This window comes from Bufo bufo, chromosome 3 (genome assembly GCF_905171765.1).
Source record: "Bufo bufo chromosome 3, aBufBuf1.1, whole genome shotgun sequence".
In the NCBI taxonomy this organism is placed as follows: Eukaryota; Metazoa; Chordata; class Amphibia; order Anura; family Bufonidae; genus Bufo; species Bufo bufo.
The window spans coordinates 123,465,672-123,588,996 of NC_053391.1; the positions used below are offsets into that span (position 1 = coordinate 123,465,672).

Consider the following 123,325-nt stretch of genomic DNA (forward strand, 5'->3'; position numbering starts at 1 on the left):
TTTAGTGTATTCATATTCTGAGCCATAGTTTTTTTTTATTTTTTGGGCGATTGTCTCAGGTAGGGGCTCATTTTTTGCGGGATGAGGTGACGGTTAGATTGGTACTATTCTGGTGGGCAAACGCCTTTTTGATCGCTTGCGGTTGTACTTTTTGTGATGTAAGGTGACAAAAAAATGGTTTATTTAGCACAGTTTTAATTTTTTTATGGTGTTCATCTGAGGGGTTAGGTCATGTGATATGTTTATAGAGCCGGTCGATACAGACGCGGCGATACCTAATATGTATACTTACTTTATTTGGGGAAAATTACGTTTTTGTTTATTTCTACTTGAAACTTAATTTTTTGGGGGGAAAACTTTATTTTTTCAACTTTTTTTTTACTTTATTTTTTGGCCCACTTTGGAACTTGAACTTTTGGGGGTCTAATCCTTTACAATGCATTCCAAAACTTCTGTATTGGAATGCATTGGCTGTATGAGTAATACATGCCATCGGGTCCCCCCCCCCACAGCCCCATGGGGACCCGATGGCATGGGTCCCCCCCCCCACAGCCCTATGGGTCCCTAAGGGGTTAAGGCTGGACTAGGTAAGCTAGCCTTTGTTTACATCGAGGGAGCCCAGCAGAACATTGTAGGCCGGGGAGGAGAAGAAGCGGAGTGCCGGTGCCAGGAAGCAGGCAAGTCATTTCCCTTCACAGTTCCAGTAAAATGCACAACCTCTTCGTAATGCCATAATTAGTTATCTAATGCCTGGTAGCAGTGGTAGTGACACTGCTACAGCTTTTATTCTCTACATAGCACTCACTGGGCATGAAGACATTTTCCGGCAATGCTTTATCTCCTGGAAACCACTGCCTTGCTCTATGACCTTGTGTTTTCCACCTTGGTCCATATGTATCCCCAAGTGATGATTTAAAGGGAACCTGTCACCATGTTTTTACATATTAAACTAAAGGTACCTTAAATCTTGTCTACCATGAGAGTTTCATGCGATCCATCTATAACCTTATCTGGACCCCCATATCCTAATATAGCGCCCCCTAAAGCTTTGCCTCTGTTATGCTCATTAGCATATTTAATTCCTTCCCCTCACACCATGAGCGCCTATTTCCCTCCCCCCATGCTTTGATTGACAGCCAATATTCTGCATCTTCGCTCGAAATCGCACGCATGCGCAATTGCCCTTTCTTTCTTGGAGCAATCAGATAGCTCAATGTATGTGCCCTCACGCCACAACGTGCTGACATTTTCCCAACTATCCAGTCCCCCAGCGATAGTAGATAGTGGCGCGTTAGTTCCTGCTTCACAGCGACGCAACCTTGTTTTCAATGATAAGAATAATGCGCATGCGCGAGATTACATCGATATGGGCGTTTCTGAGCCGGGGCTGAGGAGCTTGACTCCGGGAAGATATGACTCTTCTCGGCTGAGAGACGTAAGATTTGACTCTTTTATGCACATTTGCATAGATGGCGGGAAGTGAGGAAAAGATTGTTTGTTAGTTAGTTAAATCGGCAGCAGATTTAATTCTAATTGGGATTTATATGACTGGGAAAACACAATAAAGATTTAGAAAGGATAAGTTTAATAGCTAAATTGAAGAGGACAGGTTCCCTTTAAGGGTCACTCAATGCCTGTGTTCACACATTGTGGTGAGTCTCCCTAGTGACATCCTTATATGCTCAGAGATCCATCCCTTGTCATTTAGTAATATTCTCCTAAAGAATCAGGCTCTACGGTACAAGTTACGCCATTATCGATACGTGTCCCCCATTGAATGTGCATGTGGGGCTATCATACCATTTATATGATCAGCATTACAAACTGTTGTGTGTTGCTCAATCATCTACTGTACTGGAAGAGAATATAAGGGTACTTTCACACTTGCGGCAGCGGATTCCAGCAGGCAGTTCCGTCGTCAGAACTGCCTGCCGGATCTGTCAAAACGTATGCAAACTGTTGTTATTTGTCAGACGGATCAGGATCCTGATCAGTCTGACAAATGCATTGAAATGCTGGATCCGTCTCTCCGGTGTCATCCGGAAAAACTGATCCAGCATTTATTTTTTTCACATTTTTTTGCAGTCTGAGCATGCACGTTTTGCCGGAACACTTGAGGCCGGATCCGGCATTAATGCATTTTAATGGGAAAAAATGCCAGATCCGGCATTCCGGCAAGTGTTCTGGAATTTTGGACGGAGATAAAACCGCAGCATGCTGCGGTATTATCTCCGTCCTAAAAAAGGCAAAACGACTGAACTGAAGACATCCTGATGCATCCTGAACTGATTGCTCTTCATTCAGAATGCATGGGGATAAAACTGATCAGTTCTTTTCCAGTATTGAGCCCCTAGGACGGAACTCAATGCCGGAAAAGAATAAGGTTACTTTCACACTTGCGGCAGAGTGATCCGGCAAGCAGTTCCGTCGCCGCAACTTCCGGCAAAATGTATGCCAACTGATCAGGCATTTGTAAGACTGATCAGTCTTAAAAATGCCTGATCAGTCAGAAAAATGCTTTGAAATGCGCAGACCGGAAGGACAGATCCGGCACTCCGAATGCCGGTTCCGGCACTAATACATTCCTACGGTTAAAAATTCATACAGACAAGACTTCTGTTTTTTTGGCCGGAGATAAAACCGTAGCATGCTGCGGTTTTATCTTTTGCCTGATCAGTCAAAAAGACTGAACTGAAGACATCCTGAACAGATTTCTTTCCATTCAGAATGCATGGGGATTAAACTGATCAGTTCTTGTCTGGTATGGAGCTCCTAGGACGGAACTCTATGCTGGAAAAGAATAACGCTAGAGTGAAAGTGCCCTGAGATGCAGAAAGTAACAGAAATGAACACCTTAGAAAATATTACTTTTTTTTAATTAAAATTCAGCTGTGGAGAAATATAAAATGATTTAAACCAGGTATCTATAAAAGAGAACACTTTCTATGACATTTACCATTTACTTCTTGTGGCATTCACAATCTAAACCAACATGGTCTATGATAAGGCAGTATGTGCAGAATTAAAGGCCGTGCCCACCTTCACAATCGAAAACGTATGATTAAAGAGCATCTGTAAGCATGATCAACCCATAAAGATCTTGCAGAGTAAAATGATACCTGCATAGAGTGAACTGCTGGGATTTCTGCTTTTTTTATTTTTATGCAAGTTACCAATTTCAAGCAACAAAGAGGCTGGCCATACCGCCTGGAGCACCGCTAATGCTGCGCCCCTGGTGCTCTGTTCCCTTCCCCCTCCCCTTTGATTTACAGGGCTAGACCTTTGCAATTTTAAGTTTAAATTTAGATTGTAGCATCGGTGGACTTTCCTCCCTCATGGCCTGATTCCAAAGGCTGTTTGGATGTCAACCCGTGTGGATGTCTGAATGGCGTTCATTTTTTTTCAGCACCCATCACTTGAAAGAATAAAAGCTTGGAACGAAAAAGACAGACGTGTGATTTCTAGCACAGGTTCAGTCCGTTAAGCACACAGATAGCAGATGGATGGTCTGAATCAAGCCTTGGGCAGTGGTGTAATATAATAGTTGCAAGAAAAAGTAGGTGAACCCTTTGGAATGATACGGATTTCTGCACAAATTGGTCATAAAATGTGATCTGATCTTCATCTAAGTCACAACAATAGACAATCACAGTCTGCTTAAACTAATAACACACAAAGAATTAAATGTTACCATGTTTTTATTGAACACACCATGTAAACATTCACAGTGCAGGTGGAAAAAGTATGTGAACCCCTAGACTAATGACATCTCCAAGAGCTAATTGGAGTGAGGTGTCAGCCAACTGGAGTCCAATCAATGAGATGAGATTGGAGGTGTTGTTACAGCTGCCCTGCCCTATAAAAAACACACACCAGTTCTGGGTTTGCTTTTCACAAGAAACATTGCCTGATGTGAATGATGCCTCGCACAAAAGAGCTCTCAGAAGACCTAAGATTAAGAATTGTTGACTTGCATAAAGCTGGAAAGGGTTATAAAAGTATCTCCAAAAGCCTTGCTGTTCATCAGTCCACGGTAAGACAAATTGTCTATAAATGGAGAAAGTTCAGCACTGCCGCTACTCTCCCTAGGAGTGGCCGTCCTGTAATGATAACTGCAAGAGCACAGTGCAGACTGCTCAATGAGGTGAAGAAGAATCCTAGAGTGTCAGCTAAAGACTTACAAAACTTTCTGGCATATGCTAACATTCCATATGCTAACGTAAAACACTAAACAAGAATGGATTTCATGGGAGGATACCACAGAGGAAGCCACTGCTTTAAAAAAAAAACCATTGCTGCAAGTTTACAGTTTGCACAAGAGCACCTGGATGTTCCACAGCAGTACTGGCAAAATATTCTGTGGACAGATGAAACCAAAGTTGAGTTGTTTGGAAGAAACACACAACACTATGTGTGGAGAAAAAGAGGCACAGCACACCAACATCAAAACCTCATCCCAACTGTGAAGTATGGTGGTGGGGGCATCATGGTTTGGGGCTGCTTTGCTGTGTCAGGGCCTGGACGGATTGCTATCATCGAAGGAAAAATGAATTCCCAAGTTTATCAAGACAATTTTGCAGGAGAACTTAAGGCCATCTGTCCACCAGCTGAAGCTCAACATAAGATGGATGTTGCAACAGGACAATGACCCAAAGCATAGAAGTAAATCAACAACAGAATGGCCTAAACAGAAGAAAATACGCTTTCTGGAGTGGCCCAGTCAGAGTCCTGACCTCAACCCGATTGAGATGCTGTGGCATGAACTCAAGAAAGCGATTCACACCAGACATCCCAAGAATATTGCTGAACTGAAACAGTTCTGTAAAGAGGAATGGTCAAGAATTACTCCTGACCGTTGTGCACGTCTGATCTGCAACTACAGGAAACATTTGGTTGAAGTTATTGCTGCCAAAGGAGGTTCAACCAGTTATTAAATCCAAGGGTTCACATACTTTTTCCACCTGCACTTTGAATGTTTACATGGTGTGTTCAATAAAAACATGGTAACATTTAATTCTTTGTGTGTTATTAGTTTAAGCATACTGTGATTGTCTATTGTTGTGACTTAGATGAAGATCAGATCCCATTTTATGACCAATTTGTGCAGAAATCTATATCATTCCAAAGGGTTCACATACTTTTTCTTGCAACTGTATAGTCTGTTCTCACAAAATTTACTAAATCTCATGAGAACAGCTCGTCTCCTCGCTGCCTGTAAAGCGGTCCGCAGGTATTGGACACCATCACCGCCAGGGAGTTGAGACGCCCACTGAGAAGAGCAGAGGTCTCCTCCTTCCTGTACAGATGCTAGTGATTAACATAAAGGCACCAAAACCAAATGGGGGCATAACAGCACAATGGAAGAGAGGATCTTGAAAAAAAACATAGCGGGGTGGCATGTCCTGAACCTGAACTACAGTATGAGAAATTGAGTTTATTTAAAAAAATAAAATAAAAAACTGGTGGCAGGTCCTGACGCAGAAGAAGTTCACAGGGTAAATTATGACACATGAAGGAAGGGCATTTAAACTGATTTTCCTTGAAAGCCAAGAGCGATACCCAGCAGCATTTGTCCTTGTGACTCTTCCTTGCCTCCCGCACTGAACTCTGCCGACAGTTCTCTAAATGTACTGCAAACTCTGCGCTGCTTGATGTGCTCACGGTGAATTGCATGCATCCAGTTATAGCGCGCATCTCCGTATAAAACAACCAACGACCTTCGTGGTAGACGTATGGCTACTTCCACATCACTATAAGGAACGGAGGCCGTCTGTGAGGTGCTATGAGCCCCGCAGCCCTGGGGTTCCGACTGTACATTAGTCACATGGTTATCAAGGACAGTCTGTGTACAGACCCCCTTCAGTTCACTATGCCAATTCAGCTGCAGATTGTCTCCAGAAGAACTCGTCATCGTGAGCACCGTGTCTGAAAGAAGATTTAGACTAACTAATTTTTCCCCCCAAAGCCAAGAGTCATCAAAGTGGGAATCGATAGCAGATCCTCTCTCAGAATTGTAATCCAGATTACATTGCTCAACAGGCAGGAACCCGCCCAGTCCGTTGTGATTCTTCATCCGTTCCCAGAGCGCCTTGCTATAACTTGGGAGACCAGTGAAGCTGGCAACTTTTATTTTTTGCTTCTTAAAGTTCACCTTAGGACCAAAATCCTGCAGACACAAAAATTACGGGTTACTGATAATTCAATACAAGCCACATACATGTGGCCTGAATGCCCAACGCAAATAGAGTCTGTGCAGATTCTCCGTGTCTACGAAGGCATTCAATAAATGATCAGAAAATAAGCATTGGATTAAAAGGGAATGTCCAGGATAAGAAAGAGCCCCCCCCAAATAAATAGTACCATCCATCCATCGGGATTATCTGCCATTGGAGTTCAGCTCCAATAGAAGCAGAATCTAGTACATGACAACCTCTTTCTAACAAAGCTAGAACCAGCCCTCACGTGGATCCAGGGATCTTCCCATGTATTGCTCCCATAGTTCTGCTAGATTTATTTCACGTGTCCTGCAGCTGTTGGAAGCTGAAGGATGGAACTGAGCATGTGCTTCTGACAGAGAAGAGAAAACAGCAGGTGGCGCTATACAGATACATTTCATTAAATAACTCAGTGGCTATAACACATTTTTAATTACATGCAATTACAAAAAGTATTCAGATCCTGATGCTGGTTTGAAAGCTGTAGAATATTTTTCGTGGGACAACCCCTTTAATTACATTTTTTTTTTAATTCTTTCCAATATGGGATGTAGTTCGTTCCATCAATATTTACACCAAGATTTAATTAATTAATTCTGCTGCGCATCACAAAGACAATTATGTGCACCCTGGTAGGTAATGATGTCACTGAGGTGCAATTTTTAGATGCATCTCCTTCATTTAGCTTGATACACAGCCACTGTATACGGGTAAATATATAAGAACGGATAGGGCCAGGGTAAAACAGACACAAATAAGTGGGCAGGATAATATTTGTATGTTAGGCTACTTTCACACTAGCGTTAATATTTTACGGTATTGAGATCCGGTCTCAATACCGGAGAAAAAAAACTTCCGTTTTGTTCCTATTCATTGTCAATGGGGACAAAACGTAACTGAACAGAACGGAGTGCTCCAAAATGCATTCCGCTCTCTTACCGGAGAGAATGCTGCAATTCGCTTTCCGTTCTGGGATGCGGAGCAAGACTGATCCGGCATGACCCCCAATGCAAGTCAATGGTGACGGATCAGTTTTCTCTGACAATAGAAAACAGATCCATCCCCCATTGACTTTCAATGGAGTTCATGACGGATCCGTGTTGGCTATGTTATAGATAATACAACAGGATCTGTTCATAATGGATGCAGACGGTTGTATTATCATTAACGGAAGCGTTTTTGCTGAACCCTGCCGGATCCAGTAAAAACGCTAGTGTGAAAGTAGCCTTACACACAGTAACATAGTTTATAAGGTGGAAAAAACACATACGTCCATCCAGTTCAGCCTGTTACACATATCATACATTCTGTTTGATGTGAGCAGCATGGTCTGTGTGTTCGCTGCATGTCCCCATATACAGAACGATGATAACAGTGATATAGAAAGCTAATAACCCACCGATCACTGCTGAAAACATGCTGTGCCTTTTCACCACTGACCGCCAGTCCCTCTGCCATGTAGTATATCAGAAGATACATGCCTGTTTTCTTCGTCCGGACTGTGAAAGTCTCCATTCATCCTGATCCATGGCGTGCACCAAATCCTTCTCCTCATCTTCAGTAACAAACTCTTCTATCAAAGTCACTCCGGGGAATGGGAACCACCAGCCAGCCACATCGCTCCGCTCTGCTCCTTTGGCTATGTCTTCCTCTGGGATGTACGCAAATGATTTCCTCTACGGAATATAATGAGCAAAGATATAAGGTTACTCAAACGATCACAAATCTTAATGATAGAACAGGCATTCCTTTACAGTGACTGGTTCTGACGCTCTTTGTCTTCTAACCCCTTCCCAACCCCATTGGCCTGCCATTATTTTTGGCACCTGACACTAGTGAGCTGTCGAGTGGGGAACTGCACCTTGGTCATTGACACGGAATGGTGGTGACTACCCATCTAACAATTCACTAATATTGTGTGACAAAATTAACGGGAAGAAAGGGGGATAGAGGAAAAACAGTCCCAGAACCAGTGAAAGGGCAGCTGTGAAGGTATGCTGTCAATGTCCGTTCTGTCAAGACATGGCAGGTCCTCTTTAAAGGGGTTTTCCGAGCTTTTTATACTGATGACCTATCCTCAGGATAGGTCATCAGTATCTGATCTGTGGGGGTCCGACACCGGGGACCCCTGCTGATCAGCTGTTTGAGGCGGCACCAGTGCTCCTGTGAGCGCCACAGCCTCCTTGCAGCTTACCAAGCACAGTGCCGTACATTGTGTAGCGGCTGTGCTTAGTATCGCGCTCAGCCCCATTCACTTGAACCTACATTTAGCTGCCGACAGCTCATAAAACAGTGATGGCCAGTTCGCCGACGAACACATGCGATCTGCCATCTTTATTCCCAAGCCCGGCGATGCAGAGGTAAGTCCTTACCTGTGCCTGCGCCACGAGCCGCTCTGAAACACATGCGGTCACCAGGAGCAGGCAGTTCTGAGAACAGCCCGATGAAGGCCCCCGGCGGCTGTTCTCGAAACTGCCTGCTCCTGGTGACCACATGTGTTTCAGAGCGGCTCGCGGCGCAGGCAAGGACTTACCTCTGCATCGCCGGGCTTGGGAATAAAGATGGCAGATCGCATGTGTTCGTCGGCGAACTGGCCATCACTGCTCATAAACCGCACCAGTCTACATGTTGAAGCCATTTCGGGCACATCTTGGCCATGGTATGTCCACAATGTGTGAACACAACCTTATCACTTTTATTGTTCTCTGAAATCATAGGAGTCGTTTCTGTATCACGCCATTCAGTCGATGCGCTATCAGTTTTTAGCATGGATCACTACTTGATGAGATTTCGGACTGTCCAAACTAGAAGCCACTTTTTTCCTCCATATAGAAATATAAAAATCTCCATGTTGTTCTACTCAAAATTTCTAATGATGCGGATGATGGTTTCTTATTCGGCAGTACAGATATCTACGAGGCGCCCTTAGGACGGGCCGATCGGTAGGGATCCATCCACCAGGACCCTATGATCACTAGAAGGGTCTCCCAGCGAAGAGGAGCAGGCTGGCAGTACAGACACCATCCATCATAAACCTATAGGGCAGCTCTCTGTGGGGAATTGGGTCCTGGCACCCCTCCTCTCATGGGGTCACACATTTATAACATACCCTATAGATGCCAGACATACACATGGTCAGAATATCCCTTTAAATAACAGCTACATCAATAATAACAACAACCAGTAATAAAAGAAGACAATAGGGGTAGATTCATCATAACTGGTGTAAAGTAGAACTGGCCATCGCAACCAATCAGATTACACCTTTCATTTTTCAGAGTTCTTTTGGAAATGAAAGGTGGAATCTGATTGGTTGCTCCCACAACATGTGGACATCTGGTGACAGAGTTTTCCTTTACTTTAGGGGGGTCGCTCTTTATATTATCACTTAGGAATCATAGTAATCAGCAATTCGTTACTTTCCGGTACCTTGTGTAGCCCCTTTGGTAACGCACCGGCCGGAGACTCGCACCGTAGACACGACCGGATGCCCTTACAACCACAAGCTGGTGGGTTACTGCTGCTGTCAGCCATGAGGAGCGAACCCGGGGCAGCGACACTTCCGGTGGGGGCTCCGATTCAGGAAGTGACGTAATCCCGCGGTGAGTTAGAACGCAGAACTGCTGGAAGTGCAGCTGGTACAGAAATTAATTATTCGCCAGGTCCGGAGCGCAGGAGGTGAGTGCGAGTGCGGTAACGTGCAGTGTACATGGACGTGTATATGTATGGTCAGGACACTAGAAAAGTGCACGCTCTGCACCTTGGTCCCTAACCTTGAGCTCAGGGGCCACAATTGCCGGGGGGTACTGTAAGTGGGCTCCAATTCCATAAGCTGCAGTCTGACGGCTCTATGGGAGCCCCTTCTCTATTACTCAGTGTATAACTTCTCCATCCTCTCTAATTAGCACTCCATTAATTAAATGACTAGTGTTGAGCGAACTTGTGTTCGGGTTATCGAAGAATCACGTTATGGATTCCGCTACCACGGACCATAACGGAATTTAGAATCCATAACGCGATTCTTCGATAACCTGAACTTTAGACGTCGAACTTAAAACACAAGTTCGCTCAACACTAGTGCTGAGCGAACTTGTGTTTCAAGTTCGGCGTACAAAGTTTGGGTTATCTAAGAATTCCGTTATGGATTCCGCTACCATAAGTTATGGTCCACGGTAGCGGAATCCATAAGGTAATTCTTAGATAACCCGAGCCTTGTACGCCCGAACGTAAAACACAAGTTCGCTCAGCGCTATATCTGAGTGGGTCACGGTCATGTGACCTCCACCGCCACGTTCACACTTGTGTGTTTTGGTCAGTATTTTCCGACGGTGTTTGTAAGTCCAAACCGAGAGTGCGCCAAAAACTCCGAAGAGGAGTAAAGCTTCCCGTTATGTTGTCTCTCCTGGTTTTATCTGGCAAACACTGATGTCAAAATACTCAGGTGTGAAAGAACAAGCAGATTTGGGGGGAAGTTCATCAACCTTTGGCTCTCCAGTTGGTGTGAAACTACAAATCCCAGAATGCACGCTTGGCTGTTCTCGAAGCTGCCATAGAAATGAAAAGAGCATGCTGGGAGTTGTAGTTTAACGTTGAGTGTGCGGGAGGTTGGTATAGAATATAGTGTCTAATGTTACTGTGCGGATCCATCGTTTGCCTCGGCCGTGCTGTTATCTGGTAGTCCAGTGTTACTGGTTTTATGGAGCTTCATCTGTAGTGACTCAGGAAGAGAGGAGTATGAGGGCTTTTTCTTCTTCTTTTCGATGTTCTAGTGTTCCCATTGCAGAACCACCATAAGTACGCTGTCCTCACAGGGTTAATTCATATGTTCAGGTATATCCATGTAGGTATCGGCCAGTGCAGGGATGCCCAACCTGCGGCCTTCCACCTGTTGCAAAACTACAATTCCCAGCATGCCTGGACAGCCTACAGCTATTAGAGCATGCTGGGAGTTGTAGTTTTGCAACAGCTAGAGGGCCACAGCTTGAGCATCCCTGGGCCAATGGTATGGACAAGAGATTTTCTTCCTACAGCCATACCTGTATAACCTCTGAGGTCTCCTCCTCATGGATGTGTAGATGGAAGATCGGCCACATTGGGATATGTTGGATGTTTCTGCCACACATGGCACATTTTCCACTGCAGATTTGTCACAGATTTCACCCTGTGCACTGTAGAGGATGGAATCCGTGGAGGAGATCCACAGCCTAAATTGACATGCTGTGGACTTAAAGGGGTTGTCTGCTTTTTTTTTTTTTATATATATATATATATATATATATATATATATATATATATATATATATATATATATATATATTGATGACCTATACTCAGGTCATCAATATCCGATTGGGAAGGTTCAACTCCCAGGACCCCTGCCGATCAGCTGGTTGAAGGGAACGCATCGCTCTTCAGGTCACTGTTTACCCGCTCGCCGTCACAATTGCAGCAATGAGCAGTGTAATTATATGTCCTCTGTACTAGGGATCGACCGATTATCGGTTTGGCCGATATTGAGGATTTTGAACGGTATCGGCATCTATTTTGCCGATATACCGATAACGTATTGGGAACACAGAACGCGCTGCTCTCAGCGCTCTCTGTGTTCCCTCCGCAGCACAGGGGAGAAGGAAGCAGTGTCTCCCTCCCCCTGTGCTGCTGCTGCCGCTGCCTCCAATGACAGGACGGAAGACAAGAGGAGGGGAGGGGCTGTGGCCGCTGCGCCACCAATGAAGATGAGTCTTTCATTAATTCAAATACAGGAGGCGGGAGCTGGCTGCAGAATCACATAGCCGGCTCCCGACCTCTATGAACGGCAGCTGCGGTCCGCGGTAGTTAACCTCTTAGGTGCCGCGGATCGCAGCTACCGCTCATAGAGGCCGGGAGCCGGCTATGTGATTCTGCAGCCAGCTCCCGCCTCCTGTATGTGAAAGAGAGGTATCTTCATTGGTGGCGCAGTGCGCCCCCCCCCCCTCAAGCAGTGCGCCCCCCACCCCAATAGTAAAAACATTGGTGGCGCAGTGCGCCCCCCCCCCCCCCCCCCCTCAAGCCCCCTAGTATTAGTCATTGGTGGCGCAGTGCGCCCCCCACCCCCATCCCAATAGTAAAAACATTGGTGGCGCAGTGCGCCCCCCCCCCCCCCCCCCCCCAGTTCTAATCATTGGTGGCAGTGGCCACAGGATCCCCTCTCCCCTGCTCCTCCGATCGGAGCCCCAGCAGTGTAAGCCTGGGGCTCCGATCGGTTACCATGGCAGCCAGGACGCTATTGAAGCCCTGGCTGCCATAGTCAGCTCCATGCTGCTGTGTGCACAGAGCACAGGGCAGCAGGGAGAGTGCGAGATCCTATTCACTCTGATAGAGATCTATCAGGGTGAATGGGACAAGGGTTCTAGTCCCTAAGGGGGCTAAAAGTTAGTAAAAAAAAAAAAAAAAAAAAAAAAAAAAAAAATATTAAGTATAAATGAAAAAGATTTACAAAAAAAATAAAATAATAATACACGTTAACAATAAACATTAATTTTCAGCAGATTTGTGTAGGAAATTTTTTTTTTTTCCTCAAAAATAAAAATACCCAGAATATCGGTATAAATTATCGGCTATCAGCCTGAAAGTTGACAAATTATCGGTATCGGCCCTAAAAAATCAATATCGGTCGATCCCTACTCTGTACCATTTATTTCAATGGTACGACTCTGTACTATTCACTTTATTCACCCTGTAAAATCCATTTACGTTGTGGATTTTTTTTCTCCGCAGCATGTGGATGAGATTTTTTTTACTGTAAAATGCCACGGAGTTGGCGCATGTAGCTTAGGCTACTTTCACACTCGCGTTTTGTGCGGATCCGTCTTGTATCTGCACAGACGGGTCCGCACGAATAATGCAAACGCTTGTATCCGTTAATATTATTCATTTAAAAAAAAGTCACTGAAAGTCAATGGGGGATGGATCCGTTTTCAATTGCACCGTATTGTGTCAGTGAAAAACTGATCCGTCCCTATTGACTTACATTGTAAGTCTAGACGGATCTGTTTGGCTCCGCATCATCAGACAGTCACCAAAACGCTGCGAGCTGCGTTTTAGTGACCGTCTAAAAAACGCAACGGAGGCCAAACGCAGCCAAACTGATGCATTCTGAACGGATCCTTATCCATTCAGAATGCATTGGGGCTGAACTGATCCGTTTTGGGCCGCTTGTGAGAGCCCTGAAACGGATCTCACAAGCTGACCCAGAAACGCCAGTGTGAAAGTAGCCTTATCCATCCCGACGGAACCTACCCTAAGGATGCGGCCACACGTCTCAAAGGCTGCAGATTTTCCGTCAGTGGAATTGCGTGCTGGTAATCTGCACCGTTTACAGTAGCAGCAATACACACCGCAGACATTTTCTGCACTGAAGTTTGCACATCATTTCCTATACACTGAGGATTTTAAGTACACAACATGTTGATTCTGGTTGTGGGTGATTACTGCAGATTTTACCGTTTTTAATGTAGTGGGTAAAATCTAAAGCATTTCCATGCCAAAATCTTCACTACTTGGTATGGATTTTGCCGCTGCAGGTTTTTGCCAGATATCCTTTGGGTTTTCTGCTATAGAAAATCTGCTGCTGACCTGCAGCTATGCCCTAAACAGCGCTGATCGCCATGAAAATGCAGCGTATATTTAATTATTGAAATCCGCAGTAATCAAGTGGGCCGCCACACTGACTGATAGCATTCTCTGTGTAAGGCCTCTGGATCTGGTAGGGTTCAGCAATAACGCTTCCGTTACTGTCTGATAATGCAACCATCTGCATCCGTTATGAACGGATCCGGTTATATTATCTTTAACATGGCCTCATTCCGACGTCAGTGATTCATATGTATGTGCTGTCTGTGTTCTCCAAGGACATGTACCCATTGATTTTAATGTGTATTTACACATCTGTGATTTTCCACTGACCCATGGAGATTTGCTCAATTTTGGTCCATGTTGCGAACCAAATGCGCAGTTTGAAGTTAATGGGTCTGTGAAAGACACGGATACAACACAGATGGCATCAATTGAGCAGTGCCCGATGACACACGGCCCAAACACGGATTCTTCATGGACGGGTGTGATCAGGGACACAGACGTGTAAATAAGGACTCATTCACACGTAGGCTGTCTGTGGCCGTAACATAGATGCAGACCTTTTGACTTGAATGGTCCGCAAGATACCGTCAGATCGGAAGCACTACAAAGCTCTTCTGTGGGCTTTTGGGTCTGTGCCTCCGCACCGCAAAAGATAGGACATGTCCTATCTTTTGCCATCTATTGTGGATTGCGGGCCCATTCAAGTCAATGGGTCCGTGCCACAATATGGGATTCACACAGGCAGTGCCCGTAAATTGCGGACCACAATTTTGGGGTCATTTATCAAAGGCTGGCTTTTTAAACCGGTCTGTGATATCCCCTGTCCTGCCGATGGACGTGCCTAATTTATGACAAGGTGCAGGCCTCTCCATAAATTAGACGCAGCTCCAGCAGTCCATGCCCTTGCCGCTCCAAAGTGGCGAAGATAGCGTGAAATCACTCGTGCATGAAAATTTTATCCCACGGGTGTCTAAGGGCACTTTCACACTAGCGTTTTTCTTTTCCAGAGTTCCGTTCAAGGGGCTCAATACCGGAAAAAAACTGATCAGTTTTATCCTAATACATTCAAAACTGATCAGTTTTATCCTAATACATTCTGAATGGAGAGCAATCCGTTCAGGATGCATCGGTTCAGTCCCTCTTACGTTTTTGAATCCTGAACACTTGCCTGAATGCCATTGAAATGTATTAGTGCCGGATCCGGCATTAAAATTGCCGCATTGATGGATCCGTGAAAGTAGCCTAAAAAGTCATAAAACGGGGCCTTGCAACTTTTTTTTTTTTTTTACACCAGAGACTTCTTAGTAAATGAGCCCCATTGTCTTTACTGCATTAGCATCACGGCAGACGGGGGTGTTTTCTATTATAGATGTAAATTCTTGTCCCTTCCCCTCCTTTCTCCAGACATGTCTGACTACTCCCTGCCGTGCCCTCCAGCAGATATTGTAGTGGAAATGAGCTTTAATTCAATCAGTGTTTGTTGAAACTATCAATTCCTGATGTACGAGACAATGAGCTAAACGGATTAGGGCAGAAAACTTCAATCTCTTTGTATTGGGCGATTTACTGTATGTAAATATTCGTACAGTATTATAACAAGGATGAATGAATCCATTCTAGTTGCTAAAGGCATTGGGGCTTTGGCAATGAGTCATCGGTCTGTCCTTGGTGCGGACAGTGCGGCGTGCACATACGTAGAAGTCCCTGGCAATGCACGACCCAGACCTTTCCAGATTGTTAGATCGGACCGTGTACAGCAGGGGTCAGCAACCTTCGGCACTCCAGCTGTTGTGAAACTACTATTCCCAGCATACTCCATTCTCACAGACGGCCCAAAACGGATCAGTTCAGCCCCAATGCATTCTGAATGGATAAGGATCCGTTCAGAATGCATCAGTTTGGCTGCGTTTGGTCTCCGTTCTGCTTTTGAGGTGGACACCAAAACGCAGCTTGCAGCGTTTTGATGTCCGCCTGATGATGCTGAGCCAAACGGATCCGACCTGACTTACAATGTAAGTCGATGGGGACGGATCCGTTTTCACAGACACAATATGGTGCAATTGAAAACGGATCCGTCCCCCATTGACTTTCAATGTAAGTCAAACGGATCCGTTTGGCTCCGCATCATGACTAATGCAAACGGATCCGTTCTGAACGGATGCAAGCGTTTGCATTATCGGTGCGAATCCGTCTGTGCAGATACAAGATGGATCCGCACCGAACGCAGGTGTGAAAGTAGCCTAAACCAGTCACACACAGCCTATTTTAACCATTTATTAGTCATTTAACGATTGTGTCTTAAAGGGTAAAATGTAAAAGGAAACCCGCGGCACTCCAAGGTCTTCAAATATATTGGTGTTTATTCCCACTGGGCAGGCGAAAGCTTGAGAAAGACTCTTTGAGTCGAAACGTCGCCTGCCTGGTGGGAATAAACACCAATATATTTGCAGACCTTGGAGTGCCGCAGGTTTCCTTTTACATTTACTATATACCTTGGAGTCTATAGGCCAGGATTAGACACCGCTGGCACCACCACTTAATGGTTACTTTGAGCTAAAGTCTCAGTGAGTAGTGCTGTCTTACTATCACATTTTGTGTCTTAAAGGGGGGATAGCACGCAGTCTAATGTGCCTACCAATGGAGAGATGTTGGGGGAAGTTTGGATAAAACTCGCCATACAGATTAGATGTTGGCTGAACCTGCTGATTTCGCCCGGGGCTGGCTATCTACTGTGTATGGTAGTGGAAGTTTTCAACATGCCCAATCTTTTTCTTCTTAAAGAGAACCTTTCATGGTGGAAGTTTTGGCCCCCAATATGTTAATGCAGAGCATTATATGGGAGGGGGGGGGACCCTCTGCTTTTCTCAGGGGGTGTCTCCTTCTCCCTGGCTGTGATGCTGTCCAATTCGCTTCACAGCCAGGGAGAAGGAGGGTTGTTCTCGTTAGATTTAGTTAATCCCACAAGAACAGGCTATGTAAGCGAGTACAATACAATGTTCTCCCATGGTGAGATTATCAACTGAGTTGGGGTCCATTTGCACAACCCTATCCGTTTTTCCTGACCGCAAAACGCGGATACCGGCCACTTGCCTTCCACATTTTGCAGATCGGAACGTCCTTCTCTATGATTGAAATGCCTATTATTTTCCACAAATACAGACAAGAAGAGGATATGTTGTATATTTTTGCGGGGCCACGGAATGGACATACGGTGTGCTCTCCGTATCTTTTGCGGCCCCATTGAAATGAATGGGTCTGTATCCGATCGACAAAATTGTGCAACGGATGCGGACAGAAATATACAGTCGTGTGGGTTCAGTTTACCGTTTTTATCCCATACATAATGGTATAGATGATTATCCCTTTATGCAAATACGACTAACATGATTTTCCTTCTACTACAGGTTGAGAGATTGTGTTCGTTTTGTGGATGAAACGTGGCAGCTTCCATGATGACCAAATTAACAAAAGACATCCTGTTGAAGAAAGGCCTCCCAAAATCAAGCCATCTGAAGAACGTGAAGACACTGAAGTATGTGAACTTATATCTCTCTGCATTTATGTGCCAGTACGGGTGTGTTCACATGTTGTTACTGCGCTATGTTCGGCACGAGATATGTGCCTGGACCTATGCTGAACATATCCATAGGGCCCCATTAACCCAGCAAATGCCCAAAGCATGCCATTTTGGCATACACTGAGTAATAATGTATCGGTATCTTTTTCATGCAGAAATATTGGTATACACTAGTACATACAAAGGTATAATGTAAGAAAATACATACCGATGAATACAGTAGGAGTCCTGTATGCACCAGAGGTAGGATGCCCGCAAACACTATATTGTATACTTGCTGTACTTTATGACTTCACTTACGAAATTGATTTGATAACTGGAAGACTACTCTGTATGATGAATAAAACAATGTTTTTTGTTTTGTTGATCAGAGGCTTTATTCCCGAGTTAAGAAAAAGTATTGTAATATGCAAATTAGGCCTTTGGTGCAATGAGGGCATCATCATTGCTCTTGTTGCACACAAGCTCCACTCATTTCTGTCCCTCCCTGGTTGACTTGATTGACAGGGTCGGACAGTGGTAAAGCAGCCAGGGAGGGATTGGCCACGGAAAGGAGCGGAGCTTGGGTGCAACTAGAGCAATGGTGATGTCCTCATTGCACCAAGGCCTAATTTGCATATTAAGAAAGTGTGTCCTAACTAGGGAATGGAGCTGCCTCAACAAAATAAAAACAAGTGATTTAATCAGGTGAACCACAGCTATGGGTCTATGCAAGCAGCTGGATAGGGAAGTCACTGGTGACAGATTCCCTTTAAGGGTTATTACATGAGTAGGAACTGAGCTGCAGTCACCAGCACAGCCACTACATCGTGGACTGAGCCTTCTGCTTCCACCTCCGTCCACTGTTTCGTTTTCGGCCCCTGCCTGAAACAGCTGATCGGTGGAGGGTAAGGTGTGTAGGTCTCCACCAATCTGAGGCTGGTGACTTGTGCAGGGATAGGTCATCAATATCCTAAAGCTGTAATACCCCTTTAACATCTTACAAATCAAACATATTTGCAGACCCAACAATAATTTGTATGTGTGATGTATTAGGCTTTGTTCACATCTGCGCTGGATGCTTCATTAGTAATGGCGGCTATTTTGTCTGGTAGAATGCTGGACCCTTTGACAGAAGCTCCAGGGCCACATTATAGTCAATGGGGGGTCTCTTGGGTGCCGTTATTGTCCTCCATGCTTCCGTTATTTTTATTCTGCTTCTTTAACGGAACATAACAATAGAGAGACCGCCGTAAAAAGAAGCCGAAGATGGAAATATATTCTCCTATTAAATTTGGTATTATTGGTTCCTTTTTTGTACAGCCTATCAAAAATGCAACTGGAATCCAAAGACATTGATTCCCAACTCTTTTCTCAAATGCTGAATCTTGAGGAACTGGATGTCTCCAAGAACAATCTGTCTGAACTCCCAGGAAAACTCAGTCTTCCTAAACTCAAAGTTCTAAACTTCAGTGACAATCAGATTGAAGATGTTACTCCTATACAACAGTTTTCCAGTTTGGAGGAGGTCATGTATGAGGAGAATCTCTATCTGACGGTAAGTGGTCACATCACAAGACATAGGGGTAAATTTATTAATCCACTATTACTGAAACGCAGTGCTAAAAAGTCACAATTTTTTTGTGTAATTTGCACAAATCTTATCAGCACTTTTAAGAGCGAAGTATTAAAATATAAAAAAAAAATCTCGTATGCGGTGAACGCCGTAACAGAAAAAAAAAACGCGCGATTCAATATATTATTATTTTTTCCCCCCCCCCCCCCCCCCAAAAAAATACGATCAGACTGTTCGATTATGGGCCAGACGTTCCATAAAATGCGGAATGCATGCAGCTTTTTATTTTTATTTTTTTTCGCGTTGTATCTAGTATCGCAATACTTTTTTATGGTATCGAAATCAAATCAAAATTTTGGTATCGTGACAACCCTAGTGCCCACAAGATTTCTCATTTGCAGCTTTTCAAAAAGTTGCAAAAAATGATGCAGTCTTACTCCAGTACAGGTGCGATGTGAAACACTGGAGTAACCTCTCTAGACAAAAATTTTAATTTTGCAGATGCTGCAGATTTGATAAATTTGGCACATATTGCGCCAGCGCAGACTCGAACGAGAGTGACTTTGAAAATTTCCCCCATGATATATCTATCCCTATGTGTTTGTAGTTAGTAGCTATAGACAAAGAAACTTTAATCTTTCTTCTTATTCCCTTAGGTTAGCGATAATTACAAAGTTTGCTGTCTTCTCCCTAAGCTTCGGCGGCTGAATAATAAAGATATAACCTCCTTAGCCAACCACGTTAGGTTTGTGAACCACAGGGAGCTGAGCAGCAGGGTAAGTACACATGTTAGTACTGCTGACCATGTATCTGCAGCATCTCAAGTGATCTGGATAATAAACCCTTTACCTATACTCGCGTAATCTTTCTGAAATACATTTGCCCTAGAATGTTTAAAGGGAACCTGTCATGTGGATATTTGATTTATAATCTAACTAATTATATACAATCATTAACTACTAAAAAGTACCTTTTAGATGTATTCACTTACTGGTGTGACAGATGGTTACCTCATAATATACACACAAAGATGACACATGCCGCATGCTAATGAGCTGATTTGAGTCCAGCGTGATGTCATTGAGTCCAGCGTTTTTTTAATTAACAGCTATAGCCACTCCCCTGCCCACCTGCTGCTGATTCATATGGAAAATAACTGTCAATCAGCAGCAGGTAGGCAGGAAGAGTCAGCTCATGAATTTTCAGGACTCATCATTATCAGCTGGAGCTTTTCAATACAAGATGTTGGCAGATTGACTGGGTCAATTAAAGAAAGTGACCCAGCATTTTGCTAAGAGAAAAATCAGTCACTTATTTATGTTGCCCTTAGTTAGGACACCGTAAAACTGGTGACAGGTTCCCTTTTAAAGCATATTTGCTGCATTGCATAAGCAAACTCAGAGATGTAGCAGAACTCTGTGAGCGCCAAGGTATAAGCAAGCATTAAAGAGAACCTGTCAGCACAAAATGCATTGCACTTTTCATGCAGTATGTTCTAGAGTAGAAGGAGCTAAGCATATTTATATATAGTTGTAATTCATAAATTTCAATCTCTGCTATTTCTGATCTCAGTTGTACACAGGAAGGTGTTATCAGTGATAGATGGCATTCTCGGTGTGAGGGTGTATACAGAGATAGCCGAATAGCATTCTCTGTGTAAGTTTGTATACAGAGAGAGCTGTCTGTCACGGATAGTTGTACACAGGGAGATGTTCTCAGTGATCAATAGCATTCTCTGTGTAAGTGTGTATACAGAGATAGCTGTCAGTCACTGATAGTTGTACACAGGGAGGTGTTATCAGTGATTGATGGCATTCTCGGTGTAAGTGTGTATACAGAGATAGCCATCAGTCACAGTGCTGTACACAGGGAGGTGTTATCAGTGATCAATAGCATTCCCTGTGTAAGTGTGTATACAGAGATAGCTGTCAGTCACTGATAGTTGTACATAGGGGAGGTGTCATTAGTGATTGATGGCATTTTCAGTGTAAGTGTGTATACAGAGATAGCTGTCCACAGGGTGGTCTTCAGAAAGGGCAGAGTTTTACTGAATCTTTTCCCATAAAACTGCATATCCATCTGCTCAGCTCCTCCTGACAGATGGTTTACCTTTCTCATTGTAAAGCTATATACCTGTAAGAGCACGCATTTTATATACCACACTCTCCTTCCATTTCCATAGGTTGAATCGTACTGGGAAAAGAACTACAAAGACAAATTACCTGATGGGCCTACACCAGCAATTATTAAATCTGTTAGTAAGGAATTTCTGAAATCTGTGGGGAATCATGTCAAGTATGGACCGAATTCAATCAAAGACTTCACCAAGTGGAAAGTAAGACTGCAGATCACTATTACTCTGTCATGTCTTCCTAGATTTGTTTGAGAGGCCATTAGGCCAGATTCACACAATATAGTTTTTCCCTAAAGCCAGGAGTGAATCTTAAAGTAAGGAAAATAATAAAAATAAAACGTTGCGTCAGGAATGGGAAATCTAAAGGAAGGACTTCTACTTCTCCTAATCTGCAGGATTCTCTTTTGGTTTTGACTCAAATCTGCAATTATATTTTTCTGTTGGAAGGTGGGGGAATTTATCAAGCCCTGCACTTCAGAATTCTGTATCAAAAATTTGCAAAGTTAATGCTGTGCTACTTTTTGGGCTAATTTGCACAAACCTTTTGTGCCATTTTTCCACCACTCACTCCAGTTTTGGAAGTGGGTGAGAAAGTGGGCATGGTTAGTCTGTCGAGCTGATTTAAGCCAGATTTATCAACTGAGACGTTTTAAAAAGTTGCAAAAATTTTTGTAGTCCAGTAAAGGGGCGGCATAGAAAGTGGGGTAACCTCTCAAGACAGAAATTTTAGACTTAAAGATGTATCAAATTCATCAAACAACATGCGAGACTTGCATAACTTAGACTCCTGCAAAAATAAAGGTTGGAATAATATGATCATATCTTACTAGTAATATAAGTATTGAATGGGATTGGATACAGCACAGAGAAGATGGAGCACCATTATCCTGCTCTGGAAATACAGACCTAAAATACTCTTACATCATCAAAACTTTTTATTAATTTTTTTCTTAACACAGGTACAAATAATTGCAGACAATTTAATATCTTCGTTTTTGGGTGAAAAAAGGAGTAGTGTGCCGCAGAATGAGCAAGCAGAGGTGAGTTTTATTGTGACGTCTGTCATTTCATATTTTGGCAGTTGATATCGTAGCATGTATATAAAGTACATTTAGCTATATTTCAGTTTCAGGAATTATGGTTGCTTATGGCATGGTATGAACCATATCTGTTTGTTTATTGACAGATCTCATGAAGGGGTTGTCCCATCTCGGCATTTCCATGGCATGACTTGGCGCTGGCCCCAGGTGGCTGGGGTTACGAAGACAGCTGAGCGGACAGACGCCCTCCAGTTTCCATAGCTCTGATTGTAGTGAACGAGAGCTGTGCAAACAGCAGAGCAGGCGGCGAGATGGGACAACACCTTTAACAAATGGGACAGAGCTCTAATGATTCCAGTAATAACTAGACCCCTAAAACCTTCAGCAGAAGTGGCTTCCCTTCAGCGGTGCTCTGGCAGTGTGTGCGTTGGGAACATCTCTAAATGTATATGGAGGTGCGCCTATAGACAGAGGGTCTTTTTGGCATCAGCCAGTTTACGTCATGATCCCACAGCCCCACCTGTCTAAAAATGAGCTTTATTACAAAAAAAACTGCATGGTATAAGTTTTTTAATATTTTTTTTTAAGGCTAAATTCACACGTGTGACAGGTTTTTTTTTAACTGCTGTTGCACGTCTTTTTTAAGAAGAATTATAGACTATGGGGTTATTCACACCAAGTTTTTTTTACGGACAGTGAATAATCGATGTAAAAAAAAATAGTGGGGAAAAAAAATGTGTGAATGTAGCTTAAAGGGGTTATCCTGGAAACAATATTGATGACCTATCCTCAAGACTCCTGGAACCCCCTCCAACCGACTGTTAGATGTTATAGGAGGCTGGGCGCTCCGTGATTGCCGGGACCACTTCCTAGGACAGTGACGTCATGTGGCCTAGTTGCAGCTCAGCCCCATTGCAGTGAATAGGGCTGAGCTGCAATACCAAGCACAGCCTGCCATACAATGTATGGCGCTGTGCTTGGTGAGCTGCCATGAGCCCGCCACGCTCAACAGAGCTTCGGTAAACGTGGCGGCTCTCTGAAACAGCTGACCAGTGGAGATGTCAAGACTCGGACCCCCCATTGATATGATAATGATGACCAAGCCTCAGGATCGTTATCATTTCCTGGATAACCCCTTCAATGGAAGTCTTTGGCAAGCGTATTCAACTGTTCAGTGGGATAGTTTCCAAACACAGTATTGATCTACAATAGTTTTATCATGTCCTTTCTAGTAGCACAAGAAATGTTGTCTTGGAGGAGTATATTAATCTGTTAAATGATGACTCCAAAAGATTTTTTTACCTGAAAGACCAGTTTTCATCTTTTCATCTCATTCTGAGCCTCAATAATGTCACTTGTTTCTAGACTGATAGTCTTTTATAAAGTGTTGATGATTGTCACACGTGACTGGTTGTTGGAGAATCTAATACATGTACTTGGTGATTATAGACATATTATGACCAAACCTCGGTCTGATGAGCCACAATTCATTTTTTTTTTTTTACCGCTCTATAGGTTTCACAAACACAAATTGCCGAAACAGATTGTGAGGTAATAAGTCCATCCAGACGGCTCAGGTCGAAGGTAGAAACGGATTCTGAGGTGAAATCGCCATCCAAGAGACTCAGGTTAAGCGCAGAAATAAATAGTGAGCAGGTATCTCCCACTAAAAGGCTCAGATCGAATGATGTGCTTGCAATTGTATTGTCACCAAAGAGGTCAAGTAAATTGCAAGAAAGCCCACTCAAACGTACTCCAGTCAAAGGGAAACCGGATAGTACACCTGTAAAGGAACAAGCTCCACGTATATTATCGACTCCCACAAAAGTGTCCTTAAGGAGCACACCATCAAAGAAAACAGTAGACAGAACAGTGACCGGTGGGAAAGAAAAGAAAGACCCACGCAAGAAGGTGAGTATGCTTTATAAATTACATTTAGGTGTTATCTGGGAATTTGATATTGATGTCCAATCCTCAGCTGTTGGAAGAGGGCATCGTGCTTCGTGAGTGCTTAGGCCTCTTCCTAGGTCAGTGACATCACCGTACATTGGTCACGTGGCCTATGTGCTGCTTAGTACCAATGAGGCAGAACTGCAGTACCAAGCACAGCCACTATACAATGTTCAGCGCCCTCTTCAAACAGAGGATCGGTAGGGATGCTGGGAGTTGGACCCCATTTATTTGATAGTGATGACCTATCTTGAGGATAGACCATCAATATCAGGTTCTCGGATAACCCGATTTAAGCTTTTTTGTTTTTCTAAAATGGACATTGTAACCTGCTCTAATTATTTTTTCCTTCATTTTTAGAAACAGTTCAATTTGGAGCCGCTCCATTTTATTCAGTGTCACAGCAAAAATAATGACAGCGATGATTTCCGCACTCAGCTGTGGTCTTGTGCTTTTGAACCTAATCTGGATTCTTCAAATTCAAGTAAAGGTGAGAAAATCACTTTAAAGGGAATGTATCACCTGCACTATTAACATATTTTCTTCTTTTCCTCATCAGTTTTTATTTTCTGTTTGTAAGTTTTCTGTACATGACAGTGGGGCTTACATTTGCCTGAGCTGTTGCTTTGACCTGTGAATAACAGTTTAGATATATTCTTTACTGCACCCAAATTGACTTATCAAAGCAGGAGTCTGGGAATGGCTCATTCACTTCTATGCATGTTCTAGACATACTCTGTGACCTGTGCAGCAGTCATTCTACAGGGAGGGGGAGGAGGTGATCACCTATTGTCCATGATGTAACCTTGTGTTGACATATGCCACCATATCCATATATTTCCTGAAAGTACACACATTAGGGGGTGGTCAGTTACTATCCAGAAATATGCCTATACTAGGCTACTTCTACATCTGCGCTTTCCTTTCCGCTATTGAGATCCGTCATAGGATCTCAGTACCAGGGGAAAACGCTTCAGTTTATTCCCCATTCATTGTCAATGGGGACAAAACTGAACGGAATGAAACGGAATGCACCAGAATGTATTCTGTTCCATTTGGTTGCGTCTCCATCGCGGAGCAGCGTTTTTCTGTCCATGATGTGCTGTGGAGCAAGACGGATCCGTCATGACTCACAATCTAAGTCAATAGGGAGGGATCTGTTTTCTCTGACACAATAGAAAACTGATCCGTCCCCCATTGAGTTTCAATGGAGTTCATGACAGATCCATCTTGGCTGTTTTAAAAATAATATAACCCGATCCGTTCATAACGGATGCAGACGGTTGTATTATGGTGATGGAAGCGTTTTTGCTGATCCATGACGGATCCAGTAAAAACGCTGGTGTGAAAGTAGCCTAAGGCGTATTTCTGTCACAGATTGCAGCTCAAAGGTTATTTGCACTGCAATCTGCGACTTTTCCCCGTTCATGCCACGTCTGAAACAAAAAAAAAAAGTGGGCGGGGAAGGGGACGGGACATCAAGCCCATCCTATTCATCATTTTCGATGCCTGTTTTAGGCATAGAAAATGGTCTAAATGTAAGCCACCAAGGAAGCTGTCTTACATTTAGACTGTCGCAGGGTATGCTGGAGTTATACAAACTAAGAAGACAGGTTGGCATTAGCAGGAGGTGCTTCAAACCCACATGCAGTTGTGCATATATATAGGGGAGCAAATCCTGCACTTGTGGCCCGTTGCTAATGGCAATCCCCAGCAAAATGCATACAATGGAGGATGCTCGCGGCGAACCACAAGTACCACAATAGACATCCTACACAAGGTAACAAGTGCGGATGTAATAATTAATATAACAATATAACAAAACAATAACAAACACAGGTGCACTCTGCAGTAATACTAAATCCTCAAACTGATTTTAAAATTGAGAGATTAGTCAACATGTCCTAGGGTGTAGAACATGTCTAAGCCCGGACACCGCGACAAGGTTTCTCAAGTAGCCCGGGACCCTACACTCTCCTACCTGAGCCGTATGGGCGATACCAGGAGCCAGTGGGCAAATTACAGGAGCATAAGGCCGACTCACAAACAACTCACCAGTTACCTCCAGCATGTGGCCATGCTTGCAATGGGAGGAGGGAGGAGTCTGTGAGTCCCACTCAAGACTTGCTGATATGTCCCAGGCCTCACAGGTGCACCTAAATGTGGCCTGTAGATGGAAAACAGGCACATTTAAATAGGAGTTTATACACCTCCAGAAATCTATATATACAAACTAAGAAGACGCCTCTTCATAACTTCGGCGGATTCACTGCCGGGGCAAGGGGTTATTAAGACCGGCGTCTAAAATGCGTCTGCACTAATAGATGAGTAGTGCTGCACATAAGGAGTCCAGCCTGACGTTTTTTTTATTTTCCTACCCCCCCCCCCATTCCTCTGCTGTCAGGTTACACTGAAAAGCAAAGTCTAGACTGCTGTGCTGAGCTAACACAATGGAGACTGCACGGCAGTCCTGACAATAAACTGTATTTCTCGCCCATATTCCTTGGGGGACACAGGAAACCATGGGGTATAGCTCTGCTCCCTAGGAGGCGTGACACTAAGTGAAAGCTGTAAGCCCCTCCTCCATCAGCTATACCCTTCAGCCTGGAGAAGAGACTGCCAGTTTTTGCTTAGTGTCCAAGGAGGCAAGACACCCCCTGCTTATGCAGGGTTGTTTTCCTATAATTTTTTATTTTTTGCGTTATTTGTTGTTTTAATTCGATTTTTTTCTACTTACAGGGACAACAGAGGCGCATTAGACCCCTCTGTTTCTCCCGGGGTTGAGTTGCGCCAGTGCCGGTAATTCCGCACTGCCGCCTCCCCCACAGAAGACAAGGTGGACCAGGGCAGCCTCGCTCCCCTGCGTCCCGCCAGCTCAAGGGTCGCCCGCACGCCAAGTCCCTCCCCCGGCTTCCTGCCACCGCGGTGCCAGGAGCTGAAGGGGCGACCCCGCTGGATGGATTGAGGGCGAAGACAGCGTATGGTGAGAGTGGCTGCTCCAGCCTCCCCTTCCCTTCCTCCCTCCCACCGCTCCTACACCCCCACCACTGCTACACCTCCCCCCCCCCCCCCCCCCATGGGCATATCAGGACCGTTACCGGGCATCATTTGGGGGGGACTTTGTCTTGGGCAAGTCCTTGGCACGGACGCTGCCTTCAGGGGACGGCTGCAGGCAAGGAGGCCGTCTGCCACATCCAGGCGCGGCGGGGGCCGCTTACTTGGCGCGAACGGCGCCATTTTCATCTTGGCCGGCACTTCATCACCTTGGGGGTTAAAATCATTTTGCCGCGCGCGGCTCGGCTTCTCCTTAAGCGCGGCAGAGGGGGGCGGAGCTTCCTACATGCGCTCCGCTACTTCCGGTTTCGTCGGGCTCCACTTCTCATAGTGCTGCGTGGAATCCTCTCTGCCGTCCGATCCTGAAGCCATTCATCTCCGTGCTGGCGCCTCTCCTCCACAGCCTCCTCAGTCTGTTCCCCTTGCTGCTGCCGCTTGAATCATCCGGGTCTGGTAGGACTGTTAACCCCCTCCGTGCCACCAGTACTGTTGCTTGGGTGTAATCCCCGTTCAGCTTTCTCTGGGGTCTCCCACTTTAAGTGCAACATCTTTTTTCCACCATGTCAGAGCCTTCTGCAGCCGCCAAGCCTTGGTACCATGCCTGCACTGCTTGTAGGGAACCCTTTCCCCGGGGGCAGTCTGATCCGCACTGTACTGCATGCCGAGCTCCACCGCAGCCTCAGTCGCCCGCTGTGTCGCTCCCTGCTTCCTCTGACCCGCCTGACTGGGCTAGATCCCTGTCCCAGGCCGTGGAAAGCCTCACTCATGTCGTGGGCCGCCTAATAGACAGGCCGCCTACCCCGCAGGACGCCACTCTTACTGTCGCGCCCTCCGGGTCCACTGCTTCTGCCGCTGCAGCGGGTTCACTCTCTCTTAGTGACCCCTCCAGAGCTAGGCACTCTCAGAAGCGTCTTAGAGTAGAGCGAGCCTCCTCCTCAGAGGCCTCCCTCTCCCCGCCACGCGTGCGCACCCAGACGGGCCTCTCCTCTCTAAAGGATTCGCTCTCTGAAGGTGAATTGGCGCTTTCAGATTTGGAAATGGACTCGGCCCTGCCGTCCAAGCTAGCCTCAGCAATGGATCAACTCATCTCTGATATTCGTGACACCTTTAAGGTGCAAGATGACCCCCCTAGCTCTGACGCGGCTAGCGTCTCCTTTATCAGACCCAGGCAGGCCTCAAAAGTCTTTCCAATCCACTCTGATTTCTCCTCCGTGGTGTCTAAGGCTTGGGCTCGCCCGGACGCCCGTTTTGTCAACCCCAAGAAGCTGGACATTTGCTATCCTTTTCCAGCCGATGTCGTGGCCACCTGGTCGTCCCCACCCAAGGTGGACCCCCCTGTGGCCCGGCTGTCAAAGAACACGGCCATCCCTGTTCCCGACGGGTCCTCTCTTCAGTCAGCGGAGGACCGTCGCATGGAGACCCTTTCCAAGGGCATTTTTGCTGCCTCCGGTTCTGCTCTCAGACCGGTTTTTGCCTCTGCTTGGGCAGGTAAAGCAATCTCTGCTTGGGGCGCGCAGCTGGAACAGGAGTTGGACTCGGACGTCCCCATCCAGGACCTACGTTCCTTGGCCCAGCTTATCATTCGGGCCGGGAATTTTGTTTGTGAGGCCTCCCTTGATGCGGGAGCCCTTATTGCACGCTCCTCCGCCCTGGCAGTTTCCGTCAGGAGGGAGCTCTGGCTGAAGGTTTGGAAAGCGGACGCTGCCTCCAAACGTTCCTTGGCGGGGCTACCGTTTGCGGGTTCCCGCCTTTTCGGGGTCCGCCTAGACGAGCTTATTTCGGAGGCCACGGGTGGTAAAAGCACCCATCTTCCTCAACCCCAAGCCAGGGGCGCCCCCCGCAGACGCCCTGGTGCGTCTCGTTTTCGGTCCTCCCGCAGGGCCTCTGGGGCTCCCCCCACAGCTGCCGCTTCGGCTCCTCCCCAGGATAAGCGTAGGAAGCCGTTTTTTCGGGCGCAGCCCTCCTGGCGCAGGCCACAGGCTGCCCGCACACCCGCAGCAAAGCAGTCCTCTGCCTGAAGGCGCGCCCCCACCCACCCGGGTGGGGGGCCGGCTCCTCCTTTTCAGGGACGTCTGGATGGCTCACGTCTCCGACGCCTGGGCTCTCGAAATTGTGTCCTCCGGATACAAAATCGAATTTGCATCCTTCCCTCCAGATCGGTTCTTTCGCTCCCGCCCGCCGCGGGACCCGAAAAGCGCGGCTGCGTTCTCCGCGGCTGTTCAAGCCTTACTGGACAGGGGGGTGATTACCCCCGTTCCTCTAGAGGAAAGGTTCCAAGGGTTCTACTCGAACCTCTTTGTAGTTCCTAAGAAGGGAGGTTCGGTGCGGCCCATTTTGGACCTCAAAAAGCTCAACCGTTTTCTCCTCCTTCGACGGTTTCGGATGGAGTCCCTCCGTTCCGCGGTGGCTTCCCTGGAGCAGGGAGATTTCATGTCTTCCATCGATATACAGGATGCCTACCTCCATGTTCCGGTAGCCCGGTGTCACCATCGCTTCCTCCGATTCGCCGTGGGGGACCTCCACTTCCAATTTGTCGCCCTTCCCTTTGGGCTGGCAACAGCCCCCCGGGTGTTCACCAAGGTCCTGGCCCCGGTTTTGGCCTTACTCCGTTCCAGGGGTGTTTTTCTGCTACCGTACTTGGACGTTATCCTCATCAAGGCTCCGTCCCTTTCTCAAGCGGTTGCCAGCGTGGATCTCACTCTAGAGACTCTGGCGAGGTTCGGTTGGGTCATCAACTTCCCCAAGTCCTCCCTTCCCCCCTCCAGACAACTGGTCTTCCTGGGAATGCTTTTAGACACGGGAGCGGCGGAGGTACGTCTTCCCTCGGAAAAACGACTGATCCTCCGTCGGGCGGTTCGGGGTCTCCTTCTCCACCGTCGACCGTCCTTCCGCTTCTGCATGCGGGTCTTGGGGCAGATGGTTGCCTGCTTCGAGGCGATCCCATTTGTGCAGTTTCACTCCCGCCCTCTCCAACGGGCGATCCTCTCCTCCTGGGACAAATCGCCGGAGTCTCTGGATCATCCCTTCCATCTATCGCCTCCGGTGCGGTCATCTCTCCGCTGGTGGTTACAGTCCCCTCTTCTGGGCAGGTCCTTTCTGCCACTCAACTGGTTGGTGGTTACAACCGATGCCAGTCTCTTGGGCTGGGGAGGCGTGTTTCCTCCCCGATCCGTCCAGGGCATTTGGTCTCCATCGGAGTCCAAACTCTCGATCAATGTCCTGGAGCTGAGAGCGGCCCTTCTGTCTCTGCGACACTGGACTCATCTGCTGAAGGGTCATCCAGTTCGTGTGCAATCGGACAACGCCACGGCTGTGGCGTACATAAACCACCAGGGGGGCACTCGCAGCGCTGCAGCAATGCGAGAGGTCACCAGCATTCTCCGTTGGGCGGAAGCCCACGTCCCGGCCCTATCTGCAATTTTTATTCCAGGGGTGGACAATTGGGCGGCGGACTTCCTCAGTCGCACCACCGTCGACCCCGGCGAGTGGTCTCTTCACCCGGAGGTATTCAAGGCCATTTGCCTTCGTTGGGGCATACCGGACGTGGACCTCATGGCCTCCAAATTCAATCACAAGGTCCCCGCCTATCTGTCCAGGGCCAGGGATCCGGGAGCTTGCGGAGCCGACGCCCTCGTTCTTCCTTGGCGAGGCTTCGCGCGCCCATACATATTCCCTCCCATCCCACTCCTGCCCAAGGTCCTTCGGAAGATCGCGGCGGAAGGCGTCTCGGTGATTCTGGTCGCTCCGGACTGGCCCCGCCGGTCTTGGTATGCCGACCTCATGCTGCTCCTGGCAGACGCGCCCTGGCCGCTGCCCGCCAGGGAAGATCTTCTCTCTCAGGGACCGATCTTCCACCCGCGTTTAGGGTCCCTACGTTTGACGGCGTGGTTGTTGAGACCACCGTCCTGACACGTAGGGGTTTTTCTGCGGACGTCGTCCGCACCATGATCCGCGCCCGTAAGCCGTCCTCTTCTAGGATCTATTATAGGACCTGGAGGACCTTTTTGGGGTTCTGTGCCGATCTGGGGATTCCTCCGCTCCGCTTTTCTCTCCCCACCGTTTTGTCCTTCCTGCAGAGCGGACTTGCCCAAGGTCTGGGCCTTAGTTCTTTGAAGGGTCAGGTGTCTGCGCTGTCCATTTTGTTTCAGCGCCCACTGGCCCCCCTTGGTCCTGTCAAGACCTTCCTTCAGGGCGTGGCTCACGCGGTTCCCCCGTACCGCCCTCCGGTACCGCCCTGGGACCTGAACCTGGTTCTCTCAGCGCTCCAGGCTTCTCCTTTCGAGCCTCTGCGGACGGTTTCCTTGCGACTTCTGTCCTGCAAGGTTATTTTCCTTGTAGCCGTCACCTCTCTTCGGAGGGTGTCCGAATTGGCTGCACTCTCCTGTCTGGAACCTTTCCTAGTGTTCCACCAGGACAAGGTGGTTCTTCGTCCGGTCCCTTCCTTCCTTCCTAAGGTGGTCTCTGCCTTTCATCTGAACGAGGACATCGTTCTCCCCTCTTTGTGTCCTTCCCCTTCCCACCCGCGGGAGAGGAAGCTTCATCGCCTGGACGTTGTCAGGGCGCTCAAGGTTTACCTGGAGGTAACCAGCTCTTTCAGGCATACTGACTCGCTCTTTGTGGTTCCGGAGGGGTCGCGCAGAGGGATGGCGGCATCCAAAGTTGCTATCGCCCGTTTTGTCAAAATGGCTGTTACTGAGGCTTATCTCGCCAAGGGCAAGGTTCCGCCCCTTGGTGTTACCGCTCACTCCACTAGAGCGGTCGGGGCTTCCTGGGCTCAGAGGAATCTGGCTTCTACGGAGCAGATTTGCAAGGCGGCCACTTGGTCCTCCTTGCACACCTTCACCAAGTTCTACAGGGTGCATACTCATGCGTCGGCTGACGCTGCTTTAGGCCGTCTGGTGTTGCAGGCGGCAGTTGATTGATGCCTCTGGTGTTGGTCTAGTTTGTTCTGGTCCCTCCCTTCTGGGACTGCTCTGGAACGTCCCATGGTTTCCTGTGTCCCCCAAGGAATATGGGCGAGAAAAGGAGACTTTTGTATTACTTACCAGTAAAGTCTCTTTCTCGCTCTTCCTTGGGGGACACAGCACCCGCCCTTCATTGGGTTACAGTTGTGGTTCCGGCTTGGTTGCCCCCGTTGGGGCTCGACAGTTCTTTTTCCGGTTGGTGGTTATCTTTCACTACTTGGACACGCAACTGGCAGTCTCTTCTCCAGGCTGAAGGGTATAGCTGATGGAGGAGGGGCTTACAGCTTTCACTTAGTGTCACGCCTCCTAGGGAGCAGAGCTATACCCCATAGTTTCCTGTGTCCCCCAAGGAAGAGCGAGAAAGAGACTTTACTGGTAAGTAATACAAAAGTCTCCTTTTTTCGCTTTATAAGACGCACCAGAATATAAGACACTCCCCAGGTTTAGATCACAAAGAATTATAAGACACAGGCACTTTTTATCAAGGTTTTTTTTCTTGCTAAAAAGTGCGTCTTATAAAACGAAAATTTTTATATTTCAGCGCAGCTTAAACCATGACAAAGGAGGAACGGGGGCCAGTAGGAAAATAAGTCACCTGGACTCCTTATCTGCAGTACTACTCATGTATTACTGCAGATAATAGTCCAAGATCCTGGCGACAGATTCCCTTTAATAGGTCATTTGTTTCTTTTTATGATAGTGCCCCTTTAAATAAACTGACAATCAGAAATTAAGATTGGAGGAAAAAAAAGTGTGTTGCTATCAGATTTTAATAAGTAAAATAAAGTGATACATTTCCCTAATTATTATTTGGCAAATTGCCCTGTATTGCTGTACATAAAATTTACCAAGGGCTCATGCACACGACCGTATGTATTTTGCTGAACGGAACAGCTGACCCCTAATAAAACAGTCTTATCCTTGTCCGTGATGTGGACAATAATAGGACATGTTCTATTTTTTTGCGGAATGGACATATAGAAACCGTATGCACATGGAATAACTTCTGTTTTTTGTGGACTCGTTGAAGAGAATGGTTCTGCATACGGTCCGCAAAAGAACGGACATGGAGAGAAAATACGTTTCTATGCATGAGCCCTAACAGTTACACCCAACAGAGCTTACGATTGGACAGTTTAGTTACAAATATGATAGAAATGTGGTAAGACATAAGTTATTCTGTCAGCAAGGCTCAGAACCGCATGACACGTCACATATTTCGGTTACTTTCCTGCAGTGATCTGGATATATAGGTGACTTTGTAAGATGACAATTACTGTTATGCTAATGGCTATTTCCTATTTCAGTTATTGCCACTTGTGGCGGGGGATCTGTCTGTGTAACTGATTGCGAGACTGGAAAAGTACTGAATAAGTATAAAGTCCCTGGAGAGGTGAGTGTGATCCTTCTTGTGTCATGGTATTGGAAATTCCATCTCACCAGACCCTCTTTATATTGATTTAAGATAATAATTTGCTAAGCTATGAATATAAATTCATTTAGGAATTCTTCACACTGGCATGGACAACTCTAACCATGATCTGCAAAGAGGGGCAGAAAAGAAAAATTAATGTATTAGCAGCTGGCGGAAGATTTGGCATTGTGAAATTAATGTATCCTAAAGTTGGTTTATGCTATGGTGAGATAAAAGCGCATAAAAAGGCCATCTCCATCATGTGCTTCAGCCCAACTCAGGAAACCTTCCTCTTCAGTAAGTATAAGAAACAAAAACCCTGAATGAAATTCCAGTTGAGATAAAACCATTTTAGCCACTGCCTGCTTGCTATTTCCTTTACTTTGTGGTGGCCGCGTTTCAGCCCAGCCCCACTAAAGCTTGTTTTATACTACCGGTACAGCAGTACTTGTCTGGCTGATTCTCTGCATAATAGCTGGGTTGCTGCTGGATCTCCGCCGGACCCCATTATAGTTAACGGAGCCGACAGCATCCGCCTAGTCGGAACAGCCTAAGATGAGTTCACCTGCAGAAGATGCCTTTGAAAACTTACAGCAGAATATGACATGCTGTGTATTATACAATCTGCAGCATGCTGTAAAATTCATGCTGGTTCTTTCCACAGTGTATGAAATGTTGTGTTTTTTTTTTATCCAGTTGACATGCATGGTACTGAAAAGGCGCTAAAAAAATCTGCAGTGATTATGCCACATGTGAACATAGCCTTGGTGCTTAACTCAAACAAAATTCATTGCATGGCAGTCTAAAGGTATATAATAGAGGAAACCTGACAATTTCCTCATTATAACACTAATATCAAATCTGTAAAAGGTTGTCCTGTCTCTCCACTAACGGCACACTTTTTGGGGAAAAAGGATTGGGTATATTAGAGTTGAGCATGCTTAGATCTTTTGTTCCCATGTCCAGACTTTTACTATTGATGACATATCCTCAGGATAGGTCATCAATATCAGATCTGGCACCCCCACCGATCAGCTGTATGGGGAGACGGCGTGCGCAATGCGCACGTGCCGTCTCCCTTCTCTCTTTCTGCCCACTACTGCTGTCTATAGTTTTTGCCATAGACAACAGCCATGAACAGGAAGAGAGACCAGAGGCGACACGTGCGGCGCCATCTACTCTTACAGCTCATCGGTGGGGGTGCCGGGTGTCAGACCCCCGCTGATGTGATATTGAGGCTATCCTGAGGATAGATCATCAATAGTAAAAAGTCTGGACAACCCATTTAATCATCAACCCATGTAAATGGGCCATGAGGGAGCCTGTAATTCTGTTATAACCCCCAGTCATATTAAATTTGGAAAAACCAAAATGTCACTTTTTTTTATTTTGAATTTATGTCTGAAGTAAATCTAGTTGGCTCTCGGGGTACATAAGTGCATTTTTTTAACCCCTTAGTGACATGACTAATTTTAGCCTTAAGAACCAGTAACATTGTTCCCCCTCTGTGTTCCAGCTGTCATAATGTGTTTTTTATTTTTTCCACAATTTAGCTGTTTGAGACCTTGAATTTTGCAGGATGAGTTATACTTTTTGGAACTATTTTGGGGTCCATATAGTGTATTAAATAACTTATTATGTAATTTTTAGGGGAAAGATAATAAAGCAGCAATATTATTGTGTTTGAAAGATGACAGTCTAGGTTTTAAAACAAGATCAGAATGACAGCATTATACCCTCCACATCAGGAGATATAGCTGTTAGGAATTGGACCGGGAGTGAAAGCAGCTGAAACCTCCTGACCGATTTCTAAAAGCTCTATCTCCCGATGTAGAGGATATAATGCCTAGACAGACTGTCAGCTTTGAAACAAGACCAGTCCCATATCTCTAGCTATTACCAAGCCCAAGATATGAGGGGTTATTTTCTCTAAGCCTGAGTAGAGCTTGGGAAAGGGTTTAAAGGGATGTTTTTTTATGATATTGATGACCTATCCTAAGGAAAGGTCTGTCATGAAACCAGAATACCCCTCAATGGTACAAAACCCCCAAGCAGATGTACTTAAAGGGTCTACAAGATTCCGATACATGCTGGAGATGTGGCACTGGAGAAGGCTCACTGAGCCACATTTTCTGGTTCAGCCCAAAGATACTAAACTTTTGGTTGGAGATCACACGCTTAATTAATAGCTTATCCCCCTTCCATATTACCTTGACACCTGAAGCTGTACTCCTCTGGTTGCCCACAACCTCTTGGCAACCGTCTAAAGGGGATTTAGCTACCCTCCCGATTCAGGCAGCAAGACTATTAATCCCATTGAAATGCTTGAGTAAGACCATAGAACAGTGGAGAGACAACGTAGACCAGATGTACCGCCTACAAGAGTTGACGAGGTGGGAAGAGCGAAAACATTAGAAATTCCTAAAGATATGGAATCCCTGGAAAACTTATAGACTCAGCAAATCCCCTGATTTTGATACCTAGGGAATCATAAGTTCACAGAATACAGGCAACACTCTGACAAACTGAATATTGGCAATACCATGTAACTGCAGGTCACTTCCAGTATACTTGCAGAAGGCTTAACATCAAAAAATGCGCTTTTCTCGCCCAGTTTCCTTGGGGGACACAGAAGACCTTGGGTATAGCTCATCTCCATAGGAGGCGTGACACTAAGTGAAAGCTGTTAAGCCCCTCCTCCACAGCTATACCCTCAGCCTGGAGAGAGAGACTGCCAGTTTTTGCTTAGTGTCCAAGGAGGCAAGACACTCCCTGCTCTGCAGGGCTGTATTCTCCTTGTTTAAATTTTAGATTTTTACTTTTTTATTTTCTTTTTGTTCCAGATCATCAGGGATAACAGAGTCGCACTAGACCTCTCTGTTCTCCCGGGGTTGAGCTGCGCCAGTGCCGGTCACCCGCACTGCTGCCTCCCCCACAGAAGGCAAGGTGGACCAGGGCAGCCTAGCTCCCCTGCATCCCGCCAGCCCAAGGGTCGCCCGCACGCCAAGTCCCTCTTCCAGCGTCCTGCCACTACGGTGCCAGTAGCTGAAGGGGCGACCCTGCTGGAATGGACCGAGGGTGAAGACGGCTGTGGTAAGAGAGAGGCTTCTCCAGCCCTACGTCCCCGTCCCCCCCGGTCTCCTGCGTGCCTGACCCCCATACTGGGCCTCTAGTCCCCTGCTGGATCTATGCTGGCACCTGCAGAGCGGCAATCTCCTTCTGCCTTACCCCCCCCCCCCCCCCCCCCCTGCCTGGCTCCCATAGACATGCAGCCAGTGGCTGTCTCCACAGCCAGCTACAGAAGCGGCAACATAGTTTATTTCTACCACAGGCACCCGGTCTCTGGGTCCCCCCCCATCTCCTACCGGAGTGTTGCTCAAGGCCTGCCTGACGGCTGTGGAGTGAGGCCTCGCCTCCGGCCGACATTGGTACTCTGGTGCGACCGGGCGCCGCAAAAATCTTAGCCCAGGCTCCGCGGCCTGCTAGGCCGCCATTCCGGGTCCCTGACTCTTCCGGCCGGCGGGGTGGGCTCCCGCGGCCGGCAAGCCGCCATTCCGAGCCCCTGACTCTTCCAGCCGGCGGGGTGGGCTCCCGCGGCCGGCAAGCCGCCATTCCGGCCGGCGGGGTGGGCTCCCGCGGCCGGCTTTGGGCTTGACTTCAGCAGGCCCCGGCCGACCGTCGGTGCCGGTCGGTGGGGCTCCGCAAATTGTGGCCCAGGCTTCGCGGCCTGCTGGGCCGCAATTCCGACCGGCCCGCGGGGTGGGCACCCGCGGCCGGTTTGATGCGCCACTCCGCCTGAGGTTCCGGCGGTACATGCCGGGCGCCGCAAATTTAGACCCCGGCCTCACGGCCTGCTAGGCCGCAAAATTCCGGCCTCTGGTGGAGGGGGCGGGAACTTCTCCAGGCGCGAATTTTTCCCGCCGGGAGGTTCCTCCGCCCCCAGGGGATCGCAGCGCCGCCCTCCAGGCCGGATCCATGTTAACCCTTTTGGGTACAGGCCGGCTCCCAATGGGCCTGTATGGCTGGCCCCCCCCTTTTTCCTGACTATCTGTGCCCCTATATGGTGGCCCCCTTTAGCCTCAGAGAGGCTGTGTTTTTAATAAAAAAAAAAAAAAAAAAAATAAAATAAAATATAATATATATATATATATATTTCTATTGGACTGCGCAGGACGCTGCAGCCTCATCAGTAGTGCTGCATGTCTGCATGCCCTCTTTCCACAGGCGGCATAGTGTTGCGCTCCCAACCTGCGTCGGTGCTAGGGCATTTCCCCTTTTAGGCAGTTTTCCTGCCCTCTTCCAGGATACGGCGCTGGCCAAGTGCATGCGGCCCTTCCGTTGGCAGCATTCATCATCTCTCCAGTTATGGTGCCTGCCATGTGCATCCCCCCCCTCCTAGGCGGAATACTGCACTCTCCCTGGCTGCCGGCTGGCCATGTGCATGACCCCCTTTTAGGCGGAATGCTGCACCTTCACCGGATACGGTGCTGGCCATGTGCATGACCCCCTTCCTAGGCGGAATGCTGCACTCTCTATGGATTTGCTGCCGGCCATGTGCGTGACCCCCTTCTCTAAGCGGAATGCTGCACTCTCACTGGATTCACTGCCGGCCATGTGCGTGACCCCCTTCCATGGGCGGAACGCAGCGCTCTCACTGGATTCGCTGTCGGCCATGTGCGTGACCCCCTTCTTAGGCGGAACGCTACACTCTCACTGGATCTGTTGCCGATCGTGTGCATGACCCCCCTTTTTAGGTGGAATACTGCACTCTCACCGGATTCGGTACTGGCTATGTGCACGACCCCCTTCCATAGGCGGAACGCTGCACTCTCTCTGATGGGCTATGATGAACTTATGTACTATGTTACTATGCTGCACTCTCACTGGTTCCGCTGCCGGCCATAGGCATGATTCAGGCAGCATAAATACATCCCTCTGTCTGTGGTTGTTTTCTCGCAGGTACGTTGCTGGCCATGTGTAAGTACCCCATACATGGCGGGGTGCTTGCACTCTCGCAGGATCCGCTGTCAGCCATATGCATGACCCCTATTCCGTGGGCGGTGTACGCACTCTCGCTGGATTCGCTGCCTGCCATGGGCATGCCTTCCTTCCTCAGGTGACATACACACATTCTCACTGACTGTGTTTGTCTCTCACCAGTACGTTGCTGGCCATGTGTATGACTTCCATACATGGCGGGTGCACGCACTCTCCCTGGATGAGATGCTGACCATGTGCATTACCCCCCCTTTTTTCTGGGCGGCATGCTACACTCTCACCGGATACCTTGCTGGCCATGAGCATGGCCCTCTAACATGGGTGGAACGCTTGCACTCCCATTGGATATGGTGCTGGACTTGTGCGTGACCACCCCTTGTTCCATGGGCAGAATTTGGCACGCTCATGAGATTCACGGCTGTCCTTGTATGGCTGTACTGGACTTGTACATGTCCCCCTTCATTGGCAGAGTAGTAGCACTCTCGCTAAATCAGTGTTGGGTGTATTATTGCACACTCACTTAATGCTAGGATAACCCTGTGCATGTTCCCCTTTCACTAGGTGGACCTCCTGCTGGATTATAGGGTATGTCCTGCTTCTCTGAAGTAGGTACGGCCTTAGGCATCACTCCCTTTTGGGACCGGCCTTTGCACTCTTGCAGACTGCAGTTTGCCAGATACAATTTCCCCCCTTTCGGGGCGGACTGCTTGCGTTCCATCGCATGCTATACTAGGCTTGTGCATAACTCCCTTTCAGGTTGCACTTTGCAATTCCGTACATGCTGTGGCACTCTGTGGCGAGCCCCCTTTTTCGCTGAATTAACCTTTTTGCAGTAAGCGAACGTTCTTGTGCGTTGTTTGGGCCGTTTATGCCTTCTCCTCCTGTAGGTGGGTTGGCCTTCTCACTGCTTACGGGCTGCTCGTACGTATGCCTCACCTGCTTCCTGCGGCATACTTTTGTTTTCTTGGGATACGATGCTGGCCGCAAGCCTTGCACTCGTCTCTAAGGAGTTCATTCTGTCCACCTGACCCGGACGGGCTCTACTTGCTCTCTGCTGCACGGAGCTGGGTGGTACTCATTCATTTAGTTGGCCCTTCATCCCAGGGAGTGTTCGTGGTTCCTAGATGCGTGCCCATTCGTCCTTCCGCGGTATTGCTTCCCTGCGTTAGTGGTCACATGGTCGGGAGTGCTGTTGTCTGGAGCGCCCCTCGAATTCTTCGTTGGCTCTGGCAGGACTGCGGTTCCCTTGCCTGCTGCAATTTCCTCCTCTTCGGATGTAGTGTGGTATGAGTCCTTCCTCTTGGCGCCTCTACGCTTCAGTCTGATCTGCTACCAGGTGCGGGCCGCTTTTCTCGGGGAAAGTCACCCAAATTCTCTTGGGTGCTCGATTACCCAGGTCCGGAGGACCTCCACCTTGGGTTCTCAGGGTATTCGCCTTCTGCGAGGCGGTGAACCGGGCATCTCACAGTGTAGCAGGGTTCTGCTTTTGAGCTGTCCTATGGCTTCCCTGTTGCCCACTCCTCCTTTCGATTGGAGGGTGTTATGCCGGCCTCTGTCTCGACTACCTTATCTCGCCGGCTCTGTTTGGCTCCCGCTCGGTACAGATCACTCCGATGTGGCTTCTGTCCCGCCAGACTTCAGAGGCTGTTCCTTCACTGTCCTCCCCTCTGGGGAGAGCATGGTTGTTCATGTGGATGGTTCCGGTGTTCCTTTTGGCCTCGTACTGTCTCCCTTGTCCACACTGGCTGTATTAGCTGTGCCTATTTACCGAGTCTACCGCGTTCTGTCCTCCCGCTGAGTGCAGATTGCGTGGTCCATTCTAAGTCAATGGTCCTGCTGTAGACTTACCTTCTCGGTAACTTGGGGGGACTACCTTTCGGTCCAGATTGTCCTTTGATCTCCCACACCGGGACTGTAGAACATGGCTACATCAGCATGGACTTTAGCCTGTCTTGTCCTGGCATCTGGCGGATGCTGGGCGGGCCCTTTGGTTCCTTTCAGTCTGTCCTTCTACTCCCCCGCTAGGGTGGATACGGGACAACGTTGCCCGGGGGCCGACGGGACCAGTTTTGTCGACTTCTGCCCGTGTTACTGGTCTGCGCCTGATCACATTGGTTTTTTTCGCCCGCTTGCCAGGCGACTCCAGCGGGTTTGCTACTGTCCGCTCCTGGCTGTATTCGTCCAGGATCTGTCGTAAGACTTATGGTTCTTTTGTCTGGGGTTCTGTGGGAAGCTGTGCATTCCCCACTCTGACCTTTTCTCTCCCCATGGTTCTGTCTTTTTTTTTTTTTTTTTTTTTCCAGTCCGGCCTGGACCTGGGACTGGGATTCCTTTACTTGAGGTGTCAAGTGTCAGCGCTGTTCTTCCTCTTCCAGCGTTCCCCGGCCCTCTGGGCCTGTCAAGACCTTCTTACTCGAAATGGCTCTTTGGTTCCTCTGTACTGTCCTTCGGTATCGCCCTGGGAACTTCATACTGAGCTCTCGGTGCTCCAATCTTGTCCTTGGAGCCGTTACAGAAGTTCTCTCTACCCCGTCTGTCCTGTACGGTTGTGTTTCCGTATCAGTCGTGTCTCTGACTGGGGCCTGAATGGCCCCTTTTTGTTCTGAGCCTTATGTCTTTTCCCAGGACAGGGCTGTTCTACATCCCGTTCCTTCCTTCTGAAGGTGGTGTTTGCCTTTCGCTTCAACACTTCACCGATTTGGACGTTGTTTGGGCCTTGCCGGTTTTACTTGGAGATCTCCGACTCTTGTCGACGTTTGGTCTCTTGGGTTTCCTGGAGGTCCGCACTTAGAGTTGACGGACTCCAGGGTGGTTTTCCTCCGCCTTATCAGATTGGCTATTGCTGAGGTTACCGCACCGAGGGCAGGTTTCTGCCTTTGCTGTCACCGTTCATTTCACCAGAGCGATCGGTGCCTCCTGGGCCGGAGACATTGGGCTTCGGCCATGCATTTGAGCAGGGCGGCCACAGGTCTTCCGTGCACGCTTTACAGAGTTCTACAGGGTGCATACTCTGGCTTCGGCGTATGCTGCCTTGGTCCGCCTGGGTCTGCAGGCGGAGGTTCCTTGATGCCTTCGGGTGCTTCGCCTTGGAGCTGTGGTCCCTCCCCTTTTGGACTGCTTTTGAACGTCCCAAGGTCTTCTGTGTCCCCCAAGGAAACTGGGCGAGAAAACGAGATTTTTGTATAACTTACCAGTAAAATCTCTTTCTCGCTCTTTCCTTGGGGGACACAGCACCCACCCATTCATTGTTTTTCTCTACACGGTTTCCGAGTTTGTGTTACCCGTTGGGTAGTTGGCTTGTTGGTTCCTTGTTGGACTTTGCCTTTTCTCACTGCTTGGACACGCAACTGGCAGTCTCTCTCTCCAGGCTGAGGGTATAGCTGTGGAGGAGGGGCTTAACAGCTTTCACTTAGTGTCACGCCTCCTATGGAGATGAGCTATACCCAAGGTCTTCTGTGTCCCCCAAGGAAAGAGCGAGAAAGAGATTTTACTGGTAAGTTATACAAAAATCTCGTTTTTATGCGCACGGGCCCAGGTGTATTTGAATACTTGAAGGATGAAATTGTGCCTACCTGGGGAGTGGACGTTGGATGAATTGTCCCTCTCTACCCTACCCCCCTTTTTTTTACCCCAGCTGATGCCTTACTGACAATTTGCTGTTACAATCCATACTATGTTTGATAAATGGCTATGTCAATTTTGTATCTCAAGCCTTTGTACTATTTATATAAGCCATGTATGTTTTACTTCTTCATTAATCAATAAAAATAAATTTTGAAAGAAATCAGAATACCCCTATAATGACTGCATGAGAAAATAATCTTTAGTTTAAAAAAAAAAAATATAATAATTTTGCTACAGATGTGAACCTAGCCTTGGCAAACAATATTGTCATATTCCAGATATGGAATATATATTGACCTGTTCTTTTATTAGCTGGATCTTATGACAAGAGGATTATCTTATGGGATATAGGCGTTCCTGACCATGAATACAACTTCAGAGCTAGGTATGGTATACATGTACTGTGTGATATTTTATAACAGCTGAGAATTAAATTTCTGGTATTAAGGGCTTTTCCAGCCTTGGAATCAACAACCTGTAGGGTCCTAACCTGTGCCCCTGAAACCTAAAAAGCCACACTCACCTGTCCATGGTCCTGCCGCTTCCGGTCCTGCCAAGACCAAGATATGGCTTGGTCTCGTGATGACTGAGATCTGTGATTGGCTGAAACAGTCACTGAACCAAGATGTTACCTAGTCCTATGGGGACTGGAAGCGGCCAGGAATGGTGACAGGTGAGTGGGTTTTTTTTATGTTCGGGGGCATAGGACCCCACAGGTTGTCAACGCCAAGGCTGGGACAACCCTTTTAATATAGAATATAACGTTGCACCAAAATATTTCTCGGCAGTTTGAAAAATGTGATTGGTTAGTAAAGGATCCCTAATTTGTCATTGCAGTAGTAAGGCATGCACTTCTTACTAGATTCCTCTTCTGTGTGTGTGCACGTTCTGTAAAATCTGGCCAATTGCTATGTCATTTGCCAGATACAGCCTGCACACTTCTGACTAGTTATATTAAAAAACAGCATTGCAGAAGGAGAAAATGGGGGGCAAATTACTATGCAGGAAGATGAATGTCTCCCAGATGGCACCACAGCAGCTTTGATAGAACAGCACAACCTTCCATAGCTTCTCTGACCGGCTTCTTCATACCATGTAACATTGCACCCCATTAGACTGGGCCTCCACAGTGACTTGAACCCCCTCAACAGGACGTGAAGTCAGCACACTATGTTAGTAAATTGTATTGCAGTCAAAAGTCTCTTCATTACAGACAAGCATAATACTATGTGGCTAGGAAATGATGGCTTATAGCTATGAAATATTGGAACAAGGACAACCCAAACCCTCATGTGTCCCTCAATGGAAGCAGCCTCGGCTGTCATTCTCCTGGAACAACATGGTGTGATATTGTTGGCTTACAGACCAAGGCCTCATGCACACGGCCGTGGCTCCCCGCATCACGGATGCGGACCCATTCACTTGAATGGGTCCGCAATCTGGAGCTGCGGTGCGGAACGGGGGCACGGAAGCACTACGTGTTCTATTTCTTTGCGGTGTGGACGGATCACGGACCCATTCAAGTTGAATGGGTCTCTATACGTCCCGGCCGCCACACGGACATTTCCCGTGCATTGGGGACCGCAAATTGCCATCCCCAATGCACGGAACGGCCGCGTGCATGAGTTTCAACAATTAAATCTCTCCAGCCTAACGAATACAGCACAACTGCATGTGCAAGATCCAGGCTGATGGCTTCCACTCGAAGGTTAATTTGATTTGCTTGAAAGTCTCAATTGTTTCCCCCCTTCTTCTGATTTCCAGCCAGTTGCTCACCCTGCATACTACATCTACTCCTCTGCGTCTCTGCCCAGTTCCTGCAAGTCCAGATCAGTACTTCATGGCAGCTTGTGAAGATGGATGCTTTGTTTGGGACATAACGCTAAAAAAGCAACAGGGAAGCCGGTAATGCCCTCATAAATTTCTGCAAGTGTTCTCAGTGTTAATAAATCTGTCAGCTAAGTTCTTTGTTCCCATAGTGGCTTCCATTTACAACAGAAGCCACAGTGCTGGGCAGGATCTGTTGCAAGTCGGGCACTGATGATGCCCGCTGACTTATAATGGGTCTTTCAGTTTCCGCTATAGTCTGTCTGTTGTATACAAATAAGGCAGATGATATAATAATGCTAAGCGGCATTGTTTCACTGCCACAGAACCTGAATACAAAGAATAACTATGTCTGATTTATAATGCTTAGTTAAATGGACATTTTTAAAGATTTTAGCAAACTTTTTAAAAGTATTCATAGAAAATGTTTTATTTTTTTAAAGATTTTTTGGGCTTTTTTGTTTTTTCTGCAGTACTATACCATTGAAAAATAATTAAAAATATGGTTCTGTAGCAGTCAACACAGAATAAAAGCCTATATAGTTAGGTAATTATAGTCGGATTACTGCTGCTGTGAGGGGAAGATGTTATCTGCTAGTGTAATAGTACATTGTAGAATTTGGATGACAGTATGACTGCGCTATTGATCTCTTGATAGGCCTAGATAAAGATGCCCATAGAAGAGCATTGCACTTATCAATGTAATTCTCTAATTTAAGCTTATATTACACCTGCAGATAATCGAGAAGATCAGCGCTAGCAAGCGCTTGCATGAGCGCTCGTTAGCGATGATCTGGCAGCGTTATACTGCCGCCGATTACCCAATGAATGAGCAAACGCTTGTTCCACGGGTAATTGGAATCTTTCAACATGTTTAAAAATCATTATTTTCCAGCGGCAGATCGTGGTGTGTAATCGCGATCTGCTGCCGGCAAACAATGAATCAGTATGGGGAAGAGTGATGGCATTAGAGATCGCTCCTCCAAATGCTGTGGAGGAGATCACTGCATGTAGTAGTAGTAGTAGTAGCGGTCTCCTCCACTGGGGAGCAGGTGATTCCAGGGCGGGGAAACGCTTCCCTCCCGACAATCTCCTGCAAAATCTGCAAGTGTAATATAAGTACATAGGGGCCTTTTCTAGTTGAAGTGAATTTTCTGATAGAGAAAGTCAAGCAAGGCTGTTTGCCAAACAAAGGAGGAGGTTAGAGACAAGCCAGGAAGTAGAATATATGGAGTGACTTCAAAAAAGTATATCTAGAAAACCATCCACCCTTGTGTTTAAAAAAATAAATAAAACATTTTTTTTTAAGGTGGTTGGCCCATATGGGACATTAATGGCATATCGCTACGACTGTGAAAATATACTCTATTTAAAAAAATAAAAAACAAAAAAGTATTTAACTATTTTTCACCATTTATTTTAAACCAGGTCCTATGAAGTAGAGTTCAGTTTTCCAATATACAATAAGGAATCCAAGGATTCAGATTTCCACATTGTGGATGGTCTGGCGTTTCTAAGTAATGATCTTGTAGGTAAGTTGTACATTGAAGTGGTGTATGTAAGGGTAGAATAACCCTACCTGTGCATATAATATACATATTTAAGCAGTTGGATATGTTTTTGCATATATTGCAAGAATTATGTTTATGACGAAATTGCAAAGGAGATATCGATTAACTTATTATTTTTGGCATACGGTGATGGATATAACAAGCTATTCCGACATTGTTTTTTGCAATTTAATTCATAACATTCACCTTGTGGCATAACTAGCATGTTATTTTTATTCTATGGGTCAATACAAATATGGCGATACCATATGTATAGTTTTGTGGGGGTCTTTATTTTTATTTTTTTCAGTCAGAACTTTTTTTCTGTGGATGTAGCTGTATATCGACATTATTTTTTTTTATAAACTTTATTGACCTTTAATTGTTGTTATTATGTTTGTTGTTGTTGTTTTTTTTTATTCTCAGTAGGGAACATGACTTTTATAATGCAGTGGTATACCTTGTATACCAGTACATAATAGCCTTTTAGGTTATGTCTACAGTACAGTCTAACACAGAGAGTCACGGCAGACCTGGGAACCTTTCTTAATGGCAACTCATCAGCACCCCACAATAGGGATAGATGGTGATAGGAAGCCTCTGTCTAACTGCCTAGATGCCGCAGTGGCTATAACCACTGTGTCTAGGGAAGCAGAGCTATCTCCGAACCAGCTGTTACAGTGGGAGTCTACAGTTAGTGTCAGGCTCCATGCAAAGTGCTATATTAGCAGAGACTGAAGAGAGTACGCAGTCTGCGCTGATACAGCACTCGGAAAAATGTGAATTGACGTTCCTAAAAAAAATAATGTTCAGACGCTTAAAGGGCAAATTAATTGAAATAATTTGATTGATTGCACAGCCCTAAGACTATTACAAACAGACAATATTTGAACTGTATATTTGGTGCCAAAGATGGGATCAAATCCCACCCTTCATGATCTGGACAACTTTTCCAAAGGCTTTTTCTATGGTGGTTATAATCCACAAAAGAGATCTGTATATTGGTCATGCACAGAGCCTACAATTCAGACATATGCAGAACTGTTACTATAAGCAAAATTATAGTTCTGCGTAGTGGAGCCCATCAATTCATGATGAGGCGCTGGTTTTGCTCTGTTCACAGTACGTTTTGCTTTACTTTCAAAGAAAAAAACATTTAGTTAAAAAAAGAACAAGGCAAAAGGTTGCTCTTCGTGGTATTCCCATCTCACACATTTATTCAATGGATAATAGAAGTCTTTGGAAGTTATGGAAAGAGCCGAGTGATTAAGATGGGGCTATTCTGGAGACCCCGATTTTATGTAATTTTGATGTATCCATTTAACAGATTCGCCCCATAATATATGCATGTAAACCGCAACTGGTTGGGTAGGTGTTGTCTAGTAATAACTTTTTGCTTTTATTCAAAGTTTCTAAAAGTGCATTGCAAGGATCCATATATGTATGGAGCTGGAAGAAATCTTTTGAGAAACTAAAGTCTAAGAGCAGCAGGAAAGCAGAAGCCCAAATCTTAGCAGAGCTGAAGTGGTCAGAGACGGATCTCCCGTATCTTGCTCTAACAACATCTGCAGGTAAGATGTTTGCATCCACCAACTAAATGATTCTAGTACTGTGAAACACTTACAGATAGTGTACTTCCCGTGAGACAAGTAACTTCTGCTTGCATGCCACTGTTTCGGTTGTGCTTTATATAAACAATTCACATATTATGGTAGGGATTTGCATAAAAAAGTGGCAAAAATTGGCACATCTAGGATTTCTACAATTGTAGATTGTAAACCGTCATGTTTGGGGAAAAATGGTAGAGCTTAGCAAGGTAGGTAATGCTTCACAGAAACGGAAGGAGTCCAATATGTACCATTTTGCACCGAAATTAGGGGGCCGTTCTGGAGTACCAATCTGTCTCGGGGTAAACCAACCAATATTTGGTATAGAATTAGGAAAGTTTCTATGCTTGCACCACATTTATCATCCAGCCTGATCCCCTGTGATAAATCTGGTGCAGGTCTAGACAGCCTGTCAAAGCTTACACCCCACTGCATTACAGCGAGTGGAATTTGGTAGGCGCCAGCAGTGTTGGGCATATGCCATATTTGGCGATTTATGGTCCTTCACTGGAACATATTACCAGAACTGTAAATGCTAGTGTGGACGTAGCTTAAAGGATAACTGTCACATTTAGACCCTAATTTCAATTTTCATATATGTAGTTACTAATAACATGATATTCCAGAATCAGTTACTATTAGACTGACTTACCCCATATTTAATAAGATTCAGCCCTTAGGAACCAGTCTGCATAAAACTGCAATTTCACTATTCAGTTAAGATGGCCGCCACTGCCCTCACCCTGAGGCTAATCCCGCCTGCCCTCACTAGCCAGTAACAATAGCCCCCCAAAAGTGTCAGTAACCACAGCCCTCCCCTAAAGGGTTAATCTCCTGCAGCACAAAGGGGTCCTCTTACCACATGTTGCTTTCATTTATACACTGAGCAGACGGCAGATCTCCCTTCCCTGTTGTGCGCTGCTTCCACTCTGCATTCTCCAGCTCTGCTGAGTGAGGGAGCGTCTGCCAAGCGCAGGGACAGGGAGAAGTGCACACAGCCCAGGCACTGTTATCAGCTGCAGGGGAGGACCTGGCTTTAATCATTTACTTACAGTCCCTGGCTGTCAGTAATGTGACCCTGCACGCTGCGTGCTCCGTCCTTCAACAGATAGACGGACCATGCCTAGCAACCCTATTTTAAGCACAAGTAAAAGTAGGCAGTACAGGGAACAAAAATGTGGAAATAAGGGGTAATTGAATACACAGTGAAAAGTTGAAATAGGGCCACCAAGGTGATATTAATCACCACAATCCAATACTCCAAAAAATATATATACGACAGTTATACTTTACGGCAGATAGCTTAGAACATTTTAGTCGATTAGTAGCTTAACTAAATTATGAATAGAAATAATTTACAAAAAAGAGAAAAAAGCCAATTAATTGTATGAACGCAGTAGGGTTGTCACAATGCCAGAATTTTGACTTCGATACAAAGTAAAGTATCACAATACTAAATACCAATTGCAAAAAAGAAACACAAGAAGATACCCACACATTAAACCCCATGCTGCCCATTTTCTGAGGAGGAACTTGATGGGGGCACTTAATATGAATGACTCCCTCCCATCCTCTTTACATAGCTCGGCAGCTTGCACATTCTAGACATGTATGGTCTGTGTGTGCAATGCACAGGCATACAGCAGCACTCTGTCATCTGCTCATTAGGAAATCCCCACATATAACTATACCTGCAGCAAGACGCCTCCAGGATGCTCATAGGATGAAGAACCTGTGAGGTGACGTCATCGCCATGTGACTAGTAACATATGGAGGTTACTGGCCACATGGCGATGACATCACAGGTCCTTTTATCCTTTAAGCATTCGGCACTGAGAGTCAGATGAGGCAGCAGTGAATGTGAGCAGACAGCATGGACACTCCTATTATCCATCCTCCACCATCAGGCCGCTCAGCGTTTTCATTGGTGATGGTGGCCAGTCGCGTCACCGTGATAAGTGAGGGACGTTATGAGAACATGACATGCAGGGCATTGTACGCACGCCATGTGCTGTAATCGTGACTGCTACTAGGCTGCGCAATAATGCTTACTAGTGTTGAAAAAGTGGCAATGTCAGTATTGAACTGAGCATCAAAGTATTGATCTACCCAGTACAACCCTAGAAGGCAGTGGCACATGAAAAAGCAGCATGCTTATTATTTATTCTACTCCTTTACAGATGAAGACTGTGTTTTGTGTGGAGATGAAGCTGGAAAGATATGGATATATGACCTTGAGTCTTGCAAGGCTGAATTACAAAAAGGAGTAGCATGCAAGGCTTTGAGGGAGCCCACAAAGGTATGTATGCTGGAGTGCAGTCGGTCATCTTCTGGTTTGGATTATGTTGTCATACATGTATGAGACCTATAGTATATTCTGTTTTTTAACACTAGGTGAGTGGTAAGGAGCAGTAGGCAGTTAGGAGCTTCTTCACATCTGTTTTGGAGGCTCCATCCAGGGCCTCTATCACAGATTCAGTCAAAAAGCAGGACTTTTACATACATTTTTTTTTAAAATGACATCCCGAACGCACTCCATCAGTGGGAACTGTTCAGTTCATATCCCCGATTCAGCACTTTGGTATTTTAGTTGTTCTGCTCTGCTGACACCTCTGCAGAACATGGTGACCCCTTGGCTTCACTATAGGTCAAAGCCCATGCCAAAACAGAACATATGTCTCTGTTTATTTTTCTATTTGTCTTCTGAACCAGAATAATATAAAAGGAGTGAACAATCCCTTTAATATTAAAGGGGTTGTTCACTCCTTTTATATTAACCTCTTAAGGACATAGGGCGTACAGGTACGCCCTTGTGCCCTGGTACTTAAGGACACAGGGCGTACATGTACGCCCTGTGTATTTTCAATCACCGCCGCGCGGCGGGCGGTGATCGGAACCCCGTGCCTGCTCAAATCATTGAGAAGGCACTTGGGGCAAATGCGCCGGGGGGTCCGGTGACCCCCCCATGTATGCGATCGCAGAAAACCGCAGGTCAATTCAGACCTGCGGTTTTCTGCGTTTCCGGGTTGTTCGGGTCTCTGAAGACCCGATAACCCGGAACAGGATGGTGATGGTGGTGTGATTTCACCCCACCAATCACCACTCAGGATCGCTTTCTGATTGGTCTGTGGGCGGTCCGGCGCCAAATTCAAAAGAGGCAGGCGCTCCTCTCCTCCTCCTTTTGTGTTCCGGAGCCGGAGGAGAGAGGAGCTGCCTGCACGTGTGTCCACCATCGCTGCCAGCACCCCCAGGACCCGATCTGTGCCCCAGCACCCCCCATCAGGTACATAGGGACAGCATAGGGAAAGTTTGGTTTAGGCAGGGAAAAAAAAGGGAAAGTTAGTTTCTGAACTTTTCTTACTTTGATTGCATCACCCTAAGTTAGGGTGTCTGGGGTCCACAGCACAGCTGTGTGACCCTAGACCCCCCAGGGGTGCTGCCACCTGCCCCCCACCTTTTTTGGGGTGCATTTTTTATTTATTTTTTGTGTACGCTGATTGTGGCTGGCACTTAGTGTCCGGCCACTGTTAGCGCATCGCACACCCCACCGCTGATCAACTTCGGACGGTTGATCAGCGGTTTTGATTTTTTTTTTTTCACACATTTTTTGCCCTTTTTTTAGTTAGTTTATTTTATTTTTTTTCTGTTAGTTTTAGGGTGAGTTCGTGAACACCCGTGCCCCCACGCACACAAAATAAAGAGTTACACACACGCACATATACACGCAGACACACACTCCCCTATGGCCCGCCGGACGTTCTCGGCCGAGGAGGCATACGCCCAGCTTGCCTCCGACTCCGAGAGTCCCAGTGAGGATGAGGATGACCCCACATTCCTGTTGTCGTCCGCATCCTCCTCATCATCTAGCGATGATGATGAGCCCCCAAGGCGGCGGAGACGCCGCCAGGCGGAGCAAGGGGACCGCCATGTTAGGGACCCTGTGGCCGACACTAGTACGAGCAGCTCTGGGGCTCGTACTGGTTTCCCGCCCCACCAGTTAAATCCACCGGAGCCCCCTGCCGGTGAACTTGTCTGGTGTAGCCCAGAGCGATACGAGCCCGTGATTCCTGATTTTGTAGGCCAATCAGGAATCCAGATTTCCACAGTGGGCTACACTGAATATGACCTTTTTTGTCATTTTTTCAGTGACCCACTGGTAAATCTGATGGTGGAGCAGACGAATCTGTACGCCCAACAGTTCGTCGCTCAACACCTGGGCTCCTTTTTGGCCAGGCCCGGTGGCTGGACGCCGGTCAGTGCAGCCGAAATGAGGATATTTTGGGGCCTCGTGCTGCATATGGGCCTGGTCAAAAAAAAACAGTGTCAGGCTGTACTGGAGTGGGGACGTCCTATACCAGGCCCCACTTTACAGTACAGCCATGACACGCTCCCGGTTTGAGGCTATCCGGAAATGTCTGCATTATTCCGATAATGCAGCATGTCCCCCCCGAGGTGATCCTGCCCATGACCGTCTGTATAAGATACGGCCGGTCATCGATCACTTTGGGGCCAAATTCATGGAGGCCTATGTACCTGGAAGGGAGGTCGCAGTTGATGAGTCTCTCATTGCGTTCAACGGGAGACTCATTTTCCGCCAGTATGTGCCCTCCAAGCGGGCGAGGTATGGCGTGAAGCTATACAAAATTTGTGAGAGTACCTCAGGGTACACTTACAAATTTCGTGTGTACGAGGGGCGAGATTCCCGGATTCAACCCCCAGAATGTCCCCCCACTCTGGGTGTTACCGGGAAACTTGTGTGGGACCTTATGTACCCACTGCTGGATAAGGGTTACCACCTTTACGTGGATAACTTTTATACCAGTATCCCCTTGTTCCAGTCCCTTGCCGCCAGATCCACGTCCGCTTGTGGGACCGTGCGGAAAAATCAACGCGGCCTCCCTGCCCACCCCCTCCAGGTACCTATCCCCAGGGGTGAGACCCGTGCCCTTACCACTGGAAACCTGTTGCTGGTCAGGTATAAGGACAAGAGGGATGTCCTTATGCTGTCCACAATTCATGGTAACGGCATCACCCCTGTCCCTGTGCGAGGTACCGCGGCAACGGTCCTCAAGCCCGATTGTATCGTCGCCTACAATCGGTATATGGGAGGAGTTGATCTCTCTGATCAAGTCCTCAAGCCATATAATGCCATGCGCAAAACCCGGGCATGGTACAAAAAAGTTGCGGTCTACTTGGTGCAGGTTGCCATGTACAACTCTTTTGTACTATCCCGAAGCGCTGGCAGCACAGGGACATTCCTCCAGTTCTATGAGGCAGTCCTCAAGGCCCTGATCTTTTCGGACCGGGAAAGAGCAGGCCGGAGTACCTCGGGAACTGTAGGTGCCCGGATCGTCCCTGGCCAACACTTTCCAGGTGTGGTCCCCCATACTGGAAAGAAGGGACGAACCCAAAAAAAAGTGCAGAGTGTGTCGCAGGAGGGGGATACGGAAGGACACGACTACTCAGTGCGACACGTGCCCCGATCATCCGGGCCTCTGCATTGACGGTTGCTTCAGGGAGTATCACACTTCCATGGAGTACTAAATTTATATCCCAATTTAGCACTGACATCGGATAAAAAAAAATGGTTCTCAGACCTGAGACACCCAAAAAAACTAAAATAATTTATTAAAAGTAGACATATTAGGTATCGCCGCGTCGGTAATAATCTCCTCTATAAAACTACCCCATGACCAACCCCCCCAGATTAACACGGTCAAGAAAAAAAAAAAAAAAAAAGGTGCAAAAAAAGTTTTTTTTTGTCACCTTACATAATAAAAAGTTTAATAGCAAGCGATCAAAAAGTCATATAGCCCCCAAAATAGTGCCAATAAAACCGTCCGCTCATCCCGCAAAAAATGAGCCCCCACATGAGATAATTGGATAAAAAATTTTTTTAAAAAATGACCCTTAGACTTTAGAGATACCCAAAAAATAATTTGTATCAAAAAAGATAATATAGTCTAAAACCTAAATAATTGTAAAAAAAAGTAGACTTATTAGGTATTGCCGCGTCCGTAAGAATCTCCTCTATAAAAATACCCCATTACCCAACCCCCTAGTTTTTGTCACCTTACATAACAAAAACTTTAATAGCAAGCGAAAAAAAAGTCATATAGCCCCCAAAATAGTGCCAATAAAACCGTCCGCTCATCCCCCAAAAAATGAGCCCCCACATGAGATAATTGGATAAAAAAAATGACCCTTAGACTTTAGAGATACCCAAAAAAAAGATTTGTATCAAAAAAGATAATATAGTCAAAAACCTAAATTGTAAAAAAAAAGTAGACTTATTAGGTATTGCCGCGTCCGTAAGAATCTCCTCTATAAAAATATCCCATTACCTAACCCCCCAGATTAACACGGTTAAAAAAAAAAAAAAAAACGGTGCCAAAACCACTATTTTTGGCACTTTTCCATTTCAATCCGGTAACAAAACAAGGGTTAACAACCAAACAAAACTTAATATTTATTACCCTGATACTGCAGTTTACAGAAACACCACATTTGTGGTCGTAAACTGCTGTATCGGTAAAAGGGAGGCCGCAAAAGGAAAGGACTGACATGGTTTCTGGAAGGCCGATTTTGATGGCCTTTTTTATTGACACCATGTCCCTTTTGAAGCCCCCCTGATGCACTCTAGAGTAAAAACTCCCCAAAACGGACCCCATCTAAGAAACTACACCCCTCAAGGAATTCAAAACTGATTATACAAACTTTATTAACCCTTTAGGTGTTCCTCAACAGTTAATGGCAAATGGAGATGAAATTTCAGAATTAAAATTTTTGGTAACCTTGCCTCACAAAAATGTAATATAGAGCAACCAAAAATCATATTTACCCTAAAAATAGTCCCCAAAAAAATGCCACCTTATCCCGTAGTTTCCAAAATGGGGTCACTTTTAGGGAGTTTCTACTCTAGGGGTGCATCAGAGGGGTTGAAACAGGACACGGTGTAAATAAACCGGTCCATAAAAATCAGCCCTCCAAAAACCAAACGGCGCACCTTTCACTCTAAGCCCCGCTGTGTGGCCGTACATTAGTTTACGGCCACATATTGGGTGTTTCTGTAAACGGCAGAGTCAGGGCAATAAAGATACAGTCTTGTTTGGCTGTTAATCCTTGCTTTGTTAGTGGAAAAAATGGGTTAAAATGGAAAATTAGACAAAAAAATGAAATTCTCAAATTTTATCCCCATTTGCCAATAACTCTTGTGCAACTCCTAAAGGGTTAACGACGTATGTAAAATCAGTTTTGAATACCTTGAGGGGTGTAGTTTCTTAGATGGGGTCACTTTTAGGGAGTTTCTGCTCTAGGGGTGCATCAGGGGGCTTCAAATGGGACATGGTGTAAATAAACCAGTCCATAAAAATCAGCCCTCCAAAAACCAAACGGCGCACCTTTCCCTCTACGCCCCGCTGTGGCCGTACAGTAGTTTACGGACACATATTGGGTGTTTCTGTAAACGGCAGAGTCAGGGCAATAAAGATACAGTATGTAAAATCAGTTTTGAATACCTTGAGGGGTGTAGTTTCTTAGATGGGGTCAATTTTGGGTGGTTTCTATTATGTAAGCCTCGCAAAGTGACTTCAGACCTGAACTGGTCCCTAAAATTTAGTTTTTGTAAATTTCTGAAAAATTTCAAGATTTGCTTCTAAACTTCTAAGCCTTATAACATCCCCAAAAAATAAAATATCATTCCCAAAACAATTCAAACATGAAGTAGACATATGGGGAATGTAAAGTCATCACAATTTTTGGGGGTATTACTATGTATTACAGGAGTAGAGAAACTGAAACTTTGAAATTTGCTAAATTTTTCAAAATTTTTGTTAAATTAGGTATTTTTTGGTGCAAAAAATAATAATTTTTTTACTTCATTTTACCAGTGTCATGAAGTACAATATGTGACGAAAAAACAATCTCAGAACGGCCTGGATAAGTCAAAGCGTTTTAAAGTTATCAGCACTTAAAGGGACTCTGGTCAGATTTGCAAAAAATGGCCTGGTCCTAAGGTGTAAAAGGCTGTGTCCTTAAGGGGTTAAAGGGGTTGTCCGGGTTCAGAGCTGAACCCGGACATATCCCCTCCTTCACCCAGGCAGCCCCTCTGAGATGAGCATCGGAGCATTTTATGCTCCGATGCTCTCCCTTGTCCTGCGCTGAACAGTGCAGGGCAAATGCTTTTTCATTATATTCGGTGACGTACCGAGTCTCTTCTAGGGCAGCGCTAAAGCCCACCCATTAGTGCCGATGACGTCACCGGGAACACTGCTAGACGGAAGCCTCTGCCTAGCAGTGTAAAAATGTAAACAAAAAAGCAGAGCAAGGAAGAGTAATGGAGCATGAAAAGATCCTATGCTCCTCTGAGGGGCTGCCGGGGTGAAGAAGGGGATATGTCTGGGTTCAGCTCTTAACCTGGACATCCCCTTTAATGGCCTATCCTCGGGTTAGGTCATCAACATCGGATCTGACACCCCTCATCCCCGCCGATCAGCTGTTCTGCAGTAGCTCTGGGTCCAGCTCTGCCCGTTGTGAAGTGGATGCAGCGGGTTACTGCAGCACTGCTCCCATTCACTTCAACAGGAGCAGAGCTGCACTAACCAGCTTCATCCACAGCACAATGGACAAAGCTGGGTAATACCAGTGCAATACCAGAACAGCTGATCAGCCAGGGTATGGTGTGTTGGACCACCACCAATCGGATAGTGGTGGTCTATCCTGTAAATAATAAACCTACATAACACAAAGGCCAATAGCATATGAATTGTCCTGTGATGAACCAATAGCTAGGTACTAATAGTTAAAACAAAAACAAACAAAAAAAACTAGCTATACAAAGAAATAAAACAATACTACTAGATTGCAAAAAGAATAATTTTTATTACATAGACAAATACATTAAAAGCAGTGGTCACACATATATCACATGGGACATTTAGGACATCAATATATAGGACTTATTGCCGTGTCCCCCCACAGCTCTTTTTTTTTGTACTGTTTTTATCCCATAGGATATGTGTGGCCATTATGACCACAGCTTTTTATGTAATAAAAAATAAATAATTTGCAATCTAGTAGTATTGTTTTGTTTCTTTGCATCACTAGTGTTTTTGATTTGTTCTATCCTGTAAATAAACCATCATTTGTGAAGGGGTTGACAACCCCATTAAGATGTGTTATATTTTATTGTGCCGTTTTTACATAACCTGTTTCTGTTTTTTGACAGATCATAGACTGGCCGTACCTCAGTGCGAAAAAAGAGAAAATGGGAGAGTCTGTGATTAACACCGTGCTTGTGGACCCAGCGATGCAATACTTAGTGGCTTTAACCGACAAAAACATTATTGCTATATGGAAGATCCTGCCGTAGTTTAGAGCTTTCACATAGTTCTTAAAGGTGTTTCCCCATGGGAAAGGTTTTATTAAATTTTTTTACTTTTTAATAATTTTAATTTTTTAGTTTTTTTTGTCATTTTGGAATTTCTGCTGTTTTGCACATTTTATATGAAATATGTTTGTATAATAATATTTTAAAAACTAAAAAAAAAAGAAGTAAATCTTTATCTCGGCCTTGTATCTATTGTCAGTTTAAACTGCAGTAAAAAAATGTAGTCAGGATGGCTGTTGTTGATTTTTGTTTCAGGTGGTTTACTGTATGTGTAGAAACTTCTGTCCATCTATACCAGCTGTTGGTTGGCTTTCTTTGAGACATATTTTTCCACCATAATTGTGATGCAGTTTGGGCGCCAATTTGCAAACACATCAGTAAATGTGGGCCATTCTCATGTCCCAACTTTTAACCACTTGGGTGGAGACCTTGACTTCTTTTGGCCTTATTGCTACCTCCTTGACCTTATATGCGATGCGCAGACACATCAACTCTATATTTTTATCATAATGAGGCACTTCTTTGGACTAATAAGTTGTCTATGGAGACAACTTGACCAAAACGGCATATTATTATTATTGACAGGAGGGCCCATGCCTTCTGACAGGTTGTCTGGTTTTCTGATATTGATGACCTCTCCTCAGGACAGGTCATCAGTATCAGATTGGTAGGGGCCCGACAGCTTTTTTTTTTTTTTAATCAAATCTTTTTTATTGTTACATGCAAGGTAAAGTTATGAAACAATATTCACATGACTGTCTGTTTCCAGATCATACAATTACACTACAGCGTAAATTACATGGTAGCATAGCCCGACAGCTTTTTGAAGGGGCCACAGGCGTGCTGCGACTGCTGCATCCTCTTCAATGTTTACCTGCAAGCTGTTGCCATTCTAGCTGTGGTGCGGTGTAAATGTACTGCTGACCTTTAAACAGCTGATCGGCCAGGAGTCGGATCCCCCCGCCAATCTGATATTGATGACCTATCCTGAGGACAAGTCAATGATATCAGAAAACCGGACAATCTCACTTTAATACAAATGCATGATAGCATTCATATTAAAGGGAACCTGTCACCGGGATTTGATGTTTAGAGCTGAGGACGTGGGTTGCTAGATGGTCGCTAGCACATCCGCAATACCCAGTTCCCATAGCTCTGTGTGCTTTTATTGTGGGGAAAAAAGCGATTTGATCCATATGCAAATTACGGAGTCCTGTCTGTGAGAGGAGCGTGAAGGAGCCCAGCACCGCCCCACATCCTCAGAATCTCCTCCTTGCTCCCCGACAGCCAGGGAGCCGTAATCTCGCAATGTGCGAGCTAGCCGCATGTGCAGTGTTCTCATAGTGTTCCTTCCCTCTGCTGGCATCAGCCTCAGGGAAGGACTGCGAATGCGCTAGCTCGCGGATCGCAAGATTACAGCGCTCTGGCTGTCTGACGGGGAGCAAGGAGGAGATTCTGAGGATGCGGGCCGGTGCTGGGCTCCTTCACGCTCCTCTCACGGACAGGACTCCTCTCAGGGTAATTTGCATATGGATCAAATCGCTTTTTTCCCCACAATAAAAGCACACAGAGCTATGGGGACTGGGTATTGCGGATGTGCTAGCGGCCATCTAGCAACCCATGTCCTCATCTCTAAACATCAAATCCCGGTGACAGGTTCCCTTTAAAGCCCACAGTGAACCAAACTTGGATCCAACATATGGAACAGCTTGGCAGAACAGAGGAGATCCAGGTTTTGTGGCCTGAATTCTGACGTGGCCATCTGAAACTGGTTTTCGGCCTTAATTCTCTTGTGTGTTCACGTACATGTATATTGGCTCCATATTCCTCAATTTTGAGTCAACAGAAATGCTTGTATATGCCCTAATCATATCCTACCTAGTCTACTGCAATATCCTTCTATGTGGCCTTGCTTTATACACACCTATCCAATCTACTTCTCCCCCCTTATCTCTAAGGCTCAGTTCACACCTGAGCGTTCTGAAAGGAGCGCTCTGTATGCGCGATTGTACGGGCGTTTACAAGCGCGCACACAGAGACAAGTGTACACACAGTGTCGCGCGTTCCCGAAAGTCTATGTACGGGAACGCGCGACAAGCGCCCAAAAAAACGCTCCTGTACTTGTGTGAGCGTCGGGCGTTTTACAGCGCGATCGTACGCGCTGTAAAACGCCCAGGTGAGAACCATTCCCATAGGGAAGCATTGGTTTCTCCTTGTTGAGCGTTTTACAGCGCGTAGGAACGCGCTGTAAAACGCTCAGGTGTGAACTGAGCCTAAGGGTGTGTTCGGCAGATTTTTCCCCAGAATATATGGTAGAAATTGAAGACTGAACCTCAAATTTCTGATGTGATCTTGCATGCAGCAGATCCACCTCCCGGATTTAGCCGTATTCATTAGGGCTAATCCACATGCAGACACCTGCCATGATTTCCAGGCTGTTTGCGCAGAAACTGTGCCAGGAATGATCACATCCTTTCTTTGCAAATCCACATTCACATGAAAGCGCGGATTCCCATTGAAAACAATGTTGGGTGGATTTTGGCTCAGAATACACAAGGAAATCTGTGCAAAATAGCTATGCCTCATGGGGAACAATTCCTTTCACTATGCCCTTTAAGACCTTTTTCCTGATAGAATCTTTAAAAAAAAAAAAAAAGTGGCATCCTGTACCCCTCAAACAAAACTGTTTCAGTACTTCTAGGGAGGCATTATCGGCGTATACTCTGGTGGGCCCAGGCTCTGATACCATAGTGGCCCCAAAGGACCAGGAGAAAAAACTGGAGCTGCCTATGGAGCCAATACCTTGCAACTAGGGTAGACAGTGCAGTCAGAAAGTCTGTCAACTTTTTGTTGAGGATTTGTACTAAAAAAACTAAAAATAAAGTTTCCCTCCATCATTCTGCACCCATTCCCCCTTAAATGGAATATGTCACCTCTGAAACATCCTTCAAAGTAGAGTAAGTGGTTTATAGTGTGACACTTAGTCCGGTTATGTCATTTTTATCTTTTATGCCCCCTTGCGGACCGCTAAAGACACAACGGTCGTGTGCATGAAGCCTAAGGTCCCTATCAGTGCCCCCACAAACCAGCAGTAAGATGCATTGAGAGGACTCCTGTGCTCACACACATAATGCAGAGGCCTCCAGAGGAGTCTTCTCAATTAGTGTTGAGCGAACTTGTGTTTCGCGTTCGGCGTACAAGGAGTCCTCTAAATGCATTTTACTGCTGGTTTGTGGGAGCACAGCGTCAGAATGCAAGGGAGTATGATGATAAAAGATACATGACCGGACTAAGTGTCACACTATTCACCACTTACTAATTTAGGGGGTGTTTTGGAGCCGACAGATTCCCTTTAATAAAAAATTAAATAAGAATTAAAAAAATGTAAAGATACAAGATTTCCCTGAACTTATTATTAATTTATCACACACACTTCTATAGCGCTACTATATTCTGCAGCACTTTACAGACATTAGCATCCAACTGTCCCCAATGGGGCTCATGCACACGGCCGTTGTTTTGGTCTGCATCCGAGCCGCAGTTTTTGCGGCTTGGATGCGGACCCATTCACTTCAATGGGGCCGTAAAAGATGCGGACAGTACTCAGTGTGCTGTCCGCAAAAACAAAAATATATATAACCTGTCCTATTCTTGTCCGTTTTGCGGACAAGAATAGGCAGTTATATCAATGGCTGTCCAGGCCGTTCCGCAAATTGCCATCTGTGTTTTGCGGACCGCTAAAGACACAACGGTCGTGTGCATGATGCCTAAGGTTCCTATCAGTATGTCTTTGGAGTGTGGGAAAAAACTAGTACCTGGAGGAAACCCACACAAACTCCATGCAGATGTTGTCCTTGGTCAGATTTGAACCTAGGACCCCAGTGGTAACCACTGAGCCAGAGCCACCCTACACCGCGAGACAAATGTGCAGGAGCAGCACTCAATGGTCCGTCCTTGTAGGGAATTGCACCAGCAGCGGATCCAAACAGCGGTGGCAGCATCTCCCATCATTCCATACAAAATGCTGTGAAGTCCTAATAAAGATGGAATGATGGGAGATGCTGCCACCGCTGTTTGATTTTCACCCTACACCGAGAGGTCATTATAATTTAAATTACTTTGGAATGTATATGGGAATAAAATATGTAGTAATTGCATCAAATACATGCCTACTGTAGTCTCTGACCACACAGGTCGCCTCCTGCAAAGGAATGAACTGCCCCCATAGTGTCTGGTGTTCTTATACAAGGGCCATCATTGTGATGTCATGGAATGCTGTGATGTCATGTTCTAATTTGCATATGCAGCTGCCAATCTGCTGTCTTTTACACTATGGAAACCTCTTTTATTGCCTCCCAGACTGAGAAATTCCCACCCACTGGATGCTGTGGACACGATATGAAAAGGGGGCCAAGACCAGCCATGAGATGGGTGTGTGTAATAAAGATCCATCTGTGATCTCTCTCATCTCCAGCCTTGGAGTGGCACACCACAGGATCCTCCAGAGGGCCCCAAAGGTACTGGAGTGAAAAAAAAAAACCATTTGAGCCAATAACCTGTCACTAGGGATATTTCCAAACCTATTAGATGGTATGGGGGTGGACTCCCTGAGAAACAATGGCCTCTGGTGGCCCTGTACAGCACAGCACTGGCCGCACTGACCTCGTATTACTATATATGGGCAGCCAATAGTAATCTACACATCAGCCGCGGGTCTGCTGAGCGATGACGTCATCCAGGAAGCAGTCATGTGATCGCCCTGAGTGTCTAACATGTCGGCGCCCAGGAGTAGAGGAGAGCGGCTTCTCCTGGCACTGCACGGGCTCAGCCCCCGGTACCGGCCATGGGGCGGGCGGACGCTGCGGATCGCGCTCTTTGTGCATTGCTGGCTCCACGTTAGCGCCAGGTACAGTGTGAGGGGAGCGGGCAACGTGCACGGTGGGATTTCCGGGGTCCCTGTCACAGCTCTCACTGATGTCTGGTGGGCTCTTAACCCCTTCCTGATCAAGCCTGTTTGAGCCTTTAGGAGAAAACTTTTTTTTGTTTTAGTTTTTTTTAAGTTTTTTTTTTTCTCCATTACCGCATTAAGAAAGTCATGTTTTTTACGCTTCCATGGACCATTTTGGGGTACGTAGGAGTTATCCCACTAATATTTATCAGCAGCCGGGCCCCGAGTGTCCTTCAGAGCAGGGGGCCCCAAGTCCATGGAGCAGCACTCTGCATGTCACATTCCAACATTTTTTACCTGTATAGTTAATAAATAAATATTATCTGTGGGATAAACCCTAAGGGTCTGTTCACACGGTGGATTTTGGCGCTGTCGAATACGCCACGTACTCTACCGCTGAAACCACATTGGTTTCTGCCACGGTTGTTCATGTTGAACGCCGGCCGTCTGTCCGGACACCGAAGGGTGTCTTTGTTGGCATGGTCACAGCTTTAAACTGCCAACCGGCAAACCGCAATCATGCCTCGTTGCTTTCTGTGCGGCCGCTGCTGCAGTTTTTAGCGCACTGTCCGCACAAAAAGGGGCTGTCTCACTTCAGCAAATGGCATTTATCCTGTAGAGAAAGTTAATACAAGGCACTTACTAATGTATTGTGATTGTCCATGTTGCTTCCTTTGCTGGCTGGATTCATTTTCTTCATCACATTACACACTGCTCGTTTCCATGGTTATGACCACCCTGCAATCCATCAGTGGTGGTCGTAATCGCACTCTATAGGAAAAAGTCCCGGCCTCTGTGGTGGCCCGGACTGTGGGACCGCACATACGCTGGTGCTTTTTCCGAAAGTGTGCAAACACGGCCACCACTGATGGATTGCAAAGTGGTCGTAACCATGGAAACAAGCAGTGTATAATGTGATGGAAAAATGAATCCAGCCAGCAAAGGAAGCAATATGGATAATAACAATACATTAGTAAGTGCCTTGTATTAACTTTCTCCAATGATCCGCAGCACTCCTTATAGTTCCAAACAGTGAGTGCGTTTATTCACCAAGTAACATCATAGCAGAGCGACGTTTCAACTCGGAAGAGTCTTTTTCAAGCAAGTGAAAAGGTGTAAGATCTACCTGTATGTAGTGTCCACCAAGAGGCGTGTTCATAGGCTTCAGGAACGCCAGTGATGAAAATACAACGGATGTGTAACCATAGACGGTGTATCATACATATTACTGACCATCGCAGAACTCCCCTGCATAACGGAAACGGGACGGATCTGTTATGCAGCCCATAGACTTCTATTATGACAGAATGCCTCCCATCATAGAATTGCGTCATGGTCCGTGGTAACGGAATCCATAACGCAATTCACCTTTTACCAACAAACAAAGCGTGGACGAATTTCCAAATACGAAATTCGCTCATCTCTAGTGTCAGGTATCGGTGTCCTTTCTGCCAAAAACTGCCCACCTGCATATACTGATAATTTATATGACTGTGCCCCACAATGTAGTAGAAGATGAGCCCCGTGTGACTTGTCCACACTGCCAGCATCCTGGACCCACCCTTGGGCCGCCTGTTCCCATGGCGACCTGAGCGATGCTTTCTGTGCCCTGGCATCCGAACGGCGCACAACTGAGGTCCGCCCTACGAGCTCGGGTTTACACCTCCCGAGGCGGTCTTCTGACATAGTATCTGTTGTCACGGAATGTCTTTCCAGAGCGCGGCCTGCCCCCGGTACACCTTCTAGCGCATGCGCAGTTATACAGACTCAACGCTGCACATGCGATTTTACTACTATATGTGATGCCCAGCCCCTCTCCTAATACATTCGGCCACAGTAAGTCTGATCATCTTCATAATATAATGATATATGTATTTTGGCACAATATTAGTGATTGTTAATAATATGTATGATACACTTGCTATGGTTACACATCTGTTTTATTTTCATTACTGGCATTTGATAGGAGTTTGTTGGCGTTCCTGCAGCCTATGAGCACACCTCTTGGTGGACACTATATATAGGTACAGTGCTCCCTTAAGTTACGATATAAATGGTTCCAGGACGACCATTGTATGTTGAAACCATTGTAACTTGAGTAATCGTTTCCAAAGTCCCAAAATGTCATCCAAGATGAGAGAAAATGAAGATTTAAAGTGTAACTGTCATGTTTTCATAAAAAAAATAAAAAATCAGTTTTAGCATATGAGTTTTTTCCTTAGTTACAGCTGTTTTAACCTCCTCAATATAACGATCTTCTCAAAATGGCTCCTTTGCCAGTTCTGAGGCCAAAACTGCATTCCCTCAGGTCACATACAAATTTGCTGTAGCCAGCAGCTTCCTGCCAGCCAATCAGATTGGATTACTGAGAGACACGCCTCCTCACTCTGAAGCCTAATGCAGGCATGCAGTGTGAAGGACCGCCCCTCTGTCTTCTAGCCGGAGACAGATGAGCCATAGCAACGGTCTTTTAAGGGAGCAGTGGAAAGGGACAGGAGACATTAATGAAAGCTGTTATTATAAGGTAATTACAGATCTTTTGACAATCATTGACAGACTCAGGTATACATGCCTAGCTCTAATAAACTAGCAAATAAAAAATATGACAGGGTACTTTCACACTTGCGTTGTTGGATTCCGGCAGTCACCTTAATCCACTTGCTCGCGCAGCCCGGCATCTCTTCTGTCTTCATCTGTGCTGTGAGCAATAGGACCTTTTGATGACGTCACTACACTCATCACATGATCCATCACCATGGTGATGGACCATGTGATCAACGCAGTGATGTCATCAAAGGTCCTATTGCTCACAGATGAAGACAGAAGAGAAGCCGAGCTGCGCGAGCAAGTGGATTAAGGTGAGTTTAATTTAATTTAATTTTTTTTAACCCCTCCAGCCCTATAGTACTATGCATTCTGTATTCAGAATGCTATTATTTTCCCTTATAACCATGTTATAAGGGAAAATAATAATGATCGGGTCTCCATCCCGATCGTCACCTAGCAACCGTGAGTGAAAATCGCACCGCATCTGCACTTGCTTGCGGATGCTTGCGATTTTCACGCAACCCCATTCACTTCTATGGGGCCTGCGTTGCGTGAAAAACGCTGAATATAGAACATGCTGCGATTTTCACGCAACGCACAAGTGATGCGTGAAAATCACCGCTCATGTGCACAGCCCCCATAAAAATGAATGGGTCAGGATTCAGTGCGGGTACAATGCGTTCAACTCGCGCATCGCATCCGCGCGGAATACTCGCCCGTGTGAAAAAGGGCCTTACCCTTTTTCACTTGCTTGAAAAAGACTCTGAGTTGAAACGTCGCTCTGTTATGATGTTACTTGGTGAATAAACGCACTCACTGTTTTGCTGCGGATCATTGGAGGATTTAACTTTAGGACCATCAAGCCAAGGCCCTGTAACCCCCGTGCACCCACCTCTCCCATTTGAGGAATGTTATATGGATGGACTAGAACCTTATATAAGGTAATGCAGTGCTGCTCCTACTTGATTTTTTTTTTTTTGTATTAACTTTTTCTACATGATAAATGTCATTTGCTGAAGTGACAATGCCCCTTTAACCTGTTCAGGACACAGGGCGTACCAGTACGCCCTGAGAATTTCCGACCAACGCCGCTCGGCGGGCGGTGATCGGAACCCAGTGCCTGCTCAAATCATTGAGCAGGCACCTTGGCTAAATGCTACGGGAGGTCCCGTGACCCCCCTCCCCCGTGTCGGCGATCGCCGCAAACCGCAGGTCAATTCAGACCTGCGGTTTGCGGCTTTTCACTGTTGCGGTGGCGGCGGTGCCATCGGGTCCCCATGCAGCTGTAGGGGGGACCCGATGGCATGGAAGGCAGCGCGATACCTTCCTGAGGCATCGCGCTGCCTTCCGGTGATGAGCCTGTGAGATCCAGCCCCCTGGATCTCACAGGCCGGAAGCTGTATTACTCATACAACCAATGCATTCCAATACAGAAGTATTGGAATGCATTGTAAAAGGGATTAGACCCCCAAAAGTTGAAATCCCAAAGTGGGACAAAAAATAAAGTAAAAAAAAAAGTTGCAAAAATAAAGTTTTCCCCCAAAAAAATTAAAAGTTTCAATTAAAAATAAACAAAAAACGTCATTTTCCCCAAATAAAGTAACAGAAAATTGGTAAACAATAGGGGGAAAAAAAAAGTATACATATTAGGTATCGCCGCGTCCGTATCGACCGGCTCTATAAACATATCACATGACCTAACCCCTCAGATGAACACCGTAAAAAATAAAAACTGTGCTAAATAAACATTTTTTTTGTCACCTTACATCACAAAAAGTACAACAGTAGCGATCAAAAAGGCATATGCCCACCAAATCTAACCGTCACCTCATCCCGCAAAAAATGAGGCCCTACCTGAGACAATCGCCCAAAAAATAAAAAAACTATGGCTCAGAATATAGAGACACTAAAACATCATTTTTTTTGTTTTAAAAAAGCTGTTATTGTGTAAAACGTAAGTAAATAAAAAAAAAGTATACATATTAGGTATCGCCGTGTCCGTATCGACCTGCTCTATAAAAATATCACATGACCTAACCCTGAGGTGAACACCGTTAAAAAAAAAAAAAAGTGTAAAAAAGCCATTTTTTGTCATCTTACATCACAAAAAGTGTAATAGCAAGTGATCAAAAAGTCATATGCACCCCAAAATAGTGCCAATCAAACCGACATCTCATCCCGCAAAAAATGAGACCATACCTAAGATAATCGCTCAAAAACTGAAAAAACTATAGCTCTCAGACTATGGCGACACTAAAACATGATATTTTCTTTGTTTCAAAAATGCTGATATTATTGTGTAAAACTTACATAAATAAAAAAAAGTATACATATTAGGTATCGCCGCGTCCGTAATAACCTGCTCTATAAAAATATCACATGACCTAACCCCTCAGGTGAACACCGTAAAAAAATCGGTGTAAAAACAGCTATTTCTTGTTACCTTGCCTCACAAAAAGTGTAATATAAAGCAACCAAAAATCATATGTACCCTAAACTAGTACCAACAAAACTTCCACCCTATCCCGTAGTTTCTAAAATGGGGTCACTTTTTTGGAGTTTCTACTCTATGGGTGCATCAGGGGGGCTTCAAATGGGACATGGTGTCAAAAAACCAGTCCAGCCAAAATCTGCCTTCAAAAAAAACGTATGGCATTCCTTTCCTTCTGCGCCCTGCCGTGTGCCCGTACAGCAGTTTACGACCACATATGGGGTGTTTCGGTAAACTACAGAATCAGGGTCATAAATATTGAGTTTTGTTTGGCTGTTAACCCTTGCTTTGTAACTGGAAAAGAAAAAGGAAAATCTGCCAAAAAAGTGAAATTTGAAATTGTATCTCTATTTTCCATTCATTCTTGTGGAACACCTAAAGGGTTAACAACGTTTGTAAAATCAGTTTTGAATACCTTGAGGGGTAGTAGTTTCTAGATGGGGTCATTTTTGGGTGGTTTCTATTATGTAAGCCTCACAAAGTGACTTCAGACCTGAACTGGTCCTTTAAAAAGGTTGGTTTTTGAAGGTTCTGAGAAATTTCAATATTACTTCTAACTTCTACAGCCTTGTAACGTCCCCCAAAAATAAAATGTCATTCCCAAAATGATCCTAACATGAAGTAGACATATGGGGAATGTAAAGTAATAACTATTTTTGTAGGTATTACTATGTATTATAGAAGTAGAGAAATTGAAACTTGGAAATTTGCTAATTGTTCAAAATTTTTGGCAATTTGGTATTTTTTTTTATAAATAAAAGTGAATTTTTTTTTACTCCATTTTACCAGTGTCATGAAGTACAATATGTGACGAAAAAACTCAGAATGGCCTGGATAAGTCAAAGCGTTTTAAAGTTATCACCACAAAGTGACACTGGTCAGATTTTCAAAAAATGTCCTGGTCCTTAAGGTGAAATAAGGCTGTGTCCTGAAGGGGTTAAGAGATTGCCGTAATTTAAAATTATTATTTTTTTTTTTTTGAGAAGACCATTTATGTAGAAGACCATTTTTCACTACATAATTGCACATCCACTAAAGTAGAAAATTGTATTTGTTCTTTGTTAGGACCTCCATGGTTGATGATTTGCTGCTGCCCTATGACGTCTCTGCTAAGCATGGTCCAAGCCGCAGCCATCGTGAGACCAGAAGCTGCCTCCCTCTTTCTCATGGAAATACGACCCATGAAATGTGGCCCAGTAATAATGGCACCGTGCACCCTGCGGCCACGACTAGAACGTTTATATCGGTCCTTACCGATGGCGTGACAAAGACTGTCTCCGGCCATATCACTTTTATAAATAACCCTTTGAGGACTATGTCCGTGCTGGAGCCTGGGGAGCCTGGGAGTTGTAGTAGACGCCTTACAGCAACCGTGGAAGAAACTGTGAAATATGGGAATTGCATCGTAGCCCAAAATGGAGGATTTTTTGATACTAACACTGGGCAATGTCTGGGGAATGTTGTGAGTAATGGCAGATTGGTGCAGAATTCTGGAGGGGTCCAGAATGCACAGTTTGGCATCAAGGCGGATGGTACCATGGTTTTTGGGTGAGTACCTTTATTACCTACCTATATGTGACATCAATCGGCCATAAAGTGTAGCGAAAGCTTTAAGAGGGTCATAAATCCTTTCCATAGTGTAAAAATGAGACTTTACGTGCAAACAAACAAGTCAACATATAGCTGGCTGCCACTGCATCTGGAATAGATGCCACCCGTACTGTCCCATCACTGAATGCACACAGGGCATGGAGGTCCAGCATTGTCCCCAGTGGGCTGCACTATTCCAGAGCCCCGTGCAGGAGGCGCCATACAGCAGGGCCATAGGCATTCCACGTGCCTCTGTGTGGTGCTATGTAGAGTGCCACCGTTTGACCTTCAGTTTCGATACCAAGTAAAATATCATCATACCCGATACAAAATAAATACTTTGCCAAAAAATATCTATATATAAAGCCAATAAAATGCTTATTGAATTAACTGTAAATTACATCACTCCCCTCCCTCCAGGCCCATGTAAATAACCTCCCTCCAGCCTTCTGTAACCTCCAGTCCCATGTAAATAACTAGAGATGAGCGAATTTCATGTTATGAAATTCATTCACGCTTTGGTGGTAAAAGCAGAATTGAATTATGGATTCCGTTACCACGGACCATATCGCAATTCCATGACAGAATGCATAACGGAATGCCTTTAGAGACATTCCGTTATTCATTCCGTCATAATAGAAGTCTATGGGCTGCCTAACGGATCCGTCCCGTTTCCGTTATGCAGGAGAGGACTGCATCCGTTTTGCAGCCCATAAACTTCTATTATGATGGAATGAATAACGGAATGCCTCTAAAGGCATTAAGTTATGCATTCCGTCAGAGAATTGCGTTATGGTCCGTGGCAACGGAATCCATAACTCAATTCTGCTTTTACCACCAAAGCGTGAACGAATTTCAAAACATGAAATTCACTCATCTCTGTAAATAACCTCCCTCCAGTCTTCTGTAACGTCCAGTCCCATGTAAATAACCTCCTTCAAGTCTTCTATAATATCCAGTCCCATGTAAATAACATCACTCCCCTCCCTCCAGTCTTCTGTACCATCCAGTCCCATGTAAGTAACCTCCCTCCAGTCTCCTATATGCTTATGACTTGGATGTTGCTTGAGAAAATGTCATGCAACTCACAATGTGCACAACAATAATATGCAAAGTGAATTTTCTCTGCAGTTGTAAAGTTGCACTTTTTTTGTATTATTACATGTGACGTGCAAAATTTGATGCGGCCATGTAACCCTATTAGGGTCCCCAGAGATACTGGGGAGGGTCAGCTGTACATATAAACCATACTCGGTTCTCTCTCCCCCTGTGTAGAAGGATTTCCAGGTTTCGCTCGTGTCTTGCAGATATCTATCCGAGGAGGAGGTGCTGAGCCGGGAGAACCCCTTTGTGCAGCTGGTGAGCGGGGTCGTGTGGCTGCTGCGCAATGGTGAAGTCTACATTGAACAGAGCAAGACTGTAGAATGTGACAAGACCCAGAATACTGGTAGGTGGGAACGCGTCTGATCAGGCGACTGTGCCTGCATGGGGTAAAGGAGGATAGATTGCTGGCTTAGGATCGGCTATGTTTGCTGTGTAAACCTGATGGAAGCCGGTGCTGTATGTATTTTCCAGGCTACTTTATTAGTTCTGCATTCTTCCTTAGGTACTTTTGATTATTTTGAGAATGTGACCTCCGCCAGGACAGCTATTGGTCATGACAAGGACGGCCGACTTATTCTATTCCATGTGGATGGGCAGACTGGAAACAGAGGGTAAGTCTTTAGAGTTGATAATATCATATACATAATAATTACACCTTTTTTTTTTTAACTCGCTTTATTGAAAAGTAACAAGCAAGAAATGCAATAAAACAGTCACATTCAAGTACAATCAATTACACATCACAATGCCTAGGTGTAATACAGCAATAAAGGTTGTCCTATTTAAGTCATTGATGGTCAAGACGTATCAGTAGTGCACTTAGCAGTAAGCATCCATACCAAAAACGATGACACATGGTTAATTCTCTACAGTGAACATTGATCCGGATAGCCGCAGCAGGTAACAGAACGTGATGAGACAATTAGGTTATAGAGTGCAGATGATCTGCCGTGGCAGTCAGAGGAGAGTCGCACCAGGGTCCCCATATCTTTTGGTGCTTCTGTGAGCATCCTCTACGGGAATACATAATCTTCTCAAAGGGAATTATTTTATTAACAAGGGTCTTCCATTGAGTGATTGTGGGTGGTCTGTCCGCCATCCACCTAAGAGCAATAGCTTTCCTGGCTAAAAACAGGACCTCCCTAATGAAGGTGAGTGTGTAGCGTGGTCTCGAATCCTCGTCTAAAATTCCCAAGACGCAAATCTTCGGGCAAACCGCCAAAGTATCTGGGATCAGGGAAGAAATGAGCTCCACTACCCCCCTTCAGAATGATTGAATGTAACTACAGTCCCACATCAGGTGCCAAAAATCCGCGCCCAACTGAGCACATCTGTGGCATCCGGTGTGTGATCTTCTACCCATTTTATATAGCCTAGTAGGGGTGAGGTAACACCTATGCAGAATAAATAACTGAATCAATCTGTTAGTAAGGGACGGGGATACAGTTATCGGAGCTTCAAGGGCCTCACTCCACTCACCATCTGTCAATGTGGGTATATTCCCTCTCCATTTACATTCTGCACTCAGTGGAGAAGCTGAAATTTTAAGGTTGAGCAGATGTGTATATAAGGCGGATATCAGTCCCCTCGGTCCTTGTGTTCTGAAGACCCCAATGAGCGGATATTGAGATACTTGTCTTTTAAGATCTCTAATCTGGGCCTGAAGGGCGTGTCTCAACTGCAAATACCTAAAGAAGTGTGGCCTTAAGACACCCGCTTTGGTCTGTAACTGAGTAAAAGAGAACAGAATGCCATTCTCATAAAGATCTTTCAAATAGCAAACACCGTACCCTCTCCATATCCTCTCTCCTTCACAGTGTAACAAATGTGGAAATAATGGGTTGTTCCATAGTTGTATATCATCTGGTAAGTCACTGTATTGCTGCATCTTTGCAGCCCTCCACACCTGATGCGCCAGCTTGTGAATCAGTACGGGTGGACCCGTTAGAGATAACGGGCCCTCCAAAACCGGCCACAGGGTGGAGAGATGCAAATACTCCTGCAAGTAATATTCTGAGTTAGGAAGCACATCCTGGGTCACCCATGGCACCAAATAGCGCAACTGGCCGGCAAGGAAATACAAGAATAGATCCGGCAGGGCTGCCCCGCCCTCGTCCCAGCTCCTCTGTAAGGATTTCACGGCCAATTTACGTCTGTTCTTACCCCATATAAATGTTGCCATGAGAGAGTGAAGTTTATCGAAGAATTTGCGTGGTATGGGTACACACGCATGTTCCAATAGGTACAAAGCTTTGGGCTGAAGTATCATTTTGATTAGGTTTACGCGTCCCATGATAGACAACGGTAGGGTATTCCAAGACTTAAATTTATCTATGAAATATGACACCAAGGGGCTCGTGTTTAGGTCATGTGAGGTGGCAGGGTCTTTAGTGATGTTGACTCCTAAGTATTTGAATTTGTCAACTACCATTAGATTCTGATATACCGATGGCCACTCTGCGGCCCATAGCGGCATTATGGCCGATTTTGCCCAATTTATGCATAGACCAGAGAAGACCCCAAACTGCTCAATCAATGTGATTGCTCGGGGCAAGGTAACCTCCACTGAGTCCATGTACAAAATGAGGTCATCAGCATATAGGCCCAGTCTGTCCTCCCTATTTCCCATAGCTATGCCTTTAAAAACACTATCCTGCCTGATTCGTAATGCCAAATGCTCGATAGCTACCGCAAACAAAAGAGGCGACAAGGGACATCCCTGCCTGGTCCCCCTGTATAGTGCAAACGTTGACGATAGAGAGCCATTGATCAGAATATTCGCGGATGGGGATTTATAAATGATATTGACCCACCTAATGAAACTAGGACCAAAACCAAAACATCCAAGGACGTGTTTCAGATAAGGCCACTCTACAGAGTCGAACGCCTTGGCTGTGTCAAGCGCAGCCAACGCCCACAGTCTCCTGTCCGCGCAACCCAGCTGAGCAATAACCTGCGCCCTACGTATGTTGCTGGAGGTAGATCTACCAGGGATAAACCCAGATTGATTCTCATGTATAATGGACGATATTACTCTGTTCAATCTGTTTGCCAGAATTTTTGTGAGGATTTTGTAGTCTAGATTTAATAACGATATAGGGCGGTACGACCCACACTCTGTAGGGTCTTTGTCAGGTTTTAACAAGACTACAATAGAGGCCTCGTACGACGATTCTGGAAGACCGTCAGCATCCAGGGAGGCGTTATACATGCGCAGAAGCTGTGGTGCCAGAATATCCCTATATTTAGAATACACCTCCAATGGAATCCCGTCTGGCCCGGGGGCTTTGCCTAAATTAAGTCCCGCTATCGCCTCCTCTACCTCTTCCAGGGTGAATTCCCCATCCAGCATTTCCCTATCCAGAGCAGACAGTTGCGGGTGGGAAACCTCCTGAAGGTAGTCCTCTAGTATCTGTGTGGTATACTGAGCACGAGAGCCATACAGGTCTTGATAGAATTCCCTGAACCGATCCAAGATACCCTCAGGCTCAGACACCACCTCCCCTTCCCTGTCGCTAATGCGTAATATCGGCGGAGACATGTTATTCCTCCTCACTACCTGCGCCAGCACCTTCCCCACCCTGCTGCCCTGTTCAAAGGTTTGTTGCTGCATGAAAAGCATCCTACGGTCACTTTTTTCTTGCAAGTGGTTCATGTACTGTCTACCCTTCATCATCCAATCCTTCCTATTCTCTTCAGTGGGGTCTAAGACATATGCAGATTCTGCATTCCTGCACTGCGTGCCCAAGTCCTCCTCCCTACGGCGAGTGATTTTCTTAATGTAAGAGATGGATGACTTAAGGCACCCACGCAGGAAGGCTTTCAGAGTCTCCCATAACAGGGCCGGATGAGTGTCAGCTGAGTTAACAGCGAGGAATGAATGGAGTTGGTCAGGTATCCTATCATTCAGGGACATTAAAGATAACCAGAACGGGTGTATGCGTTGTTTGGGCACACGGACAGCACAGTAGGGATCAGTGATTGAGGCCATTATAGGTGCATGGTCAGATGGACCCTGGGATCCGTAATGTATCTCTCGAGTAGCCATAAAGGTGCCAGGGGTGCCCAGGAGGTAGTCAATCCTAGATAAGGCTCCTCTAGAAGGAGTGAAGCAAGAGAATTCAATTCTGTCTGGGTATCTCTCCCTCCAAATGTCCAACCACCCAAGCTCATCTAACAGGCGAGCCAAGGCAGTTTTACCCGGAGTCCGTCTGCAGGAGTCACTGGACGGGTTGCAAAACCTATCCTTCACAGCGTCTAAGGTCAAGTTGAGGTCCCCCATGCCAAGCACCCCGGCCGACGGGAACTGTGCTGCAAATCCTGCCGCAGCCTGTAGCAGGGAAAGATTGGCAGGGGGGGGATTGTACATGTTTAGAATCACATAAGGCATACCATTAATGTGGGCGTATACAAAAACAAACTTCCCCTCAGGGTCAACAGACGTGTGATGAGGTTCCCATCTGACCGCCCTGTGGATCAATAATGACACCCCTTTAGAATACGAGTTGCCATATGCACTTACCACCCACTGAACCCATGGTTTCCTAACTCTCCCTCCTGTGTCCGTGGTGAGGTGCGTCTCCTGCAGACCCAAGATATGCGGCACGAAGCTGCGGATATGTGAAAACACAGCCATTCGTTTCCTAGGTCCGCCTAAACCTCTGACGTTCCAGGACATCACTCTTAAACCCGCCATGATAAACACCAGGTAAAGACACAAGGATAATCACCCCTCTCCTGGGGTTCACCAAGGCAGGAATAACGTGCACTGTGTAGGACTCTCACATCTTGCTTGTTAGACATTGCATCAATAGCGAAAAATATTGCAAATACACTAAACCACCCCAACAGGGGGTAAACATAATCACATCTATGTGAACAAGTGGCCATGTGTTTGGGGGACCTGCACGGTGAATATAGGTGAAAACCCAATGCAGGTGGAGTAGCTGGCTCCCCCATTTGAAGTTATATCTGCTGATTATATGAAAACTTGGCATGAGGAACTGCCCGCAATTAGCCCTCAATGACCCTGAGGCCAGTTAACCATATGAATTAATACTTTACCCAGCTCTGACTTGGATCATTGTTGGAAAGCAGAAGCATAGGGGAACAATAAAGTAAAAGTCATGTATAGGTATAGGGGCAAGCAGGGTACAGTCCACGCAGCAACTTTTTCATCTCTCAGGTATGTCCATGAAGAGCTTCAGATGCAAGCCAAATCATCTGGGAGGGGAACGTCGGCGTCTCACAGCCAACCAGTCCTCCGCTTCGGCAGGATTGGAGAAGAAAAGTGACTTGTCGCCATCTACAACTCTCAGGCGAGCAGGATACGCCATGGAATATTTGAGGTTCAGCTCCCGGAGGCGTCGCTTGATAGAGACAAAGGTAGCACGTTTCTTTTGAAGGTCAGCAGAAAAATCCGGATACAGTGAAATGTTCGCAGAGCCTAATGATATCTTCTGTGCGACCCTGGCCTGTGCCAGAATGAGATCTCTGTCCCGCCAGTTTAACATGCGAGCTAGTAGAGGTCTTGGGGGGGCACCGGGAGGTAACGGCCTGGCAGGTACCCGGTGCGCCCTTTCCACCGTGTACGCAGCTGAGAAAGCAGCATTGGGAAATATCTCTTTGAACCATCCCTCCAGGAAGACCGCTGGATCTGGGCCCTCGGCCCGCTCAGGCATGCCAATGATGCGCACATTATTGCGCCGCGCACGGTTCTCGAGGTCGTCACATTTCTGCGAAATAGCTTCCACAGAGACGCCTCCACTGCAGTGATCCTTGCCGGGAAGGGATTGGTTTTGATCCTCCAGGTCTGATACTCTGGTCTCGGTCACTCGGACCCCGCTCGCGTGCAGGCTGCTGCTCGTCTTGGCGTAATAGGCCCAGGTCTCACCCTTACCTCATCTATCTTCCCAGGTCAGGGAGACCTGGCACCCATAATGGCTGCCATGAGTTGCTGGTGAGAGGCTTGCAGGGTGAATTCAGGTTCAGCCTTCCGCCTCGGTGAGTGGCTGTTGTGACGACTGGTTCCTGGTGCTGGCCGCACGTGTCGGAGACGGAGCCGCGGCGCCATGTTGGAGTCCTGCCTGGCAAACTCCTTTAGTCGCTCCGCCGCCAACTGTGCCTTGCTGGGGCTCATGTCAGAGGTAGGAGCGCTGGCTGCTGGTTTAGGTAAGCTCGATGGGGGCAAATTTTCAGCAGATGTGGGGGATCAGGATGGCTCAGGATAGTTGGCGGGAGCCGGAGCTTTCACTCAGATGCGGCCGTCCCATTACGGCAGTTGGCCACGCCCCCAATAATTACACCTTTAGGTCTTGTATAGTTTACAGGTTGGTAGTCGGTATTAAAAGAATGTCATGTTTGCTTCTTTTTTATTTTTTTATTTAATTAAGATTATCTTTGTATTATCTAAAAAAAAGTATTTCCTTTAAAGAGTAACTAAACATTTGTATACATTTTTTGTTAACCTGTCCCTAAGTCCAAAAACACTTTTTGTAATTAGTTTTCACAGGAAATGCATAGTAACATAGTACATAAGGCCAAAAAAAGACATTTCTCTCCATCCAGTTTGGCCTGTTATCCTGCAAGTTGATCCAGAGGAAGGCAAAAAAAAAACTGAGGTAGAAGCCAATTTTCCCCACTTAAGGGGGAAAAAATTCCTTCCCGACTGCAATCAGGCAATCAGAATAACTCCCTGGATCAACGACCCCTCTCTAGTAGCTATATCCTGTAATATTATTATACTCCAGAAATACATCCAGGCCCCTCTTGAACTCTTTTAGTGAATTCACCATCACCACCTCCTCAGGCAGAGAGTTCCATAGTCTCACTGCTCTTACCGTAAAGAATCCTCTTCTATGTTTGTGTACAAACCTTTTTTCCTCCAGACGCAGAGGATGTCCCCTCGTCACAGTCCTGGGGATAAATAGATGATGGGATAGATCTCTGTACTGACCCCTGATATATTTATACATAGTAATTAGATCTCCCCTCAGTCGTCTTTTTTTCTAAGGGTCCATTCACACGTCTGCAAATGGGTCCGCATCTGTTACGCAATTTGGCGGAACGGGTGCGGACCCATTCATTTTCTATGGGGACGGAATGGATGCGGACAGCACACAGTGTTCTGTCCGCATCCGCATTTGCGGAGCGCTGCCCCGAACTTCGCGTCCGCAGCTTCGCAAAAGATAGAACATCTGCGGACAAGAATAGGCATTTCTATAGGGGTGCCGGGCGGGTGTGTTGCGGATCTGCAATTTGCGGGTCCGCAACACACCACGGACGTGTGAATGGAGCCTAAAGTGAATAACCCTAATTCTGATAATCTTTCAGGGTACTGTAGTCCCCCCATTCCAGGTATTACTTTAGTTGTCCTCCTCTGTACCCTCTCTAGCTCTGCTATGTCTGCCTTGTTCACAGGAGCCCAGAACTGTACACAGTACTCCATGTGTGCTCTGACTAATGATTTTGTAAAGTGGTAAGACTATGCTCTCATCATGGGCATCTATGCCCCTCCTGATGCAACCCATTATCTTATTGGCCTTGGCAGCAGCTGCCTGACACAGTTTTTTGCAGCTTAGTTTGCTGTTTATTAAAATTCCTAGATCCTTTTCCATGTCAGTGTTTTAACTATTTAGTATGTACGGGTGACTTACATTATTCCTTCCCATGTGCATAACCTTACATTTGTCAGTGTTAAAGGGTTTCTGTCACCCCACAAAACGTCTTCTCTTTCGGTGATGTCATCGGCGCAGGCGCACTGAGGGAGTTCTGAGGAGACGAGCCTCCTCATCTCAGAGCGCCTGCGCCGAATGAACAGAGGCGCGCGATTATTTGAAATACTGACAGGGCCGCCGGAGGAGGAGATCACGGCTGGTCCTGTCAATCAACACGGCGAGGGGGCGGTTTTCTGCTGCGGCTACCAGCAAGTAGACGCCCTACTTGCTGGTAGAGCCCTGATTTACATATTATAAAACTTCGTTTTCTAAAGAATCGGCCGCATGAAAGTAAGTAAGACTATTATATTCTCCTATATCGCGCTATAAGGAAAATAACTATCCAAAAAAAAAAAAAAAGAGTTTTGTGGGGTGACAGAAACCCTTTAAGCCTCATCTGCCACTTATCTGCCCAAGCCTCCAATCTATTCAGATCCCTCTGTAGTAGTATACTGTCCTCTTCTGTGTTAATTACTTTACACAGTTTAGTGTCCTCTCCAAAAAATGATATTTTACTGTGCAAGCCTTCTACAAGATCATTAATAAATATATTGAAGAGAATAGGGCCCAATACTGACCCCTGAGGCAGGGGCGGACATATCGCCTGTGCAGCCGGTTCAGCAGCACAGCGGCCCGGCGTGTGAGGGGGGAGCCCATTCATACTAGTGAGCGCTTCTGGAAGTGCTCACTAGTATGAATGGGCCCCCTCTAGTATGCAAGAGAGAGGCGCTTATTTACCCCTCCGGCTCCGCTTCCTCGCTGGTCTCCTCCAGCCTGAATGCGTACAGCGCGCACTATGACCTGACGTTGTATGCAGTCAGGTCACGTGACTGTGCAGCGCAGGCTGTTGGAGACCAGCAGGGCAGGCACTCACATCAGGACACCCCGGCGGAGCTGGAGAGGTAAGTTTTAATTATTAATTTTTAGTCTGATCTAAGGTCTGATTTGGGGAAGGGGGGGGGGGGGGGGGGGTGGTGTCTGTCACATCGATATGGGGGAGCCCGAATAAATAATTAACTGATATTAGGGGGGTGTCCTCCTGACTGGGGGTTCTGAGCAAGTGACATGGGGGGGGGGGGGGGGCTGAGAAATTGACATATGGGGGGCCTGCCTATTTTATATACTGCCACACATGGGGGGCATTATGGAGGGGAGGAGCAATATGGGGACCCTATCTTATATACTGGCAGACATGGGGGGCACTATGGAGGGGAGGAGCACTTTGGGGGCCCTATCTTATATACATTCTTTGCACAGGGGCCCTCTGCTGTCTGTGTCTGCCCTGAGGTACTCCACTAGTGACAGTGACCCAATCTGAGTGTGTACCATTAATAACCAGCCTGTTTTCTATCATTGAGCCAGTTACTTACCCACATACAGGCATTTTCTCCCAGTCCAAACATTTTAATTTTACAGGTGAAACTTTAAATGAGAATATCGTGCAAAGTTCATTTATTTCAGTAATGCAACTTAAAAGGTGAAACTAACATATGAGAAAGACTCATTACATGCAGAGCGAGATATTTCAAGCCTTTATTTGTTATAATTTAGATGATTATGGCTTACAGCTTATGAAAACCCCAAAGTCACAATCTCAGGTACCCTTTGCTCAGGGGGTATGGATTAATTAGCTGACTAGAGTGTGACACTTTGATCCTACCTAGAATATTGAACCTTTTTACAATATTTTAAGTTGTGTTAATGCAACCCCTTTTAAGTTGCATTACTGAAATAAATGAACTTTTGCACGATATTTTAATTTTTCGACTTTCACTTGTATATACTAACATTTTATGCAGTACAGTGGGAGATGCTTTGGAGAAGTCCAGATATACGACATGCATTGATTCGCCGCTGTCAAGTTTAGAACTTACCTCTTCATAGAAACTGATTAAATTAGTTTGACATGACCGATCCCTCATAAAGCCATGCTGATATGGCGTATTTGCTTATTTCATTGAGGTACTCTTTATGGCCTTCAAACTGTTTACCCACGACCAGATGTTAAACTTACCGGCCTATAGTTTCCGGGCTCTGTTTTTGGACCCAATGTGCCAATACTGTGCAACACTCCCTGTCAGTATAGAGTCCTTAAATATCAGAAATAAGGGTCTGGCTATGACATTACTTAATTCTCTTAGGATACGGGGGTGTATGCCATCTGGTCCTGGCGATTTGTCTATTTTAATATTTTTAAGACGCCGCTGTACTTCTTCCTGGGTCAGACAGGGCACTGTTAATGGGGAATTTACTTTTACATTCTGCATTTCATCTGACAGTTTATTTTCTTTAGTGAATACAGTGGAGAAAAAATATTTAATAGCTTTGCTTTCTCCTCATCGCTCTCTGCAACTCCCCCCTCATTACTATGTAGAGGGCCAACACCTTCAGATTTATACTTTTTACCATTTATATAATTGAAAAACATTTTAGGGTTAGTTTTGCTCTCTTTGGCAATTAATCTATCGGTCTCTAGTTTGGCTGCTTTTGTTTTTTACATATTAAATTTTTTTCCTTCTTTTTCAGTTCTTCCTCGCTACCCTCCTGTTTTAGTGATTTAAATGCTTTCTTTTCAGTTCTATTTGTCCACATTTGTTTTTTCTCATTCTTTAACCTTTTATTCCTATAAGGTATGTACCTCTCACAATTAGATTTTAGGATGCTTTTAAAAATATCCCATTTTGTGGCTGAATTTTTATTTGAGGACTTTATCCCAGTTAATTAGGCTTATGGCCTCTCTTAGTTGGCTAAATTTAGCTTTTTTGAAGTTTGGTATTTTTGTTCCTCCCGGAAGAAACGCTCTTTTGAATGATAATTGGAAGGTTATTACTTTATGGTCACTATTTCACAGGTGTTCCCCAACCTGCCTGTCTGTTGTTCTGTCAGGCCTATTGGTTTGTACTAAGTCCAGTATGGCCGTCCCTCTATTCGGGTCCTGAACCATTTGGGAAAGGTAATTGTCTTTGGTTATTGCCAAGAACCTGTTTCCTTTGAGATATACAGGTTTCAGTTTCCCAGTCTATATCTGGGTAGTTGAAGTCCCCCATAATAACCACCTCATTATTATTTGCAGCCTCGTCTATCTCGTTTAGTAGCAGATTTTCTGTGGACTCTGGTATATTAGGTGGTTTATAATCAACTCATATTAGTAATTTATTATTGTTTTTGCCTCCATGTATTTTTACCCACAGTGACTCCACATGTTCATGTCCTTCACTTATATCTTCACGGAGTGTGGGCTTTAGACATGACTTTACATAAAGGCAGACCCCTCCCCCTCTCCGGTTTTGACGATCCTTTCTAAACAGACTGTAACCCTGTACGTTAACCGCCCAGTCATAGCTATCATCCAGCCATGTCTCAGTTATTCCCACTATGTCATAGTCCTCCTCACACATCACTAATTCCAGTTCCCCAGTTTTATTATTCAGGCTTCTGGCATTAGTATACATGCATTTAAGAGGTTTATGTATATTTTGTACCCTACACTTTTTCCTTCTGAGCTGTTCTAGTCCCTACCAAAAAAAAACTGATCCCCAGGAACAGGGACAAACTTAATATTTATTAAATATGCTTAAAATGCTAAACCGCCCTAGCCACGGATAAGTACCTTCAAAATCAAACAATAGAAGAGCCCTGTTTGGGCCAGAACAAACAAACACTGAATGATACCAGTATATAACTGTCACGGTGGGGAGTGGGGAAACCCCCCCCCCCCCCCCATTGTATAATGGGAACTGTTACTAGGCCAGACAACAATGAAGGGAGCAGGCCACAACCTGCAGCCGCCCTAATCCTGACCCTGATCTCCTGACAGCATGAGCAAACCCTGAAGGTGGGAGGGCTCATACACTGGAACCTGGATCCTGCTGACCCTGACGGTCCCTGGCATAGGGGTCAGGAATAGGAGACAACCGTTTCCTCAGGGACTCAGACGAACCGGAGTCTCCAGCTGCCTAGTAACAGTAGTAACCATATGCAACATCTGGGTCAGCAGGTAAGAACACCAGAAACACATCTGCCGCAGCGACCACGACTGGAACCCGCGCATAAGTACAGGTACCCACACACCAAATAGGACACCGTACAAACAACACCACACACAGGTATCCAGAACTCCTGATACTGCCTGGACGCCATGCTGCAAGGAGCACGGCAGCACTGCATCCAGACTTATGGTTAACCCCTCCGGGAAACCAGCCCCCTTTCGGAGGTATCAACATACAGGGTAACATAGCATACATGCAGGGACCAACACCAACAACAGCCCAGACATGTAACAATCAACAAAACGCTACACACACCCAGAACATAAACCCACACCACACATGCAAGTGAGGGTAAAGGTACAAGGAGGGTACAAAAGGGAGGACAATTTATGTTCCATAAGGTGGCACTCAAGGACTGGGCTGGAACACCCAGGCAAGTAGCAAAGCTCCAACACCAAGCAAGGCTGTAGTACCACTGCACCCAGCCAGCAAGCCACAGGTTTATATCAAGCTTGCGGCCACACCCAGAAGATTAACCCCTTGCTTACTAAACAGCAGGGAGGCACATGCAAACCACACATTGCCTCTGGCAACCAGTCTGCACGGCAACCGCGCCACTGTCAAAATCCAATATGATCGTGACAATAACACCATAAAATAAGGAACGCTCTCAAAGTGGGCTTCCAAGCAGTGGGTTCCCCAGATTAATGTAGAATGCAGGATCAAGTGGACTGAAGTACCATTCAGAGGAGGTGCCAATCATGCAGCTTCAGCGTAGATAGGAGTCAGGGTGTACTAGGGACATATATTCCTATCTGAGGGGCGGGGACTAGTGTCACCCTACCTATCTATACGAAGTGCTTTCCCTGCAAGGGGCGACCCCGTCCGGATACCTTTCCCTGATACCGGGCAGTGTCCCTAGTACACCCTGCTAAAGATGAAAAGAGCAGTTCATCTTTAGCAGGGTGTACTAGGGACACTGCTTGGTATCAGGGAAAGGTATCCGGACGGGGTCGCCCCTTGCGGGGCAAGCACTTTGTATAGATAGGTAGGGTGACACTAGTCCCCGCCCCTCAGATAGGGTGTACTAGGGACATATATTCCTGACTCCTATCTACGCTGAAGCTGCATGATTGGCACCTCCTCTGAATAGTACTTCAGTCCACTTGATCCTGCATTCTACATCAATCTGAGAAACCCGCTGCTTGGAAGCCTACTTAACTGGGATAATTTACCAACATCTACAGCCATTGATGGGTGACAGCGTTCCTTATTTTATGGTGTTATATACTGGTATCATTCAGTGTTTGTTTGTTCTGGCCCAAACAGGGCTCTTCTATTGTTTGATTTTGAGGGTACTTATCCGTGGCTAGCGCGGTTTTGCATTTTAAGCATATTTAATAAATGTTAAGTTTTATCTCCCTTTGTCCCTTTCCTGGGATCAGTTTTTTGTATTTTGAATTTTGGGAGGCATTGGTGAAGCAATTCAATGTACGCTTGGTCCATTGTTGTGCTGTTATAGTCTCTCCTTCCATTTTTCCCCTAATTCCATTACCTTGCCCCCTGTCTGTAGCTGCACTATATTCCCATCCTATAACATAATTACCCCAGTCCCTAGTTTAAACACTCCTCCAACCTTCTAGCCATCTTCTCCCCGAACACAGCTGCCCCTTCCCCATTGAGGTGCAGCCCATCCCTACGATAGAGCCTGTAGCCAACAGAGAAGTCATCCCAGTTCTCAAGGAACCCAAACCCATGCTTCTTGAGCCACTAACCTCCCTAATCTCCCGCTGCCTTTCTTGTGTGGCTCGTGGTACAGGCAGTATTTCGGAAAATACTACCTTTTGAGGTCCTTGCCCTAAGCTTTTGACCTAAATCCCTAAAATCATTTTTAAGGATGCTCCACCTTCCTCTAACTTTTTCATTGGTTCCGATATGTACCATGACCGCTGGATCTTCTCCAGCCCCTCCGAGTCTGTCAACCCGATCTGCGATGTGTCGAACTCGAGCGCCAGGAAGACAACATCCTTCGATCCCGGTCTTTGTGACAGATTGCCCTATCTGTTCCCCTAATAATAGTCTCCCACTACCAGCACCTGTCTGGCCTGCTCTGCTCTCCTGGTCCCCTGCTTACCGGAGCTGACATTCCCCTGACTGGCAGAGGAAGTGTCTGGCTGCAGCAGTGCTGTCCCTGAACTGACATCCCCCCCATCTGCCAACCGTGCAAACTTGTTGGGGTGTGTCAGATCAGGGCTAGCCTCCCTGGCACTCTTCCCTCTACCCCGCTTTCTAACTGTTACCCAGCTAGCTACCTCATTTTCCTCAGCCTCCTCGCTACCATCCTCCCCCACATCTACCCCATAGAGTGCTTGCTCAGTGAGCAGCAAACTCTTTTATAAATTGTCAACGCTTCTCAGTGTTGAAATTCGCCTGTTTAGATACTCGATGTGCGATTCCAAACGGGCAATTTGTTCACATTTTGAACAAAGATATGCACCCTCAAACGGCTGTTCCAGGACTGCATACATTAGACAGATGTGCACTGGACTGCGCTGTCAATAATGGAACACATACTAGATGGGGATTATGCAAGAAAAGAGAAAAATACAATATAGTGCATTGATAAGAAACTAACTTACTGTAGTCCCTGAATCTGAAGTCACGTAATCTAAAGTCACACACTTAATACAAAGAAACACTGGAACTCAAACACGCGAACGCTCCCAAACTTGCGTTATTTGCCTGACTGTATAAATGCAGCTCTCAAACCAGCCTGCTTTTTTTCCCCTCTGGATTCAATATCTTTTCATTCTTTAGCATGAACCTGTGGGAGGTCGCTGAATTTCTAAAGAAGCAAAGAGTTGTTAATGCCATAAATCTGGACGGTGGAGGATCTGCTACTCTGGTTATTAATGGGACACTTGCCAGCTATCCATCCGATCATTGGTATGTATGAATATCTGATTTTAAAGGGGTTGTCGGGGTTCAGAGCTGGACCCGGACATTCCCATATTTTCACCCAGGCAGCCCACCTGATGTTGGCATCGGAGTATCTCATGCTCTGATGCACTCCCTTGACCTGCGCTAGATCGCGCAGGGCAAGGGCTATTTTGTTCACAATAACACACTGCCGGGCTGAGGCTTCGGTGTTTGGCGACGTCACAGGCTCTGATGGGCGTGCTCTAGCGCTGCCATAGCCGTTTTACTGGCTAGGGCAGCGCTAAAGCCTGCTTATCAGTGCCGGTGACATCACCGGGCTTCCTGGCAGCCCCACGGAGAGCCCGTTTTGTCACCAAAACTCCTGGAAATGCCTTTGCCCAGCGCGATTTAGCGCAGGGCAAAGGAAAGCATCGGAGCACTTCATGCTCCGATGCTCAAGTCAGGTGGGCTGCCTGGGTGAAAATGGAGGTATGTCCGGGTTCAGCTCAGGGGTGTGTCCTTTCTGCTGAAGCTCAGGGCGTGTGTCCTGATTACTTCAGCTCTTTTCCTATCGCAAATCAGGAGGCAAGTGCTCCAGCGTAGGTGTTTTCTGTAAGACATGTTGAGATGATTAATGTAGTGACACATTCTTCTTGTCCATCTGACACAGTTTTGATTTGTGTCCACAGTCAGTTTGATGCAATGTGGCGTTGCCCGCGGAGCGTGTCTACGATTGTGTGTGTCCATGAACCCTCATGTGATCCCTCAGACTGTGGAGGACACGGACAGTGTATTGCAGGAGAGTGTCATTGTAGAGACTATTGGACAGGGAGTTCTTGTGAAGTTCTAAGCTGTGGATCATCAAACTGCAGTTCTCAAGGGACCTGCACCCCAGGTATGTATCTCCTCCGATGTGTGGTATACTTACCGTAGGTGTCACCTCTCTGGAATGTTTTTATAATGGCTGCTTGCTCTCTGTCATCTGCAGGTGGATGTGTTTGTGACTCTGGCTGGATGGGCAATAACTGCAGCAGTGGTAAACTTCACTCCATTTCTCATAATCAAAGGGGATTTTACAGGGGGAAAAAATATATGTAAAAAGGATGAAAATAAGCTAGAAAAGACACCTTAGAGATCTCCCACTGATTCCATTCCCCACTGTTGTCTACTAAGAGTACTTTCACACTTGCGGCAGGACGGATCCGACAGGCTGTTCACCCTGTCGGATCCGTCCTTCCGCAATTTCGCCGTGCCGCCGGACCACCGCTCCGTCCCCATTGACTATAATGGGGACGGGGCGGAGCTCCGGCGCAGCACGTCAGTTCGCGGTGAGAGGCCGCCGGACTAAAAAGTCGGACATGCAGGACTTTTAGTCCGGCGGCCTCTCGCCGTGCTGCGCCGGAGCTCCGCCCCCATTATAGTCAATGGGGACGGAGCGGCGGCACGGCGAAATTGCGAAAGGACGGATCCGACAGGGTGAACAGCCTGTCCGATCCATCCTGCCGCAAGTGTGAAAGTAGCCTAACTGCTGCTCTGTTGATGTCCTTACACATGAATGTTTAAAGGGGTTATCCCATCATAATGATCACTGTTAAATCTGTTAATGATTTGACAGTGATCATTTTTGTAAATATATTTGATTAACCAATTCCCACCGTTTAGGAGAAAATTCATCCCCACTTACCTCATTGTTGTCATTCGGTCTCCCCTGGTTACGGCCACCGCTCTTCTCCAGAATCCCGGTGGCCGCGCTTGCGAAGAAGACTCCTTCTTTTCTCCCGGCCGCTCGCTGTCCTGAACGCACATGCGCGATGGTGTGTGTGTGTACAGGGATGTAACTAAATCCTGGAAAAAATATATATATAAAGATAAATCAGATATTTACAGTGGCCCGACGCGTTTCCTCAATGATGTCTGATTCATCAGGGGACAAAATTGTATCCAGGAGGTCCCTTGACATGGGATATCTTCTCTGGGGACAATATTGTAGGAGGTTCCCTAGCCTAGGGTAATTACTCCAGCCAAAATAAGGGGTCTCAGAGGGTCCCTTGGCCTAGGATAATTTCTCCAGCCAAAAGTAAGGCGTCTCAGAGAGTATAGTATTGTACCCTATCTCATCAATTACCATAATCTATGTTGCTATTGGTAGTTGCACTGTAGTTGTTTAATCACAGATAGATCGTAGTGTGACATCATCACAGACAGGTTAGGGTATGCGATAGATCCGACCAAGGATTACGATGACACAGGTTAATGCCCCTGTTAGCCTCTTGGTCACATGACATAGAGTAGTTCCTAGTACTTAATTTCTAATCCTATAGAGATTCAAATGCATTTGGATAGTTGTCCGGATATAAGTATCACAGCCTGGATAGTGAGCCAGGAGTAACCCTATGTCATCAATATCTCAATGAGACTCCAATCCAAATCAAAGTGCACAAACCTCAGGTCAGGTCACAAAACAAATCACATTGATTCAAAGTGTCTAATTAATATGCATTCTGGCAGACCTCCCACAAGTAATATCACCAGCGAGGGTAAAAGGTCTCTACAATGCAATGCTAGATCATCTCGATGTGTAAGCATATAAGCGTAATCTACTTATCCGTCCAGTTCTGGATGACAACTGTTCCCGGATAAGGATGGGTGGAAGGTGCTCCCCGGCGTCCCGCGTGTAGCAGTGGCCTATTTTATTCTTGAGACATTATTAAATGTTAAGTTTTATATCTAATAAGCTACCCATTGTTTGTGACTTCTTCCTGGCCAGAATAGTACAGAGCCGCGAACGTGCACGCCGGCTCTGTACTATACTGGCCAGGAATAAGTCACCATGGCGCGTGCGCATGCAGTCCAGCGCGCGGCTGGGAGAAGACTTCAATCAAGATGAAGGCCGCCCCCAGCCAGAATCCAGGAAGTGAACGGCGCGTTGGCAGCAGGAAAGTATGAAAATGCAAAGTGGGATAACCCCTTTAACTGCTGCAGCCAACTAGTGGCTACAGTGGTCACCCACTACAGCCAGTTATTGGCTGCTGCAGTCACATGCCCCTGTCTCACAAGGTCATCAAGGCAGCAGGAAGTAGAGATCGACAGGAGACCGGCATCAGCACGGAGAGGGGAATAAAGCATGTATTAGACCTGCAGATCAGCATTTTGATTGTCGGGAAGCATTCCTTCCTGGTAGTCGCCTGCTCGTCAGCGGGGGAGACCACTGCTATTACATTGTATGAGGATGAGTGATCGCTAATGCCATCGCTCCTCCCCATACAGACTCAAACATATATATTTTTTAGCCTGCTTAAAAATTGCAAGATGAACGAGCGGCACTTACAGGGGCAGATCCTACGAACGCTTGTTAGTGATGATCTGCCCGACTATCTCCAGGTGTAATACAGCCCTTAGCACCATTCACGCGTCCGCATCTCTGTTCTGCATTTTGTGAAACGGAATTGCGGAGCCATTCCTTTCTATAGGGCCGTATTATGTGCTGGCCTGATCCGGAATTGCGGATCCGCACTTCCGGGTCCACAATTCCGTCTCCCCCCCCCAAAAATAGAACATGTCCTATTCTTGTCCGCAATTCCGGACAAGATTAGGAATTTTCTATTAAGTGCCGGCGATGTGCGGTCAGCAAAATGCACATGGACGTGTGAATGGAGCCTTACTCTGTAGACTCTATTGGTCACTGCCAGTGTCCTTCATGTGTTGGATCCGGCGCACTGCATTGTAATTTCCATGTATGACTGCAAGCACGACTGAGATGTGAACAGGGCCTTAAAATGCAGCCTGATATTGTATGTAATGCTGTATTTTTTTTTTTTCCTGTAGTGTGCCCATTTGGTTTTTATGGTTTGAGATGCCAGGAGATTTGCCATTGTGGGAAACAGTGTTACTGCCATCCAGTAACAGGAAGCTGCAACTTTACCCAAGAGCCCAGGACACTTGAGCTTTTATCAAAAGGTTTTCATTCTCATTCTCATAATGGCTGTGGCAATATGTATAAATCTAATATTTTTACATAGATTACTAATCGTGTGCATCTTGGGAAGAGTGAACTCTATATAAATGAATTCTCTTCTAATATTCCAGTTGGCTCCTGCATGGAATCTCTGTTAAACTCATCCTGGTGGGAAGCTGTGCCCTCTGATGCCAAAGTAACTTATCTAACAGAGTAAGAATCTCTTCCTGTTTAGTAATTCATTGTGAATTTTATGCTACTTTCACACTAGCGTTTTTTGCCGATCCGTCATGGATCTGCAAAAATGCTTCCATTACAATAATACAACCGCATGTACCTTTCATATACGGATCCGGTTGTATTACGTCTTCTATAGCCAAGACGGATCCGTCATGAACACCATTGAAAGTCAATGGGGGACGGATCCGTTTTCTATTGTGTCAGAGAAAACGGATCCGTCCCCATTGACTTACATTGTGTGTCATGACGGATCCATCTTGCTCCGCACCACATTGCGGACAAAGAAACGCTGCTTGCAGCGTTATTCTGTCCGCGATGGGGACGCAATGGAACAGAATGCTGCCAGCAGCGTTTCTCTGTCCGCGATGTGTTGACAATGATCCTTTGACGGATCTCAAAAGTGGAAATGTAAAAGGCTAGTGTGACAGTAGCCTTACTTAATCTCATATTAAAGGGGTTTTCAGAAATTTTCCAACCGATGACCTCTGGAAGGCACTGGCACCAGTATCTGATCGGTGGGGGTCATCAGCACTCACAGTAGCGCTGCAGCCTTCTCTCAGCTCACCAAGCACAGCGTGTGACCGATGAACGTGACGTCATATGGCCTAGACAAAGCAGCGAGAAGGCCGTGGTGCTACTGCAAACATCGGTGCCTTCTCAAACAGCTGATCAGCAGGGGTCCTGGGTTGTAAGACCCCCAATCAGATACTGATGACCTATCCAGAGGAGTTAAATAATCTCAGAAAACCCCTTTAACAATTCTAGATGATATTTAAGAGGATAATCACACATTGAATTTATTTTTATTATAATGATTTTTTAACTGACACTTAGAGACTGTTACCCTAAGCTAGCCATATACGTAACAATTATTAAAGTGGTATTTCCTTCTTAAAAGGTTAGGGCATGTATCTGGGGTGTGTCATAACATTATGATCTGTGGGGGTCTGACCTTTGAGATCCCTACCAATTCCTGAAACAAAGTGCGAAGCCCTATAGCAGCAGATAATCAGCAGGAATTGCTAGATGACCCTGTGGCACAAAATAAATTGGCTGTTACTATAGTTCCCTGCACAGTAGCTGGTTGGGAGCTGAGAAGTAGCACTAAGGCCTCTTTCACACGGGCGTCGCGTGTGAGGGCCGGATAGGATGCGGGTGCGTTGCATTTTGCGATTCCGTTGCGTCGTTTATTTTTTTCCGCGCGAGTGCAATGCATTTTGCACGCACGCACGCGCGTGAGAAAAAACTGAATGTGATACCCAGACCTAAACCCGGACTTCTTCACTGAAGTTCGGGTTTGGGTTAGCTGTTGTGTAGATTTTATTATTTTCCCTTATAACATGGTTATAAGGGAAAATAATAGCATTCGCAATACAAAATGCTAAGTAAATTAAGGATGGAGGGGTAAAAAAAAAATATATTATTTAACTCACCTCATCCACTTGTTGGCGCAGCCCGGCTCGTCTTCTTTCTTCTTCTTTGAAGACCTGGGAGGAAAAGGACCTTTGGTGACGTCACTGCGCACATCACATGGTCCATTACCATGGTGATGGACCATGTGATGAGCGCAGTGACATCACCAAAGGTCCTTTTCCTCCCAGGTCCTCAAAGAAGAGAAGACGGGCTGCGTGAACAAGTGGATGAGGTGAGTTGAATTTTATTTTTTTTAACCCCTCCATCCCTAATTCTGTATTACGAATGCTATTATTTTCCCTTTTAACCATGTTATAAGGGAAAATAATAAAGATCGGGTCCCCATCCCGATCGTCTCCTAGCAACCATGTGTGAAAATCGCACCGCATCTGCACTTGCTTGCACAAGTGATGCGTGAAAATCACCGCTCATCTACACAGCCCCATTGAAGTGAATGGGTCATGATTCAGTGCGGGTGCAATGCGTTCACCTCTCGCCCGTGTGAAAGGGGCCTAAGAGGTAGCTGCAGAGCTTACCATGGACATTGTATGGATCAGTGAGGGTCCAGGTAGTCAGACCCCTTCAGTCAGTAAGTGATAGCGTAGCGCTATGCCATCGCTTATTTTGGTTACCTGCATTCATGATTATCTCTGTGCTTGTAATAATCTTTTTCAAGAAATCTGTCCGATCGCTTGGAACATCTATTGTGCACATCTACCATGTTAACAGGTAGTCAGGGCATCTGCTGCTGTAATTCTGCATAATCGGGCATCTGCTGAACTGCACAGGTACTGTGCTTTTTTTTTTCAACACTGAACTATAGCGGGAGATGCCCTGGCTATGCTGAACTGTGTTTTAGGCCTCTTGCACACAAACGTTTTTCATTCCGTTTCTGTTCCGTTGTTTTTTTTTTTGCGGACCGTATACGGAACCATTCATTTCAATGGGTCCGCAAAAAAACCCAGAAGGTACTCTGTGTGCATTCCGTTTCCGTATTTCTGTTCCGCAAAAATATAGAACATGTCCTATTATTATCCGCATTACGGACAAGGATAGGGAAGGGCTGTTCTATCAGGGGCCAGCTGTTCCGTTCCGCAAAATACGGAATGCACACCAATGCGATCCGTATTTTTTGCGGATCCGTTTTTAGCGGACCGCAAAATACATACGGTTGTGTGCAAGAGGCCTTACTCAGAAATACTGCAGCGTTTCAGGGAAGACATAGATCTACATTTTTTTAGGACTGCCATTTCCTAAACAGAAAGGAGTTGCAGGGAATTGCTGCAAATGTTTTATCTTGAACTCTCCTAAAAACAGAAAATGAAATCTGCACCCGCTAACCCTCCCATTAAACCCCTGCTTCTCTTGTTACTTTTCAGAACAGTGAGGGGCAAGAAAAGTTGCAAATTTTTGAGCGAATCAGTTGTGTGCTATAATTTGCAATTTTCTCAGGAAAAAGGGAGACCTCTCCCTGAGAACAAAAGGATCAGGCATGTTGCAATACAACTGCCTGATCGTCATCTTCATCGTCTGGAGGCCTCAAACACATTAATGTCACCTGAACCTGCCGATTTTGGTGGGAATGGATGGCCATCTAATGTGTATGTCCAACTTTAAACTGGCCACACATAATCCAATTTGTAATGTGGATGGGTCAAGCCCGATTGCCTCCTCCCTCCCATGGCATCTAGGGGGGAGAACAGTGAGGCACGTTATATTTCAACACGCCCAGCCCTTTGTTTCTGTAGGACATAAGAGCTCCCGGAGGTGTCAGGTGCCCCCCTCGTGTATCTAGCCTACTTTTAATGTGTGATCCTATATCTGTGTTTTGCAGGCATTCATGGGCAGGCTTAAGCTGTACTCTCCTGGTGCTGCTTGTGGTTAGCATTGGGTTCATTGTGAGACAGCACTGGCCTCGTAGAAAAACCAGTAACGAATGGAAATATTCTTACCAACGGCTTCGAGAAATGAATGGAAAAGTGGATGTCCCAGATATGTATGAGACCTGCGACTTGTATCACTCAGATATTGATGTGGACACGTCACATAATGAAACCAGGAATTGAATGCATTGCAAATCCGTCTGGGATTAGTCCGCGCCACCTATGCATGCTGTGCTATGCAGCAGTCTAGTGCCTTGTATGCACCCAGCGAGATGGGTGTAAAACTTGAAGGAAACGAATGTGTACATTAGCAGTACAGTCATTGCAATGTATAGTATTTATAAAAAAGTATTCTTGAATATATATATATATATATATTTTTTAAAGTGCAATAATATTTGCATAGCCTTATTTTTTTGAGAGGCTGTGCTTTTTTCAACACTGGATTATTTGTCCTTTTTAATAGTTTTCTTGTTCACACACTGTATGATTGCAGAATTTTTATCGGGACGGTGACACGTACTTAGTAACTTGTGGTTTACGGCTCAGGATCCTCCAGGTACATGTGTAATGAGCTTTTGATAACCAATTTGTTGATGGAGCAAAGCACGTAAGTACAGCCTGACTAAGGCTACTTTTTACATTAGCGTTTTCAATTCCGCTATTGAGATCCGTCATAGGATCTCCATAGCGGAAGAAAACGATTCGGTTTTGTCCCCATTCATTGTCAATGGGGACAAAACTGAATGAAACGGGATGCACCAGAATGCATTCCGTTACGTTTGGTTGCGTCGCCATCACTGACAGAAAAACCACTGCAAGCAGCGTTTTTCTGTCCGTGATGTGGTATCCGTCCTGACACACACAATGTAAGTCAATGGGGACGGATCCGTTTTCTCTGACACAATAGACAACAAATCCGTCCCCCGTTGACTTTCAATGGTGTTCATGACGGATCCGTCATGGCTATAGAAGACATAATACAACCGGATCCGTTCATGACGGATGCATGCGGTTGTATTATTGTAATGGAAGCGTTTTTGCAAATTCATGACTGATCCGCAAAAAAACGCTTTTTACAAAATTTTTATGGATCTGATCAAAGTGTGTATGTCTTCTATGTGGTCAGATTAATCTGAAGACGGCCATCAATTTTAGATCAGCCAAATTCAGTCGGTTCGTCTGACATTAAAGGGAATCTGTCGCCTACCTCATCGCTATTGAAGTAAAGCAATTAGGTAGGTGACAGAATGATCTTGTGTGTATGGCATGCTTTAGTACAAGGATACCCAACCTGCGTCCCTCCAGATGTTGCAAAGCTACAACTCCCAGTATTCCCAGACAGCCTACAGCTAGCAGGACACGTTGGGAGTTGTGGTTTCGCCACAGCTGGAGGGCTGCAGGTTGGGCATCCCTGCTTCAGTACAAACAGAATGCTTGATCATCTATATTATCCAAGGCCTTCTCCCGGTCGTCTACATAGTAGCAGGTGACATTAGTACGTGATTATTCAGAGGGGGCACTCGCATTATGATGTTCACCTTCTGAAATCCATTTAGCCATATGGATGAATCGAATTTTTTAAAAATGGAGTAATACTGCAAGTACATTGCAGTGCCCTGTTACAGCCTGTTATAGTAGTGCAGAGCTGTATTCACAATTAGAATGGAAACAGTCGGCAAGTTTGTGAATTGACTGCATCTTAAATGCAGTGGGAGAAAAATTCTGTATGCAGCACTGGCCTATAAGGGTGTACTCGTACATGCAGGTTTTGTAACAGGTTTCTTGTAATTCTGATTTGTAGCATATGCATTTTTTGGCTTGGTATGTGCCACATGTAGCAAGTCTGCTGTGGATCTCCCGCAGGGGATTAGGCTGAAATCTGCTACCGCAAACAAAAACGCCTGAAATGGGCTGGTATTTGCAGCGGCATTTCTGCCAGCATCGCAGCGACACTTCACTGCTTGAAAACCAACAGCACAAGTCAGTTTGCACTGCTGGTTGTCAACACAGTGTGTGGATCACATTTCTGAAATCTTCCTTGTACTGTAAATGCTGTGGATTTTCTGCACAAAATATTTGTATAGCATTTATGCCACATGTGACTGTACCCTAAGGCCTCTTTCACACTGGCGTCATGTTTTTTGCCCGGATAAGATGCTGGTGCGTTGCGGGAAAATGCGTGATTTTTCCGCGCGAGTGCAAAACATTGTAATGCGTTTTGCACGCACGTGAGAAAAATCGGCATGTTTGGTACCCGAACTTCTTCACAGAAGTTCGGGTTTGGGTTAGGTGTTCTGTAGATTGTATTATTTTCCCTTATAACATGGTTATAAGGGAAAATAATAGCATTCTTAATACAGAAGGCATAGTACAATAGGGCTGGAGGGGTTAAAAAAAAAATAATAATAATTGAACTCGCCTTAATCCACTTGATCGCGCAGCCCGGCTTCTCTTCTGTCTTCTTCAGGACCTGGGTAAAGGACCTGTGGTGACGTCACTGCGCTCATCACATGATCTTTTACCACAGTGATGGATCATGTGACGGACCATGTGATGAGTGCAGTGACATCATCACAGGTCCTTTACCCAGGTCCTGAAGAAAGAAGACAGAAGAGAATCCGGGCTGCGCGATCAAGTGGATTAAGGTAACATAGTACATAAGGCCGAAAAAAGACATTTGTCCATCCAGTTCGGCCTGTCATCCTGAAAGTTGATCCAGAGGAAGGCAAAAAAAAAAAACTGTGAGGTAGAATTTTCCTCACTTTAGGGGAATAAAAAATTCCTTCCCGACTCCAATCAGGCAATCAGAATAACTCCCTGGATCAACGACCCCTCTCTAGTAGCTATATCCTGTAATATTATTACACTCCAGAAATACATCCAGGCCCCTCTTGAATTCCTTTATTGTACTCACCAGGTGAGTTAAATTATTATTTTTATAACCCCTCCAGCCCTATTGTACTATGCATTCTGTATTAAGAATGCTATTACTTTCCCTTATAACCATGTTATAAGGGAAAATAATAATGATCGGGTCTCCATCCCGATCGTCTCCTAGCAACCGTGCGTGAAAGTCGCACCGCATCTGCACTTGCTTACGGATGCTTGCAATTTTCACGCAGTCCCATTCACTTCTATGGGGCCTGCGTTGCGTGAAAAACGCACAAAATAGAGCATGCTGCGATTTTTCACGCAACGCACAAGTGATGTGTGAAAAATCACCGCTTATGTGCACAGCCCCATAGAAATGAATGGGTCCGGATTCAGTGCGGGTGCAATGCGTTCACCTCACGCATTGCACCCGCGCGTAAAACGCGCCTGTGTGAAAGGGGCCTAAATGACAGAAAAACACACATATTGAAAAGAATGCATGTGTGAGGGCCTGCAGTGTCTCACACAGCCGCCAACTAGTACCCTGCTCTGCTCTAATGAGGGGCAAAACCCCAGAAATGACATATGGGGGTCTTTTTCTTATGGAAAAGATTCTGGCTCTAACTTTTTAGATTCCTAAATCAGGTTCCAAGTCCTGTTTAAAAGGGACAAACTTTCATTTACAGGGAGTGCAGAATTATTAGGCAAGTTGTATTTTTGAGGATTAATTTTATTATTGAACAACAACCATGTTCTCAATGAACCCAAAAAACTCATTAATATCAAAGCTGAATATTTTTGGAAGTAGTTTTTAGTTTGTTTTTAGTTTTAGCTATTTTAGGGGGATATCTGTGTGTGCAGGTGACTATTACTGTGCATAATTATTAGGCAACTTAACAAAAAACAAATATATACCCATTTCAATTATTTATTTTTACCAGTGAAACCAATATAACATCTCAACATTCACAAATATACATTTCTGACATTCAAAAACAAAACAAAAACAAATCCGTGACCAATATAGCCACCTTTCTTTGCAAGGACACTCAAAAGCCTGCCATCCATGGATTCTGTCAGTGTTTTGATCTGTTCACCATCAACATTGCGTGCAGCAGCAACCACAGCCTCCCAGACACTGTTCAGAGAGGTGTACTGTTTTCCCTCCTTGTAAATCTCACATTTGATGATGGACCACAGGTTCTCAATGGGGTTCAGATCAGGTGAACAAGGAGGCCATGTCATTAGATTTTCTTCTTTTATACCCTTTCTTGCCAGCCACGCTGTGGAGTACTTGGACGCGTGTGATGGAGCATTGTCCTGCATGAAAATCATGTTTTTCTTGAAGGATGCAGACTTCTTCCTGTACCACTGCTTGAAGAAGGTGTCTTCCAGAAACTGGCAGTAGGACTGGGAGTTTAGCTTGACTCCATCCTCAACCCGAAAAGGCCCCACAAGCTCATCTTTGATTATACCAACCCAAACCAGTACTCCACCTCCACCTTGCTGGCGTCTGAGTCGGACTGGAGCTCTCTGCCCTTTACCAATCCAGCCACGGGCCCATCCATCTGGCCCATCAAGACTCACTCTCATTTCATCAGTCCATAAAACCTTAGAAAAATCAGTCTTGAGATATTTCTTGGCCCAGTCTTGACGTTTCAGCTTGTGTGTCTTGTTCAGTGGTGGTCGTCTTTCAGCCTTTCTTACCTTGGCCATGTCTCTGAGTATTGCACACCTTGTGCTTTTGGGCACTCCAGTGATGTTGCAGCTCTGAAATATGGCCAAACTGGTGGCAAGTGGCATCTTGGCAGCTGCACGCTTGACTTTTCTCAGTTCATGGGCAGTTATTTTGCGCCTTGGTTTTTCCACACGCTTCTTGCGACCCTGTTGACTATTTTGAATGAAACGCTTGATTGTTCGATGATCACGCTTCAGAAGCTTTGCAATTTTAAGAGTGCTGCATCCCTCTGCAAGATATCTCACTATTTTTGACTTTTCTGAGCCTGTCAAGTCCTTCTTTTGACCCATTTTGCCAAAGGAAAGGAAGTTGCCTAATAATTATGCACACCTAATATAGGGTGTTGATGTCATTAGACCACACCCCTTCTCATTACAGAGATGCACATCACCTAATATGCTTAATTGGTAGTAGGCTTTCGAGCCTATACAGCTTGGAGTAAGACAACATGCATAAAGAGGATGATGTGGTCAAAATACTCATTTGCCTAATAATTCTGCACGCAGTGTATAGAGTAGTCATCCAGTAGGTGGCACTAGAGAGACAGTTTGTGCACAAGTGCTTTAACCCCTTCAGGACATTCACCGTACATGTACAGCGGACGTCTGTTCTTTAAAATTGGCTCCTACGTGCAGTGAGCGACATAGTGAGATTGGCGATAACGCAGATCTCAGACATTTAACCCCTCAGATGCCGTGGTCAATTGTACCCACGGCATCTGAAGTAGCTTTTCCCAGGAGTGCTGCGCTCCTGGTGCCGGAACGGCTCCCCAATGTGGCGACTGGGAGAGCTGTTCATTCCTTGTGGTAGCCTTGGTCCCTCTCAAGGATCTGAGGCTACCACAGCAGTAGTTCTAGGGAGGTCTGCAGGTGACAGTGCTCTATAAGAATATAGCAAGACTGCAATGGTAATTTATTGCAGTCTATGGTACAATCGATCTAACAATTTCTTGTTAAAGTCCCCAAACCATAAAAAATATTTATCATTTACACGGCCGTGCCCAAAAACACCCATGTTATTTTTAAAATCTAAACATATTTATCCAGTATGGTGAACGCTGTAATGGGGGAAAAAAATTTAAATGGCCACTGCTTTGTCATCAATTCACCTCCCAAAAAAAGTTATACACACGCCCCAAAAGAAAATACAGATCACTCCTGCAAAAAAATGAGCCCCCACTCCGCTCCGTAGATGTTACTATAAAAAAAGTTATCAAGGTCAGAAAATGGCGATGCAAAAAAAAAAAAAGGAATGTTTTCCAAAAATTGTATATGGTATTGCTGTAATCGTACTGCCCCAGTTTTACTGCAAAGGGAACGCCATAAAAACGAAACCCATAAAACTGGTAGAATTGCATATTTATTTATTTTTGTGTCGCCCACCCTTCTCACTACATCGTATGTAGAATAAAAATCGTGCCATTAGAAAGTACAACTTGTGCCACAAACAATAAGCCCTCATATAGCTATGTGTACGGAAAAATAAACTTATGGCTCCTGGAAGGCTGACAGTAAAGAAAAGAAAATGCAAAAAACCGAATATCGCTCTGTCCTTAAAGGGAATCTGTCGCCACGTTTTATCGACCACTGATCAGTTCATACGAGGATGGAAAAAAAAAATTCACATGATGCTGCCAGAAGAACATAAAATAAAATCTATATTTTTACATTTGTTCATTTTTGTCCTGTTCTAGTAATTGCCCACCCATGTCGTAAGAAATGCGCCATATACCTGTATGAAATGCGCCATATACCTGTATGAAATGCGTTTGATAGAAGCCGGCATGATGTGTGAGGGGACAGGAACTACGTCTGTGAGCCAAGCTGATAATGCCAGAGGCAAGGGCATAAACCCGTAGTAACTGTCAATCGTGATGTCGTAATAAGATTCACTACCTAATGTGGTCATTACCTGCTACTAATACTGTATGAGATTTCAGGGGCAGTTGGTCGTCATCGCAGGCTCCATACTTTTTACAAGATAACAGTTGAGATCTTCCAGTATCATTATACTGGTCACATCATCCATCCTTTCCTTGCCCGTGGCTCTACAGATTCAGTTTTTTCTCCTAGGCCCCTGTTCTTGAGCAGTCTGTGCCATTTAGTTTCAGCTCCTGATACGCTATTGCGATCAAGGGGGGCGTCACTCTCAACAGGGTGTAAACCGGAGCTGTGGCGCGGTCTGCGCCGACTGGACAGTGCCAGAGCTCTGGCTCACTCCTCATTAGGAATGACTCCCCTTTGACAGTCGGGGGTGGACTGGGAACCTAAAGTGGCCCTGGAAAAAGCCTAAGGCCCCTTTCACACGAGCGTGTTTTCCGCGCGGATGCGTTGCGGGAGGTGAACGCATTGCATCCGCACGGAATCCTGACCCATTCATTTCTATGGGGCTGTTCACATGATGATTTTCACGCATCACTTGTGCGTTGCGTGAAAATCGCAGCATGCTCCTCTTTGTGCGTTTTTTACGTAACGCAAGCCCCATAAAAATGAATGGGGTTGCGTGAAAATCGCAAGCATCCGCAAGCAAGTGCGGATGCGGTGCGATTTTCACGCACGGTTGCTAGGAGACGATCGGGATGGAGACCCGATCATTATTATTTCCCCTTATAACATGGTTATAAGGGAAAATAATAGCATTCTGAATACAGAATGCATAGTAAAACAGCGCTGGAGGGGTTAAAAAAAAAAAATCATTTAACTCACCTTAATCCACTTGATCGCGATGTCGGCATCTCCTTCTGTCCCCTTTACTGAATAGGACCTGTGGTGAGCATGAATTATCGTTCAAGGACCTTTGATGATGTCACTCCGGTCATCACATGGTACGTCACATGATCTTTTACCATGGTGAATCACCATGGTAAAAGATCATGTGACGTACCATGTGATAACTGGAATGACATCACCACAGGTCCTGTTGCTGCACAGAGATCAGATGAAGCCAGAAAGAGATGCCGGGCCGCGAACAAGTGGACTTAGGTGAGTTAAAACATTTTATTTTATTTTTTAACCCCTCCAGCGCTATTTTACTATGCATTCTGTATTCAGAATGCTATTATTTCCCCTTATAACCATGTTATAAGGGAAAATAATACAATCTACAGAACACTGATCCCAAGCCCGAACTTCTGTGAAGAAGTTCGGGTTTGGGTACCAAACACACGCGATTTTTCTCACGCGAGTGCAAAACGCATTACAATGTTTTGCACTCGCGCGGAAAAATCGCGGGTGTTCCCGTAACGCACGCCCGTGTGAAAGAGGCCTAAAAGTGACCCCATGTTGTAAGTGGGTCCAAATTGACAGAAGGAGGTACAACAGATGTAGGTTGGGGCAGCGATACCATAGTGCAGCACAAAATACTGCCACCATCACCACAATATTCAGCTGTATCACTATTCTGAGGATGGGGAATTCAGTAAGGGACCTGGGGGTACTGGCCAGGTGCATAAGTAACTGATGCTCCTAGTATTAATTAATGCTGAGAGCATCACATTGTTATGTACCTGGCCAGCAGCCGTGAGGAGGGCTCAGGCGGCCCGTGGGTATCGGCCCACCAGGAAATTTCCCTGTGGGCTCTATGGCCAGTCTGCCCCTGTTCACAGTGCACAGCTTTGGAAATATCTGCTTGTTCAATCAATTCCTTAAAAATAAGCAGATCGGTGTCCACTAGCTGGAACTGCCAGCAATCAGCTGTTATCTGTGGGGAAACCTGGTAGTCATCTCCCTGCATTGCCACCAAAGGGGAAGTTCACAGTGCCTATTAAATCAATGGGTTGTCTGTGTAATGTAGGACAGGACAGAGTTTGCAGGTGTTCTTTCATTTGGATTTTTATTTCTCCAACACTGCACACATCCATTAGCTGCCACAGAAAATATCATATTCTGGAGAGTTTTGATATTTGTTAGCAGAAAACAGATAATTACGGTGCTGCCACTGAGTTTTTTGTATTGTGTTTTTATTTTTTTGGCCAAAATGCGGAGAGAGAGAAAGAAAAGGGCTTTAAAAGGCTCTGCTCTAAGTATTTTATGGGTGTGTTCAGATGTGGCAAATTACAGTACAATACATGTGGACGTGGTTTCAAAACCCCACCCACGAGGAGCATATGAGCATGGTGCGTATTCTGAAATCCTGCAGATCAATGTTGAGTGTATGATGTGAAGTCCATAGCATGATCGGCGTGCAAAATCTTTGGTAGAAAAGATCCTATCCAAAGTCCAAACTGCTGTCACATACAGGGGATTATGTATTTTAGGTAATGCTACTACTATACATACAGCACACTGCTATTTTTACTGTTTTTATACAGTTTAGGAAACCCATGTGTTTTTTTAAAAATAAGGAAATACGAGCAATACAATTTTAAACTGTGGAGACTGTGATAAAGGGCTTTGAAAAGGAAAACAGTCTATTTTTTACATATTTAATAACCTGAATGTCTGAATATTTTAAAGTGAATTATTATATGTTGTAGACCGGTACATAATAAAGAAGCAAACTTGCACTACAGCCCACAGCTATACGCACATCATGTTACATTGCAGTGTAATAAATGGGCTGAGGGTAGGTTGAAAGAAATTGTAAGTCTGTATGAAAATGCTCTGCTTGTCTTTTGATAAAAATGAAATAAAAAGACCACATTGTGCATTATGTTACTGTACACCAGTGCCTGCTCTTTATTCACGACGTTGGCATACTTGGCAACCTTTTTGGTCGAAAATTTGGGTCATTTAAGCCCTGTCTTGGACCTCCCCATACCAACCTGGAAACAGCCATCTCTCGGTAGTGTTTAGATAACCCCAATCTCATTTTAAAGGGGTATTCTAGGATATGCTCCCATAGTCTGATAGGTGCAGGTCCCACCTCTGGAACCCACACCTATCTCGTAAACTGAGCTGGCTTGGTTATTTATGGAGGGCGTCTGCGCACGTGCGGTGCGCCCTTCATCACTTTGCCCGCTCAATTTACGAGATAGGTGCGGGTCCCAGAGGGTGCGGGTTACCTGTCGGGCAATAGGGGCATATACTAGCGATTTGCCCCCATTGTCTGAGATGAGAATATCCCCTTTAAGCCGGGACAAGCCAAATTCGTTGCAAACAATTTAGGACTGTTGTCAACCATATACTGGATATTTGTCAGAACTGTTGCAAAAAATAATGGGGGAGTTCCTCATAGCAACAAGTCAGATGGCTGCTTGACCCTCACTGCATTATATAAATCAGATGAAGCTCAAAATGCATTTGACTCCTCCACTGTAACTGCAATCGGTGACCCGCAGCCTGTGTTCACGTCCGTAGCATCAGGTCTCTGCCTCTTCTTCGCCTCCGAGCTGGATCACTGCAGATCCATGCAAGGCTCGCAAAGGCTCCTTAGTATCCACTTCAGTGTAGTGAATACTAATAAAGCTGTGTTGGGGGAGGGGCCCTCTTCCAGCACAAAGACTTTTACTAAATAATTTCACAGATCTTCATCAGGATTTGAACTCCAGACCTTCTGTATGGCAGGTAGAAGAATTACTCTTACACTACAGACGTAACCTGATGGAAGGGCTGAATTTTCAGTGCTTAACCCTTAGGATACTGGAGATTTTTTCATTTTTCTTCCTTATGTTCCTTGAGCCATAAAAGCTGGATCGGGGATTATTTTTTGCGGGACAAGTTGTACTTTCTAATTCAACCATTAATTATGGCATACAATGTTGAAAAAATTCAAAATACTGAGCTGAATGGGGGCTCATTTTTTGTGGGACATTCTGTAGTTTTCAATGATACCATTTTGGAGTGTGTGTGACTTTTTGATCACATTTTATTTAAACATTTTTTGATAATAGAAGCAATGAAAAAATGGCAAATTGGCTATTTTGACCCTTCTGTTCTGTTACGCCATTCACCGTACTGGAAAAATATTTTTATATTTTAATAGTACGGGCATTTTCAGTCGCGGCAATACCCATGATGTTTATATTTTTTATATTTGGGTTTTTATTTTTATTTTTTTATACGGAAAGGGGGGTGATTTAAACTTTTTTTTATATATATACTCACCTAAAGAATTATTAGGAACACCTGTTCTATTTCTCATTAATGCAATTATCTAGTCAACCAATCACATGGCAGTTGCTTCAATGCATTTAGGGGTGTGGTCCTGGTCAAGACAATCTCCTGAACTCCAAACTGAATGTCAGAATAGGAAAGAAAGGTGATTTAAGCAATTTTGAGCGTGGCATAGTTGTTGGTGCCAGACGGGCCGGTCTGAGTATTTCACAATCTGCTCAGTTACTGGGATTTTCACGCACAACCATTTCTAGGGTTTACAAAGACTGGTGTGAAAAGGGAAAAACATCCAGTATGCGGCAGTCCTGTGGGCAAAAATTCCTTGTGGATGCTAGAGGTCAGAGGAGAATGGGCCGACTGATTCAAGCTGATAGAAGAGCAACGTTGACTGAAATAACCACTCGTTACAACCGAGGTATGCAGTAAAGCATTTGTGAAGCCACAACACGCACAACCTTGAGGCGGATGGGCTACAACAGCAGAAGACCCCACCGGGTACCACTCATCTCCACTACAAATAGGAAAAAGAGGCTACAATTTGCACGAGCTCACCAAAATTGGACTGTTGAAGACTGGAAAAATGTTGCCTGGTCTGATGAGTCTCGATTTCTGTTGAGACATTCAAATGGTAGAGTCCGAATTTGGCGTAAACAGAATGAGAACATGTATCCATCCTCTGATGGCTACCTCCAGCAGGATAATGCACCATGTCACAAAGCTCGAATCATTTCAAATTGGTTTCTTGAACATGACAATGAGTTCACTGTACTAAAATGGCCCCCACAGTCACCAGATCTCAACCCAATAGAGCATCTTTGGGATGAGGTGGAACGGGAGCCTCGTGCCCTGGATGTGCATCCCTCAAATCTCCATCAACTGCAAGATACTATCCTATCAATATGGGCTAACATTTCTAAAGAATGCTATCGGCACCTTGTTGAATCAATGCCACGTAGAATTAAGGCAGTTCTGAAGGCAAAAGGGGGGGGTCCAACACCGTATTAGTATGGTGTTCCTAATAATTCTTTAGGTGAGTGTATATTTTTTTTTTTTTGACGTTTTTTTTATTATTATTTTGAAGCTCCTATATGAGCCTACAAAATCGTATTTTTTTTTGTTTTGTTTTTTAGAACAATTATGCATTTTTAAACTGGACTTATTGAGAATTGCTAATTTCTTGTGTTGGTCTGCCACCTGGTGGCCAAAATAAGAATTGAATGTTCTCAGCCTCTTCCCAGCGAGGCTGAGACCATTCAAACCAATTACCGGCATCCCCATTGGCCAAAGGTTTTTTGCGCATTTAGATGCTGTGATCTCACTTGATTACGGCATCTAAAGCCTTTTAATTACAGCGATCGGTACTTATATGGCACTGTTAGCAAAAGCATTAACCACCTCCGGACCGCCTAACGCAGGATCGCGTTCCGGAGGTGGCAGCCCTGCGCACAGTCACGCATATATGCGTCATCTCGCGAGACGCAAGATTTCCTGTGAACGCGCGCGCACACAGGCGCGCGCGGTAAGCGAGTGGATCTCCAGCCTGCCAGCGGCGATCGTTCGCTGGCAGGCTGGAGATGTGATTTTTTTAACCCCTAACAGGTATATTAGACGCTGTTTTGATAACAGCGTCTAATATACCTGCTACCTGGTGGTCCCTTTTGTTTGGATCGACCACCAGAGGACACAGGTAGCTCAGCAATATGTAGCACCAAACACCACTACACTACACCCCCCCCCCCTGTCACTTATTAACCCCTGATCACCCCAGATCACCCCATATAGACTCCCTGATCACCCCCCTGTCATTGATCCCTTGTAAGGCTCCATTCAGATGTCTGTATGATTTTTACGGATCCACTGATACATGGATCGGATCCGTAAAAAACATACGGACGTCTGAATGGAGCCTTACAGGGGGGTGATCAATGACGGGGGTGATCACCCCATATAGACTCCCTGATAACCCCCCTGTCATTGATCACCCCCCTGTAAGGCTCCATTCAGACATTTTTTTGGCCCAAGTTAGCGGAAATTATTATTATTTTTTCTTACAAAGTCTCATATTCCACTAACTTGTGTAAAAAAAAAAAAAAAATCTCACATGAACTCACCATACCCCTCACGGAATCCAAATGCGTAAAAAATTTTAGACATTTATATTCCAGACTTCTTCTCACGCTTTAGGGCCCCTAGAATGCCAGGGCAGTATAAATACCCCACATGTGACCCCCATTTCGGAAAGAAGACACCCCAAGGTATTCCGTGAGGGGCATATTGAGTCCATGAAAGATTAGCGGAAAGGGAGACTTTTTTTATTTATTTTTTTCTCACAATCAATTTCCGCTAACTTGTGCCAAAAAAAAAAAATTCTATGAACTCTCCATGCCCCTCATTGAATACCTTGGGGTGTCTTCTTTCCAAAATGGGGTCACATGTGGGGTATTTATACTGCCCTGGCATTTTAGGGGCCCTAAAGCGTGAGAAGAAGTCTGGGATCCAAATGTCGAAAAATGCCCTCATAAAAGGAATGTGGGCCCCTTTGCGCATCTAGGCTGCAAAAAAGTGTCACACATCTGGTATCGCCGTACTCAGGAGAAGTTGGGCAATGTGTTTTAGGGTGTCATTTTACATATACCCATGCTGGGTGAGATAAATATCTTGGTCAAATGCCAACTTTGTATAAAAAATGGGAAAAGTTGTCTTTTGCCGAGATATTTCTCTCACCCAGCATGAGTATATGTAAAAAGACACCCCAAAACACATTGCCCAACTTCTCCTGAATACGGCGATACCACATGTGTGACACTTTTTTGCAGCCTAGGTGGGCAAAGGGGCCCACATTCCAAAGAGCACCTTTCGAATTTCACCGGCCATTTTTTACAGATTTTGATTTCAAACTACTTCTCACGCATTCGGGCCCCTAAAATGCCAGGGCAGTATAACTACCCCACAAGTGACCCCATTTTGGAAAGAAGACACCCCCAGGTATTTCGTGATGGGCATAGTGAGTTCATGGAAGTTTTTATTTTTTGTCACAAGTTAGTGGAATATGAGACTTTGTAAGAAAAAAAAAAACATAATTTTCCGCTAACTTGTGACAAAAAATAAAAAATTCTAGGAACTCACCATGCCCCTCACGGAATACCTTGGGGTGTCTTCTTTCCAAAATGGGGTCACTTGTGGGGTAGTTATACTGCCCTGGCATTCTAGGGGCCCTAATGTGTGGTAAGTAGTTTAAAATCAGAATCTGTAAAAAATGGCCGGTGAAATCCTAAAGGTGCTCTTTGGAATGTGGACCCCTTTGCCCACCTAGGCTGCAAAAAAGTGTAACACATGTGGTATTGCCGTACTCAGGAGAAGTTGGGCAATGTGTTTTGGGGTGTCATTTTACATATACCCATGCTGGGTGAGATAAATATCTTGGTCAAATGCTAACTTTGTATAAAAAAATGGGAAAAGTTGTCTTTTGCCAAGATATTTCTCTCACCCAGCATGGGTATATGTAAAATGACACCACAAAACACATTGCCCAACTTCTCCTGAGTACGGCAATACCACATGTGTTACACTTTTTTGCAGCCTAGGTGGGCAAAGGGGCCCACATTCCAAAGAGCACCTTTCGGATTTCACCGGCCATTTTTTACAGATTTTGATTTCAAACTACTTCGCACGCATTTGGGCCCCTAAAATGCCAGGGCAGTATAACTACCCCACAAGTGACCCCATTTTGGAAAGAAGACACCCCAAGGTATTTCGTGATGGGCATAGTGAGTTCATGGAAGTGTTTTTTTTTTTTTTTTCACAAGTTAGTGGAATATGAGACTTTGTAAGAAAAAAACAACAAAAAAAAAACATCATTTTCCGCTAACTTGTGACAAAAAATAAAAAGTTCTATGAACTCACTATGCCCATCAGCGAATACCTTAGGGTGTCTACTTTCCGAAATGGGGTCATTTGTGGGGTGTTTGTACTGTCTGGCCATTGTAGAACCTCAGGAAACATGACAGGTGCTCAGAAAGTCAGAGCTGCTTCAAAAAGCGGAAATTCACATTTTTGTACCATAGTTTGTAAACGCTATAACTTTTACCCAAACATTTTTTTTTTGATCAAAGACATGTAGAACAATAAATTTAGAGAAAAATTGATATATGGATGTCGTTTTTTTTGCAAAATTTTACAACTGAAAGTGAAAAATGACTTTTTTTGCAAAAAAATTGTTACATTTCGATTAATAACAAAAAAAGTAAAAATGTCAGCAGCAATGAAATACCACCAAATGAAAGCTCTATTAGTGAGAAGAAAAGGAGGTAAAATTCATTTGGGTGGTAAGTTGCATGACCGAGCAATAAACGGTTAAAGTAGTGTAGGTCAGAACTGTAAAAAGTGGCCTGGTCATTAAGGGTGTTTAAGCTAGGGGGGCTGAGGTGGTTAAAGGGCTATTTTCTTCACTGGCATATCACTAAATCAACAATATTACTGAAATGAGGGGGGAAAATTGTGTGCCATTTACCAATCGCCATAAATAATGTTTACTATATTGTACAGCTAATTATGATTACCGGGATACCAAATACAGATTTGTGATGTCATACTAGGTATATTACAAAAACTTTAATGGTCCTTGCTTCGTTATTTATTTATAACAGTAACTTTGCAGAAAATTTTAATTTTTTTACCATAAAAGAAAAAATCTGGAAAGTAAAAATGCTATTTTTCTGCTTTTAAAACGTTCAGGGATTTCAAAGAGGAATTCAAGCTGCCACAATCTAGTTCATTTTTATACCTTCAGCTTAGACATGCACGCACAAAACAATTTGGCAAAGATCCGATTAAACTAGAATATAGCGCTATTGAAAAGATTGCAAGACTAAAAGAGATATATAGGCCATTATCTTCCTTCTATATACAGCTCTTATCGCAAGCCCCCTCACCGTTCTCCAGATCTTTGATCAGATGGAAGGCACACATCCCAGAACTGGAGGATAGGCATGGAAAAAGAAAACACGGTCATCAGCGCCAGAGATCAGTTGATCCAAACCAAATGGTTGCATCGCACCTATCTTAGCCCTGTTAGATTGGAACTCATGCATAGATTGGATAGTGCTCAGTGTACTAGATGCGGTTGAGATAGGGGAACCCTGATTCACATGATCTGGAGCTGTGCAGTTATAGCTGGTTATTGGTCAAAGATACATGGTTTTCTCAATGAGAAACTGGGATTGCTGGCAGTTTGCTCCCCGGCAAATAGTTTGTTAGGGTTCATAAATGATTTAATCCAAACTAAATATACTAGGATACTTTATCGACTCCTAATGTTTTATGCAAGGAAATCTATTCTATTAAACTGGAAACCTCTGGCGGTCCCAACAGTCCAACACTGGGCTCAGATTATAGATGCGGCTCTTTTCCAATGTACAAATTGACCTTCATAGCGAGGGGTATTGTAGAGAGATTTGAGAAAATTGGGGGCCCTGGCTGGCGGTTAGGTCAATTGTCATTTAATATGAGAAAGAACTTGAGATGTTGAGAAGGGTATAGGTGTGGAAGTGAATGTGTGTTAAACACAACCGGCTCTGGGAAATAACAGCTGAACTAGGAACTAAATTCATCAGCAAAAGAAAGGCCAAAGACATTGGAGAAATTTCAGAGTCGGATCTCACAAACGGAATTTAAAACGCCAGTGTGAAAGTAGCCTAACCCACACCTCTGTAGAAAAGCTCTGCTGTAAAAATTGAATTTTATGCCTTATAGTATTAGTTAAAAATAATCACAAAACAATATTTATTATTATTTTTTTATCTCTGTTATAATATCCCATACAATATGGTGAACATATTATTTGTGGTGGTAAACAGTATAGATACAAATGAAGGGGGGGCAGATAGTTTGCCTGTATGGATCCCTGAAATTCCTGATGGCAGTCCTTCCTTGAAGCCTGGCCGGAAAAAACAGCACCCTAAGGCCTCTTGCACACAAACGTTGGGCATCTGTTCCGTGCATTGGGGACCGCAATTTGCGGGCCCCAATGCACGGGCAACGTCCGTGCGGTGGCCGGGACGGATCAAGACCCATTCAACTTGAATGGGTCTGTGATCAGTCCGCACCCCGACAAAATATAAGGCGGCACGGACAGAAACACCACGGAGGCACTCTGTAGTGCTAACGGGTGCCGATCCGTGCTTTCGTTCTGCACCTTTGTGATTGCTGACCCATTCAAGTGATGCGGAGTGCACACGGGCCTCATGCACACATTCGTAAGCAGTCTGTGCCCAATAAGAGCACCGCCGTGTGCACTCTGTATTACGGATGCAGACCCGTTCAATTGAGAGGAGGCACAGAACGGAAGCACTACGGAGCACTTCTGTGGGTTTTCTGTCCATGCCTCCACAATGCAAAAAAATAGTGCATGTCCTATTTTTTGCCATGCGAATGGATTGCTGACCCATTCAAGGGAATGGACTGCCAGCTATGCACCTAATATGTGACGACGCTTTAGGCCTCATGCACATGGCCGTAGGATATCTGTGCCTTGTAGACAAAACGTCTACAGGGGATGGCCAATGACAGCGAGCAGAACACCACCCTGAGAGACAAAGCCACTGATGATGATGTCTACAGGGCAGAGCAGACGAAGCCTTTTCCTGGCGAAAAGCGCGTCGAGGTACTGCTCTGCCCAGACACCTGGCGCTTCCACACATCATGGGTAATTGATACATAATCACACAAGAGACAAACATAGGAATGTATCAGTGATTGTTACAGTATACCTACCATTGCCGTGCCTTTGTTCTGATCATAGGTTTGCACAGCTGTGACCAGACCTCTTGCTCTTCAGTAATTATAGGCTGGCCATTGTTTTTTTTATGCGTTAGGCCTCATGCACACAACCGTGCTGTTTTTTGCGGACCACAAACCGCGGATCCTCAAAAAATGGAAGCCGTCCGTGTTCCTTCCGCAATTTGCGGAACGGAACGGGCAGCCCATTGTAGAAATGCCTATTCTTGTCCACAAAACGGACAAGAATAGGACATGCTATTTTTTTTTTTTGCGGAGCCACGGAATGGAGCAACGGATGCGGACAGCACACGGAGTGCTGTCCGCATCTTTTGCGGCCCTATTGAAATGAATGGGTCCGCATCCGGACCCAAACAACGGCCGTGTGCATGAGGCCTTACTTTGACACGGCAGCGGTAGTAGTGGATACAGTTCACATCTATCTATTTGGGCATGTATCTAGTCATATGTTATGTGTGGGGTACTCTATATTGGACCCATTGTGTGTGGTTGACTATTTTGGGATTTTCTGGTTTGTCTCCTTGTTAGTGCGGTACGTGTGAGGGTGAGGATCATTTCCCCGTCTCCCCATGACCGTGTGCCTTATGCTATTCTTGTGTATACTGTGTTAATAAAACTGCATATATTTTATGAGTGTTCTTCAAACTTTTTTGGGATTATTGGTTGGTTCTTTTGGTTATAGTATTACAGGGCAGAGCTTTGCCACACCTCAGCTGTAGATGTGATGTCATCAGAATAGGGAACCAACACATCAGAAAATGTTACGTGCAGGAAAATGGGGCATTACAGGTAAACAATCACTAAGTGATAACGTGTGTTGTCACCTGTTAATAAATGCTGAAAATTGCAAAACCAGAATACCCCTTTAATTTTCCAAAGACCTTTAAAAGACGAAATTGTGTTTGGAAGAAAACACCTAAACATCACAGTTATAAAAAATTGCATGATTTTCCTATTCTATGACGTAAAGTCATGATTTTATAAAAGATACGGAGGTGAGTATTGCTTTAACCCTTTCTTTACTGTCCACCAATAGCAGCAAAGAAAAACATGACATAAAGGAAAGAAAACCATGGCAACGAGCCCCTCCCCATCTTGTGGCAGTATAATAGACCCCACATCCTTAAGTCCTTCCTCTTTCTTAGCGAGGTGACACCAACTCAATAACAGGAACAATTCGGAACATTCCTCTTCAACCGATGCGGCACGAACCGCTGAACTCTCCGGAACTGGAAACACCACCACGGCATGGCGAACTCAGCACTGGAGCCACTCTGTTAAGCTCCTAATGATCTCGATGATTCTATCCTGCAAAACAAGAAGACAGAAATTGCGTAATTACACCTAAAAAAGGGGCAAACATCCCTAAAGATAAATATCATTATCAATGCAACTAATCAAGGCAAAATAAATCACATAATGACACTAAAAGGATTGCCAGGGCGGACAAAAAGGGTGGGGCAATACTTGCCTCCATGTCTTTCAAAAAATCATGACTTTACGTCATAGAATAGGAAAATCATGCAATTTTATTTCAAGACACGGAGGTTCCTATTGCGAGTTCAAAGCTGACCCATAACAGACGACAAAGCATGAAGTGGCAGTCGAAAGTAAAATTCCCTGAAGATGGATACTCTGGACCAATCTGCCAATCTCATGACGTCTTCCAGTTTAGCACCTGCTACCACCATAGAAGTGGCCGCCGCTCCTCTGGTGGAGTGAGCCATGAAGACTAACATGTCCACTCCCGCTAAGGACATGACCCACTTAACCCATCGAGCCAACGTAGTGCTGGTGACAGGGGAGAAGGGCCGACGGAACTAAAGAAAAAGCTGGGGAGATGCGGGAGAGCGATATGCTAACGTACGAACCTCATATTCCTTGAGGCAGAGTACCGGACAGAGCGCTGGGGTAGAAGGGAAAGCTGGATAATGTACCACGTGTATGTGTATCTTGGTGCGGCGAGTAATGTTGAAGGTAACGCCTTCTGGAGTGAACGAACGGGCATCATAGTCCAGAGCCCGGACACTCTCTTACAAAAGATGAGACACAGGAGTGTAACTAGCTTGGCCGACAACTGGCGCAAGGAGAAATCTGGGTTGGACGGCCAGGTAGAGAAAAGACACATCCCAAGTCGTGGAGAACTGAGGCCTCGGGAGCCAAGCCAGGCGTGAACCACGGAGTAGACGACACACCAAGGGGTGCCGGCCCGCCGGACGCCCGTCAAAACCTTGGAGGAGATAGCCGACCTGAACAAGTTAATTGTGCGGTAAGCCTTGCCCTCTTCGAACAAGGAAGTAAGAAACTGCAAAATCTCTGCTACAGGAGCCGAAAAGGGATCCAAGTCCCGAGCCAGGCACCAGTTAGACCAAGAACTCCAGGCTGCTCTATAAGATTTTCTTGTGCCGGGAGCCCATGCGTCCTCCAAAAGGCGTCGAGTCATTTCCGAAATTCCCCGGATTTCCCGAAATTCTGCATGCCAGGAGCCGAAGAGAGCCGTCCAGTATGAGAGGATGTTGAAGCCCCGACGGTTCTCGTAAGAGATCCAGAAAGCAAGGCAGGAGGAAGGGTGTGTCGACTGTCAGCTCTAACAATTGGGGAAACCAAGACTGGGTGCCCCAGAAGGGGACCACCAAAACGAGCTCGGCCAATTGCTGGCGAACTTGACCCAGGACCCGCGGAATCATGAAAAACTGCAGAAAAGCGTACATCAGTGACCCCGACCAGTCCTGTAGAAAGGCGTCCACCGCCGCCGCGTCTGGGTCCGGGTGCCAGCTGTAAAAACGGGAAAGCTGAGTGTTCAAACGGGAAGCGAAGAGGTCGATAAAAAAGGGATCCCAGTGAGATGATAAAGCAGCGAACACCTGCTCGTGCAACTTCCAATCGCTGCCATCCTTGAGATATCGAGAGCTCCAGTCCGCATGAGTGTTGTGGAGCCCCGGAAGGTATTCCGCCAGTACCACAATGTCCCAGGCCAGACAGAAGGACCAAAAGTCCTTCGCTAGCCGAGACAACATAGCTGAATGAGTGCCTCCCATGGAGTTGACGTACCTCACCGCCGAGACGTTGTCCATACGCAGCCTGATGCACGCATTGGCCATCCCATTCGCAAAATTGCGAATCGCGAAGGATCTTGCCAGAAGTTCCAGAGCATTGATGTGGAGGTGGGACTCGTCCTCCGACCAGCATCCTCCGGTGGTCACACCTTCGCAGTGAGCGCCCCAACCTCGAAGACTGGTGTCCGACTCCACCGTGAAGTCCGGTTGGGGCCCGAAAATCGCCTTGCCGTTCCAGGCTGAGAGATTGTGGATCCACCATAACAACTCGTCTCTGGTATCCGAATCCAGCGAGATGAGATCTGCATATGAAGCCCCCGCGTGTAGGTGGGCAATCTTCAAGAGTTGCAAGGCCCGGTAATGCAGCGGGGCTGGGAAGACTGCCTGAATAGAGGCCAGGATGCCGATAATCCGTGCCAGATGACACAGCGAGATCTGAGGAGCTGCCAAGGCGCGGCGCAACTCCTTGCGGATGGAATGGATTTTTTCCCGAGGGAGGCGTAGCGTAGACGTGGTCGAATCCACCGTGAAGCCCAAAAAGTCCATGATGCGAGATGGTACTAGCACAGACTTCTCTCTGTTGAGAAGAAAACCCAGACGGGACAGGAGATTCATCGTCAAATCTAGATGACTGAGAAGGATGGATCGGTCCTGAGCCATGATGAGGATGTCGTCTAGGTAGATTATTAGACCCACTCCTTGACTGCGCAACCAAGCCATAGCTGGACTAATTAATTTGGTGAAGCACCAGGGAGCTGAAGAGAGACCAAAGGGGAGAAATGTCAAACGCCAAATGTCCCCTTTCCAGAGGAAACCCAGAAGGTCTCTGGAAGACTCTGACACCGGAACCGTCAGATATGCATACTTGAGGTCGAGCTTCACCATCCAATCTTGTTGTAGAAGAAGATCTCTGAGGATTTGAATCCCTTCTATTTTGAAGTGGCGGTACCTGACGAACGCATTCAAAGCCCGGAGATTGATTACCGGGCGCATATACCCTCCTTTCTTTTCCACTAGGAAAATGCTGCTGACAACTCCCGAATGTCCATCTGGGGCCCGTTCCACCGCCTCTTTCCGGTAGAGGTCCGACAGCTCCTGATCCACCAAAGATTGCGCCTGTTTGGAGCGGACCTGGATATGCGGTGGGGGCAGGAAAGGAGGGTTGTCTACCAGCTCTATGTGGAACCCCTGAACTGTGGAAAGAACCCTCGGGTCCGAGGTGATGCTAGAGAAAACATGAGAAAAGAGACAGAGTCTCCCCCTTACATAAATATCCGAAAAATGCAGAGGATGTGTTGGACTTACCATAAGGACGTCTTGATCCCGAGGAACCTCTATAGCCTCTGAAACGGCCCGATCCACCACGAGTGGGGAAGAAGGAAGAAGAAAATTGCCTCGCCTCCGGGTAGGGGTTCCTCTGAGAGAAGGAGCCTCGACCTATGCCTCGGGTCAGGAAGGTCGACCGGCCGGACAGACGGCCCCTGGAACTGCCGGCCCTGGTAGAAACCCTATTCTGAAACACCCTCTTCATGGAGGACTGGGCCTTGTCTAATGCCGTAAAGGCGCCCACAAAACGGCCCATATACTTGATAAAAGAATCTCCGAAGAGCAAACCTTGTGCCTCCCTGCCCACCTCTGTAAGGGTGAGGTTTGCCAATTTGGGTTCAATTTTAAAAAGGATAGCCTTGCGCCTCTCAATAGAAAGGGAAGTATTAACATTACCGATAATACAAATGGCACGTTGAACCCAGCCCCGGAGTTCCTCCAGGTCCACCTGCCTGTCCTCAGCTCTAGCGGTTTCTGCCAGCTCGAAAATTTTGGCCAAGGGGCCAAAGACATCCAAGAGTTTGTCCTGGCAGGCTTTTAAGGCTTTTAAGCCCCTTGCGAGGATTCCAACCTGATTTGGCCAAAAATTGTGCCATCTTAGGGTCCACCACTGGGGTATCACAGACCTTGTTAGGCACCAGGGGTCTCGGGCATTCCACCCGTAGCTTATTGCGGGCCTCCTTACTAAGGGGGCACCGCACACGGGCCTCTAAGTACTTGGCCACATGGTCTACCAGGAGCCACTCCGCCGATCTGGGATGATGGAGGGCATCCGGGTCAAAGAGGGAGGAAAGAGAAAGGGGTAACATGGAAATGGGGAAACGGATCCAAGGACACCAGAAGGAAGAAACCACACCAGTCCCTGAGGCAGAGACTGGTGTGGGAGAGATGGCGACAGGGGAGAAATATATATAAATACGCCGAATTAACCAGCCATATAAATATATATATAAATATATATATATATTTGTGTTAGGTGCTTACGGTAGTACAGAGAAGAGCCCTGGGAAGCAGGGAAAGAAATGCAGTCGGTTGTGGTGTGCCGAAACCGAGGACGAGGTAGGCCTAAGAAAGAAGAGGGCCCACCCAAGGAAAAGACATAAAGAAATGAGTTGTAAATGAGTGGAGTGGTGGGAGGGACAAAGCTCAGACCTCAGACGGTGCAGGAGCCAGGTAAGGGGGGTGCCCTAAATAGGCTGGAGGCGGACCTCAGCCCCTCCCACAAATCCAGGCAAATGCCTTAATACTTGTGTTAGGTGCTTACGGTAGTACAGAGAAGAGCCCTGGGAAGCAGGGAAAGAAATGCAGTCGGTTGTGGTGTGCCGAAACCGAGGACGAGGTAGGCCTAAGAAAGAAGAGGGCAAAAATGGAAATAAACCAGTTTATTTGTAACCAATAAAACATGTAAACAGCTCAACCCGACATGCTTTGGAAAGCCACCCTTAACTCTTGCGCTGGATTGGGAATGTATCGTGCGTAAGCGGACGACTTCCAGCGTCCCAATTTCTTGATAACATGGGCAGGGATGTTGGCACTGGAGGCCGTGGATGCAGCTCCGATGCGAAAGGAGTGCCCCGAGTAGTTGGCCGCGTCAAGGCCCAGTTGGGTGAGAAATGATCTGACATGGAACATGAAGGTGGTCGTGGTGAGCACCGATCCATGAAGTTGAAGTAGCGGTTGAGAGGGTAGGAACCTGTGAAGCTGACTGTATGTGTCCAGCACCCTCACCGGACACCATTTGTTGTGCGTGGGGTAATATGAGATGTTGACAGGTGAACGCTGACTACTCTTGGAGTGAGGTAAGGACAGGACGTAGTGATCCAGGTGTTTAGATAAGTGGGAGACAAGGAGACAAGATGAGGTTTGGTATGTGGAGGTGGTAGTGAATTCCCCGGGCCTCAGGAACCCGTAGAAGGCCAAGTAAATAGCAGCTTTGATGACCGCGTTGGTATTTGTATCAAAAGGCGTGGCGTCCAGCAGGTCGGATAATGCCTTGAAAACATGACTGTTGATGGGCAGCCTTTGGGCTGGACGTGCGGGTTCCGTCTTCTGAATGCCTCTGAGTATTGTTTTGATTTGGTGGGAGGCCATGAAGCTGGTGTAGTTAGGGTGCAAGATTAGCATATGATGTTGAATGCCAGTAAGATACAGTTTGATGGTGTTGTATGACATTTTTAGTTTGAGGTGGCAAAAAGAAGCAAATCCCAAAACAGACGTCATGATGAAAGGGTGCGTGATGTTGTGTTCTACCAGGAATCTGTTGAATAGCGTGAATGCTCTGTTGTATGCTCTATGTGTATTGACTGATAGTGAAAAGTGGGACAAAGACTGGCTATGCCGCATGATGGCCTCTAGTCCAGAATGAGTTGCTGAAATGACGGGGTGCTGGAGGCAGTGGGTGATGCTGATGGGAGATCCTGATGAAAAGCCTGAAATTTGAAGCGAGATAAATTGTCAGCAGCCGAATTGCACACCCCTGGGACATGGAAACAATGCAGGAAAAAATTGTTGCAGGCGGCCAGCCAAGTAAGTCTTCGCATGAACCTCATGATTGTGAGGGATTTAGAACGACCTTTATTTATAATCTGGCAGGTTGCTTGGTTGTCCGAGTAGCAGCGGACCGCCAGATTTGCCCATAAATGACCCCACGCCACGGCAGCCGCTACGATGGGATAGATCTCAAAAAGCGCTGAGGTAGTGGAGAATCCTTCCAGACCCTGGACCTCAGGAGGCCAGCTGCCCCACAGCCAATCGTCCCCAAATATGGCCGCAAAGCCTGTGGTAGATGCCGCATCTGACCAGATAGAGGGGGAAGAGTCCGACAGCTGAGGGAGAAACAAGCTCCTACCATTCCAGGTGGACAGAAATCTCCTCCACATTCCCAGATCCGCCGCAGCGTGGGCATCCAGGGACAATCTGTGCGAGTCGTGTAGGAACAAGGGGAAGAGGTGCAGAAGCCGTGAAATAAACGAGCGACCCTGGGGTATGATGCGCATGGCAAAGTTCAGGGAGCCCAGCAGGGACTGTAGTTCTCTGCGGTTGCAGGTGCCGAGTTGAAGATAGCCGTCTATGTGGGTGAGGATGTCCTGGATCTTCCCGGACGGCAAACTGGCTTGCATTGAAGCTGAATCCAACTGGATACCCAGGAAGGTGATGATCGTGTCCGGCCCCTCTGTCTTCTTGGTGGAGAGGGGGACCCCCAGTTCCTTGAACAGCTTGATGGTGGCTCTGAGGCTGGAAGGAGGGGAAGTGTTTTCTTCCACCAATAGGAAGTCATCAAGGTAATGTAAAACCAGCGGGCACCTTGCTATATTCAATAGCAACCAGCATAATGCTTCCGCAAACACGTCGAAGATGGCCGGGCTGCTTTTGGACCCGAAGGTCAATCGGGAGAAAAAATAATAATCCCCAGACCACTTGATGCCATGCAGGTGCCACAGTGTAGGGTGAATCGGAAGTAATTTGAAGGCGTTGGCGATGTCGGTTTTGCTGAGCCATGCCCCCACCCCTGCTTGACTGATGGCCGTGATGGCGTGATCTATGGTGGTATACTGCAGAGAGAATTCCTCCGAGGGAATGAGGGAGTTGAGACTGGGGTTGCCCGTCCCGTGAGGTGCCGATAGGTCGATGATGAGCCTCTGTTTCTGGGAAGATTTCCCAGTGACGACGCCAATGGGGTTGGTGCGCCATGTGGCGAATGGGGGAGTCTTGAAAGGACCTAGCACAAAACCCTCTGTTACCTCTTGGGCTATGAGGGCGTCAATGGCGGTGGGGTTGTGTAGAGCGGATAAAAGATTGGGACATTCCAGGGTGCCTGTTGGCATATACAGGATGCCCGTGTGAAATCCTTCTGTCAATCCTGAAACGAGGAAATCTGATAGATGGCTGGAGGGGTGTTGAGACATGAGCGCGGTAAAAACTGGCATGTTGATAGTTGTTAGATACGGTTGTGTAAACATTTTATTTGGACACATGGACTTGGCATGTGCCCGGAAACATTTGGTGCATATGTGTAACAATTTACATCCGTTATAATTACAGGACCCCTCATTGAAATTATTGCAAATCATCGATTTGCCTAGAAATTTGATCGGCCGACCCAGTTTGTCCCGGGCCAGTCTCTCCGGGACCCCGGAGGGACCAGCTGCCTGGGAGGGGCCCTGTCTGACCGACGTGTTCGGGCAAAAATTGGTGGTGTGGGCCGTGGAGGAGCAGTGCGCACAGGCTGGGGTCCTAAGGCCTGCGAAGTGGCGACAAAAAATGACCGTGTCGATCCTCGCCCAGTTGGAGCGGACTCCGTACTGGGAGAAAGCCCCTGCCACCTTTGCCGAAAAAGACCTGTGATAGTCATAAAACGCTGACCCTCCGTATTTGTTGCCCAAATCCACCAGTTTGTGTAAGTAGAGGTCGAATTCCTCCCTTCTGTTGGGGTAGACCGCACAGATGACCTCTCTGTAGATTCCGAAGGCCAACACGAATTCGGGAATGGTCAATTTCCTATTGAGCCGGGCATCCCTGGACTTGACCACAACTGACACCTCGTCATAGGCGTACGTCGTGTTTTCGACCACGTCCTGGGAGGCAATCAGAAGGGAGGCCAGGTTTATATCCTTACCTTCCAGGATATCCCGTTTCAAGTGCTCAGGAATCATATGCGCCGGGTTGACTTCCCGGTCCTCCACGCTAGTGGATGGTGTGACCACCGGCAAACCGACCGGTGCCGGTGATGCCGCCGGTGGCGGACCCGCCAAGGAGAGGGTCGTGGTGACCGTTTCCAGCCTCTCCAGCCTGGCGTTGATTGTTGACATGGATGTCATCAGAGAGGCCAGCATGGCATGGATGTCCCCGGTGCCGGACTGGCTGGGTCCTTGCCCCGCATCGCTAGTATCGGTTGAAGCGCGTAACAGCCGGAACAGCTCCGCTTTCCTAGCCGTGGCGGGGAAGGGAACATGCCGTTTCCTCAACTCCGCCGTGATGCGAGGAATTGTCCAGGACCGGATGGACGCTGGACTGGCTAGATCGTCTCCCGAAGTGGCAGTGACAGATCTAGCAGGGGTGCCAGGTAGGGAGAAGTTTTCCAACCCATCCAGCGACATACTACAATAAAAAAGTTGATTAATTTGAGGCCATGCAGGATCGTGCTGGCTAGCTAGGCCAAATGGCGAAAAATTACACTTGCATGGTGACAGATGAGGCCCTGCTAATTGCCAAGCGGCTTTGAGAGGCTCTATCTATGATTTGGCGCGAGGGGGTAATGAGGCCACTCGTGGTAGCGGCAGGAGCGTTGGCCTCTCGGTGACTGTAAGACAGGACTAGGGGAAGGGAGTGACAGGTGAGGCCCTCTCTATGCAACATGCGAGGCGGCTTACTAACGAGGTGGCGCGTTGGGCAGGTGCCTCCGTACGTTTGAGGCGGGGTGTCGGCCTCGCGGGACCACTAACTGTCGGCGAAGCCAAGAAAAGGGGGGGGGGTTACCTAGTGGGATGATCGTGCCCCTAAAGCCAGCACGCTGACCCTAACGGGACCATCCGAAATGTAAGGAAGATTTTGGTAAATGAGCAGGTGAACGTACCTGGAACCAAGAAAAATTCTCCGGATAAACGGTAGTGTAAAACAGTATAGGTTTACCGCCTAAAAAATAAGGGGGAGGGTAAACATGACATAGCGTGATGCAAAGCGTAAATGCATGTGGTACATATGTATGACCGGGAGGATCATGGCGGTTACACATGAAATGATAGCTTGCGCCTGATGTGAACGAGACCAGTGCGTGCCGTGGCCATGGGCAGGCGGAAAGTGTGCGCCTGCAAAATATTTTCCTTTTTTATTTTTTTGGAACATTTCTGGACCGTGCCCCCGCAATTCCCACATGTTTATTGAATATGAAGCAAAATATAAATATTATATATTTTATTTTTTTTTTTTTTTTTTTTTTTGAACATGGTTGTGAAAAGGTGACGACCCCTTTAGAGACAGTCACTTGTAGCTGAATGCGGATGGGAAGTCTATGCCCCTCCGGCGATCAGCATGGTGAGATCATGTACGATTTTGGCCAAGAGGGGCCTGCTCATGATTCCCTGTTTATTTCATGGGTGTGATGTGTTTCACTGTCTGTATTGGGGCTCCTGGGGAATGTGTAACAAGAGGGGCATGTTGTGGCCTCCCCTGCCGCCCGACGGCGGCCCCCCGGACACAGATGCCGCGCGCACGGCCGCCGGGACACCGCGCACGCGCCGACGAGCCGTCGCGCATGCGCAGAACCCCGGCCGCGCACGCGCAGATCAGGCCCCAGGACGCGGCCGGCCGCGCGGCAGGGGGAGCGGCAACCAGGCAGCAGGTGGTGAGGGGATGTTACGGCCGCGGTGAGCCCAGTGGAGGTAATGAATGGAAAAGGGGGGGGGGGGGGATTGTGCGGTTGCACTGCTGCTGGCCCCCACGACTGCGCACATGAATGACCGGGGGGGGTTTGTGACTGAGGAGTGACATGTGGAGGCTGGGAAAAATCAGTGTGTTGAACACCAACGTCCGGAGGCGTCGGGACACTGCGCATGCGCCATCGAAAATGCCGCGCATGCGCACAACCCCCCGGCCGCGCATGCGCAGACCAGGCCCCAGGACGCGGTCGGGCGCCATCGGCCGCGCGGCAGGAGGAGCGGCAACAGGTAGGAGGCGACAGGGAAGGGACGAACGGCAGCCCAGTGAAAAGTGAAAATGAATGGGGCGGTGCACGGCAGCAGCCCACTGTGCTGTGCATGATGAATGTTTGTTTGGGGTGAACCAAACCGGGGAATGTGCAGGGATCAGCAGGTTGCTGGCCGGCATGACGGCCCTGTGGAGACGCCAGAGGGCCTAAAAAGGAGCTGCTGGTGACATGGGTGCAGCGTGTGGACAACAACAGAAAAGGGGGGGTGTTTGAACCAGGAACCATGCCGCATGCTGCCAGTGTGTATGACCAACTGGTGGTGCGGATCGTAATGAGAACGCATGAACAGGTGTGACAGAAATGAATGATGGTGACTTGCATGAAACCGTGACATTGGTGTGCCTTGATGAAATGAGATGAACCGGTGCTGGGGCAACCGTGAGGCCCTGCAGACCCGTACGAAATAACTCACAGTTTGACGGGCAAACGCGACCCACAGTGAACCGAGAGAAACTGGGAAAAGAACAGCAATGCTCCACAACCAGAACCAGACGGCGACGAAAAAAGCTCTCAGAAAAACAGCGGCTCGCAGGTAAATTCCTCAGAACTCCAACAAGCGACTTCCTCTCACAAAGCTCAGACCTCAGACGGTGCAGGAGCCAGGTAAGGGGGGTGCCCTAAATAGGCTGGAGGCGGACCTCAGCCCCTCCCACAAATCCAGGCAAATGCCTTAATACATGCGACACCTGTAAGGGAAGAAGCCTAAATATAACCAAAACCACCAATCAAGTGAAAAACACCGAAATAGGTACAAACAAGGAAAAATAACTGTCTGGAGTGCACTTATCTTGGTGGCAGCAGCAAAGAAAGAGGAAGGACTTAAAGGGGTTGTCCGGGTTCAGAGCTGAACCCGGACATACCCTTATTTTCACCCCGGCAGCCCCCCTGAGCCTAGCATCGGAGCATCTCATGCTCCGATGCGCTCCTGTGCCCTGCGCTAAATCGCACAGGGCAAGGGCTCTTTTGTTTTCAATAACACACTGCCGGGCGGTAACTTCCGCCCGGCAGTGTGTTCTGTGACGTCACCGGCTCTGAGGGGCGGGCTTTAGCTCTGCCCTAGCCGATTAACTGGCAAGGGCAGAGCTAAATCCCGCCCATCAGTGCCGGTGACGTCACCGGGGTTCCTGTCGACCCCATGGAGAGCCCCGGTACGTCACCGGAACTACTAAAAATGCCTTTGCCCTGCGCAATTTAGCACAGGGCAAAGGAGAGCATCGGAGCATGAACTGCTCTGATGCTCATGTCAGGGCGGCTGCCGGGGGGTAAATGGAGGGATGTCCGGGTTCAGCTCTGAACCCGGACAACCCCTTTAAGGATGTGGGGTCTATTATACTGACACAAGATGGGGAGGGGCTTGTTGCCATGTTTTTCTTTCCTTTATGTCATGTTTTTCTTTGCTGCTGCTATTGGTGGACAGTAAAGAAAGGGTTAAAGCAATAGGAGCCTCCGTGTCTTGAAATAAAATCCTGGATTGATCATTGTAAAGCACGAGATAAGTAAGAAATAAACTGACAATTTTTCTCCAAGACTGTCCAAATTTGTCTCTAGAACCCCATATAACATTATATTAAAGCCTCAGGCATGTGACCGTAGCCGGTCCGTGTCCATATTGCGGACCGCAAATGGTTACTCCGCAAAATGCGAGTATCGGCTGTGTGCGCGCCGTATTACGGATGCAGACCTGTTAATTTGAATGTGTCCGCAATTTGACAGGTACGGTGTGGAGGCACGGAACGGAAGCTCCGAAGCACAATGGAGTACTTCTGTGGGCTTTCTGTCCGTGCCTCCGCACCACCAAAATATAGTGTATGTCCTATTTTTTTTTAGGTGCATACGGATTGCGGACCTATTCAAGGGAATAGGTCCGCAGACGCCGGTCACGCGGACGGTGCCCATGCTTTGTGGACTGCTATTTGCAGTCCACAGCACGCAGACTGACGGCCTACAGCCGTGTGCATGAGGCCCAAAGGGGTTGTCCAGCCCTTGTGTGGCTCAAGCCTCGTCATAAATTAGGTGCACAGCCGGCAGTCCATGCGCCTGGAGTAGTTTTCATTCCTCTTTTACACCGGTTTCCAGATCCCTGCCCCTGTCACTCCCTCACCACTCCCAAGTGGCGAGGACAGGGCAAATACGCCCGCTCAAAAAGGGGTCTTGCGACTATTCTTACTACAAAAGCTGGCATAAAAGTATTCATAAATGACTCCCAAGACCAATTTCAGCCATGGATATTGCTGTGATATTGTCTCAAAAAAATTCTGTCACAAATTCACAGCATAAACTGACATTACATTTTCCTGCCACGGTTTCCATGTGGGCAGCGCTGAAAACTGGGAGGTTGTCTGCTCATGGATTAAACCCACTGAATGCAAAGGGTGAAACTGGTGGCAGAAACCTGCAGCTGTGCAGAAACCACCTTCCCTTGTTTTCAATGGGAGTCTGCGCTGCCATTCAAGCATTCATGGTTTTCTGAAAACCGGGGTGGGTGGTCACTCGCAGATTATCACCACTGGATTGGGCTAAAGCCGCGGACAGATCCACCGTTTTGAAAATGCTACGCTTGCCTGAAACCTGAGTGTCTTCTGCTGCAGAGTTTTTCTATTGGAAAAATCCACTATGTGAACATACCCTAAAATCAAACGACAAAATGGATAAAACGTGTTGTGAACTGGGCGGTTTAATAAACCACCAAGTCTCCAATTTTCAACTTTATAACAAATTATATACATTTAACACAAATACTATTTTAATTTAGTGTGCAGATTTTTTTTATTTTTTTTGCACCATGAAAAAATGTACTTTGTTCACTAGATGGCGCTCGTCTGCTACAATACGTCAGTGCTCATCCTAGCGAGGAATACTGTATATTTATTACCGGTATCTTTAATATATATCCGATCTAATCACAAGTCGTCATTAAAGATGTTGTCTCACTTCAGGGCACGGATACCTTACGTTCATGGGCATGAGGCCTAACACATATGCAGAGGATTCCATTTTTTGGACTTTTTATTCCTGCTCTTCTGATGATGTTTGATGTGATTTATTCATAAAGAATTTGGATTTTATTACACAGCGGTGGTCAGACAGAAACCGCTTTTGAACTAGCACAGTACCCATCCTTATTTTGTCCGGTAAAATGACAGACACAGGGATGGAAACCTAACGGACCCCTATTACAGTCAGTAGGGCCACCGAGCGTCATTGCGGCGATCATGTAACAGATCCTGCACCTCCGCCATTGGACAATGCTGATGTGAACAGAGGCTACTTTCACACTAGCGTCGCTGGATTCCGGCAATCTGTGTGCAAACGGATACCATTTGTAGACGGATCCGTCTCACAAATGTATTCCAATACCAGATCCGTCTCTCCGGTTGTCATCCGGAAAAACGGATCCGGTATTTATCTTTTTCCCATTTTTAAAGGTCTGCGCATGCACAGACCGCAAGACCGGATCCATTTTTTTGAAACA

General features: G+C 46.1%; 3 protein-coding genes across 3 annotated transcripts; 2 read left to right on the forward strand and 1 right to left on the reverse strand.

Moving 5' to 3' along the window:
• Nucleotides 1-5,471: 5,471 nt before the first annotated feature.
• ALKBH4 (alkB homolog 4, lysine demethylase) lies at nt 5,472-9,855 on the reverse strand. The gene is made up of 3 exons (XM_040423530.1): nt 9,645-9,855; nt 7,697-7,891; nt 5,472-6,166 (listed from the first exon to the last, which is right to left on the reverse strand). Exons 1-3 carry the CDS (start codon nt 9,747-9,749, stop codon nt 5,525-5,527), a joined length of 942 nt encoding a protein of 313 aa, XP_040279464.1. The 5' UTR covers nt 9,750-9,855; the 3' UTR covers nt 5,472-5,524.
• LRWD1 (leucine rich repeats and WD repeat domain containing 1) lies at nt 9,809-56,581 on the forward strand. Its single transcript, XM_040423529.1, has 16 exons — nt 9,809-9,893; nt 17,237-17,364; nt 18,712-18,946; nt 19,621-19,740; nt 21,147-21,299; nt 22,058-22,138; nt 23,654-24,049; nt 24,449-24,578; nt 33,414-33,499; nt 33,610-33,817; nt 42,455-42,527; nt 43,907-44,047; nt 45,398-45,501; nt 46,929-47,090; nt 49,307-49,425; nt 56,353-56,581. The coding sequence occupies exons 2-16, from the start codon at nt 17,282-17,284 to the stop codon at nt 56,494-56,496; spliced, it is 2,235 nt and encodes a 744-aa protein (XP_040279463.1). The 5' UTR covers nt 9,809-9,893; nt 17,237-17,281; the 3' UTR covers nt 56,497-56,581.
• Nucleotides 56,582-61,275: 4,694 nt separating this feature from the next.
• NAGPA (N-acetylglucosamine-1-phosphodiester alpha-N-acetylglucosaminidase) lies at nt 61,276-92,038 on the forward strand. Its single transcript, XM_040423531.1, has 10 exons — nt 61,276-61,420; nt 67,566-68,048; nt 69,398-69,537; nt 69,697-69,805; nt 83,716-83,844; nt 84,507-84,712; nt 84,806-84,853; nt 87,643-87,774; nt 87,904-87,985; nt 91,260-92,038. Exons 1-10 carry the CDS (start codon nt 61,287-61,289, stop codon nt 91,489-91,491), a joined length of 1,695 nt encoding a protein of 564 aa, XP_040279465.1. The 5' UTR covers nt 61,276-61,286; the 3' UTR covers nt 91,492-92,038.
• Nucleotides 92,039-123,325: the final 31,287 nt, after the last annotated feature.

Coding starts and splice junctions, on each gene's coding strand:
- ALKBH4 (XM_040423530.1), bottom strand. CDS start 9,749: ATGGCTGACAGCAGCAGTAACCCACCAGCTTGTGGTTGTAAGGGCATC. Junction 7,892..9,644: donor TACCAAAGGGGCTACACAAG/GTACCGGAAAGT, acceptor TATATTCCGTAG/AGGAAATCATTTGCGTACAT. Junction 6,167..7,696: donor AGTCCGGACGAAGAAAACAG/GCATGTATCTTC, acceptor TTGTGTCTGCAG/GATTTTGGTCCTAAGGTGAA.
- LRWD1 (XM_040423529.1), top strand. CDS start 17,282: ATGATGACCAAATTAACAAAAGACATCCTGTTGAAGAAAGGCCTCCCA. Junction 21,300..22,057: donor AAGACTTCACCAAGTGGAAA/GTAAGACTGCAG, acceptor TTCTTAACACAG/GTACAAATAATTGCAGACAA. Junction 22,139..23,653: donor CGCAGAATGAGCAAGCAGAG/GTGAGTTTTATT, acceptor ACCGCTCTATAG/GTTTCACAAACACAAATTGC.
- NAGPA (XM_040423531.1), top strand. CDS start 61,287: ATGTCGGCGCCCAGGAGTAGAGGAGAGCGGCTTCTCCTGGCACTGCAC. Junction 69,538..69,696: donor TGACAAGACCCAGAATACTG/GTAGGTGGGAAC, acceptor ATTCTTCCTTAG/GTACTTTTGATTATTTTGAG. Junction 83,845..84,506: donor AGCTATCCATCCGATCATTG/GTATGTATGAAT, acceptor TTGTGTCCACAG/TCAGTTTGATGCAATGTGGC.